Here is a 144,179-nt window from a genome sequence, read left to right as displayed (position 1 = left end):
CGCATATGAATGAGGGGGCTTTGAGATATATACTTTTGGTTGTTTTAGAACTGTTAATCCTTTTAAAAGAAATTAATGGCTGAGTAACAACCAAGAAGGTGGATACAACCAAAAATTGAGGTGGAGCTGTAATTCTCATTCATTCTTAATTAGAGGTCTTGGGTTCGTGCCTTGAAAATAAAATCGCGTTTGGTAGGAAGCACTTTAAACCTCAAAGTAGAATTTTTCTACGCTAATCTAAATTGGTCGACTCCCAAAGCAAAAATTAGATGCCAGTTGGCGAAAAACTAAGAGAGGTGGACTTTTTATAGTTGAAGATATCCGCATAAGATGATCATATCCTTGGAGTTGCCTTTTGTAGGAAGCACTTCAACTCCAAAATAGAATTTTTCGGTGCTAATCTGGATTAGTCAACTCCCGAAGCAAATACAGGATGCTAGGTGGCACCAAATAAATGAGAGAGGTGGATTTTTCATAGTTGAAGGTATCCGCATAAGATGATCAAATCTCTGGAATCGCTTTTGGTAGGGAACACTTTAACCCTAAAGTATAATTTTCCAGTGCTAATCCAGATTAGCCTACCCCAAAACAAATACGAGATGTCAGGTGGAAAAAACTTGAGAGCATGGACTTTTTATTTGTAGTTGAAGATATTCGCATAAGATGATCATATCCCTGAGGTATGTTCCTTATCAGCATATACAAGATAGTGATCGGAAAGAAGACTATTTTTACCAATGAAAGAGAAAATGATTGTCTCCCATCATATTCTGATACCTTTTAATTAATTCATCCACCCACTTTCATAAAGGTAAATATGTGACCACGTATACTTTAATAATTTTTCATAGAAGGGGATAGTGAAAGGTCAATGGGTTGTTCTACAAGGCTTTTTTGACCCTCTCCTTGAATTCGGTGGAAGTGGAATAAAGGGTATTTCTTGTTTGGAAGCAAGAACTTTTACCGTGAAGAATGGCTTTGAGGGAGCTGTAGAGAATGGTTTGGTAGGTAGGATGTCACGATCCAGATTTTCCTCCCTCGAGAGTCGTGATGGAGCTTACTAATGTGAGCTAGACAAGCTAATTATTTGAACAATTCACATTTTTACCCATTTTATATTCTTTAACAATTACAAAGAAATAACATTTAAACAACAAATTTAACATAAGCGGAAGAAAAACAATAAGTTATCTGAACATGAATACCTAATACAACTGTTTGAGTCTCGACTACCCAGAACTAGTGTCACAGTTTCACAGACTGTCTAAGAATATTACATATAAAGGTCTGAAAGAAATACATACAACACTATCTCTGAAAATACATGTAAGAAACAGGAAAAGTAGATGGAAGGAGACGCCAAGGCCTACGGACGCCTGCAGGTCTACCTCGGGTCACCAGATGAACAAGATCAGCAATCTCACTGTAGTCCGAAGTTTACAACACTGGGGTCTGCACAAAAGAGTGCAGAATGTAGTATCAGCACAACCGACCACATGTGCTGGTAAGTGCCTAGCCTAACCTCGACGAAGTAGTGACGAGACTAGGACCAGATTACCAAATAAATTTGTGCAGTTATACAATATACAACGGAAAGTAAAGCAGGACTAAGCAAGTAAACATAGGAGGGAGAAACATGCTACGGGGGTATACCAATATTAACAGTAAATCCAGAGTAACAGTCTAACGGCAGCTTAGAATTCACAGCAAAACAAAAGAAACTAGTATCCAAACTAAACACACTTGTATCAATAAATGTTGCGGCACACAACCCGATCCTAATATATAACAATACTGTTGTGGCGTGCAACCCGATCGATATCATTTATCATTGTTGCGGTGTGCAACCCGATCCCCATATATCATTGTTGCGGTGTGCAACCCGATCCCCATATATCATTGTTGCGGCGTGCAACCTGATCCATATATAATATTGTTGCGGCGTGCAACCCGATCCACATATAATATTGTTGCGGCGTGCAACCCGATCCACATATAATATTGTTGCGGCGTGCAACCCGATCCACATATAATATTGTTGCGGCGTGCAACCCGATCCACATATAATATTGTTGCGGCGTGCAACCCGATCCACATATAATATTGTTGCCGCGTGCAACCTGATCCACATATAATATTAACAACAATCATAACAAGAGTCCCGACCAGGGGATCAATAAGGTCTACACTATCCCGGCAAGGGATTCGACAGCTTAAGTAATTACGTCCCGGCAAGGGAGAAACAACTATAACCAAACTTGTTCCAACATCAAACTATCTCAGCTATAACCAAACTTGTTCCAACATCTAACTACCTCAGCTATAACCAAACTTGTTCCAACATCTAACTACCTCAACTATAACCAAACTTATTCTAACATCTAACTACCTCATCTATAACCAAACTTATTCCCCAAGAATAACCATAATCCTTGCCCAACACAGAGAATCATCAACCTAAGCATCCGTAATATCAATTAAGAACACAATGCAAGAGAACAACGACTCAACAATCAAGTCCCGACAAGGGAACAACATCAATAACATCAACATCCCGGCAAGAGAAATAACAAATAAAGCAGCAATAGCCCGGCAAGGGGGGGCAACATAATGATCTCTTCTCTTTCTCACTTTTACTTCACAATTCACTTCACAACTCGAGCCAATGCTGTAGAAGTTCAATTATCGCTTATGCTTTCGCAATTCGTTATACAACTTGAGCCAACGCTCCTCAATGTTCATAGGTCACAATTCTTTCCAGAACTTTACACAACAAATAGAACACTTCACCAAGGCATGAATAATACGACGAAGTCATGAAAATCACAATATAAGACTCACGGTCATGCTCGACACAAACGTATAGATACTCGTCACCATGCCTATACGTCGTACTAAACAAGAAACAAGTAACAAATAGGACACAACTCCTAATCCCTCAAGCTAAGGTTAGACCAAACACTTACCTCGATGCCACAAACACAATTCACGTTTCAATTACAGTTTTACCCCTTGATTTAACCACCAATTCGCTTGAATCTAGCCACAAGTTACTTAATTACATCAATAAACGCTAAACGAATCAACCCCAATGCATGAAAATGAGTTTTCCAAAATTTTACCCAAAAATCAAAAATCGCCCCCAAGCCTACATGGTCAAAACCCGAGGTTCGAACCAAAACCCGATTGCCCATTCCCCCACGAACCCAAATATATGATTTGTTTTGAAATCGGACCTCAAATCGAGGTCCAAATTCCCAATTTTTAAAAAACCTAGGTTCTACCCAAAACACCCAATTTTCCCCATGAAAATCATTGATTTTAAGTTGAAATTATGTTAAAAGATGTTAATGATTGAAGAAAACATGTTAAAAACAACTTATAATTGATTTGGAGAAGAAGAAGCCTTTGAAAAATTGCTCTAGTGTGTTTATGTTTTGAGAGGATATAAAAATGGGTTAAAATTCGTCTAAGTATAAAAGTTGCAGGTCTCAAATGTGGGAATTGTGAACCCCGACCTCTGCTAGGTTGGGGAAATGCAAAGCAGGGTTCGCAAATTCAGGAAAATTGGACTCGCATTTGCGATTGGCCTTCCGCATTTGCGATCAGGCCTGCCCAGGTCCTATTTTTGCATTTGCGATGGAGGTCTCGCATTTGCGAGATCGCATTGCTAGCCAGGCTTCACATTTGCGAAGCCTGCAGACCTGTGCACATTAGCTGAAAACTTGCAATTTTTCTAAGTACAAAATGCATCCCGTGGCCGATCCAAAACTCACCCGAGCCCTCGGGGCTCCAAACCAAATATACACACAACCTCAAAAACATCCTACGGACTTATTCGTGTAATCAAATCACCAAAATAACATCATGAACATCGAATTAAACCTCAAAATCAATGAAATTTCTCAAAACTTCTTTAAACACCAAATTTTGCATTTAAGGTCTGAATCACGTCAAATGAATTCTGTTTCTTACCAAACTTCACAGAATTATCTTAAATCACATATAAGACCTGTACCGGGTGCCGGAACCAATATACGGGCCCGATACCAACATGTTCTAATCAAAATTCCTTTCCAAATCCTTTAAACAATTTCAGAAAATAGTTTTCTTTAAAAATTCATTTCTCGGCTTGGGACCTCAGAATTCGATTCCGGGCATACACCCAAGTCCCATATTTTCCTATAGACCCTCCGGAACCGTCAATTCACGGGTTTGGGTCTGGGTCCTTTTACCTAAAGTGTTGACCGAAGTCAAACTAATTTATTTTATAGTCAAAGTTTATCATTTTTCACAAATTTTCACAAATAGGTTTCCGGCTACGCGCCTGAACTGTGCACGTAAATCGAGGTGATGCTAAAAAAGGTTTTTTAAGGCCTCAGAACACAAAATTCATTTGAAACACAAGTGATGACCTCTTGTGTCATCACATTCTCCACCTCTAAAACAACTGTTGATCCTCGAACGGACAGAAGAAGGAAGTACCTGAGTCGGGGAAAAGATGGGGATAACGGCTCTGCATAGCAAACTCGGACTCCCAGGTTGATGCCTCAGTAGGCTGACCTCTCCACTAAACACGAACAGAAGGACAACTCTTCGATCTCAACTGACGAACCTGCCGGTCTAGAATAGCTACCGGCTCCTCCTCAATAAGACAAGTCCTTGTCCAATTGGACAGTACTAAAATCTAATATGTGGGATGGATCATCATGATACTTCTGAAGCATGGACACATGAAACACTGGATGCACGGCTGACAAGCTCGGCGGCAATGCAAGTCTATAAGCCACCTCTCCCACTCGATCAAGAATTTCAAACGGGCCAATGAACCTAGGGCTAACCTTGCCCTTCTTCCCAAATCTCATCACGCCCTCCATAGGCGACCTCGAAGCAAAACCCGCTCACCGACCATGAATGCCAAATCATGAACCTTACGGTTGGCATAACTCTTCTGCCTGGACTGAGCTGTACGAAGCCTATCTTAAATGATCCTGATCTTATCCAAGGCATCTTGAACCAGATCCGTACCCAACAACCGAGCCTCTCCCGGCTCAAACCATCCAACTGGAGACCAACACCGCCTACCATATAAATCCTCATAAGGAGCCATCTGGATACTCGACTGGTAGCTATTATTGTAGGCAAACTCTGCTAAAGGCAAAAACTAACCCCACGAGCCTCCAAAGTCAATGAAACAAGCTCGGAGCATATTCTCCAAAAGGCGAACAATCTCCTAGATATAGATCTCAGCTAACCTCTCAGAAGAATAGGAAACTTCCACAGGAATGAAATGCGCTGACTTGGTCAGCCTATCAACAATAACCCACACTACATCGAACTTTCTCCAAGTCTGTGAGAGTCCAACAACGAAATCCATAGTGATCCGCTCCCACTTCCACTCGGGAAGCTCAATCCTCTGAAATGAACCACCGGGCCTCTGATGCTCGTACTTAACCTGCTGACAATTCAAACACCGAGCCACATATACAACGATATCCTTCTTCATTCTCTGCCACCAATAATGTTGTCGTAAATCCTAATACATCTTCGTGGCACCTAGATGAATAGAGTACCGAGAACTATGTTCCTCCTCTAAAATCAACTCTCGGAGCCCATCTACATTAGGCACACAAACTCGACCCTGCAATCTCAAAACTCCATCATCACCTAAGGTAACCTGCTTGGCACCTCCGTGCTGCACCGTGTCTCTGAGGACACACAAATGGGGATCATCATATTGCCGATCTCGGATACGCTCTAATAATGAAGAACAAGCAACTGTGCAAGCTAACACATGGCTGGGCTCAGAAACATCCAATCTCACGAACTGAGTGGCCAAAGCCTGAACATCCAAAGCAAGCGGTCTCTCACCGACCAGAATATAAGCAAGACTGCCCATACTGGCTGACTTCCTACTCAAAGCATCAACCACCATATTAGCCTTTCCCGGATGATATAAGATGGTGATATCATAATCCTTCAACAACTCTAACCACCCCCTCTACCTCAAATTCAACTCCTTTTGCTTGAACAAATACTGAAGATTCTTGTGATCCGTGAACACCTCACATGCTATGCCATACAGATAATGCCTCCAAATTTTCAATGCGTGAACAATGGCTGCCAACTCCAAATCATGAACCGGATAGTTCTTCTCATGAATCTTCAACTACCGCAAAGCATAGGCAATGACCTTGTCATCTTGCATCAACACTGCACCAATCCCAATACGAGACGCATCACAATAAACTGTATAAGACCCTAAACCTGTGGGCAAAACCAACACTGGTGCCATAGTCAAAGCTGTCTTGAGCTTCTGAAAGCTCACCTCACACTCATCCGACCATCTGAACTAGGCACCCTTCTGGGTCAACCTGGTAATCATGGTTGTGATAGATGAAAATCCCTCCACGAACCGGCGATAGTAGCCTGCCAATCCCAAGAAACTCTGAATCTCTGTAGCTGATGTTGGTCTAGGATAGTTCTTGACTGCCTCAATCTTCTTCAGATCAACCTGAATACCCTCTACTAATACAACATGACCCAGAAATGCAACTGAACTCAACCAGAACTCACACTTCGAGAACTTAGCATATAACTGACTATCCCTCAAGGTCTGAAGAACCACTCTAAGATGTTGCTCACGCTCCTCCCGGCTGCGGGAATATATCAAAATATCATCAATGAAGACTATCACGAACGAATCCAAATAAGGCTCGAACACTCGGTTCATCAAATCCATAAAAGCTGCTGGGGCATTTGTCAACCCGAATGACATCACCAAGAACTCATAATGCCTATACCGAGTGCGGAAAGCTGTCTTAGGGACATCAGATGCCCTAATCCTCAACTGATGGTAGCCAAGTCTCAAGTCAATCTTCGAAAATACTTTGGCATCCTGAAGCTGATCAAACAAATCATCAATCCTCGGCAATGGATACTTATTCTTGATTGTAACCTTGTTCAACTGTCGGTAATCAATACACATCCTCATCGATCCGTCCTTATTTTTAACAAACAACACCGGCGCACCCCAAGGCGAAACACTCGGCTTAATGAAGCCCTTCTCAAGCAAGTCTTGCAACTGCTCCTTCAACTCTTTCAACTCAAATGGGGCCATACGAAACAGCAGGATAGAAATGGGTTGAGTTCCTGGAGCCAAATCAATGCAAAAGTCAATATCCCTATCGGGTGGTATTCCCAGCAAGTCTGAAGGGAAAACCTTAGGAAACTCACAAACAACGGGCACAGAATCAATAGAAGGAACCTCAGCACTAGAATCACGAACATATGCCAAATAGGCCAAACACCCCTTCTCGACCATACGTCGAGCCTTCACATAAGAGATAACACTACGGGTAGAATGACCAGAAGTCCCTCTCCACGATAAATGGGGTAAACCCAGCAAGACTAAGGTCACAGTCTTGGCATGACAGTTCAAGATAGCGTGGTAAGATGATAACCAGTGCATCCCCAATATAATATCAAAATCAACCATGTCTAGAAGAAGCAAATCTACACGAGTCTCAAGACCCCCAATCACAACTATACACGAATGATGGACACGATCTACCACAACAAAATCACCCAGCGATGTAGACACATATACAGGAGCACCCAAAGAACCACTAGGCATGACCAGATGCGGTGCAAAATAAACCAAAGCTTCTCTAGTACAAACCAGAATAGTACTTGTACCTCCACCTCTAATACCTCTACCTCCACCTCTAATACCGCTACCTCCACCTCTATCTAACTGAGCGGTCTGGACGAGTCCCCTCAATGAACCTCCTCACTCTCTCTCTTAGTGGGAAGTATGATAAGAGCATGACGAGCCAAGTCGATGAATTTGATCTCGTATTGAGTAACAGTCATAGAACCCTGCTGGAGACGCTCGAACTGCCTCCGATAGGCCTCTCTCTAAGTGATGGGGAGAAACGCCTCTAGAAATAGCTGAGTAAACTGCTCCCAAGTCAAAGTTGGCGATCCGGCTGGTCTAGCCAAACAATAATCTCTCCACCAAGTCTTGGCGGATCCAGACAAGCAAAAAGTAGCAAAATCGACCCCATTGGTCTCAACTATCTCCATGTTCTTGAGAACCTCATGACAACTGTCTAGAAAATCCCGGGGATCCTCAGAAGATGCACCGCTGAAAGTAGTAGTGAAGAGCTTGGTGAAACCTATCCAACCTCCACAAAGCCACTGAAGACGTAGATGATCTATCACCTGTCTGTGCTGTTGTTCGGCTGACGAAGCAGTACGTGACCTCACTATTCTCGAAAGGACAAGAGTAGGGGTTTTAATTTAGTACTGAGAGAACAAAATCGCACGACACAAAAGAATGAATGTGAAGTTTTTCCTGACTCTATAGCCTTTGGGGGATAAATATAGACATCTCCATACCGATCCCTCAGAATCTACTAAGCTTGTCTGTGAACTGTGAGACCCATGTAACCTAGAGCTCTGACACCAACTTGTCACGACCCGGATTTTCCACCCTCGGAAGTCGTGATGGTGCCTACTAATGTGAGCTAGGCAAGCCAATTATTTGAACAATTTACCTTTTTACCCATTTTATATTCTTTAACAATTACGAAGAAATAACATTTAAACAATGAAATTTAATATAAGCGGAAGAAAAACAATAAGCTATCTGAACATGAATACCTAATACAACTGTTTGAGTCTCGACTACCCAGAACTGGTGTCATAGTTACACAGACGGTCTAAGAATATTACATATAAAGGTCTGAAAGAAATAAATACAATATTGTCTCTGGAAATACATGTAAGAAACATGAAAAGTAGATGGAAGGAGACGCCAAGGCCTACGGATGCCTGCAGGTCTACCTCGGGTCGCCAAATGAACAAGAATCAACAATCTCACTGCGGTCCAAAGTTTACAACACTGGGGTCTGCACAAAAGAGTGCAGAGTGTAGTATCAGCACAACCGACCCCATGTGCTCGCAAGTACCTAGCCAAACCTCGGCGAAGTAGTGACGAGGCTAGGACCAGACTACCAAATAAACCTGTGTAGTTATACAATATACAGCGGAAAGTAAAGTAGGAATAAGCAAGTAAAGATGGGAGGGGGAAACATGTTGCGGGGGTATACCAATATTAATAGTAAATCCAGAGTAACAGTTTAAGGGCAACTTCGAATTCATAGCAAAACAAAAGAAACTAGTATACAAACTAAACACACTTGTATCAATAATTGTTGTGGCGCGCAACCCGATCCCAATATATAATAACACGGTTGCGGCGTGCAACCCGATCCTTATCATTTATCATTGTTGTGGTGTGCAACCCGATCCACATATATCATTGTTGCGGCATGCAACCCGATCCACATATAATATTGTTGCGGCATGCAACCCGATCCATATATAATATTGTTGTGGCGTGTAACCCGATCCACATATAATATTGTTGCGGCGTGTAACCCGATCCACATATAATATTGTTGTGGCGTGCAACCCGATCCACATATAATATTAACAAGAATCATAACAAGATTCCCGACCAGGGGATCAATAAGGTCTATAGTATTCCGGCAAGGGATTCGACAGCATAAGTAATTACGTCCCGACAAGGGAGAAACAACTATAACCAAACTTGTTCCAATATCAAAGTACCTCAGCTTTAACCAAACTTGTCCCAACATCTAACTACCTTAGCTATAACCAAATTTGTTCCAACATCTAACTACCTCAGCTATAACCAAACTTATTCCAACATCTAACTAACTCAGCTATAACCAAACTTATTTCCCGAGAATAACCATAATCCTTGCCCAACACAGAGAATTATCAAACTAAGAATCCGTAATATCAATTAAGAACACAATGCAAAGGAACAACAACTCAACAATCAAGTCCCGGCAAGGGAACAATATCAATAACATCAATATCCCGGCAAGGGAAATAACAAATAAAGCAATAATAGACCGGCAAGGGGGGGCAACATAGTGATCTCTTCTCTTTCTCATTTTTACTTCACAATTCACTTCACAACTCGAGCCAATGCTCTAGAAGTTCAATTATCGCTTATACTTTCGCAATTCGTTATACAACTTGAGCCAACGCTCCTCAATGTTCATAGGTCACAATTCTTTCCACAACTTTACACAACAAATAGAACTCTTCACCAAGGCATGAATAATACGACGAAGTCATGAAAATCACAATATAATACTCACGGTCATTCTCGACACCAACGTATAGATACTCGTCATCATGCCTATTGTGAGCACGTGATTTTTGCCTCACGAAAAATACTCTAAAATAAATCAAAAATAAAACAAAATTCTCTTAGTATGCAATTTTTAGAATTTATGTGGCGTTTATTAATTGTTTGTGTTTTGTCCGTAAATGTTTGCTTTGTTATAATTAAACGAAAATAAAATAAAAGTACATGTTGCATGCATATCTAGGATTTAATTATGCATTTAAAAGATAATTAAAAGAAAATCACAAAAATACGCATTTACCTTATTTTGGTCATTTACTTATGTCGTTGTGTGATTAATGTTTTGTCTATGTGTTAATAGTTGTTAAAAGGTAATTAATATTTTTTGTAAGGGTAATTTTGTTTTTTATAATTAAAATTGGGAATTTAATAATTAGGAATAGGATTAGGAAATAAAAATAAGTTATATAGGTAAAAATTGGACCTGGACTGAAATCCAGGCCCAAACAAAATCAATTTCCCCACATCCCAATCCAAACACCCCATGTCCGGTCCAATGCAACCAAAACCAAACGACGATGTTTGGTCATATTTCATCAAGGGCCGTTGGATTAAATCAATCCAACGACTGATATTCCACACCACTTACCCATAATCCCTACCTGATCCTGTACCCGGGCCAACCCATACCCCAATTTAATTCAAACGACACCGTTCCTCTCATACCAATTAATCCAGGCCTTTGATCTCGGCTAATCCGACGGCCCTGGTCCATCCACCCCAATCCTATATAAACCCACATCCATACCCCGGCCCCCTAACTAAACACCCCCCCTCCTCTCCTGTTCATCATCATCTCCGAAACACACCCCTAACCCTAGCCGCCCTAATTCCCTATTGCTTGAAACCCGGCGGTAACAACGCCGCCGGTCACCACCTTAACACCCTCGACTCCTCACAACCCCCTTTTTACGGATCTAGTATTAGTTTCCTTCGAATCAGACCCCAATGTCTTGAATCTTCAATTGAAAGTTGGTCTGAAAACCCAACTTTCTCCGATGGTCTCCAAATTAACACCACAGCTTCCCCTAACTACCCTCACTACGGATCTGTTAGTAGCATGGTTCGAATCCTCCTGGAACTGCTCGAATCTTCATTTGAAGATTCGAGTGAAACCTGACCCTATCCCAACCTACCTCAAACTCACACCAGTTATCCACCTGACCCCCCTCGTACCTAGAACACCATTGTTTTGATTCGAATATACCTAGAAATGTTCGGATTTGAGATCGAAGAATCTGAAACCCTAAAAATTTCCAGTCATGGAATTTACCCAAATTAATTAAAGGATTGAGGTCTAAGTGACTTTAATCGAGGTATTCTCAATTGAGAATACTTCGAATAAAGTCTGTTCAGCCTCAAAAGGTCCAAATCCAAGTTGACACTGTGTCCGTATAAATTTGAAGGTTCAAAGGTATTTTTCCTATTCCTTTCTGTATTTTATGTGTATATTATTGCCTGTTTCAGTAGCCCGTGTAATTTTCATATTTGTTTATTTAAATTCTGTGATTCTGCCTCATATCCATTTATGTGATCAAATTATAGCATTGTCTCTGTTTGATGTGATTGTTTACAATGTGTGTAATCGACTCGACTAAGTACGTCGATTAGTTATATTATAAAATCCTATTTTTGATAATGCTGATTGTAACAATCTGTTTACCTGTCTTTGATTGATTATTATCATTTTTGTCGTAATCAGTTAATTAGTTCTTGCCAATTAGTTGGTTCTTGCTTAATAAGTTAGAAAGTTTATCAAACATTTGTGTATTGATTTCTGAGCAGTTGGTTTCAGGCAGTACTGACAATGCTCCTGCATTTGTTTGATTTTTGTTCTATTTCAAAGTCAGTTCAAATTGTTCTGTTGTTCAGTATGATGTTATTGTGATGTTGGATTTAAATGCAATTGCACAAGTTTTGATAAAGATACAGTTGTGTTAGAAGGTTGCATTCTCAGTTAAGATTCAGTCCAGAACTTGACAGAATTGGTTATAGCTGTTTAATCAGAAACCAGGTTGATATTTAAGCTTGAACAGATTATAAAATCTATTTTGTATCAGATTTTGATTGTATTAAGGGCAGTAATAACAGTAGGATTTCAGGGGTATTTCTGGGATAGGAATAGTAGGGTAATGTGATAATAGTAGTGTGCTGATAGTGGAGTGATAATGTCTATTACTTAATGAAATAATGGGAAACAAAGGGTAATGGGAGTGCTGAAAATAAGGGAAAGGTACCTTTAGTGGCTGATTTATTAAAAAATCAGCCTTAGTGCTATTGGAGGGGATTTTTTCTGATTTTAAAGGGGCCAGGCAGCACTTAAGAGAAGGGGGGCAGACCTGTATATAAAAGGGAGTTGGGATACAGAAGAAAAAAGGGGAGAACACAAGAGAAAAATCAGAAATAGAAATCTGAAAAAAAAAAAAGAACCAGATAGAGAGAGAGAGGAATCTGAAAATTAGATAGACACACGGGAGAAAGAGTACACATAGAGGGAGATAAAAGAAAGAAAACTAAACAGAAAAATCAGAAATAGAAATCTGAAAAGGAAGAAGAAAACAGAAAAAGAAACAAAAAAGAGAACACTCACACACACACACAATCTGAAACAGATGTAAAAGAAGGAAAGAAAATCAGAAACATATTTTCCTTGAAACTGTCTGGGTCTGTTTTATTGGTATTGTTTGGTTCAAATCTGAAATTTTCCTTAAAATTCTGTTACTGCTTGTCTGGTTTCACGGATTCTGATCAAACCTGCTGAGTTATTGGTATATCCTGTTGTTTTGTTGTTGCCGTTACTGCTGAAATTCACCTCTTCTACCCTCATTTCCAGGTACATATCTGTAAACTCATGTCATGAAAAGCTTCAACATGGCAAATAAATGAAGTTTGGAATTATAATTCTGTCTTCTACTCGTCTAAGTTCATTAGTTTAAATTTCAGTTTTGTTTCATGTTGGTTAATATAGTAGTATGCTTGACATGATAGCTATTAGTTAATCATTCCCTTTTGAAGTTCGTATAAGTGTTGTAATAATGTTATCTATTTCAGAGTTTCATTAAGTGTAGTTATGTTCGAATTGTCAAGATAGGGAACATGGTAGAAAGTTGGCCACTAATTAAGTCTTATGATATTGTTGGCTAAGTATAGAATAGAATAGGAAGTATCAAGAAATTGCATTACTAGTATATCTTGTCAAAAAAATCCGATTTTTGTTTAGATTGATGTCAGTTGTGTGTTGTTCATATATGGCAGGATAACGGTTATGTGTATAACCACAGGTGAAAGGTGAATTGATATAAGCCGTCACGATGTTGGAATATTATGAAACGGTTCAGATGTGTAACTACGTTATATGTAATGTCATTTTATCGAATCAACTTGTAGAATAATTCTCTTCCTTACCAATAAAGGGTCTTCCTATTTTAATTCACTTCTTAAAAATAGTGTATAAAAATAATGTCAATAATTCTTACAAAAGGTACATTTAGTAACCATAAATAGCTTGCATAGGCCGAGAATAAAAATTGGTTTGATTTCATATATCATCATAAGCAGAATTAACCAAAATAATCATGCCTATTAGATTAAGAACAAACGATGTAGAAGTAGATTAGATTTATAATGTGTAACAATTTTAAGAATGCAAAAATAGCATTCGCTACAAATAGAATAATGAAAATTCTTCGAAAATATCACTCCCTTTCATGATTCGATTTTTTTTAGTTTCATACGCCATTCGCATTTGAGTATACATGTATTGTATTTACGAGAAAAATGGTAGTATTAATCATACGTTGTTTATTTTATTCTTTAAATTAGAATGGCTTGGAGGAATATAATTTATACGCGAAAAAAATATAATTTGCGATCAACATCTAATAAATTGTGAATTCTTTTCGAGGAATTTAGAGACTAGAAAAATATTGATTTCTCATGACTTTCACATAAAAATGCATGGACGTAATAAACAATTTATGGAAAATCTATACTACTATTAAGAATATTTTGCGTGTTCAGGGATGCGTTCGCGTAACCTGATTATATTTCCAAAAGCAATTCGGATTATGCGTTCGCGCAACTTCGAGCGAACATTTAATAAAAAAGGGGGTGCTTCGGAGAATATCAATATTAATTTCATATAACCCGAGATGTGCAGTCCACTATTTAATCATACAAGAGCGACGAACGTTCTTAATTTTAAGCACAATTTCGAACATAAGTCTATTTTTTATAATAAAAATAAACAAGAAATAATATTATCAACCTTTCTGTGTACACGTATGCGTGACACGATTCTCTACAAAGGGAATATAATACGAATATACGTTCGCGTGATTCGTTTACATAATTGTAAACAATCTAAACAAAAGCGGTAATAAAATTGGGCAACAAATAAAAATGTATTTAACAAATCAAGATAATTAGGCCAAAATATAAAAATGGTTAAGCGACCGTGCTAGAACCACGGAATTCAGGAATGCCTAACACCTTCTCCCGGATTAACAGAATTCCTTACTCAGATTTCTGGTTCGCAGAATGACAAACAGAGTCATATTCTCCTCGATTCGGGATTAAAACCGGTGACTTGGGACGCCATAAAATTCCCAGGTGGCGACTCTGAAACAAATAAACAAATCCCGTTTCGACTGTCCTTTAATTGGAGAAAACTCCCTGCACCCTCGCGGGGGCGGAAAAAGGAGGTGCGACAGCTCTGGCGACTCTGCTTGGGATAAAACCCAGAACCACTGGTTCAGGGTTTAAGAATTCGAGCTTAAAATAACTGTTATAGTTGGCTTTATTTATTATATGATTTTCACATGTTTATGCTTAATATGTTAAATGTTGCTTTTTACCGCTTTAATATTATTTGAATTGTGAATATATACAACTGCTACGAAACCCCCTTCTTTCTGAGTCTTCTGAATTTATGGTGCACACGTGCGCGTGGCCCACCTTTCTGTTAAAGTCATACCAAATAAGACGAAGTTGGGACAAGTAACTAGGCCGGGTAGACTTTCGTGCTCCCGGTACGTTGCCCCCGCTTCGGCTCAAACTGTCCGTTTGGGTAAGCCAGGTTTAGAACAATCAACCTCAGGTTTTTCACCTAGAATAACTCAGCCATGTACCGGATCCCTAGTAGGAACGTCTATTTGCATCATGTACATTTGGCCTTGGAGACTCAACACAGGGGTTGGGTCTGTCTAGGACAGGTGAACCCGAAATGAAAAGACCATTCTGATGCATCTTACTTGCTACTTGTGCATTCATTTGCCTCGGATTTGCTTGTTGACCAGCTTAATTGGAAAAAAAAATCATTGTGAGAGCCGAGGAATAAAATGGGTTGTTTTAGAAAATTCCCAAAAATAGTTTATATATATAGTTTTAAGTTTAAAAAAAAAATAAGAAGTGCTAAATAAATAGATAAATAATTTTTTTTTAGTGTCTGTTTTCAAAATGAGTCTTGATTTTGTTAAAATTAATTTCAGATACAAAATGAGCACCACACAAAATCCACCGTCCGCGAATGCAGACGAGTTTCTATTTCGGCTTCAGATGTGGTGGCATGAGTTAGGCGAATATGGTCAAAAATGGGCCATTAAGCATTTGGGAAATCTCACAGATATTATGAAAGTTAAACCACGTGATGATCTGATTGCGACGTTAGTAACTTTTTGGGACCCTATTCACAATGTCTTTCGTTTCTCTTATTTCGAGCTTACTCCTACATTATAAGAGATAGCTGGATATGCTGGTTTTGACGGAGATCTAAGAAATCAAAATCTGATATTCACAAAGGCTCCCTCGGTACATCGATTCTTCGGTCTTCTGAACATCAGTAATCAAATCAGGAAAAGCAATGTCATCAACGGATGTTGTTCTTTCAACTTCCTATATTCAAGGTTCGGAAAGCCAGATGGATTTGAAATTCATGAGAAAGGCCTTACTAACAAGCAAAATAAAGACACCTGGCAGATTCACCGTCTCGCTTTCATGGTGGCTTTTCTGGGAATCATGGTCTTCCCAAACAAAGAACGAACAATTGATATTCGCACAGCGAAAGTTGTACAGGTCCTCACTACCAAGTAAAATCACACCCTTGCCCCGATCATTCTCTCAGACATTTATCGGGCGTTGACTTTATGTAAATCAGGGGCAAAAGTCTTCGAAGGATGCAAAATTTTGTTGCAAATGTGGATGATTGAACATCTCCAACATCAGCCCAAGATCATACAGTATGGTCCAAGCAATGATAATTTCATCGAGAGTTATGAGGAAAGAATAAAAGATTATAAGTCCCCAGAAGGGATGGAAGCCTGGGTATCTCATCTAAGGGCTTTAACGGCGAATCAAATTGAGTGGACTTTGGGATGGCTCCCGATAAAGGAAGTGATACACATGTCAACCTTGAAATGTTATTTGCTACTATTGGGATTGAGAAGCATACAGCCATATGCGCCACAGAGAGTTCTAAGACAACTAGGAAGATACCAAGTGGTTCCTGATGATGAAGATTTAAGCATGCAAGTAATCGAGTTACACCCTGAAGCCCCTCTTCCTGAGGCTTTAATTCATCAGATGTGGAATGGATGTCGATATTTAAAAGATGATACTCAAGTCCCAGACACTACAAAGGGCGAGATAAATCCAGGATATGCAAGGTGGTTTGAGAAACGGTCCCGCGTGGATGATGCACCAGAACCCGATCTAAGAAGGCCAACAAAAAGACCCCATGTTCAGACCTTTAACGATAAAATCCAAGAGCGGCTGATTTGGGGAGAAAAGGAAAAGGGGTACAAAGCAACTATCCATACCTTAAAGGAAAATCTGAGGAGCCTCAGTCTGGAGAAAGATTTGCAAGCACAAGAAGCCGAAGGCGAGAAGAAGAGTCTAGCTTGTGAGAATGAAAATCTTCACGCTCAATTTCAAAAAATGAAAAAAGCTTCTGAAACACCAATGAGGAGTTGGAAGGATCAAAAAATCATTGCCAATCTTTTTGAAAAAATGCAAGATTATGATTCCATTGTGGCAAAAACCGAAAAGGCGTTGAGCAAAGCTAAAGAAAGAATCCAACAATTAAACGAAGAGGCCAGATCTAATAAGGAACGCCAAGTAAGGCAATCCGAAGAAGACAGGGCACAATTCAAGAAGGAAAAAGACCATTGGATACGTTCAGAAGACCAACTTCGTGCACAACTGGAAGAAGCGAGAAGATACAACAGAGAACATCAGCACGCAGACATTGACAGAGAAAGAGCACAAGCAAGACTCGATCAGGCCAGACTCCGAGCTCAATTAGAGTCAGCTCTAGATCGTGAGGACCGTATCAGAGATATAGCCACCACTCGCCAACAGCAACTGCAAAACCAAGACCAACGTCTCCAAGATTTCAGGGCACAAATCCATGATTTAGCGGTTTACACCTCTCAAAGTTATGTGAACTGCCAAGGGATGGATTATGAAAGGTTTATAGAGCATGCACCTATTTTTGCCCGTCATCTGGCAACGGAGTTAGAAAGAATGTATCGTACGTTGGGAGGTCATCCAGGTCAAGCCCCACATTAAGCAGATAATCCAAATGATTGACAACAAAAGTGGAAAGTGGAGCATGTTCAGAGATGTTAAGAGTTGTGTCTTTTATTTTGATTTGGGTGTGTGTGTTTTCAAACCATTTTCTTATAAGGTTTTCCAAATGTAATGTTTGTTCCATCTTTGTATTATTTTCAAGAATAAATAAAAGTGTTTGCCTTACGTCCGAACTACGCAAGGTCCGATTCATGCGGGGGCATGATACGTAGGCAATCTCTATAAGATTCGACCACCATAAAAAAAATATAAGAAAATAAAATAAGAATGAGTAACAATAAAAAAACCAAGAAAAGCTGGGATAACACAAGCAGCCGAGCAAATGCATAATATAAATGGGTTATTTGTCTAGGAGCATTGCATCTCAACGTGTAAATGTGTTAAACTCTCAAAACTAACAAGTTTGCTCATTTCCAGAATTCAAGCAGTTAGTTTCTCTAAAGAGTATACTGGTATATTATCATTATCACACGAGATCAAAAGGACCAATACCCGAAAGTATGTCTATCCCAGATGTCGATACAGGTATTGAGATAGAGGAGATGGATGTAGGTAAAATGAAAGAAGAGATGTTTAAACTCAAGCAGCAAATGGCTGAGATGTATCGGGCCTGGTCTACAGGGCAGTCACCCCCATCTTACCCAACCAACCCTGCTCCATCAATGGCCCAAACTCAGGATAATCTTACCACTGAATTACCCTCAAATTTCCCCATCTACCAACACTACCGAGGCACCACCTCTCAGACACCGCAATCTCCCCCTCCTAAACCAGTTCCATACTTTCCTCCACCTATAACTCCTGTCTTTGTGGCACCTCCCACAGCTACACTCCACAAATCTCCTAGTGAGCCTACATTCCAGGCCCAGGATAACCAATACTACCCCCGGAGCCCACCCTCAAAGCCTCCGAAATCCATTCAACTACTCCTCGTTTTGACCTCCCACCGAAATTGACAAGCCAGCCAAAAATGCTGAACAATAAGAGATGTTCAGGAAAGTCAAAAGCCTAGAACAATCGTTCCGAGACATGCGAGGGTTAGGTGGGCAAGTCAGTGTAGCTTACAAGGATTTGTGCTTGTTCCCAAATGTACAATTACCAGTTGGCTTCAAGATGCCCAAATTTGACCTATACAATGGGCACGGCGACCCAGTAGCCCATTTAAGGGGTTTCTGCAACAAGATGCGAGGAGCCGGGGGAAGAGACGAATTATTGATGGCTTACTTCAGTCAAAGTTTAAGCGGATCAGCTTTGGAGTGGTATACACGTCAGGACCATGGAAGATGGTACACCTGGGATGACCTGGCACAGGCATTTGCATACCACTTCCAATACAATCTGGAAATCATCTTAGATCGACTATCTTTGACAAAATTCGAGAAAAAACACAATGAAAGTTTTAGAGAGTATGGCTTCCGGTGGAGAGAACAAGCCGCAAGAGTGGATCCTCCTATGAAGGAGAGTGAAATGGTAGACTACTTCCTTCAAACCTTGGAACCAACTTACTATGCCCATTTGGTTTCAGCAGTAGGTAAATCATTCAACGAAGTAGTGAAGATGGGAGGTATGGTGGAAGAAGGCCTCAAGATAAATAAAATCATGAGCTATTCGGCTATTAAGGCGACTACTCAAGCTATTCAAGGCGGGGTAGGAGGAATCGGAAGAAAGAAAAGGGAGGAAGCAGCGGTAGTTGATTCAGGAACTTGGTCGGGATCCAGAGGTTCACCTCCTTACTATAATCAACATCGACCTCACCAATCAACTTACCACCACAATTCACCTCAACACTACTATCACCCTTCGGAACCTCATTTTTCCATCAACCATGTGCAAGCATACAATCAGCCACCTGCTCACGCTAATTGGCGTGGTCATGTCATACCAAGTACCTACCATCATCCGCGAGCCCACTCCGGACCAGGTTTCAGACCTAGTCCAGTATTCAGGGGTGAAAGGGGGCAGAAAAAGAAAACCTACACTCCATTGGGAGAGTCCTACACTAGTCTGTTTCACAGGCTGAGACAGCTGGATATGCTAAGACCAATACAATCGAAGCTGGCCAATCCTCCTCCAAAGAATCTGGACTACACCAGAAGCTATGAATATTGTTCCGGTACACCAGGCCATGATACAGAAAAATGGTGGCATTTGAAGAATGCAATACAGGAGCTGATTGATACTAACAAAATTGAAGTTCAAACCCCCGAAGCTCCCAATATCAACAAAAATCCAATGCCAGCCCATCAGGAGGCCAATATGATAGAAATAGTACAGGCTGATAGGGAGACAAAGAAGCCTTCACAAACCGTCATGATGATCAGGTCTCATGAAGCCAAGCCAGATAAGTAGTTAACAGAGGAGAAGTCGGTACCTAAACAGAACAGAAATGGTGATGAACCATCTGTGGTAGTCAAGAAGGGGTCTTCGAGCAAAGTTGCCACAAAGCAAGAAAGGTCGAAAGTGATAGTACCAGGGGTCGCTAGCAAACCCATTGTAGTCGTGGAAGGAGCCCGTATAGATCGGGTTATTATCAAACCTGTAACCCAGTTACCGGTGATCAACAACAAGGCCATTCCACGGAACTATGAACGGGTGACAATAATGTACAAGGGAAAAGAAGTCAAGGAAGAAGTCTGTGAGGTGCAAGGCTTGACTCGTTCGGGAAGATGTTTTACTCCCGAAGAGTTAAGAAAAACTAAAAATAATCCAACACCAATAAAGAAAGTTGTGACGGAAGAAGAAGCGGAAGAGTTTTTAAGAAAAATGAAGCTCCATGACTATTCTGTTGTGGATCAACTGAAGAAGACGCCCGCTCAAATTTCATTATTCTCATTACTGATCCATTCAGAGGAACACCGTCTGGCTTTGATGAAAATCCTGAATGAGGCTCACATTCCTGATAAAATCTCTGTAAATCATTTGGGAAGAATAGCCAACAGAATCTTTGAGGCAAACAGAATTACATTTTCTGATAATGAATTGCCTGTGGAAGGTACTGAGCACAACAGAGCTCTTTACCTCACCGTGAAATGTGAAAACTCCGTAGTAACCCGGGTATTGGTTGACAACGGGTCAAGTACAAACATCTGCCCTCTCTCCACTTTAAGCAAATTGAAAATCAAAGAGGAGATGATCCAGAAGAATAGTATTTGCGTACGGGGGTTTGACGGTGGAAGCAGAGATTCATTTGGTGACATAGTGCTGGAACTGACAATAGGGCCAGTTGAATTCACGATGGAGTTTCAAGTACTGGACATAACTATTTCTTATAATTTGTTATTGGGTCGACCATGGATCCATGCTACTAAAGCAGTACCGTCAACACTACACCAGGCGGTCAAGTTTGAATGGGATCATCAAGAAATAGTTGTGCACGGGGAAGAAAGTTTAAATGCTCACAGCAGTGCCATTGTACCGGTCGAGGGAATAGAAAATGACCAGGGACTAGGGGTATACCAAGTGTCCGACACAGTGTCGGTAGAGAAAATTCCAGAAGGGAAGTACCTTCCGAATCCAAAGATAACCTCTGCATCAGTCATGGTAGCCTATGAAATGTTAAAAAATGGTTTTATACCCGGCAAAGGTCTGGGCTCATCTTTGCAAGGAATTATACAACCAGTATCTCTCCCCGAGAACTGGGGAACATTTGGTTTGGGATTCATACCCACTGTCACAAACGTGAGAAAGGCCAGAAAGCTGAAACAAAAGGCATGGGTGCTTCCAAAACCAGTCCTACATTTATCAAAGTCTTTTATCAAGATCGGTGCTAAAAATTGCCCGATAACAACAATTCCTAAATCCCTGGTCAATCCTGAGGAGGAATTAATTGAAAGATTCGAGAAATTGTTTGACGATGTGAATATGGTGGAAAGAGGGGAAGGTTGTAGCAACGCAGAAGTTTAATTCGTTGGGCCAGAAACAAAGCTTAATAATGGAAAGTCACTCCTCTCCCCATTCGAAAGGAGTCTTGGTAGTTTATTTTTGATTTTCCTTCAGTTTGTTTGGGTTACCTCAGGGTTGTAATCCCAATGCTTATCTTACAGTTTGTTTGAAGTGTGCAAACCTTGTTATCTTTCATCATCCAATAAAATACAGTTTCCTTTTTCATTATCGTTCCTGATAGTTTTCTTTTCTTTTTCTTCTTTTTCTGTACAGTTCTTTTTACGCTGGCTCTAGTGATATGGCATGCATGAGGAATCCTCAGTCCAGTCTTAAAAATCAATCTGGTTCCGAAATAATAATTCAAGAAATATATTGTGATTATGAATCAGAATATGATGAGGATGAGGCTTTTGAAGAGATTAGTAAAGACTTAATTCACTTTAAGTAAAAAACCAAACCTAACCTGAGTGATACCGAAGACATCAACATAGGGGACACAAATAATATCCGGGAAACTAAAATAAGTGTCCATCTCGAACCAAGGATCCGAGAAGAGTTAATTAAAGCACTCATAGAATTCAAAGATGTTTTTGCATGGTCATATGACGACATGTCGGGCTTGAGCACTGATTTAGTGGTTCACAAATTGCCCACCGATCCAACGGTGCCTCCTGTCAAGCAAAGGTTGAGAAAATTCAAGCCTGATATGAGTGTGAGAATTAAAGAAGAAATCACCAAACAGTTGGAAGCAAAGGTCATTCGAGTCACTCGATATCCTGTTTGGTTAGCTAATATCGTTCATGTACCAAAGAAAGACGGCAAAATTAGAGTATGCGTCGACTACCGCAATCTCAACAAAGCAAGTCCGAAGGATAATTTCCCATTACCCAATATCCATATTTTGATCGATTATTGTGCCAAGCATGAGATAGGATCTTTCGTGGATTGTTATGCCGGGTATCATCAAATTCTAATGGACGAAGAAGATGCAGAAAAGACGGCATTCATCACACCATGGGGAACTTATTGCTACCGGGTAATGCCATTCGGTTTGAAGAACGTCGGGGCAACTTACATGAGAGCAATGACCACGGTGTTTCATGATATGATACACAAGGAGATTGAGGTATACGTGGACGATGTGATCATAAAATCAAAGCATCAAGCCGACCACGTTGGGGATTTGAGGAAATTCTTCTTAAGACTTCGCAGGCACAACCTCAAGCTTAACCCTGCCAAATGCGCATTTGGAGTTCCATCTGGAAAGTTGCTGGGATTCATAGTCAGTCAGCGAGGCATCGAGCTAGACCCATCAAAAATCAAAGCCATCCAAGAATTGCCACCTTCAAGGAACAAAACTGAAGTAATGAGTTTGTTGGAGAGGTTGAATTACATCAGCAGGTTTATTGCTCAGCTCACGACAACCTGTGAGCCTATTTTCAAATTGTTGAAAAAAGATGATGCGGTCAAATGGACCGATGAGTGTCAAGAAGCGTTTGATAAGATAAAAGGATACTTGTCAAACCCACCCGTGCTGGTCCCGCCAGAGCCAGGAAGACCTTTGATTCTTTACTTGACGGTCTTGGAAAATTCATTTGGTTGTGTATTGGGGCAACATGACCTCACCGGCAGAAAAGAACAGGCCATCTACTACCTTAGTAAGAAATTCACAGCTTATGAGGTTAAGTATACTCATCTGGAAAAGACATGTTGCGCCCTAACATGGGTAGCTCAGAAGTTGAAACACTATTTGTCGTCCTACACTACTTACCTCATTTCGCGTTTGGATCCGTTGAAATATATTTTTCAAAAGCCTATGCCGACAGGGAGACTTGCAAAGTGGCAGATATTGCTCACAGAATTTGACATCATCTATGTGACTCGGACTGCAATGAAAGCCCAAGCATTGGCCGATCATTTAGCTGAAAACCCGGTCGACGAGGAGTACGAGCCATTGAAAACCTATTTTCCTGATGAAGAAATAATGCATATCGATGAGATGGAACAAATTGAAAAACCTGGCTGGAAACTTTTCTTTGATGGGGTCGCTAACATGAAAGTAGTCGGGATAGGAGCTGTAATTATTTCTGAGACCGGGCATCACTATCCTGTTACGGCTCAACTTCGATTTTATTGCACCAATAATATGGCTGAATATGAAGCTTGTATTTTGGGGTTAAGGCTAGCCGCAGACATGGGTATCCAGGAAATCTTAGTCATGGGAGATTCGGATCTTCTGGTACATCAAATTCAAGGAGAATGGGAAACCCGAGACTTGAAGCTCATACCATACCGACAATGTCTACATGATCTTTGTCAGCGGTTTCAATCAGTGGAGTTCCGACATATTCCAAGGATCCATAATGAGGTTGCCGATGCATTGGCTACCCTAGCATCAATGTTGCACCATCTGGACAAAGCTTATGTGGATCCACTGCATATTCAAGTCCATGATCAGCACGCTTACTGCAATATGGTTGAAGAGGAAGTTGACGGTGAACCATGGTTCCACGACATTAAGGAGTATATCAGAATGGGGATATATCCAGCACAAGCCACAGGGGATCAAAAGAGAACCATTAGGCGATTGGCAAATGGTTTCTTCTTAAGCGGAGGAGTTTTGTATAAAAGAACGTCGGACCTTGGATTATTAAGATGCATAGACGCCAGACAAGCTACGACTGTCATGTCTAAAGTACATTCGGGAGTTTGCGGACCCCATATGAGTGGATATGTGTTGGCAAAGAAAATTCTCTGAGCCGGTTACTATTGGCTTACCATGGAGCGAGATTGTATCAGTTTTGTGTGCAAGTGTCATCAATGCCAGATACACGGGGATTTGATTCATTCTCCACCATCTGAGTTGCATACAATGTCGGCACCATGGCCCTTCGTCTCCTGGGGCATGGATGTGATTGGACCAATTGAGCCGGCATCATCCAATGGGCACAGGTTCATTCTGGTAGCCATTGATTATTTTACCAAATGGGTTGAGGCCAAAACATTCAAATCAGTGACCAAGAAAGTTGTGGTCGATTTTGTTCACTCAAATATCATATGTCGATTCGGAATCCCAAAGGTGATCATCACAGATAACGGTTCTAATCTTAACAGTAACTTAATGAGGGAAGTATGTCAACAGTTTAAGATTATACATCGCAACTCTACCCCATATCGGCCCAAGGCGAATGGAGCAGTCGAGGGAGCCAATAAAAACATAAAGAAGATACTTCGGAAAATGGTAGAAGGTTCAAGACAATGGCACGAAAAACTACCATTTGCGTTATTGGGATATCGCACTACTATTCGCACTTCAGTAGGAGCAACTCCTTATTTGTTGGTATATGGCATTGAGGCAGTAATTCCTGCAGAAGTTGAAATTCCTTCCCTTCGGATCATCGCCGAAGCTAGGATTGATGATGATGAATGGGTCAAAACCCGTCTGGAATAGTTAAACTTGATTGATGAAAAACGATTGGCAGCAGTATGTCACGGCCAATTATATCAAAGAAGAATAGAAAGAGCATACAACAAAAAGGTGCGTCCCCGAAAGTTTGAAGTGGGTCAACATGTGTTGAAACGTATTCTTCCACATCAGGTTGAAGCAAAGGAGAAATTTTCCCCGAATTGGCAAGGACCATTCATTGTGACCAGAGTATTGTCGAATGGTGCACTATGTTTAACAGATATTGAAGGAAAATGCATAGACATGGCTATCAATTCTGACGCGGTAAAGAGATATTATGCATGATTTTTTTCTTTGGTATAATTACTAAATGTTTGTATTCGGCATTATTTCGAAGATTGGAATGACAAAGGCAATTTATTCTGCTATCCAAACACTAAATCCTTTGCTTCCCCTTTGAGCCACATTCGTTTTCTTTCTTACCCTCTCTTGGAATCAAAAAAAATAATAATAATAATAAAATAGAAAATCACTATTATTGGAGTGAACTACGTTTGACCTGATTCCTCAAGAAGGATACGTAGGTGCCTCACGACTCGGTCATAGGGTGCATGATATGCATAATGTGCACAAAAAGAAACATCAAGAGACCCCAATCAAGAAACTGGGGCAGGAATTGTATTGGTAATAAGAAAAGATTCCAAGAGTTGTAATTTTAAACCCATATCAAAATTGTTTAACTTTTGATTCCAACCACATACCAAAAAGACCTTTCGATCAATCTTAGAAAAATGCCGAGTCGAGCAAATGAAGATGGTTCATAACACTCTGGTCCAAACAAGAAAAGAAAGTAAAAATGAGAGAGACTTATAGGTGAAAACCCATACGGGCACCATGAGATGACGGAAGTTGAGAGAAAGTAAAAATGAGAGAGTCTTATAGGTGAAAACCCACACGGGCACTATGAGACGACGGAAGTTGAGAGAAAGTAAAATGAGAGAGTCTTATTGGTGAAAACCTTCGCAGGCACCATAAGGCGAAAAGGAATTAAGAAATGAACAAATGAGGAAGGTTTGTCAGTGAAAACTCTTTAAGATATTGCAAGTCAAACAGGTCTGTTAAATGAAAAAAAAATGAAGTTGGGTTATGGAAATTTTGGGAAAACAAAATGAAACAATTGAAAGGAGATTGATTAAAAGACTGGGTTGATTAATCCAAAATGCATACCATGATCATTGGTGCCAGTGACTCCAATCAGATAAGTCCTTTATTTTTTCTCCAACAGTCATCCAAATTGGGATTTTTCTTTTCATTCAAGATTGTCAAAATCGTCATGTTTTCGTCACTAATAATCTTACTCTTCTAAAGCTTTTGAGATGAGTTTTGTTCCAAACAAATAAGAAGGAATGTCAAGGTATACTACCAAGATTCAAGATTGCATAGGACAAAAATACGGCCATGATGGGCAGGAGGTAATAGGATAAAAATAAGATATGGGTGTAAGAAAAGTGGAATCAAAAGTGGTTCAGCAATGTCAGGAGAGACGTATGATTACAGTTGAAAGGGTTTGAAGTGAAAACAACAGTTGGGGATCCTATAGTTAAGGATCAATTACAAGGACAAAACAGTCTTCTCAACCATTCCAAGGCAATAAAACAAGACGAAGAGAAACCCCACCGTCAGCAAGAATGCCCCCACTTAACCACCCTGCTTTAAACTAACAAAGTTTTCTTTGATTTAAAACAGGGGCAAAAACAACATTTGTGTCAGGCATCCACCTGAAGAATAAGGATGAGCAGTTGAAGTATTAGAAATCAGGCGTCCACCTGGAGAATGAGGATGAAGAATTGAAGAAGAAATCAGGCGTCCACCTGGAGAATGAGGATGAAGAATTGAAGAAGAAATCAGGCGTCCACCTGGAGAATGAGGATGAAGAATTGAAGAAGAAATCAGGCGTCCACCTGGAGAATGAGGATGAAGAATTAAAGAAGAAATCAGGCGTCCACCTGGAGAATGAGGATGAAGAATTAAAGAAGAAATCAGGCGTCCACCTGGAGAATGAGGATGAAGAATTAAAGAAGAAATCAGGCGTCCACCTGAAGAATGAGGATGAAGAATTGAAGAAAAAATCAGGCGTCCACCTAGAGAATGAGGATGAAGAATTAAAGAAGAAATCAGGCGTCCACCTGGAGAATGAGGATGAAGAATTGAAGAAGAAATCAGGCGTCCACCTAGAGAATGAGGATGAAGAATTGAAGAAGAAATCAGGCGTCCACCTGGAGAATGAGGATGAAGAATTGAAGAAGAAATCAGGCGTCCACCTGGAGAATGAGGATGAAGAATTGAAGAAGAAATCAGGCGTCCACCTGGAGAATGAGGATGAAGAATTGAAGAAGAAATCAGGCGTCCACCTGGAGAATGAGGATGAAGAATTGAAGAAGAAATCAGGCGTCCACCTGGAGAATGAGGATGAAGAATTGAAGAAGAAATCAGGCGTCCACCTGGAGAATGAGGATGAAGAATTGAAGAAGAAATCAGGCGTCCACCTGGAGAATGAGGATGAAGAATTGAAGAAGAAATCAGGCGTCCACCTGGAGAATGAGGATGAAGAATTAAAGAAGAAATCAGGCGTCCACCTGGAGAATGAGGATGAAGAATTAAAGAAGAAATCAGGCGTCCACCTGGAGAATGAGGATGAAGAATTGAAGAAGAAATCAGGCGTCCACCTGGAGAATGAGGATGAAGAATTAAAGAAGAAATCAGGCGTCCACCTGGAGAATGAGGATGAAGAATTGAAGAAGAAATCAGGCGTCCACCTGGAGAATGAGGATGAAGAATTGAAGAAGAAATCAGGCATCCACCTGGAGAATGAGGATGAAGAATTGAAGAAGAAATAAGGGAATAAATCAGGCATCCACCTGGAGAATAAGGGAATACAATTAAAGCATCAGCAGTCAGGCGCCCACCTGGAGAATAAGGGAATACAATTGAAGGATCAGCAGTCAGGCGCCCACCTGAAGAACAGAATGGCAATGTAGTTTGACATTACGGGTTGAAGTCAAAAGCCCGCCCATATGAGAAAGGAGCACACGTAAAGTCAATAAAGCAGATGAGTCCAACCAAATCCCCAGCAAGAAACAACAAGAGTCCCAAACAAATAAAGGAAATACGAGACACAATGAAAGGAAATGCGGAACAAGTCAGAAGCAAAAGATGCCCGAGAGTCACCGAGACATCAAGACAGCAAGAAAACGCAAGGGCAGGATCTAGATAAGATTTTTTAATTCATATACCATAGTCTAGTTTAGCTTTTGTTTTACCTTTAAAGCAGGGGGTAATAAGGAGGTCAGCAAGCAGTAAAAGCAGCACGAAACAGCAGTAGTATCACAGTCACATGGTAGTCCCAGCTACCCAAAACTTCCCGAACTACATTGACTTGATTCCTTTATAGCCAAGGATATGTAGGAAACCTTTGAATCAGAGGTCCGGTCAAATCTTTCAAAAAATGCTTCCCACAGAGTATTCGAACAGGCAAAAATCGCTCGTATCCGCTCACTTTATCTTTGCACGCAAACTCTTCGAGTTTCCGCACAAAGAGGGGCAACTGTGAGCACGTGATTTTTGCCTCACGAAAAATACTGTAAAATAAATCAAAAATAAAACAAAATTCTCTTAGTATGCAATTTTTATAATTTATGTGGCGTTTATTAATTGTTTGTGTTTTGTCCGTAAATGTTTGCTTTGTTATAATTAAACGAAAATAAAATAAAAGTACATGTTGCATGCATATCTAGGATTTAATTATGCATTTAAAAGATAATTAAAAGAAAATCACAAAAATACGCATTTACCTTATTTTGGTCATTTAATTATGTCGTTGTGTGATTAATGTTTTGTCTATGTGTTAATAGTTGTTAAAAGGTAATTAATATTTTTTGTAAGGGTAATTTTGTTTTTTATAATTAAAATTGGGAATTTAATAATTAGGAATAGGATTAGGAAATAAAAATAAGTTATATAGGTAAAAATTGGACCTGGACTGAAATCCAGGCCCAAACAAAATCAATTTCCCCACAGCCCAATCCAAACACCCCATGTCCGGTCCAATGCAACCAAAACCAAACGACGATGTTTGGTCATATTTCATCAAGGGTCGTTGGATTAAATCAATCCAACGGCTGATATTCCACACCCCTTACCCGTAATCCCTAACTGATCCAGTACCCGGGCCAATCCATACCCCAATTTAATTCAAACGACGCCGTTCCTCTCATACCAATTAATCCAGGCCTTTGATCTCGGCTAATCCGACGGCCCTGGTCCATCCACCCCAATCCTATATAAACCCACATCCATACCCCGGCCCCCTAACTAAACACTCCCCCCCCTCTCTTGTTCATCATCATCTCCGAAACACACCCCTAACCCTAGCCGCCCTAATTCCCCATTGCCTGAAACCCGGCAGCAACAACGCCGCCGGTCACCACCTTAACACCCTCGACTCCTCACAACCCCCTCTTTACGGATCTGGTATTAGTTTCCTTCGAATCAAACCCCAATGTCTCGAATATTCAATTGAAGGTTGGTCTGAAAACCCAACTTTCTTCGATGGCCTCCAAATTAACACCACAGCTTCCCCTAACTACCCTCACTACGGATCTGTTAGTAGCATGGTTCGAATCCTCCTGGAACTACTCGAATCTTCATTTGAAGATTCGAGTGAAACCTGACCCTATCCCAACCTACCTCAAACTCACACCAGTTATCCACCTGACCCCCTCGTACCTAGAACACCATTGTTTTGATTCGAATATACCTAGAAATGTTTGGATTTGAGAACGAAGAATCTGAAACCCTAAAAATTTCCAGTCATGGAATTTACCCAAATTAATTAAAGGATTGAGGTCTAAGAGACTTTAATCGAGTCTGTTCAACCTCAAAAGGTCCAAATCCAAGTTGACATTGTGTCTGTATAAATTCGAAGGTTCAAAGGTATTTTTCCTATTCCTTTCTGTATTTTATGTGTATATTATTGCCTGTTTCAGTAACCCGTGTAATTTTCATATTTGTTTATTTAAATTCTGTGATTCTGCCTCATATCCGTTTATGTAATCAAATTATAGCATTGTCTCTGTTTGATGTGATTGTTTACAATGTGTGTAATCGACTCGACTAAGTACGTCGATTAGTTATATTATAAAATCCTATTTTTGATAATGTTGATTGTAACAATCTGTTTACCTGTCTTTGATTGATTATTATCATTTTTGTCGTAATCAGTTAATTAGTTCTTGCCAATTAGTTGGTTCTAGCTTAATAAGTCAGAAAGTTTATCAAACATTTGTGTATTGATTTCTGAGCAGTTGGTTTCAGGCAGTACTGACAATGCTCCTGCATTTGTTTGATTTTTGTTCTATTTCAAAGTTAGTTCAAATTGTTCTGTTGTTCAGTATGATGTTATTGTGATGTTGGGTTTAAATGCAATTGCACAAGTTTTGATAAAGATACAGTTGTGTTAGAAGGTTGCATTCTCAGTTAAGATTCAGTCCAGAACTTGACAGAATTGGTTATAGCTGTTTAATCAGAAACCAGGTTGATATTTAAGCTTGAATAGATTATAAAATCTATTTTGTATCAGATTTTGATTGTATTAAGGGCAGTAATAACAGTAGAATTTCAGGGGTATTTCTGGGATAGAAACAGTAGGGTAATATGATAATAGTAGTGTGCTGATAGTGGAGTGATAATGTCTATTACTTAATGAAATAATGGGAAACAAAGGGTAATGGGAGTGCTGAAAATAAGGGAAAGGTACCTTTAGTGGCTGATTTATTAAAAAATCAGTCTTAGTGCTATTGGAGGGGATTTTTTCTGATTTTAAAGGGGCCAGGCAGCACTTAAGAGAAGGGGGCAGACCTGTATATAAAAGGGAGTTGGGATACAGAAGAAAAAAGGGGAGAACACAAGAGAAAAATCAGAAATAGAAATCTGAAAAAAAAAAGAGAACCAGATGGAGAGAGAGAGGAATCTTAAAATTAGATAGACACACGGGAGAAAGAGTACACATAGAGGGAGATAAAAGAAAGAAAACTAAGCAGAAAAATTAGAAATAGAAATCTGAAAAGGAAGAAGAAAACAGAAAAAGAAACAAAAAAGAGAACACTCACACATACACACAATCTGAAACAGATGTAAAAGAAGGAAAGAAAATCAGAAACATATTTTCCTTGAATCTGTCTGGGTCTGTTTTATTGGTATTGTTTGGTTCAAATCTGAAATTTTCCTTAAAATTCTGTTACTGTTCGTCTGGTTTCACGGGTTCTGATCAAACCTGCTGAGTTATTGGTATATCCTGTTGTTTTGTTGCTGCCGTTACTGCTGAAATTCACCTCTTCTACCCTCATTTCCAGGTACATATCTGTAAACTCATGTCATGAAAAGCTTCAACATGGCAAATAAATGAAGTTTGGAATTATAATTCTGTCTTCTACTCGTCTAAGTTCATTAGTTTAAATTTCAGTTTTGTTTCATGTTGGTTAATATAGTAGTATGCTTGACATGATAGCTATTAGTTAATCATTCCCTTTTGAAGTTCGTATAAGTGTTGTAATAATGTTATCTATTTCAGAGTTTCATTAAGTGTAGTTATGTTCGAATTGTCAAGATAGGGAACATGGTAGAAAGTTGGCCACTAATTAAGTCTTATGATATTATTGTCTAAGTATAGAATAGAATAGGAAGTATCAAGAAATTGCATTACTAGTATATCTTGTCAAAAAAATCCGATTTTTGTTTAGATTGATGTCAGTTGTGTGTTGTTCATATATGGCAGGATAACGGTTATGTGTATAACCATAGGTGAAAGGTGAATTGATATAAGCCGTCACGATGTTGGAATATTATGAAACGGTTCAGATGTGTAACTACGTTATATGTAATGTCATTTTATCGAATCAACTTGTAGAATAATTCTCTTCCTTACCAATAAAGGGTCTTCCTATTTTAATTCACTTCTTAAAAATAGTGTATAAAAATAATGTCAATAATTCTTACAAAAGGTACATTTAGTAACCATAAATAGCTTGCATAGGCCGAGAATAAAAATTGGTTTGATTTCATATATCATCATAAGCATAATTAACCAAAATAATCATGCCTATTAGATTAAGAACAAACGATGTAGAAGTAGATTAGATTTATAATGTGTAACAATTTTAAGAATGCAAAAATAGTATTCGCTACAAATAGAATAATGAAAATTCTTCGAAAATATCACTCCCTTTCATGAGTCGATTTTTTTTAGTTTCATACGCCATTCGCATTTGAGTATACATATATTGTATTTACGAGAAAAATGGTAGTATTAATCATACGTTGTTTATTTTATTCTTTAAATTAGAATGGCTTGGAGGAATATAATTTATACGCGAAAAAATATAATTTGCGATCAACGTCTAATAAATTGTGAATTCTTTTCGAGGAATTTAGAGACTAGAAAAATATTGATTTCTCATGACTTTCACATAAAAATGCATGGACGTAATAAACAATTTATGGAAAATCTATACTACTATTAAGAATATTTTGCGTGTTCAGGGATGCGTTCGCGTAACCTGATTATATTTCCAAAAGCAATTCGGATTATGCGTTCGCGCAACTTCGAGTGAACATTTAATAAAAAAGGGGGTTCTTCGGAGAATATCAATATTAATTTCATATAACCCGAGATGTGCAGTCCACTATTTAATCATACAAGAGCGACGAACGTTCTTAATTTTAAGCACAATTTCGAACATAAGTCTATTTTTTATAATAAAAATAAACAAGAAATAATATTATCAACCTTTCTGTGTACACGTATGCGTGGCACGATTCTCTACAAAGGGAATATAATACGAATATACGTTCGCGTGATTCATTTACATAATTATAAACAATCTAAACAAAAGCGGTAATAAAATTGGGCAACAAATAAAAATGTATTTAACAAATCAAGATAATTAGGCCAAAATATAAAAATGGTTAAGCGACCGTGCTAGAACCACGGAATTCGGGAATGCCTAACACCTTCTCCCGGATTAACAAAATTCCTTACTCAGATTTCTGGTTCGCAGAATGACAAACAGAGTCATATTCTCCTCGATTCGGGATTAAAACCGGTGACTTGGGACGCCATAAAATTCCCAGGTGGCGACTCTGAAACAAATAAACAAATCCCGTTTTGACTGGCCTTTAATTGGAGAAAACTCCCTGCACCCTCGCGGGGGCGGAAAAAGGAGGTGCGACACCTATACGTCGTACTCAACAAGAAACAAGTAGCAAATAGGACACAACTCCTAATTCCTCAAGCTAAGGTTAGACCAAACACTTACCTCGATGCCACGAACACAATTCACGTTTCAATTACAGCTTTACCCCTTGATTCCACCACCAATTCGCTCGAATCTAGCCATAAGTTACTTAATTACATCAATAAACGCTAAATGAATCAACCCCAGTGCATGAAAATGAGTTTTCCAAAGTTTTACCCAAAAAGTCAAAAATCGCCCTGGGCCCACATGGTCAAAACCCGAGGTTCGAACCAAAACCCGATTGCTCATTCCCCCACGAACCCAAATAAATGATTTGTTTTGAAATCGGACTCAAATCGATGTCTAAATCGCTAATTTTTTGAAAAACCTAGGTTCTACCCAAAACACCTAATTTCTCCCTTGAAAATAATTGATTTTAAGTTGAAATCATGTTAAAAGATGTTAATGATTGAAGAAAACTAGTTAAAAATAACTTACAATTAATTTTACTTCAAAGAAATTCTGGAAAACAACTACTTGACAAAGTCAAGCGTCTACCTCACAAATTACCACCAAGTGGAGGCAGCCTGAAAGCCTCATTGGAAGAGGATAATGCGGAGGAAATCATCATATCCAATGAACAAAAAATGAGAATCTACCACCCGTGGAGGTTCTCAGTGATTATCAATATTTTTGGGGGGGGGGGGAATTCCCTATCAGCTTCTCAAACCTAAACTACAACAACTATAGTGCCCCAGTAAGCACCTAATGATCATTGACTTTGGCTGGGATTTCTTCATTGTGAAGTTTAAAGAAAAAATCAATGTGGAAAGTGATATGGGTCAATTTTATTGGGAGGAAAAAATCAATACGGGTCACATTCTCTCAATCCGAAATTGGGAGCCCAATTTTATTCCAGAAAAGTCTAAGATTTAATCCACAGCCATATGGATCAGGCTGCCCCAATTACCCACAAAATTCTATGATAAGGAGATTCTATAATGAGTAGGAAGGGAAGTGAAAAAATTATTAAAAATTGATACTTGCACATCTGCCACCCTCAGAGGTAGATATGCAAGGATTTGCATACAAATTCCTGTAGATGTCCCTCTTCGAACCTCCGTCGTAATTGGAGAGTACAAGCAACAAATAGAATACGAGGGGAAGGGCATATTGTGTAAGGGATGCGGAAGGATAAGCCACACAATGGGGAAATGTGCAACTATACGAATACTGGAACAAACGGGGAGGTCGGAATCATCAATGGCGGCGGAACAACAAGTAAAGGGAGGCAGCGACTAGATTACAGCGGAGTTCCCAAGATGATCCAGAAGGAAAGCAAAAACATACCAACCACCAAAAATAACTCACAGGCATAAAGACAGATGGACGGGTAAATGACCCCCAAACTCCGGCTGCAGGTAAGTTCTCTATCATTAGGGACTTGGGGGAACGATGATCGGGGCTGAAACCCTAACGGGTCAACAAGCCCACGCCCAAAGATGTCACGACCCAAATTCCATTATAGGTCGTGACGGCGCCCAACACCGTTGTAAGGCAAGCCACTCCTAATTAACTAGTGAGTTCTCAATTATTTTATTTAACCATTTTCAATATTCACTTAACTTATATTTTAGCAGATCGAAAATCAACAATTTCATAACAATAGAAATGCAACCCAAAAACGATAGTCTATAGTGTGTGCCAGGAACTAGTGTCACAAGTACTAGCGCAACTAGTAGAATATACAAAATACCACTATCCTACTACCTGAAACAGTGTAGATAGTACATAATCAGCTACAAAAGAAGAGAACTCCGATATGCTGCAGAACATCTCAGAAAGGGCAGCTCACTGTGGGATCTCGACCAGGAATTAGGAACGCGTGCCAGAGGGGTAACAAGATGCGCCTGCCTCAAATCCTGTACAGTTAAGTACAGAAGCATAGTATGAGTACATAAACAACATGTACCCAGCAAGTATCCAGTCTAACCTCGAAGAAGTAGTGACAAGGGGTCGACTTGACACTTACTAAGGTCAATATCAGTAATAATATATAAGGCTTACACTAAGCATGATTAGTATGAATATAATAATAATCTCAGAATTTAAAAGAAAACGATATATCAAATTCAGTCATGTCATATAATAATTTGCACTTAAAGCATTTAAACAGAGTAAATCATGGAGTTATTTCCACATAAATATCATGCGCACATTATGCCGAGGTTGTACAGCCCGGTCCAACATAATAATAATTGTGCACTGCCAGAGGGTCGAATGACGCGAACCATAGATGCATCTATTTCTACCGAGGCGATCGGCCCGATCCACAAATATCAATTATTATCAAGAAGGCACATAAATGCACATTTATAGTCAAATAAATTCATACAAGTTCTCAAGTAAGTGCATATGTTTGGCTATATTTATTTTCAATCCCTAACATGTCCTAAGTGATCTCATTAGTAAGTAAGAGCATAAGCATTTGCAAGTATGGCATGATACGGGTCCTAAACTACCCGAACAATTAGCATAATAGTAGCTACGCACGGACTCTCATTGCCATGTACGCACGTAGCCCCCACAGACAATCACATACATTTATTAGATTAACCTAGGGGTTTATTTCCCACTTACGAGAAGCTTACTTCCAATATCAAGAACGTTCTCAAACCCTCAATTTGAAGCCGAACGATCCAAAACTAATTACATGGGGTAAAAACTAGTCAATACAAGCTCAAGAGTTTATATTCTAACTATTAAAGTAATTTCTCAACTCTAAATACAAGTTTCCTAAAATCCATCCCCGGTCCCACGTGCCCGGATTCCGAAAATATTTTAGGGAAGTTGTTATCCATAACCTAAGGATCAAGAATATATGATTTTTACTTTATTCCATAACAAATTTCGTGGTAAAATCTTATTTTTATCAAGACCCTAGGTTTTATTCTAATCCCATGATTTTCACTAATTTTTGTGTGTTAATCTATCTATAAACCAAGTATTGAACTCACATTAAGTAGAAGTAACTTACCTTACAAGTTCTAGGTTGAAATCCCTCTTTGGAAGCTCCCAAATCGCCCAAATAATGAATGAAATGTGTCAAAAATGACATATTCCCGTATTAAGTGAATGCACTGCCTTCAGCGGTTTTTGCACCTGCGGTTAGCGGACCACATCTGCGGTCTCACTTCTTCGAGGGGACGTCCGCATCTACAGAGTTGGGCTGGGCTAGCTGGGACCGTTTCTGCGGTCTGGGGGCCGCTCCTATGGTTCCGCTTCTACGAAAAAGGAGCTGCATCTGCGGTTCCTGGGCTCCTCCCTTGGCCGCACCTGCGAAGGCTCGACCACTTCTGCGGTCTCGCACCTGCGGCTGACCAACCACAGGTGCAGTTCTGACAGATACCAGGAGCTTCAGCTTCTTCCAAAACTTTCCAACTCAACTCGAGCCTCGTCTGATTGACGTTCGGGGCCCTCGGGCCCCGTCCGGACATACCGACAAGTTTGAAATCATAAAACGGACTCACTCAAACCCTCGGAATGCCCAAAACAATGCTAAATCTAAGAATCACCCCCTAAAACCAATTGATTCAAACTTCTGAACTTTAAGTTCTTCAATTTACATCAAATGCGATGAAACACACTTATACTACTCGGATTGACACCAAATTTTGCGTACAAGTCTTAAATGACAATACGGAACTATTTTCGATCTTGGAACTCTGTTCGGACCTTGATAGTACAAAAACCCACTCCAAACCAAATATTTAAGAACTTCAAAATCCTTAAGGAATCAACCTTCACTATTAGGCACCAAAATGCTCCCGTTTCATCCAAAACCCGATCCGGACATACGCCCAAGTCCGAAATTATCATACCAACCTATTGGAACCTTCAAATATGGATTCCAAGGTCGTTTACTCAAAAGTTGACCGAAGTCAAACTTTGTCTTTTAAGCCAACCTTAAGGAACCAAGTATTCCGATTTCAACCCAAACTCTTCCAAATCCCGAACCAACCATTCCCGCAAGTCATAAATCAGTAAAAGCAAGTATGAGAAGTCTTATATAGAGGAACGAGTTTCTAAAAAGCAAAACGACCAGTCGGGTCATTACATTTTCCACCTCTTAAACAAATGTTTGTCCTCAAATGGGTTTAGATTCATGCCTGAAGTGCCGAATAAGCGTGGATATCTGCTCCTCATGTCCTCGTCGGACTCTTAGGTCACCTCCTCGACTGGTTGGCCCCTCCACTGGACCTTTACCGTAGAAATCCTCTTGGATCTCAACTGGTGATCCTGCCTATCAATAATGGCAATTGGCTCCTCCTCATAACCCAAACTCTCATCCAGCTGAATAGTACTGAAGTCTAACACATGGGGCAAGTCGGTATGATACTTCCACAGCATAAATACGTGAAAAACTGGATGAACTCCCGATAAGCTGGGAGGTAAATCAAGCTCATAAGCAACCTCCCCAACTTGCCTTAATACCTCAAATGGGCCAATACATCTTGGGCTCAACTTGCCCTTCTTCCCGAATCTAATAATACCCTTCATCGACGAGACTTTCAAGAGAACGTTCTTGCCGACCATGAATGATACATTGCGCCTTCTGATCCGCGTAACTCTTCTGCCTAGACTGAGCTATGTGGAGCCTTTCCTAAATCAACTTTACCTTTTATAAGGCATCTTTCACCAAATCTGTACCATACAACTTAGCCTCATCGGGCTCAAACCACCCGATAGAAGAACGACATCGTCGGCCGTATAAAGCCTCAAATGAAGCCATATCAATGCTGGACTAATAACTATTATTGTAAGAAAACTCAGGCAAAGGCAAGAACAGGTCTCACTGTCCTCCAAAGTCAATCACACATGCTCTAAGCATGTCCTCCAAAATCTGAATTGTCTGCTCCGACTGTCCGTCGGTCTGAGGATGGAATGTTGTGTTGAGCTCCACACGGGTCCCCAACTCACTCTAAACAGCTCTCCAGAAATGTGAAGTGAACTAAGGGCCTCTATCTAATATGATAGAAATGGGCACACCGTGCAGCCGAACTATCTCCCGAATGTAGATCTATGCCAACCTCTCTGAAGTATAAGTAGTCACCACTGGAATAAAGTGTGCTGATTTGGTCAACCCGTCGACAATGACCCAAACCGCATCAAACTTCCGCAGTGTCCACGGCAACCCGACAACGAAGTCCATAGTAATGCACTCCCACCTCCACTCAGGTATAGGCATCTGATGTAGTAGGACACCTGTCCTCTGGTGCTCATACTTAACCTACTGGCAATTTAAACACCTAGCCACATACTCAACTATATCTTTCTTCATCCGCTTCCACCAATAATGCTGCCTCAAGTCACGATACATCTTCGTGGCACCTGGATAAATAGAATATTGTGAACTGTGTGCCTCCTCCAGAATCCTCTCTCTTAAGCCATCGACATTAGAAACACATAGGCGACCTTGGAGTTGCAGAACACCATCCTCGCCAATAGAAACCTTCTTGGCACTACCCTGTAGAACCGTCTCTTTACGAACTGCCAAATGCGAATCATCGATCTGTCGGGCCTTGATCTACCCCAACAATGAAGACTGAGCAACAACACATGCAAGGACTCGGCTGGGCTCTAAAATGTCCAACCTTACTAGTCTGTTAGCCAAGTACTGAATGTCCAAAGCTAGTGGCCTCTCCTCCGCTGAAATGAATGCCAAGCTACCTATACTCTCTGCTTTCCTACTCAAAGCATCTGCGACCACATTTGCCCTGCCCGGATGATAAAAAATTGTGATGTCATAATCCTTTAGTGCTACCTCAAATTAAGATCCCTCTATTTGAACAAATATTGCAAACTGTGATGATCAGTATAAACCTCACATGACACCCCATACAAATAATGCCTCCATATCTTAAGAGCATGAATAATCGCTGCTAACTCCAAGTCGTGCACAGGGTAATTCTTCTCATTAATCTTCAGCTGACGAGAAGCATATGCAATAACTCGTCCCTTCTGCATTAATACACATCCCAAGCCAATACGTGAAGTATCGCAATATATAGTATACATCCCAGAACCGGAAGGCAACACTAGAACGGTATTGTAGTCAAAGCTATCTTGAGCTTCTGAAAGCTCGTCTCACAATCATCATACCAATAAAAAAGAGCACCCTTCTGGGTCAATCTAGTCAGAGGTGATGCAATAGATGAAAAACCCTGCACGAATCGATGGTAATAACTAGCTAACCCCAGGAAACTCCCGATCTCGATCAATGAAGTAGGACGTGTCCCACTCTGAACTGCTTCAATCTTCTTGGGATCCACCTTAATACCCTCTCCTGACATAATATATCCCAAGAATGCCACTAACTCTAGCCAAAACTCACACTTGGAGAACTTAGCATATAGTTTCTGCTCTCGCAAGGTCTGAACCACTACTCTTAAATGTTGCTCGTGCTCCCCTAGGCTACGTGAGTATATGAAGATGTCGTCAATAAAGACGATAACAAAGGAATCAATATAAGGCCTGAACACCCTGCTCATCAAGTCCCTAAACAACACTAGGGCATTAGTCAAGCCAAAGGACATCACCAGAAACTCATAATGACCATATCTAGTATACAAGGCAGTCATCGGAACATTTGAGTCCTGAATCTTCAACTGATGGTACTCGGATCTCAAGTGGATCTTAAAGAACACCCTAGCACTCCACAACTGGTCAAACAAATCATTAATGCGCAGCAACGGGTACTTTTTCTTGATGGTATCCTTGTTCAACTGGCGGTAATCAATGCACATCCGCATGGTTCCATCCTTTTCGGCCATATGTCGAGCCTTCAGAAAAGAGATCACCTGACTAGATGTACTAACTGGGGAACCCTTCCACTCTAACCTTGGAAACTCTAGCATTGCTAATGTAACAGTCTTGGCATGGCAATCCAGGACGGCATGGTATGGCGACTACCAATCCATGCCCAAGATGAACTCAAAGTCGATCATATCAAGCAACAGGATATCTTTTCTAGTCTCAAAATCATAGAATGTAACTATACAAGACTAGTAGATCTAATCCACAACCACAGAATCGCCCAAAGGAGTGGACACATGAACGGGAGTACCTAAGGACTCACGAGGAACATCTAGGAAATGAGCAAATAGAGATGAAACATATGAATAGGTAGACCCTAGATCAAATAGCACTGAAGCATCCCTACCACAAACTGAAATAATACATGTGATAACGGCATCTAAGGCCAATGCATCTAGTCTGAAGGGAAATGCATAGAATCTGGATGGAGCGCCAGCTAGCTGGCCTCCACCTGTCTGAGCAATAGCTGGCTGAACTCTCCCTGCCTGGCCTCCACCTCTAGGACGACCCCTACCAATATGTCCTCCACCTCTAGGCGGCTGGGCAACTAGTGTTGTAATCATGGGCTACTGACTCTATTGTACTGCCTTGCCCTGAAGCCGGGGCAGTATCTCCTTGTATGACCAAGGTCTCTGCACTCAAAACAACCTCGCGGTGCGGTGACCTGCTGCCCTGATGTCTTGTAGACCCACTAGAAGAAGCCTGAATAGTCGGTGGACGGTATGAACTCTTCGGCATAGCACTAAAATAGGAACTAGAAGAACCCTAGGGACCTAAATACCCACTAGAGGAACCCTAAATAGCTAGCAAGCAGTAATAACTCTCTGGTATGGCGCTGAAATAGGGGCGCGCTAGAGCACCTCGAGGAGGTAGTGGTGCTGAATATCGGGGATCTGCTAGGCTGACCCCTCCCAAACTGACCTCTGCCCCTAGTTGGGGCACCTCTAAACTCTCTGAAGAATCTAGCCCTCTTGTCCTGCTGCATCTGCTCCCTACCTCTTAGATGGTAGCCCTCAATCCTCCGAGCAATCTCCACCACTAGCTGATAAGGATTCCCCATCTCCACATCTTGGTCCATGTTGGCCCTAATGCTAGAATGCAACCATGCAACGAACCTCCACACCCTCTATGCGTTAGTAGGAAGTATCATCAATGCATGGCGGGATAACTCAGAAAACCTCGCCTCATAGTCGGTCACTGACATCTGACCCTGCTCAAGCTGCTCAAACTGATACCGCAGCTCTTCCCTCTCAGAGGGTGGAATATACCTGTCCAGGAATAACTGTGTGAACTGACTCCAAGTGATGGGAGGAGATTATGATGGCCTGCCAAGAACATAATACTACCACTATCTACAGGCCCTTCCCTCCAGCGGGAAAGTAATAAAGTCAACCCCATGAGACTCCAATATCCTCTTGTTGTGCGGTATGTCCCTACACCTATCAATGAAATCCTGGGCATCCTTATGACGCTCTCCCCCGAAGATAGGAGGGTGTAGCCTAGTCCATCTGTCCAATAACTTCTACGGATCGCCATCCGTAGCTGGTCTAGGCTCCGGTACCACTACGGCAACTGGCTGAGCCTCATCCGTGGGTAGTGCACCCGGAGTCTGATACACTACCGCTACATGACTAGGAGCCTGAGTAGTAGGGGTCTGTGCTCCCTCTCCCACCTGAGATGTAGCTGGATCTGCTGGAAATAAACTAGCTTGAGTCATGGTATCCATGAATCGCAACATACGGCGTATGACCTCTTGGAAACCCGGTGCCGTCATAAAGTCCGTCGGGGTAGGATCAGCTTAGTCCACCTCGCCCTGCTCCTTAATGATAGGATCCCCCACAGGATCTACCGGTGGTGCTAATGGGGCAACTCTGGAACTCCCTCGTCCCCTACCTTGGGTCGGTACCCTCCCCCGGCCTCTGCCTCGGCCTTTAGCATAGGGGGAGCAGCTTCTCCCGGGTGTGGGACATCTGTCATGCGCGTCCTTACCATCTGTGAGAGAATAGAAGAAGGAAATTTAGTATACCATTAACTGCACGATAGAAGATGAATAAAGAGTAGTTTCCTAACACCCTATAGCCTCTCGAAGATAAATACAGATGTCTCCCTACCGATCCGCAAGACTCTATTAGGTTTGCCCATGACTTGTGAGACCTACGTGAACCTAGTGCTTTGATACCATGTTGTCACGACCCAAATTTCATTATAGGTCATGATGGCGCCCAACACCGTTGTCAGGCAAGCCAATCCTAATTAACTAGTGAGTTCTCAATTATTTTATTCAACCTTTTTCAATATTAACTTAACTTATATTTTAGCAGATCGAAAATCAGCAATTTTATAACAATAGAAATGCAACCCAAAAATGATAGTCTACAGTGTGTGCCAGAAACTAGTGTCACAAGTACTAGGGCAACTAGTAGAATATACAAAATACCACTATCCTACTGCCTAAAATAGAGTAGATAGTACATAATCAGCTACAAAAGAAGAGAATTTTGGTATGCTGCAGAACGGTTCAGAAAGGGCAGCTCACCGTGGGATCTCGATCAGTAATCAGGAACGCGCGCCGGAGGGGTAACTAGATGCACCTACCTCAGATCCTGTATAGTTAAGTACAGAAGCGTAGTATGAGTACATAAACAACATGTACCCAGCAAGTATCCAGTCTAATCTCAAAGAAGTAATGACGAGGGGTTGACTTGACATTTACTAAGGTCATTATCAGTAATAATATGTAAGGCTTACACTAAGTATGATTAGTATGAATATAATAACAATCTCAGAATTTAGAAGGAAACGATATATCAAATTCAGTCATATCATATAATAATTTGCACTTCAAGCATTTAAACAGAGTATACCATGGAGTTATTTCCATATAAATATCATGCGCACATTATGCCGAGTTGTACGGCCCGGTTCAATATAATAAAAATTGTGCACTGCTAGAGGGTCGAATGACGCGAACCATAGATGCATCTATTTCTACCAAGGCGATCAGCCCGATCCACAAATATCAATTATTATCAAGAAGGCACATAAAGGCGCATTTATAGTCAAATAAATTCATACAAGTTCTCAAGTAAGTGCATATGTTCGTTTATATTTATTTTCAATCCCTAACATGTCCTAAGTGATCTCATTAGCAAGTAAGAGCATAAGCATTTGCAAGTATGGCATGATACACGTCTTAAACTACCCGGACAATTAGCATAATAGTAGCTACGTATGGACTCTCATCTCCACGTACGTACGTAGCCCCCACAGACAATCACATACATTTATTAGATTCACCTAGGGGTTTATTTCCCTCTTACGAGGTTAGAAAAGAGACTCACCTCGCTCGAAAGCTTACTTCCAATATCAAGACCATGCCCAAACCCTCAATTTGGAGCCGAACGATCCAAAACTAATTAAATGGGGTAAGAACTAGTCAATACAAGCTTAAGAGTTCATATTCTAACTATTAAAGTAATTTTCCAACCCTAAATACAAGTTTCCTAAAATCCATCCACGGGCCCACAGGCCCGGAATCCGATAATATTTTAGGGAAGTTGTTACCCATAATCTAAGGATCAAGAATATATGATTTTTACTTTATTCCATAACAAATTTCGTAGTAAAATCTTGTTATTATCAAGACCCTAAGTTTTACTCAATCCCATGATTTTCACTAATTTTTGTGTGTTAATCTACCCATAAACCAAGTATTGAACTCACGTTAAGTAGAAGTAACTTACCTTACAAGTTCTAGGTTGAAATCCCTCTGCGGAAGCTCCCAAATCGCCCAAACAATGAATGAAACATGTCAAAATTGACACATTCCCCTATTAAATAAAGGCACTGCCTTCAACGATTTTTGCACCTGCGGTTAGGGGACCGCATCTGCAGGCTCGCTTCTATGTGGGGACGTTCGCATCTGCGGAGTTGGGCTGGGCTAGCTGGGACCGCTTCTGCGATCTGGGGGCCGCTCTTGCTGTTCCGCTTCTGCGGAAGAGGAGCCACATCTGCGGTTCTTGGGCTCCTTCCCTTGGCCGTATCTACAAAGGTTCGACCACTTCTGCGATCTTGAACCTGCGGCTGACCAACCGCAGGTGCGATTATGAAAGATACCAGGAGCTTCAGCTCCTTCCAAAACTTTCCAACTCCACTCCAGCCTCATTCGATTGATGCTCGAGGCCCCCGGGCCCCACCCGAACATACCGACAAGTTTGAAATCATAAAAAGGACTCGCTCAAAACCTCGAAACGCCCAAAACAATGCTAAATCTAAGAATCACCCCCTAAAACCAATTGTTTCAAACTTATGAACTTTAAGTTCTTCAATTTACATCCAATGCGACGAAATACACTTGTACTACTGGGATTGATACCAAATTTTGCGTACAAGTATTAAATGACAATACGAAACTATTATCAATCTTGTAACTCTTTTCGGACCTCGATAACACAAAAACCCTCTCCAAACCAAATATTTAAGAACTTCAAAATCCTTAAGGAATCAACGTTCACTATTAGGCACCAAAACACTCCCGGGTCATCCAAAACCCGATCCGGACATATGCCCAAGTCCAAAATCATCATATGAACCTGTTGGAACCTTCAAATTTAAATTCCGAGATCATTTACTCAAAACGCTGACCAAAGTCAAACTTGGCCTTTTAAGCCAACCTTAAGGAACCAAGTGTTCCGATTTCAACCAAACTCTTCCAAATCCCGAACCAACCATTTCTGAAAGTCATAAATCAATAAAATCAAGTACAAAAAGTCATATCTAGGGGAATATGGTTCTAAAAAGTAAAACGACCAGTCAGGTCATTACAAAAGAAAGGAAAATGGCGCCAAGACCCCACGCACAGAGGGGCCAACGGAATTAGATATGCAATGGGATGGTCAAAAAACATTGTCCAAACTCTAAGGCCTGAAACAACTAGCCCAGATTCTAAACACGTGCGCAAATCCAACTCAACATGGGCACATGAAGCCCACACACCAAAACCAAGCACACTCTTCTCTAAAAAATCACGTGCTCCAAGGGAAAGGTTTATCAACTAATAATGGTAAGTTAGACTTGCATACAACCAACCCAAAAATGATACCAACCACATTCTCCAAGGGTCATATCATGGGGTCCACAGATGGGGTCAAATCCATAGGCGATAGCCTCAGATTTGAGGGAGGGGAAAGAGAGCTCCTCTCTCTAAGAGAGCTACCCACTGAGAGCCCACACTCACCTCTCCCCTCTCGCCTTGACTCTCCTATTGACTAGACATTTCCCAGTTCCCCCAAAAGATTTGTAATGATGGGAAAATCTTGTGCACAAAACCCAACTAAATCAGCTGAAGCCTTAAGAACTAATTCAAGTATGCCCTTTATAGTCCAAAACTCTTCCACACTACTCTATTCAGATGGAAAACAGTCAGAGCCAGAACAACATGCAAACTATCACTCAATCTACGAACCCAAAGGAGGTACCAGGGCCTCTAATGGTGACCATAGCCTACTGCCACCAGACCATCTCCCCACCTCTTAGATGGAAACGACCCTACAAGGAGCAACCTTTCCATTAACCCTCTCAATAAGGTCACTACCGATCACTATAGTAATCCAAAACCCACACTTTTTAGACAAGGTAGCTACTGTTTGCCTCAACCATGCAATATTGAACTATGGGCATCAACTATAGTGGCAGCCTTGGTACAAGCCCAGGTAGCACTCAGCCGGCAAACAATGATACCAAGTCAGCTGAGTGCACCGATGGACAATATCAGTCACTCCTTACCCTTCTTTCCCCTAGTGACACTAGGGGAGGAGATTGCAAGCCCCCCTTTCTCCAATGGACTCCAGCATGGACCAAGACACCACCATCCAGGGAAACCCAGATGGCAGGATCAGAAAAGGCCCACGAGCACCTGCAAACCTCCAACACAAAGCTAGAGTCACTGATTGCAAAGTTAAGGGTACCAAAAACAAACACAATGCTCCGACAACATGAGGAATTAATAGAGTTCAGAGGATCTGGGGAAGAAATGCTTATCGCACTATGCCCAAGGAACATGAAATGTGCGGGGTAAGCCAAAAATAAGACTCAAATCCAAACTCAGGAGAATCAGCTGTAAGTCTAAACCCAGTTCTGACTCAGGAGGACAAACAGGCCAGCCTTGTACAAGTGAACCTGGAGGCCAACCCTGTGAAAGGGAAGGCCAAATGCCTGAAAAGGAAGTCTCCACCACACCCTAAGATGTTAATGAATTTCATCATCTAAAATACTAGGGGTGCCAACAATAGTGAGTTTATGAGGCACTATGCTGAGATAGTTAAATACACAAGCCATCTATGTTAGTCCTCCTAGAAACTAGGATGACTGAGCATAAGCACCTGATCGAGGAGCTGGGTTTCTCTGGGCAAATCCAAAGCCCAGCTATTGACCTGTTTGGAAGCATTTTAATCATGTGGAAGGATGATCTGCTCAAAATTGATGAAGTATCCACATATCCCAGGGCATTAATTTCATGGTCAAGGTAATCCCCTCCTCCAATTCCTGGCTCTTCACTGTTGTTTATGCTAGTAACACCTATGCACATAGAAGGAACCTCTAGCAGCAGCTCAGAATTATACCTGATAACTATTAGGGGAGTTGTCTAGTAGGGGGACTTCAATGAAGTCCTAAGAGCTAGAGACAAATATGGAAGGAATTGCATCTCTGCTCCATGGGCTAATCTTTTCTGGCAATGCATCAATCAGTGTAAGTGATTGACCTTGGCGTGAAAGGGAGCAAGTTCACCTAGACTAACATGAGATATCGGAAAAAGAGGCAGTTATTCTTGGAAAGACTTGACAGGTGTTTTACTAATGAGGAATGGATCCAAGAATTTCCCTCGAGTACTATTAGTCAACTCCCTAGAACCCACTCTAATCATTGACCATGCTTATTAACCTTTGGTTTAGACCTAGCAACCCCACTAAGCCCTTTAAATTTGATCTCATGTGGTGCAGCAACCCCTCCCTCACTAATGTGGTGTAGCAAACCTATAAGGGAAATTGTAGCCTCCTAGAGGGAACTACCAAATTCCAGCACCAAGTTACCTTTTGGAATAGGACAGTCTTTAGCAACATCTTCAAAAAGAAGAAGCATATGCTAGCTAGGCTGGGGGTATCCAAAAATCCAATGCATACCCTTTTCAGCAATTACAAAACCACCTCTAGCAATTGGAAAACCATCTCCAGGAAGACTATTCATCCATTCTGAGAAGTGAAGAGGAATTCTAAAAAACTTCTAGGATTAATTGGCTTATGGAAGGGGATTCCAACATTAAATCCTTTCACACCTCCAGTCTCAACAGGAGAAGAAATAATAGAATTCTGGCTCTCCAAAATGAGGTAGGGGAATGGGTATATGACCATAAAGGAATTGAAAATACCATTTTCTAGTTTTACTCATTTCTATTCACCACTGACCACCAATCCTCCATCAAGAGGAAAGATACTTCCTCTCATGTATCTCACACCCTTTCCCTTAGAGATCAAAACCTACTCATTGCCCCTCTGAGGAATAGTGAGATAAAGACTGTTTTATTCTCATTCAAACCCTCCAAAGCCCCTGGGCCTGATGGCCTACACCCAATGATCTACCAAAAGTACTGGAATGTTCTTGAAGGAAAAGTAATCAGCTTCTGTAAACAGGTTTTCCCAACACTTGAAATGAAACCTAAGGTCAACACCACCCTTCTGTGCTTGATCCCAAGTGTGCCAATGCAATTGTGCTGAAAAACTTTATACACATTGGCCTTTGCAACACAATGTACAAATTGATTACTAAAATCATTGTTCATATAACGAAGCCTATATTGCCCTCTATCGTAGGACCCAGCCAAGCCAGTTTCCTATCTAACAGGAGGGCCTGTGACAATACCATAATTGTGCAAGAATACATTAGTCACTTTAACAAAATGAAAGGCAGGAATACCAACATAATCCTAAAGATTGACCTGAAAAAGGCCTTTGATACGTTAAAATGGTCCTTTATCAGAGACATCTTGCTTTTATTTGGTTTCCTAAGCTGATTATGTCATGTATCTCTACCTCTTCTATCTCAGTGCTTGTCAATGGGAGTAGGACTGAGTATTTCAAACTTAGTAGGGGCATCAGACAGGGAGATCCTATATCTCCCTACATCTTCATAATCTGTATGGAGAGACTCTCTAGAAGCAATGATGCAAAAGTGCAAAATGGGAATTGGTTTCCTATAAAAATCAGCCAAAACAGGGACAAAAGTCTCTCAATTTTCTTTGCAGTTGACCTTACCGTCTTCGCGAGAGCAGATACTAAGAATTGTAATACCATCATTTAACTCTCTAGGATATTAGTTATGAATCTGGCCAAAAGTTTAACAATTTCAAATCTAAGGTTATCTTTTCCAAAAATTGTGACCAAGAAGAAGTAGACAGACTAGCCAGGATTTTGGCAATTAAGCCAAGCCTATCTTTTGGCAAGTACCTGGATTTTTCCATCTTCCACAAAAGACCAACTAGTAGAGACTACCAATTTATAATTGATAGCATGCAAACTAAACTGGCAGGCTGAAAAACTCAGTTCCTGAATATGGCTGGGAGAACTATACTAGCTAAATCCTTCCTTGGGTGCATCCCTAGCCATGTTATGCAATACATAAAGCTCCCAGCCCAGGTGTGCAATCAAATTGACAGAATTTAGAGGAACTTCATATGGGGTACCATTGAAAGGAAAATGCACTTAGTTGGGTGGAAAATAGTGACAAAACCTAAGAAAGAGGGGGTTGGATGTACTGACAGTTGAAAATAGAAACACTGCCACCCACTCTGTCCTAGCCTGAAGGATATACAACAATACAAATGCCATGTGGGCTAGAGTGCTATTCCACAAGCACTGTACTAGCATAAAGGCATATTACATCTAGGACTTGCCAAAATGTAAAAAATGGATGCCAAGTCTGTAGTAAGGCCACTAGGTGGGTAGTACATAAGGGGGATAAAATCAACTTTAATGGTGATGGTTGGATCCCTGGCATGGAGTCCCTTAGAAGCCTTATCAGTGGCCCAGTAAATCAGGGGTACGAGGGTCTGAAAGTAGGCACTTTCTACAGTGAGAGCCACTGAGACATCACTAGTATCTCTTTTGACTTCCCTGAGGATGTTGTGTCTACTATAGAGTCTACCTTTGTTAACACCAACTCTGTCAATCTGGATAAAATGGTTTGGAACCTAACTGATAATGGTCTCATCTCAACCAAAACAACATGTGCCCTTATTGGAAGGCTGAATCATCATCAGGTCCAAAATTCTGGTAAAGACTTCGATTGGGAATGGGGACAAAAGTTGTCCAATAAGATCAAATATTTCCTTTGGTTACTAACCCATGCCAGGCTACCCACAACTCAATATCTCCACTCAAGGGGGTATGAACCTAAACCCCATGTGCTTCTTCAGTGACAAGGAGGAAGAAACCATAGAACACCTACTCTTCAAATGTGACAATGCTACCCAATATTGGTAGATGCTTGTTGAGCAAAGCCCTTCCGACCTTAATATCCCAAATCTTGTCACCATCCAAGCTAACTGGGCGTACACCTTTAACGAGGTTAAACACCAACCCTTCAATAGCTTCCTTAAGTGGGGCCACCTAAACCCATTTTGCCTTTGGCAAATTTGGTTAACTAGAAATACCAATAGCTTCAATCATAGGAAATATCCCGTCCCTTTTAAGGTGGCCATTAACAAGCAAAATTCTTAACATAGCAATAGGAGGAAAAGACATGAGACATAGTACTGTTATCTCTGTTAAATGGCACCCCCCAAATAGAGGTTGTTACAAGCTAAATATCGATGGTGCTTACAATCAAAAAGGAAAAAATATGGAATAGGGGGGTTAATTAGAAACAACAATAGGGATTAGGTAATAGGGTACATAGGGAAAGTCAAGTGTACAAATACCCTCCATTATAAGCAGATGGCTTTTTTGCAGGGCCTGAAAATGGCATCATCAAATAATTTGATGCCCTTGGAGGCCACTGTGGACTCAACAGAAGTAATACTGTACATAAACAAAGATCATTTGATATATGATTCCTGATTTGTGAATGCAGGTGTCTCCTAGAAGTGCTGGGCCATCCTCTAGTAAACCACACATTTAGAGAGGCAAATAGAGTGGCTGAAAAATTGGCAACAGAAGCATTGAAGCAACTGGGTGAAGGAATCAACTTTTTGGTAGTTCCTCCAGTGTTTATCAATGAAGTACTATGGGCAGACACCCTAGGAACTACTTTTGAAAGAAACAGTAACAATTGTAATATTGTAAATGTAGTTGTGGACTACTCACTTTTTGGTACAATGGGCTCAACTCTTCAACAGCCTAATCTATGAAAAGCCTTAATCTGGTTTTTATAATATAGTATTCTCTTGACCCAAACAAATACATTGGATATTGTTCTTCTGTTTTGATGGATTATATTACTCTGTTAATCTCTTATGATCACGGGATATTATTTCTTCTATGAATTCGATTGGTTATATTATAGTAGAATAACTTGTATAAATTAAAAAGGTAAAATCTATATGAAACTTGCTGGTAGGATCAAAATAATCAGGTGTCATGCGGAAGTTAGTAACGTAAATCTTGAACGATAATAAATCAGACAAAAAAGAGAAAGATATCTCTCACAAATATTTAACATGGTTCAGTCAATTGACCAATGTGCACAGGTGGAGATGAGCAATCCACTATATAAAAAAGAGTACAAAAATATCGAGAGAACAACCTCATAAAGAGGCAAACACAAGTTACATGCTAATACTTGTCCCGAATTCTCTTCCTAAACACGACTCTCAAACCCCATATGACTACATTGTGGATGCTACTGAAATAGAAGAAAGAATTCTCAATTTATAGAAGTTCATACCTTTTTCTTCAAGAAAAAAACTAGCCAAATATGAAAAAATTATATTTTTCTTTTCGTAAAACAAAGAATCAATTATGATAAATATATTGTCCTTCCTTCAAAAAATAGAAAAACTAAATATGGTAAAAAAATTAGGAGAAATACCTAACACTTGCATCTTAATTAAATTCTTTAATTGAAATTTATCAAATACATCAAAACAGATATTTATGTGAATTTGAAATTTATAATCCAGGCAAGTGCGCTTGGGTAGATATTTTAACTTGCTGTAAGAAATTAAATTATTAATACTGTAAAAGCAATGTATAATACGGGAAAAAAGTAGTCCACACTATCCCTATATATATATATATATATAAATCCTAAAAAATACATATTAGTAAGTACTCGGTACCTCTACCATCCTAAAAGCTAGTTATAGGGGTAATATTCTCAGGAGAGGGGGTGTAATGGCCCGATTGATCCTTTTGTATAATTGTGCCCCATTTTCCCTTTTCATTCTTCACACATATGTGTTTATGCTTTTATGATTTAGCGGGGTTGGTTAGTTTCGTTCTAGGAAGCTTTTGGATTGATTTGGACCCATGATTCTTGACTTAGAAGTCTAAATTTGAAAATGTTGATCAAACTTTGACTTTTTTGAAAACGACCCCGAAACTGTATTTTTTTAAGACTTTGATAGCTTCATTTCGTAATTTTGGACTTGGGCATATGCCCGAAATTGATTTTGGAAGTCCGTAGGTTGATTTGTATTGATTTACCGAAATTTAGCAATTTTAAGTTGAAATGTTTGACCATAGGTTGACTTTTAGCTATCGAGCTTGGAATGGGTCTGTTATGGTATTTAGAACTTGTCTGCAAATTTTGGTGTCATTTGAAGTTGATTTGATAGGATTCGGATTCTAGAAGTTCTTAAAAAATTTCTTTGAATTTCATGCATTTCAGAGTTCAATACGTAGTTTTAGATGTTATTTTTGTGTTTTTATCACGCAAGCGAGTTTGTATGATATATTTAGACTTGTGTGGATGTTTGGTTTGGAGCCTCGAGGGCTCAGATGAGTTTCGAACATGTTCCGGAATATTTTGGACTGAAGTTAGAAGAATATGGTGTCTGGTGCTCTGGTGTCGCAACTGTGACACCAGAGTTGCAATTGCGAAGGTGACACGTGAGGGGAAATTGTCGCAAATGCGACCTTCCCTTCGCATTTGCGAAGCCGAAGGATTTAACTAAGATTGCATTTGTGAACTATTATTCGCTTTTGCAAAATTCTCCCGGTTCGCAATTGCGAAAACTTTATCGATTTTGTGATATATGCTGAGTCTGTCAGGGTTCGCAATTGCAAGGTTTTGCTAATGCAAACCCTGTGTCGCAAATGCGACATCTGCAGTTGGTTAAAGCATTGGGAGACAGGGTTTTTGAACTTATTCTCTCATTTTTGAACCCCAGACTCTGTAGGAGGCGATTTGGAGAGGGGATTTTTACCTACAAACCTTGGGTAAGTGATTCTAATTTATTTCTAATCATATTCCATCAAAATATCTTAGATTTTAACATTAAAAATCATGAGAATCAAAGTGACAATCTGTGAAACTTTGTCAAGTTTTTAAAAAAAATAAGAAATTGAATTTTGAGAGTCGATTTGGACGCGGATTTTAAAACTAATCATATATATGAACTCATGGGGTCATGGATAGACGAAATCTACTATTGGACCCGGGTTTTGACTGAGCGAGCCCCGGGTTGACTTTTATTAACTTTATGGAAAAATTGTAAAGATCTTAATTTTATCTATTTCAATTGAATTCCCTAGCGTTGTTTGATGATATTGAGTCGATTTTGGTTAGATTTGAGCCGTATGGAGGCGGATTTTAAGGGAAAAGCTATTTTCGAGTATTGAATTGGCCTAATTGAGGTAAGTGTTTTTCCTAACTTCGTGTGGGGGAACTACCGCTTAGGAATAGTATTGTTGATTCAATTGTGCTAAGTGAAATCTGTGAAAGCAAGGTGACAAGTGGGCACACGGGTTGTACATGGTATTTGTCGGGTTTAGGCTACTTATATGCTTTAATTGAATTGACATATCATGTTATAAATGCTCATAGTAAACTTATCTTTAATTGTGTTAGACTATCCTTACAAGCCATAAATGATTTGTTTAGTACTTGTTCTACATCCTACTTGCTAAATTGCTCTCATGCTTTAGTTGAACGTGTTGCCTCTTTTATTGTTTTATGTTATCTCTTCATTGTTAATTTTTGTTACTTGAAGTAATTGTTCATGTTACCCTTTTCTTGTTGATTTCCATTATTTGAGACTCATTATTAAATGTTATCCCTTTTATTGTGAGTTAGTCTTATCTAATATTGTGGTTATACATATTTCTCTCATTGTTGAATTACTTAGTGTTGAAGTTGTGAAAGCCATTAATACGTTGATGCGATGTTGGTTATTGTTGAAACATCTATCTTATTGAGCATTTTTCATTCATGCTTTAGTTGAAAAAGGGATTCATTTGGCCTAGTGCGTCGATGTGGGGTGCTCCGGTCTTGTTTGTGAAGAAGAAGGATGGTTCTATGCGCATGCGTATTGATTATAGTCAGTTGAACAAGGTTATAGTGAAGAACAAGTATTCATTTCCATGCATTGATGACCTATTTGATCAGCTACAGGGTGCCAGAGTATTATCAAAGATTGATTTGTAGTCGGGTTATCATCAACTTAAGATTCGGGATTTGGATATTCTGAAGACTACCTTTTGGACTCGGTATGGTCACTACGAGTTTTGTATGATGCCATTTAGGCTGACCAATGCACTAACAACATTTATGCACCTGATGAACAGTGTATTCCAGCCTTATCTTGATTCATTCGTCATTGTGTTTTTGACGACATCTTGGTGTACTCCCGCAGTCAGGAAGATCATAAGCAATACTTGAGAATCGTGCTCCAGACCTTGAGAGAAGAAGCTATATGCAAAATTTTCAAAGTGTAAATTCTCACTTGATTCAGTGGCGTTTTTGGATCATGTGGTATCGAGTGAGGGTATCAAGGGTAGATCCGAAGAAAATTGAGGTGGTATAGAGTTGGCTTAGCCTGTCTTTAGCTACTGAAATCCTGAGTCTCATCTGTTGTTGCACCTATGACCAGATTGACCTAGAAGGGTGCTCCTTTCAGATGGACCGAGGAGTGTGAGGCAAGCTTTCAAAGCTCAAAATTGCTTTGACTACAGCCCCATTGTTGATATTTCCTACGGGCTCAGGGTTTTATACTGTATATTGTGATGCTTCACGTGTTGTCTTTGACGTGGTGTTGATGCAAGATAGTAGGGTGATTGCCTACACATCTCGACAGTTGAAGACCTATGAGAAAATTATGCAGTCTACGATTTGGAGTTGGCGACCATTGTACGTGCATTGAAGATCTGGCAACAGTATTTGTATGGTGTTCCTTGTAAGGTATTTACTGACCACCGGATCTACAACATCTGTTCAAATAGAAAGATCTTAACTTTTGTCAGCGGAGGTGGTTAGAGTTGCTTAAGGACTATGATATCACCATTCTATATCATCCCAAGAAGGACAATGTTGTGGCCGATGCCTTGAGTCGAAAGGTGGAGAGTTTGGGTAGTTTAGCATATCTATCAGTAGAAGAGAGGCCATTGGCATTGAAGGTTCAAACCTTAACCAACCTTCAAAGCCTAATCGAGTTTTTGCCTGCATGGTTTCTAGGTCTTCTCAATATGATTGTATCAGAGAGCGTCAGTATGATGATCCCTATTTGCTTGTCCTCAAGGACACGGTTCAGCATGGCGATGCCAAGGAGGTTACTATTGGGGATGACAGTGTGTTACGGTTGCACGGTCGGTTATGTGTGCCCAATGTGGATGGTTTGCGTGAGTTGATTCTCTAGGAGGCCCATAGTTCAGGGTACTCCATTCATCCAGGTGCCACTAAGACATATCAGGACTTGAGGCAGCACTATTGGTGGAGGAGGATTAAGGACATAGTGGAGTATGTATCTCGGTGCCTAAACTATCAGCAGGTGAAGTATGAGCATCAACGACCGGGTGGTTTGCTTCAGCGTCTTGAGATTCCTAATTGGAAACGGGAGCGTATCACAATGGACTTCATTTTAGGCTCCCACAGACTTACAAGAAGTTTAACGTGGTGTGGGTGATTGTGGACAAGTTGGCCAAGTCAGCTCATTTTATTCCGGTAGTGACTACTTATTCTTCAGAGCAGTTGGCTATGGTTTATATATGTGAGATTGTCCAACTTCATGGTGTATCGGTGTCTATCATGTATGACCAGGGTACGCAGTTCACATCGCATTTTTGGAAGGCTATACAGCACACAGGTTGAGTTGAGTACAATATTTCACCATTAGACGGACTGGGCAGTCCAAGTGCATTATTCATATATTAAAGGATATGTTTTATACCTGTGTTATGGATTTTAGGGGCGCTTGAGATCGTTATTGCAACTTGCATAGTTTTCCTACAAAAATAGCTACCAGTCAAGTATTCAGATGGCTCCGTATGAGGCTCTATATGGGAGGCATTGTCGTTCTCCAGTTGGGTGGTTTGAGCCGGGAGAGGCTAAGTTATTAGGCACAAATCTGGTTCGAGATGATTTGGAGAAGTCAAGATGATCCAAGATCGGCTTCGTACAGCTCAATCTAGATAGAAGAGTTATGCGGATCGAAAGGTTCATGATGTTTCATTCAAGGTTGGAGAGAGAGTCTTGCTCTAGGGTTTTACCCATGAAGGGTGTGATAAGGTTCGGGAAGAAAGGCAAGTTGAGCTCTAGGTATATTGGACCTTTTGATATCCTTGAGAAGATTGGAGAGGTGGCCTACAAGCTTGCCTTGCCACCTAGTTTATCTGCGGTTCATCCAGTGTTCCATGTCTCTATGCTTCGAAAGTATTGTGGTGATCCGTCTCATGTTCTAGACTTCAGCACAGTCCTATTGGACAAGGATTTGACGTATTTTGAGAAGCATATGGCTATTTTGGCCGACATGTCCGGAAATCGAGATCAAAGGATATTGCTTTAGTGAAGGTTCAATGGAGGGGTCATTCGGACGAGGAGGCGACCTGGGAGACTGAGCACGACATGCGGAGTCATTATCCTCATCTTTTCACCACTTCATGTATGTCCTTATGCACGTTCGAGGACGAACGTTTGTTTTAAGAGGGGGAGAATGTAATGACCCGATTGGTCATTTTGTGTAATTGCACCCTATTTCCCCATTTCATACTTCACACATGTGTGTTTATGCTTTTATGATTTTGCAGGGTAGTTTAGCTTCATTCCTGTAAGGCCCCATAAAAAATTCTTTTTAAAAAAATTTGAATATCGTGGTGCCAAGTTAGGATTATGTGTTAGATATTGTTGAAATTCTTCGCGGTGATTTTGGATCGAACTGTGCATTAAAAAGCTAAAGGAAAATGTTCGCATAAGTATGTATTTCTGCGGCCCATTATACGGCTGCATAATCACTCTACGGGCCGCATAATGGCCACAGAGTGAGGCAGTCTTTTGGGATAATATTTGATGTCATTTCGCGGCCCCATTATGCGATCGTATACCCATTTCGCGGGCCAAACTTTGGTCGCACATCTATCCTTGGACTTTTGTGAAGGGAGGTTCTGTGGCGCATTATGTGACTGCAGAACAGGTTTGCGGATCGCATATTTGCCACAAACCGAGGCAGAAAATTGAGGTCCATGAAGGCCACTTTTCATGGTCATTTTGTGGGCTGCATAGCCATTATGCGACCGTAGATCTGTGTCGGAGCTCTTATATTCTAATTTTTAAAACCTGACCCTATTCTGTTAAAACACCCATTTTAGACCATTTTGAGCACATTTTTTGATATTTCTAGAGTAAGAGAGAAAGAGTCCTAGAGGTAGGGTCTAATCTTCATCAAATTGCTCTTCAATTATCACTTAAAACCTTGAAAATATTCAAGTGAGGCACCTAAGTCTTCATCCTAAGAGGTAAGACTTCATCACCCCAGCTCTTAATTCCATACATAGCTATAAGGGGCCATTAGTGGAACAATTCATGAGGATGAGGGTGATTACATTGCATGCATGTGTTCTTAGAAGATATGGGGGAGTTGTAAATCAAATATAGAGAATTGTAAATCAAAGATAGAGAAAAATGGTGAATGGGTTGGTGTAATCTTCCATAAAACCTTAATGAACACATAATGTTTGATAAAATGCTCAAGTGAGCTAGGATTATGTTCATTTTCCTAATTATGGGTTCAATTGTGCTACATTGCTAAAATAGATTGAAGTTGCGAACATTCCGGAATATTGTAGGAATTAAGGAAAGCTCAATTGAGGTACGTATGGCTAAACCCTCTTCTTCTTAGAATCGAAGCCCTGGTGTTCGTGTAATTGGTGTAAGTCCCTAAATTGATCATACTAGAATTGACTGCCCTAATGTATTGTGTTGAAAGATTCGTGTTCAATATTTGCTCTAAAATTGTTCATCATGTTATCATGCCATTTGATGATGTGTTAAAATGTGGAATATGTGTTGAGAAAGGTAATAAATTCATGCCAAGAATCGAATGGGGATTGTTATGCCAAATTGTTTGAAAGGCCTCTATGTGCTTATGATTTTTTCCAAGTCTTCCCCTTATATGTACGAATGCCTCATATGATAGGCCTTATTGATGTAGATGATAATGTTATTTGAATGTATAAAAAGGGAAATTTGAATTGTGAGATACGACCAAGTGCCAAGAACGACTTAATAAATGAGGCTACTTGTGCCATGTAATGAAAGATAGGAAGGAAATGTGAATTGAGAAGAACGATTGAAAGGATGATGTCTCAAGTGAGATGGCCTAGCCGATCGGGCCATGATCGGACACTATGCCTCACACATGGTGGTAATTGTGCTGGATTGATTGATTGAAATTGTGGATATGGTAGATGTCTCAAATGAGATGACCTAGTCGATCAGTTCGAGATCGAACTCCGTGTAGGAACACGGTGGTATTATGGATTGTAGCACATAGCACTAAGATTATCAACCTAATAAGATGGAAATTGAACCGAAACTATGTGATCCTTACTTGGTGTTTTCATATTTGTTTGAAGCTCTTGTGGCACATTATGACTGCTTCCCTTTTGTTTCATTGTTCATTCTATTAAGATTGGTGTTTAGTAAAACATATTAGTACTATTTTTAAATGAATGTAGGTGGTTCCATAGCAGACAGTGTTGATCGCAGCTAGTGGTGCGCCCTCTTTCCAGCTGACTTGGTGAGCCCCACATCATTTCAGGGTCCTATATCTTTTGTATCTTATGTTCACCTTCTTGTCATATTTTGAGGTATAGTCGGAGCCTTGTTGCCGGCACTTTTATAGCACTTTCTTTTGTGTCTGCTTAGAGGCTCTGTAGACAATATGTGGGTTGTATATGGGTGTTGGTAAGGTCAATGGATTATGTTGTGCTTTGAATTCCTGTCCCACTAAATCGTAAGGTGTATGTACTTTAAAACTTAACAATGATATAACTAATGAATCGGCTTAGTAATGTACTTATATGATCTCATATTGTCTAATTGATGAAATCATGTCTTCTCTTGATCGTAAGTGAGTTTGGTAAAAAGTGTCTAACAGGCTTGCTCGGCCAGGTTCACTCGGTTGAGCGCCGATTGTGTTTCCCGAGCTTGGGGCGGGACAGTTCTGGGAAGCTTTCGGGTTGATTTGGACCTTTAATTCTTGACTTAGAAGTCTAAATTTGAAAATGTTAAACAAACTTTGACTTTTGTGAAAATGACCCCAAAACTGTATTTTTTAGATAGCTTTATTCTGTGATTTCAGACTTGGACGTATGCACAAAATTAATTTTGAAAGCCCGTAGGTTGATTTGTGTTGATTTTCCGAAATTTGAAAATTTAAAGTTGAAAAATTTGGTTGTAGGTTGACTTTTAGCTATCGAGCTCGGAATTCGATTTTGGGACTTGGATAAGCTTCGTTATGGTATTTAAAACTTGTTTGCAAAATTTGGTGTCATTTGGAGTTATTTGGTAGGATTCAGACGCTTAGCTGTAATTCTAGAAGCTCTTGAAAATTTCTTTGAATTTCATGCATTTTAGTGTTCAATTCGTAATTTTAGATGTTATTTTTATGTTTTGATCACGCGAGCGAGTTTGTATGATATTTTTAGACTTGCGTGGATGTTTGGTTTGGAGCCTCGAAGGCTCAGATGAGTTTCGGACATGTTTCGGAATGTTTTAGACTAAAGTTAAAAAAATCTGGTGTCTGTTGCTCAGGTATCGCAATTGTGACACCAGAGTCTCAATTGCGAAGATGACAGGTGAGGAGAAATTGTCACAAATATGACCTCCCCTTCACATTTGCGAAGCCAACAAGATTTATCTAAGTTCACATTTGCGAACTATTGTTCGCTTTTGCGATATTCCCCCAGTTCGCAATTGCGAAGACTTTATCGCAATTGCGATAGATGCCGAGTCTGTCAGGGTTTCCTTGTTGATTTCCATTATTTAAGACGCATTGTTAAATGTTATCCCTTTTATTGTGAGTTAGTCTTATCTAATATCGTGGTTATACATTACTATTCTCATTGTTGAGTTATGTGGTGTTGAAGTTGTGAAAGTTGTTAATACGTTGAGGCGATGTTGGTTATTGTTTAAACATCTATCTTATTGAGCATTCTTCATTCATTGTTGTTGTTGATATTCTTTTATACGTTGTGGTGGAGCCATGGACTAGTATTGAAAACATTGGTCTTGTTGTTGTTGTTAGCAAGTTGTGATATATGGGCACTTGTGGTGCGAATTGTTATTCTGATATGATATTGACGCTCATGCGGCGGTATAAGGCTTGGAGTTAATGTGCATATGGCGGTATAAGGTGGGACTTATGTGCGTGTTGTTTGTGGAGGAACTATGTGAAGCCACGTGGCATCATAGGATGGACTAAAGTGCGTGTAGCTATTTCGGAAAATTATTTTCAAAAGCTATTTCAAATGTACGGCTCACGCGGCGGTACAAGGAAAGATTATGATTGAAATTGAGAAATGTGATACGAGGTGGTACCTCGATTGTGATTCTTGATTATACGAGACGGTATTTCGGTTTAATTTCATTATACACGAGGCGGTACTTCGTTGTGATTCTTGCCATTTATTTTATGTTGCAAAGTGTTTTAGGGGGGAATATTTCTTGTTGCTTCATTCTTTATTGTTCTAATAGTTGTTGTTCGTTCATGATCATTGTAGCTCTTTAGTTGCTTCTTTTATGCTATTCCCATTGTTGATTTCCGGTACTAGTTCATGCTATTATCTTGGTTTTATTTCAGATGTTTCTTCATTTTCCATTACATATCCGTATTATATTTTTATACTGTCTATTTTATATCCTAGTAGGTATCATGACCTGACCTCATCACTGCTCTACTGAGGTTAGGCTCGATACTTATTGGGTATTGTTATGGTGTACTCATACTACGCTTCTGCACATTTTTTTGTGCAGATCGAGGTACGTCTGCTCTTGCCGGTCGTTAGAGATTGTCTGTAGCTGCTTCTTGGGAGACTTCAAGGTATACCTGCTCCACTTCCGCAGGTCTCAAAGTCATTTTTCCTATTTTACTTCTTGTTGCATTTCTTACGGACAATGATGTATTAGATATTTTAGAATTATTCTATAGAGCTTATGACTCAATTCCACCGATTTTGGGGTGTGTATTATGAGATTCTGTTTTCGGAAGGTTTTTATCAATTATTCAGTTGTTTTCAGTAACTTGTTAATTATATCTGTTAAGTTATTGTTGATTGTTAGGCTTACTAGTCATAAAGATTAGATGTCATCACGACATCCCACGGAGGGTAATTGGGATCGTGACAGGAGGTATAGTATAAGTTGGATTTAGACCATCCCAGTAATTTATCTTAACTTTGTATATGTATTATAAATCTTTTAAATACGGACAAATATTAAATTTCGAACTAGTAATTCAAACAATCAGCGAATTTAGTTTTGAACTTATAAAATTTAAATTTTGAAGATGTGTGTGAGTACTTCATCCATTACATTGAGTTATCTTTGAAGATATTTTACATTATTACATTTTTATTGAGCTTTCACTCAAGAATTATAATCCATTAAATTAGTCAAATTTTAAGTTTTGACGTGATATATTTTTTTTTCTATCAACTAACTTAGTATGCGTTACTTTAATATTCTTTTCTACGACAAAACTAATACACCTACATAAGTAAAAAAAAAAAGTTAGTTAACTTTCTCTAATATAGCATCAATGAGTATGGATATAATCTTCTATTTTAATTTAAGAATTTTGGGGTCGATTACTGGGAATAAATTATTATTTTTTGGTAATGAGCATTTTTTTCTTGAATGAGTCTTATACGATGCAAATCTGATTAATGAAGCTTGAAACGTACACGATAAGAAAAAATCATTGAAAAATCTGAGATGTTTTTCTCTCTTTACACCCTCATTTCGATACGTTTCAGCTTTACCTTCATTTATTCTTATAGCATATTTGGCCGTGCTTTTTTTATTTTATTTTTACGAAATGTACTTTTTTCAAAGTTAAGATATTTAACCATATTTTTAAAAGAAAAAAGTATTTTTAATTAGAAGTATAAGTAGTTTTTGAGAAACATATAAAGTAACTTCTTCCCAAAAAATATTATTTAAAAAATATACTCAGAAGCACATTTTAAAAGCTTAGCTAAATATAAATTGCTAATCAAAAGTATATTTAAATTTTTTAGTCAAATATAAATTACTTCGTATTAAAAGTAATTTCTTAAAAAACACTTTTCAAAAATCAATTTTGAAATAAGCGCCCAACAAAACCATGAAAAGAGACAAATTGGGTTTCGTTCCAAATTGTGGGTTTCGTTCAAATCTACTGTTAAGTGGATTTGGATCTTCGACCATATTTCTCTCTTTTACTATAATTTCTTCAGAAAAAAAATTGTGGGTTTTGTTCAAATCTACTGTTAAATGGAATTGGAACTTCGACCCAGAAAGAGACAAATTGGGTCTTTCTCTGGTTTCTCACAAACTGAGGTACTTTTCCATTTCTTTTCTGGGTTCCATTTTTTTTAAAGAATCATCTTTTCCAAGTTTGTTCTTGACGGGTAATTGAAGAATTGTATTAAAATGATATATATTTGTATTTTGAACTATGCATTAAGTTGATATTTTTCTTGTTTGATCTCTATTTAGAAAATTTGTTTATCTTTTTCATGTTTTGGCTTTTAGGGTCGTTGAAAAGTTGTACTCCTTTAATTTATATAATACACTTTCCTTATTAATATCTACGGGAGGGGTTGCTGTGATGGTGAGCAACCTCCACTTCCAACCAAAGAAGTTGAGTCACCCCAAGAGCAAGGTGGGGAGTTCTTTGAGGGAAGGATGCCGAGGGTCTATTTGGAAACAGCCTCTCTACTCTAGGGTAGGGGTAAAGTCTGCATACACACTACCCTCCCCAGACCCCACTAGTGGGATTATCCTGGGTTGTTGTTGTTGTTGTTTGTTTCCTTATTAATATGTTCCAAAAAGAATGATACTCCGTATGTTCCATTTTTATGTGAATCTTCACTTTTCGAGGGCCAATTTGACTAATCTTTGAAGCTAAATTGAATTAGATTAATTCAATATTTCAAAGTTAAAATTAGATATTCAAAAATTATAGAAAAAGTGTGCCGACCAGTGGGGAGGATGCTACTTACGAGCTGGTCAGGGACAGGTTTTGGTCACTCCTGAGGAGTAGAGAGGCTGTTTCTGATAGACACTCGGCTCAAGAAGATGAGAAGAGGCAAGGACCCAGTAATATAAGAGGAAGCAAGAAAGAAAGATAACATCAGCAACGTAATAACTAGAAAATAGAGAGAAAAGCAATAACAATAAGCAGTAACAGTGGTACAGTACTACAGACAAAATGGAGTAATATGGATACAACAAGAGCCACTAGCATCCTAAGACACTACACTATCGAACCAGCCTCCTACGATCTAACCTGCAGCCCTAAAGAAGTAATATGGACACAATTGAAGCCACTAGCAGCCTAAGACAGAACCCATGCTAGCCTCCTATTTCCTAACCTACAACCTTAATGCTCGCCTTCCACAACTTCCTATCGAGGGCCATGTCCTCGGAAATCTGAAGTCGCATCAGGTCCTGCCTGATCAGCTCTCCCCAATATTTCTTTGGTCACTCTCTACCTTTTCTCACACTTGTCAAGGCCTTCACACCTCCTAACCGGGGCATCCATGCTTCTCCTCCGCATGTGCCCGAACCATCTAAGTCTAGCTTCTCGCATCTTGTATTCTATGGGGGCCACGCCCACCTTCACCCGGATATTTTAGTGTCCGCACATCCATCTCAACATCCTCATTTCTGCAACTTTCATCTTCTGGATATGAGAATTTCTTGACTAGCTAACACTCAGCACCATACATCATGGCCGGTCTAACCACCGCTTTATAAAACTTACCGTTAAGTTTCGGGGGCACCTTCCTGTCGCACAAGACACCATATGCTAGCCTCCATTTCATCCACCCACCCTTATACGTTGCGTAATATCCTCATCAATATCCCTATCCTCCCGGATAACCGATCCCTGGTACTTGAAGCTCCCTTTCTTGGGAATGACTTGAGGCAAGCCTCACGTCCATGTCCACTTCTCTCGAAATGCCGTTGAACTTGCACTCCACGTATTCTGTCTTAGTCCTGCTCAACAATGTGATGAAAAAATGCATTTCAAAATGTTGGTCAAGGTTTACATAGTTTGAATCTCGAAAACCGAAAAGGTTCACATAAACTGGAACGGTCGGACTATGTTTTTGGGGCTATAAATCAGCTCATTAAAGGTAAAATGCGAGTTTAATATTAAATAGTCTCTAAATATAGATAGATGTCATTCTTTATAGGACAGGCTAGAAAGGAAAGAGTGTTATATAAATTGAGACAAATGGAGTATATAGTTGTAGTATGAAGTATGCATTATCACTCTGCCTATGTGCAATAAATAGCCGAGGTTGTGGTAGGTTGAGATTTAGAGTAAAAGTAGTCATACTATAATAAATGATTAATGAATGGATACAGAGAATTTATATAGGTGACCCCAACTTGTTTGGAATTAAGGTGTAGTTGATTGATAGATATAGAGGAATTTTCTGCGCTTGACGCTCATTGGATTAAATCATGTTGAATTGTGTGAACGGCATTGTATTATGATTTAAGCTGTTAAAGAGGAGATATTTTTATTTATTTAAGTTTGTGACGTCTCTTACATGCGGGATGAATCTTTATTTCCCCTTTTCCTTTGAGGCTCCAAACATTGGGATATAGTTTGTTGATATGTGACCGCGAAAGTTTAACGCAAGAACTTTGTCTGTTTTGATTCCATATTGAATTATATGAATGCCTTAGTATAAAAGTTTAAATAGTTAAGGACGCTCTGCGACAATGTTATGAAGGATGAAACCAATTAGACAGTAGTCTCTTGCAAAAGGTTAGCAAGTCTCAGCTGTTGGAATTGAGCAAACCAGTGGGTTTGATTTAGTTTACGATCTACATATCACAGTTAGTTCAGTTTGATAATAGGTTGCTGTCCCTCTTCTTCCATTTAATATCACAAAAGAAAGAAAATAGTGAGAGTATTTAAATGAGCTAGAAATATTGGTTGCTAATAGAATGTAGAAGCTAAGGTCTATTAAAGTTACGTCCTTTCTGCATTATTTTGTAGAAATGTTAGTCTTGAATGTTTATATCAAAAGACATTTGTCGTGTTTCACTGAGATTGCAAACTGAGGCTGCAAACTGCAAGCACTTCAGTTTTGCCTTGCAGTTTTTGTACATATTACATTTTGCTGCTTTTGAGCGTTAGGAACCCAAAAACCATTGGATGCAACTCTAGTTCGGTTATTTTCTTCCGACTGATAATCTTTTCATCGTCTTCCAAATCTTTCATTCGAGCAGATTGAGAAAATGGAGAACTTAATCAACGAATCAAGTGAACAAGTTTGTGACCCAGAATTCTGCAAGAAAGTGGCAAAGACATTCATGTAAGTTTTCACTTTGAACCAAGTAATTTCTTTTTGCATACTCACAATCCGTACATGTATATTCTTTAATGCATACTTCTCGGCATGTTTTTAGGCGCTCTCAAGGTCGTGCAGGAAAACCGATTGTTAAATGGACTGAGGTTCATACTTCAATAGCCTTTCTCTAGGATCTGTTCTTGTGGCTTGAAGGTTCGTATGACACTAACTATTTCACTTGATTTTAGGTCCAAACTTGGTTTCAGAACAAGTTGCAATGCTGTTCATCGAAGGATAATTCAGCTGAGGCCAACCAAAAACTGCCTGACGTCACAGAAAGATGTGCTTTAGATAAAGCAAATGAAAGCTCTCATACGGCAGGTCTTTTTCAACATATATTTTCTACGTTGCCAGAAATTGACATGATGGTTATATGAGACTAATGTGGCTAAGTACAATGTTATTTCGTTACTCCCTCACTGGCCGATTAGCAGTGGTATTAATAGTACTAATGTTTAAGTGCAAGAAGGTAGACTATTGAATTGACTACAACCACTATTTTCTCTGGAGAAATTAAGTGCACATTAGTGCTTCATTGAATATTCACTATGTCAAAATTTGACATTTTTGTCTGTAAATCCGTTGGGGAGATATGATACTCTTAATATTCCCAACAAGTTTTGGCTTGTTTATGTTTTCTCATCTCCAGCTGAGTAATTAGTAATATTAGTAATTAGTAATTATCTTTCACAAGTCCTCCCCTTCTTCTGTCTTGTTTTCCATTGTTTATCTTCTATTATTTTCTTACTGTTGTCTAGTTTCCTTTACCAACTTCAACTAAAAGCTTAACATCCACTTAAAGCTACATTCAACTAACATAGAATTAGATGGAGAAACCATGTTGAGGATCTGGTACTTCAGTTGGTAGAAAGTAAGTAATTGTTGAGATACCAAAATTGCATAGGCGTTTTCTTTTTCCTTTTCTTTTTCTAATATAGATAGTTCAAATTCTTTTGTTCTGAATAGTTGGTGCTCCTTTCTCTTTTAACGTTAAAGTTGCATTTCCTTTCGCATCAGACATGTACTTTATGTAGTCATGACAAACTTTTTGCAGGCCAAAAAGTTCCATCGCAATCAGAACTAGAATTTGAGGCGAGGTCTTCAAGAGATGGGGCATGGTAAGAGTACAATTAGCAAGCAAGAAGGTTTTGGTCCTTTACAGTCAGAAGTACTTACTGGGTACACGATGGTTTCAGCATATCCTTTTGGATACATAATTGAGTTTTATCAGCACTGTGTTAGTTCATTTTCAGCTCCTTCAACATTAACTTTGAGATGCATATACTTGTAATGACTCTTGTTTGCATATTGTCTTTGTTTGTGACGTCCATATCTCAAAAGGTTCCATAAAATGAAGTTAACTGATTGAATATGACATCCATGTCGACTAAAAAATGTCTTATTTCTCTATATTTTCTTTTCAGAGTTTTATTTGTTTTTCTCTTTTGTTGCTTTCCCTTTTGATGGGTGGTCAATGGCTGCTGGTTGGATAATGTCTTTATGTTTATTTCTTTTGAAATTTGTGCTATATTAGTCCCCATCCATTTTAAACACATGGAACCAGAAAACTCTCTTTGTCTTATGTGTGGTTAGTGAGTTCAAGTGTTCAAATAAGAGGCAATGAAAGTCTGCTTCTCAAATCATCTTAGTTTTAGTTTACATAAAACTTTCGAAGCTTGTTTCTTAAGGGGAGTTGTTTTCCAGTTTTGCCAAAAACAATTACCTTAATTACAAATTCCTCGTGAGGTTGATGAAGTCAAAAACATCAGTGCGTGTTGGTGACATGATTAATACAGTGTTTTCTTCTGGATTTTACAGGTATGATGTTGATTCATTTATCTCTCACCGATTTCTTAACTCTGGAGAACCTGTAAGCAGTTCATATTTCTTCTAGAACTAACACATTATAACCGAATGTAGACATTGTTGAATATGCTAAGCCTACTTAATTAATTTTTTAACAAGAATCTAAATATGCTCCTAATTATATTTCTATTACGACAGAAATCAAATCTGTAATGTATGCAATAACCAAGTCAATATTTTTGCAGGAGGCTCTTGTGAGATTTGTGAGCCTTGGATCGGAGGAGGATGAATGGGTAAACATAAGAAAGGCAGTCCGCGAGCGCTCTGTTACTCTTGAAAATTCAGAGTGTAACAAACTGAAGGTTGGGGATCTTGTTTTGTGCTTCCAGGTACTACTTCCATTGGAATTTCTTTTCCCAATGTTGCAATCAAGAAAAGCAGAGAAATAAGTGACTTTTCAGTTCATGATTTCCAAGAAAAAAGAATTTTCTGAGAGTGCTTGGGTGGTGTGCACAATGGAAGAAAAAGATTCATAAAGGTGATACTTACTAGTTATGATAGGTTTTAAATAACCTTTAATATTATTATAATAACAATTATTATTATCATCGTTACTATATATATATATATATATGTAGCTTATTTTCACTACTATTATTTTATTTTTGGAAAAGGGTCAAAAGTACCCCTCTACTATGGGAAAATGATCATATATACCCTTCGTTATATTTTTAATCTATTATTATCCCCGACGTTATAAAACTGATGCAAAAATACACTTCTATTAGGATCCTCCATCATGGACAAAACCATCCCAAGTGGCTTGATATGTTGCTGAGTTGTTCGCCACATGGCATGCCACCTCACCACCCCAACTATTTTACACCCTCCACTTCTTCCACCACCTCCCTACTTCACCCAAAATGATTATGCCATCTAAATCCAAATATAACTAACAACAATTAAAACAAAAAAGAATGCACCAAACCCAATTAAATTCTCCATAATTTACCGACGGCATTTGGGGTATATCAAGCCTTGAAGCACCCAAAATCTGCAGAATTTGGATTAAAACTAAAAATAGTTAAATCAAAGAGAAAATAAATAAAACATATACATCGATCACTCTACAAGTGTAAATAAAAAGAGACCTTTTTTTAGAAGGGTTCATTAGACAAATGCCCACGTTTGTTTTGTAATTTTCAGGTGGGTTCTTCATGGATGGGGCTATAACAGTACTGAAGCAAAAGAAGCAATTCTGTAGCAAAACCTTCAACTAAGAACCTAACTTTACTCGGCTTTTTTCATTGTGGTTGATAGGAATAACTGCCATAGCTCCTCAGAGGTCCTACTTATGGCACATGCATAGATTAAGGTGGCAGTAAATTGCTTAAAGGTTGAAGTAAAGTTCAGTTCTTCAATTAACTGCCATAAACTGAATAACTAATAAGGAGGTGATGGTGGCGGCAATTGGGTGAAGACAGATATTGTGTGGAAGAAGTGGAGAGGTTGGGACAGTGAAGTGGCAATGCCACGTGGCGTCCACCTCACCGAAATGTTAGACCACATAAGAAGGTGTTGTCCATGGTGGAGGGTCCTAACGGAAGAAGAGTATTTTTGCACCAATTTTATAACGTCGGGGGCAATGATGGACCAAAAGTATAACAGAGGATATATCTAATCCTTTTACCATAGTAAAGGTGTATTTTTGACCGTTTTCCGTTTTATTTTGGCATGATGATGATATGAGTTGAGCTTAAAGAAAGAAGTGATGATTCATATTACCGACCCAACTTTGTTTTGGGCTGAGGCGTCGGTGTTGTTGTTGTTGCTTGGGTGGTGTGCTAGTAGAAAAGATTGAAAAAGCACCGGAAATCAATATTGTGCCATTTTAAATCCTGGTGTATTTCGAATGCCCCACTAACGCAAAACGATTTAGAGAGATTCTTCTTTCTCGATGGTCATAGGTTAGAGTATCCATAGCTTTATTTCTTTTCTCGGCCAAATCCTTATTTCATTTTGAGGGTAGTACAGATAAGATCATAAAACAAGCGCAAATGTGTTCTATCTTTTTATTGCTTGACTTCTTATTTTTTGTTTGGTTCGTCTTCATTTAACTAGGAGGGAAAGAACCAGTCAAAATATCTTGAAGCTCATGTTATAGAGATTCAAAAGAGATTGCATGACATAAGGGGCTGCAGATGTCTCTTTGTGATTCGATATGGTCGTGATGACACCGAGGTAGGTGTTAGTAATAAGCATACACTATGGAGATGGACTAAATTTTTACCAGATTTTACTATTTCTTGCTCAGGAAACAGTTCGTTTGAGGCGATTGTGTGTTCGACCAAGCATATTAGGGCGTCCTTGACGTAGTTTGAACTTTGAATGTAGTACATGCCGCCAGCATATGCCACTCAATCATAGAATCGGCTCCAGTCAAGGTGAAAAATGTCCGATGATCCCGCCACCCCTGCTCCCGGATTTTGATTCTACTGCTCTATCTGAGAGGTGCAAAAGAATTTGAGAATTCCATCTGGTGAATTGCTGCTGCCTTAGGTGTATAGCTATTAAATGGGGAGAACATTTTGTTTAGCTTAATATGACTGTCTATTGTGAATAATTAGCTCTAAAAACAACATACGAAAAGCTAAATTTTGAAATTTTGATGATACTTTAATGTCATTATTGACTGTTTTAGTGTTTGAAACAATTGTGTCAAAATTTCTCTTTAGATTATGGTTCAATTTTCAACTATAGTATAGTTGAAAATTACTGCTACATCATCCATGTAATGTCTGAGATGCCAAATTTCCCCACAAAATAGTAATCACATCCCAAAAACTATTCTTTAACTCTCTTTGTTCCACTTTTAGTGATTGAGTTATTATTTGGAGAGGTAAATGAGCTTTTCTTTGATTATGAATTTTTAAATAACTTTTAAATATTTTAAATTGTTAAATATTACGACTTAGAGTACTTTCTACGTAAGTTGTGTAAATTTTATTACAAAAGTTTTTGAAGATTTTATGTCCAAATGTAGATGCAAAAATACTCTATCCGTTCACTTTTACTTGGCATGTATACTAAAAATAGATTTTTATTTTTACTTGTCACTTTATGCATATCATGACAAGATAAAAAAAAATTCTGTTATACCCACAGTATTTATTAGTCATTTCAAATCATTTTCTCAAATCCAATAAAATATGCATCAATTAATATAGGTATTATGATAAATTATGCACTTCATTTATTATTTTTTAAGAGACGTGAAAAGTCAAAAGGTGCCAAGTAAAAGTGAACGGAGGGAGTAATCAATTTGAACATAAATGATTCTCAACTTCCAAAAATCAGGCATTGCATATGCTTTAAATTTTATCTACTTTAGAGTTTCGTTGTGTATTAATTTCTGTAAGCATGTCCTCCTTTAAGACAAGAGGGGTTGCTCTGATGGTAAGCAACCTCCACTTCCAACCAAGAGGTTGTGAGTTCGAGTCTCCCCAAGAGACTGTTTCCAATTAGACCCCCGGCATCCTTCCCTCAAGAACTTCCCACCAAGTCTCTTGGGGAGACTCGAACTCACAACCTCTCGATTGGAAGTGGGGGTTGCTTATCATCAGAGCAACCCCTCTTGTATCATCACTGTCACAATTAGTGCCACGCGGGTTCAAAAGGTGGTACTTATACTATTTCGAACAATTATAAAAGGGTAATATGATGACGTCCATGGCCATCGAATAAGTGGATTACGAAGTTAGTTGTGACATCATATTTTGGAATAAAGCGATTTAATTGGCAATAACAAAAAAAAATTGAGATAAAGGTACGTCAAACTAGGTATTTTATGAGATATCATAAAAAAGACTACCACGAACTTCCTCGAATTAGCCAGACAAACTAATTAAAGTCTAAACCATACTACGATAACCCTTAAAATACTTAATTTCCAGCACAGTTGGAAATTAATATGTGAAAAGTCTAAAACTTCATTTTTTGGATAGGTGATGAATAGATTTTCTTGACGAGCAATGTAGTAATTAAAGAATTTTAAGAGTCAATACTATGTCTAATTAGACAAATTTCGCATATGACGAGGCCCGAGCACTGAATGTGTGAGGGGAATAGATTAGGGTGAAATTAAAAAATAGCCAGATTTACAAGTGGTAATTGAAAAATAGCCAAATTTACAAGTGGTAATTGAAAAATAGCCACAGTTTTAAAAGTAATCGAAGTTTAGCCATTTTTTATGTAAAAATAAATTTGAACGAAAACACTGTTCAAAATTCGAAAAATATTCCAGCATAATATACTGGAGTTTGAATTTGTTACATATGAATTTCCAGCCTAATATACTGGAGTTCCAGCATAATACACTGGTCCAGCATAATATGCTGGAAGTTCATACACATGTGCTTCAATCTCCAGTATATTATGCTACACAGGAAGTTTTAGCATAATATGTTGGAAGTTCATATACAGGTGCACCAATCTCCAGTATATTATGCTGGAACTTTTCGTGTTGCAGCAAAATAGTGGCTATTTTTCAATAACTTTGCAAATTCTGACTATTTTTTAAATACCAGTCCGAAAATTGACTAGCACAAAAAAGCGACCAGCCCAAAAAAAGAAAGAAACTGCTTCTGCTTCTTTCCAAAAGCACTTTTTTCCCCAAAAAAAGCTTGGTCAAACACCTCAAGTTAAGAAAAATAAGTGTTTTTGAGAAAAAAAAAAACACTTTTGACCTCTTGAGAAGCTTGGCCAAACATGCTATTAGTATTTTCTTAAGGAGTGTGCCAAAAACCAAAATGCCACTTATTATGGACCGGAGGAAATAAATAAGTTAGCAGGGTAGAACAATAAATAAGTTACCAAATTCCTTTAGGATGTTTTTTCTTTTCAAATGCAATGAATTCCCATCCCCCTAAATCTAATTAACTTAGAGTCTTGTTTGGAAAGTCACCCTGTTATTGGAATTGACGTAATTACTAGGGTAGTAATTACACAACCTAGTAATTATACAGTTGTATAATTACAATGACCTGTTTGTTTGTCATAGTGTAATTACAGTATAATTACATGTTTACTGTTTGATTGCACAAGTGTAATTATATAGTTAAATTAAAATTTAAATTAAGTAATTATCAAAACTTAAAAGTTAATATAATAAATATATGCCTATAATTTAGTTTAGATACTTACAAAAATTAAAAATATAACTTTTATAAGAGCATCATGGAATTCATATTTGATAAAATAAATTAATTGATAAATATAATGTCATAACATTAGTCAAATATTTTACAAAACTAATCTATTAACTCTAACTAAAAAATGAACAACATGCAAGTTTGACATGATATAGTTCAAATTTAGAACCATGAATATAACACAATTTCAAAATTCTAAAAAAAAAAAATAGTTCAAATTTCGACATGATATAGTAAGTTCTACTGCAACTTAAGATTAGGAAACATGACAAGTTTATAACCACAGTCAACAATGAAATTTCAATTTAATTGCATCACTCATTATATGCCAAGTTTGTTAATGACTCATTAATATTTTTAATATTAAGAGGTGTAGTTTCAAAAAATAAAAAATAAAATATAAGCAATTACATGGAATCACAAGAAGTAAAGATAGAGAAACAAAAGATAAATAATGTACAAAAAAAATATATTTTAAAATTTCAAAAGAAATTAAAAAGTAAAAATAAAATTAAAAACTAAAATAATAGAAATAAAAAGTTATAAAGAAAATAAATTAAAATAAAACAAAAAGGAAAGAAACTAAAAAGCAACCTTGTAATTGCACAGTGTAATTACCACCAATTCTCACCTCCCCCTTGAGAATTGGAAAGTGTAATTATACCCCTCCAATTACACCCAATTCTTATTTACTTTATATATTTACTATTGACCATATAACTTTAGGGGTCGTTTGGTAGGATGCATTAGGTAAAATAATGCATGCATTAGCTTTGTGTACTAATAATATCTTGTTTGGTAGATATTTTGAACCTATGCATTAGTTATACATACTATTTGGTATTATCCTATGCATAACTAATGCATAGAAAATAATGGTATTACCGATGCAATGAGTTTTAATGCATGCATTAGCTTAGTTAAAGATAAAATTGTCCTTCAAAATTTATATTTGATTAAAATATGTTAGTTATTATATAATTGCAAGTTTAAAATAACCCAAATAGCGAGAAATAAAATTATATCCTTAGTAATAAATAAATAATTACTTACCATATTTCTTTTTTTATAAATGAATATTTAGTTCTATATTACAATATAGGTAGACAAATCAAATAATTTTTTAAAACTTTTTCATATAAAAATATTTCTCAAAATATGTTTCTTTTAAAAAGTTAGAGGGATGGATTGATTTTAAGGGCATTTTTGTAAACAAACAATTCTTTAAGAAATTGTAAAATGCTTTAATACATCAAACCATACAATGGATAAGAAATATGTCAGCATAACTAATACCAGCATAACTAGTGCAAGCATAATTAATACCAGTATTACTAATACACTCTATTCAGCATTATTTTTATACACCCTACCAAACGACCCCTTAGTGTATAAGTGGTCATAAAATTGTTGTTTGTATGTGTAAGGGGAATATTAGCAAGATTTTATATGTCTTCCTAATTATGATTGAAATATATTTTACCATTTAAAGTACTTTTTTGGTTTAATAATTCGATATTCAAAATTCATTAACTAAATTAATTTTGATAGCAAATGTTTCCCTTTTTAGTAGGGTTTATGGGCCTTTTAAGTACTTATCCCTCGTTATTTCCTCCAAATAAAAATAGGACTTTTTCGTATATATACGAGAGACCACCGAAGAATTAATAGATAAAAATTCAGAAACATTATTAATTTTTTTTGTATAGATTGATGGAATTGATCTTATGTGTTGTATAAGTGCATATAACAAATTATTTTTTAAATAATTGACATAGATAGGTTAAGTGAACATAATTGACATAAGTGTTCAAATAATAAGTTGGTTGATATAAGTGGATTGGCCTTAAGTCGGAAATTCTTTGAGTGACTTCATCTTTTGCTAATTTTTTGCTGCCTACAACGTGACATATTTGAGGGTAAATGCGTGAAAATAGCATGGGTAGCCAGTTTTTAGACTGATAATTGAAAAATAATTAGCGTTCGCAAAGTCATTAAAAATAGCCACTATTTTGCTACAACATTGAAAGTTCCAGCATAATATACTGGAGATTGGTGCACCTGTGTATCAACTTCTTGCATATTATGTTGAAACTCCAACACACGAAAAGTTCCAGCATAATATACTGGAGATTGGAGCACCTGTGTATGAACTTCCAGCATATTATGCTAGAAGTCCAGTATATTATACTGGAACTCCAGTATATTATGCTGGAATATTTTTTATATTTTGAACAGTATTTTCGTTCAGATTTATCTTTACATGAAAGGTGACTAAATTTCTATTACTTTTGAAATTGCGGCTATTTTCAATTACCACTAGTAAATCTGGCTATTTTTGAATTTCACCCGATAAATGCTTACTTGCACTCAATATTTAACCAAACCAAGCAATTTATCTATATTAGCTCCATATTAAAGTGAAAATTCTTTTTACCCAACCATAATGAAGTGATAGATGTGTATACAAATAATATAACATGTATCTTGTACTTATTAGTTTGATGTCGATACTAGGTGCGGTTAAGTTTTTCCCCACATTACTTTGTCATAGTGTGCTTAACTTAATAATTTTTTGTTTGTTTGGGGCGACTGTCCTTGACATAGTTTGAACTATAAATATAGTATATCCCCAAGCATATGCTACTCAATCATAAAATCGATTCCGAACAAGATGAAAATAGTCAGATGATCCTCCTGCCTACAACAACAACAACAACAACAACAACGACCCAGTATAATCCCATAAATGGGGTCTGGGGAGGGTAACATGTACGCAGATCTTACCCCTACCCCGAAGGGTAGAGAGACTGTCTCCTGCCTGTTTCTGGATTTTGATCTGCTACTCCATTTGAAATATACAAGATTTTGTGTATAGCTACTATTAAAATGGGAGTACATAAATGATAAGCATGGTAAAATAAAAATTCTTATAATACTGCAATATCATTATTGACGATGTTCTAGTGGTTAAAATTTCAAAGCTAAAGAAATATTTTGTCTCATCTTAGTCGCAGTGCATGAAGATTTTTCTGATTAGAAATTTTGTGATATTCCAAGAAAAAAAGGGAATATTTTATGATTCTTTCTTTTTTGTGAAGGACAATACCAATTTTCCCGTTTCTATTCATGTTCCTTTTTATCTTACTCAATGTCAACACATCTTCACGTCATTATGCAGTCAGACCTCTCTATAACATCCCTATATAACAACACTTTACAATGTGTTTGGTATGAAGGAGAATATTTTTCGAAAAATATTTTCCAATTTTTCCATGTTTGGTTGGCTTAAATGTTTTGAAAAACATTTTTCTTTATGAACTCAAAATGTTTTCCTTATCAAGAGAAGGGAAAAACATTTTCCAAAACTCCTTCTCAACCTTCCCCACCCTCACCAACCCACCCCACCCCCTCTCCAAAAAAAAGCTTTTTCTTTTCTTCAAATTTCAGTTTTTCCGTTACCACCCACTCTAGTACCCCTCCACCCCACCCCCTGCAAAAAAATTATTTTTTTAGCCTTAATTCTTTTTTTTTGCAATTTCAAATTTCTATTTTTTTATTTTTCTACATCACCCACCCCTACTCTCCCCCCACCACCACCACCAAAAAAAAAAATTAAATATATTTTTCAGTTTTAATTTTTTTATTTATCGGTTTAAAGGTTCAAAATTTTACAAGTTCCAAAGTTATGAGTTTAGAAGTTAACGGGTTTAGACATTATAAAGTTTACGGGTTCGAAATTTCGCAGTTTCAAAGTTTACCAGTTCGAAAGTTTATGAAATTTGTGGGTTCGAAAGGTTGTTAGTTTGGAAAATTATGGCTTCATGTTTATTATATCTAAATTATTTATGAATACTCTTGAGAAGTCATTTTCCTTAATTTGCGTACCAAACACCGGAAAATGAATAAGATTACTTGTTTTCCAAGAAAATATTTTCTTGGAAAACATTTTCCATTATACCAAACACACCCTATAAAAGCTAAGCTTTTCCGGAACCAATCTTTATGTTATGTTATAATATATGTTCTCTATAACAGCACTTCGTTATAGCATCCAAAAATATTCAGAACAAACAAAGTTGTTGTAAAAGGTTTGACTGTAACTGCAAAGATATGGGAATAATACACATAAGCCGACACTTTGTTGTTGGTCGATTCAAACTCTTAATGCAGAAGTACTAAGAATAGGCAAATAGACACCAAGCTTAGCTACTACAAGTACCATTCAGCACAAGTGCTCGTCAACAATGAAAGCTGCTGAAGTCATCCTGAGTGAAGAAAGAAGACTAAGCACCTACATTGCTTGTCTCATTAAGGCAAGTAATCGTCAACGATAAAAGGAACTGAAGTTCAGTTCACCAGTAAAAGATCTCAGATCAATGTTACTACTCACCTATTAAGCCACAAGCAGGCACAAATTAACATCTACAGAAATTTTGCAAGTCGAGGGCCAGCGGCAGAAGAAATGACACCTTGAGAATGAAGAGCACCAAACTAACTGAACAAGCGAAACGCCAACATCACACTGTTACCACAATTCTGCAAACCTAGTTCTAAAAACAAATTTGCAAATGTCACAGTGGAAGCACATGAATATACAAAAGTTATGTTGCCTCAGCTATCAAATAATAGGATAATCTCGAATATATCATTGGCTGCAGCAATCATCTCGTGAGATACTAGAAGAATATGCCCAACATTTGTCCGGTTCTAATTTTGTCCAAAAGTTTGGGGGCAAAGAGTGGAGTTAGCTTCTGATAAGGCACTCTGCAGAAGCCAGAAATCTCGATATGAATCCAAGAATCACAAGCACCAAATGGAGGAGATAAAGTGACCGCACACATTTACACAGCTAGCACGGAGGACAATAGTTCAAAGGAACAGTAAAAGAGGACGCCAACAAGCAGCAACACAATTGAGAGTACCCCCTATGAAGAAGTGCAGTTGTTGTAACAGGCAGGAAGAAGCAGTTTCTTTCAGTTTAAGAATGGCTTAGCATGAATTATCTAAACATCATTAGGCTTCATCAGTTTTGAACCCTGTTTAAGTTTTGGCCATATCTTATGAATCGAGCAAAATCACTGATGAGGGCAAAGAGAACTAAATTGATGACTTCCATGTGGCCATAAGTTATCTTTCTATCAGAAGCCCAACCAAACAGGTCATCAAGAAACTTGACCTTGAGTAAGGCCAGATATTCCAAATTTAACTTCTAGAATGTGCAGAGTGAGTTGCTGTTTTATTACGCATTTTTACATAACTAATGTATCATCTCCTATTGCTTCTTTTGAGCCGAGGGTCTCCTGGAAACAGCCTCTCTACCTTTCGGAGTAGGGGTAAGGTCTGCGTACATACAACCCTCCCCAGACCCCACTTGTGGGATTATACTGGGTCGTTGTTGTTGTTGTTGTTGTTGAGAATGTGCAGAGTGATAAGAAACAATGAATGCCAAAAGTAATGAGTAACTATAGAAACTTACATCCCGAAGAACCACCTTAGAAGGAATCTGCTCATTCTTCAGCTAGCAACTCGAATTATCCTGAAAAGAAATTACAAACTTGATAAAACTGTCAGAGATATGCATGAGAGATAAATCTGTGCCAAACATATGCATCATCTAGAGATTTAAAAACAGATTAAGCAGACTAGTAACTTCCATATCTCAAGTGGCTCGAGCCTAACTTGTTTAGTACCCAATAATTTGCCATTCAAAATATGCAGTCAGTTGCAAGGATGTAGCTATCTAGAGTATACTGTTGTGTATACAATTCATAATGAGACCTTACATACTGATTACTACTTTTGACCCACAGACAATGCAGGCTAATGCACAACATTTCATATACATAACAACACGTCAATGCAGTGAATGAAATATGTCTACTCATACTCAGAACCTCCTAATACAGGGAATGGGACCAAACAAAAACAACAACAACAACAACAACAATAACATCCCACAAGTGAGGTCTGGAGAGGGTAGTGAGTACAAAGACCTTACCCCTGCCCCGAGGAGTAGAGAGGTTGTTTTCGAAAGACCCTCGGCTCAAGAAGACGAACAGAGACAATAAATCAGTACCATAAACAAAAATCAAGAAATAATAACAGCAGCATAGGGACCAGAAAATAGATGAAAAACAACAACAATAAGTAAATAAGGCCCAAAAAGAACTTAAAAGAGGGACATCTGAGAGCAATTCAGGAATAAAAAAAAATATTAATAGTAGGAGAAACCTTTTCCCGGGCTATTGTTTCTAAAACAGCTTTAATTAACTGATTAGATGTATTCTGGGGATGGAAAAATAAACTAATTAGAATATCCAAGACAGACACCAACTATAGCACCTATTTGTGGGTACAAAAGAGGGGGGGAGAGACTTGCACTGAAATATCTCCTGCCCAATAACAAAAACTATCAAAGCTAATCAACGAGTGCATATAAAGAGCATGTTAGAGACAACCAAGTACTTTCATCATTTAGAGGTTGAACCCGCAAAGTAGAATTAACTAGCATAAAGGCAGAGGACAGAAGTCAAAACTGGGAAAATAACTAGAAAATAAAATGAGAAGGTTTGACTGCTAATGTTCAAACTCGTTGCAAGATCTTTGCATGGTTCATAACACTACAAAGATAGCCTGTTTGGCTTACCCCCTAAAAGGAACTATTTGATCTGTACAAACTTTAACCAATTGTGAATCCCACCCCTAAAAATCTACACTCACGAACTGACTGACAAAAACACCATCTTGGACATCAAGAACAATCACATACATTAATGACAGGGGACTTTGCAAAGATCATCTTCAGTGGAGAATTCTGAGTCAGCTTTGACAAGGAGTAAATATTGTAATCCATTTCTCCCCTTAGACCAAAAATAGTAGCACTTTCTTCAAGCACTACAAAGAGAATCTCATGGCACCATTGAAAGTACTTCCAGCAACATTTTGTCTAAGAAACAGTTCGCCCATAACAGACAGATGCAAGGTAAAGATTCTTTGCCCATTTCTCCTGCAGAGAGCAATATACACAGTTAGCTTAGGAAATAGTAGGTGCGCGCACACACACAGATGTGGTTTCAATGAAGAAAATTAGACAATTGGTTCAACAACCACCTTGACATGAGTACTGGGAAAAGCAGAGGTACGAAGCGTCTCTTGCGTTTCATCAGCAGGTTTCCTTCTCGGTATACTTAGAACAAAAGCAGCTTGATCCCATGTGGCTGCAGTCGCTGTGATACGATAACCAGCATCCCACCTCTTATGGATCCCTTCACTAGGATACAGAAAATCCAATTCCACTGTCTGATAATTCACAGAAGCCCATGAATACTCAATTCAGATATAGGATCATGATGCACATTACCCAAAAAACATAAAAAGGAAAGAAAAGGTTTAAACCTGATCAGAAAACCCAGATCCGCGAGACATAACAATTGCCCATCTACTTCCAGCAGTTGCCATGGCAGTGACGTAGAAACCCTCCTTCCATTTTTTGTTTATCCACTTAAATGGAAAGGACTCGCTGACTTTGTAAGACTGCTGAAGATACTGGGTACCTGATATAAACCGCAAAATTAAATTTATCCACTCTAATTCACAGAACCACAAAAGAAACGCATGTATAGCAAGTCACTGAAGTTCCTCTAACCCTTTGACATGACAACTAAGGAGCTCCCGTTGCTAGCTCCTGCTATAGCACTAATATAATAGTTCCTCTCCCATTGCTCCATAATCCATTCCTATATTCAAACAGAAGCACATAGGATTAATCAAACTCTATATCGGTAAAAAAATTGAACCACATCTGAATCATGCAAGAGTTTAACAGATATAGCATATTAAATATGGAAATATGCAACATATATTTTTTTTGAAGAATATGTAACATATATTTATATATTATGCTTCAAGATTGATCACATTCAGTGATAGATAAAAGACCTTGTGAAGAAAATAAGGTGATAATTTGTAAACTTGAGCACTAAATCCAGTCCCTGCATCCATGATTAGGGCCCACAAGTTCGAACAGGAGGCCACACTGCTGATAAACAGTCCATCCTCATTTCCTTTCTCAATATGCTGAGATAGCCTCTCATCAGCAACGTTATAGTGATACCTGCAACCCAATGTTATAGTCACTTTATTTTTCACAAGCCTTAAGCAAACAAATTTTGGGCAAAAGAGTACAACCTTTGCTTCATGGGGCGACGACCATTGTAAACACTAATCCACTGTGTTGCAGGCATTCCCATTCGCACCTTCTTCTTTGGTTGTTCATCATCATCTTCTTGCACTGTCAGTCTGCCTCTCTTCTGTCCGACTTGATATATAAGCTACATAGATCAGAAATGTGTTAGAGAAATCTAGCTTCTGTCAGTGATTCAACTTCAGGAGTAGCCTGGAATTAACGAAACATGCAAACTACCTTCTGTGCACCATCAGTGTTAATTGGCCTAATGTCTGGATTTGGACCTACTATTCCATCAAATAAGGAGATATATTTAGCATAGTTGGGCTCCTCATCAAATTTCAGGTTCACAACATACTCCACAAAGTGTCTAAATGGAGCCGGGCAGAGGCAGCAAAGAGTTTCTGGAGAAGTTGCCATCTTTTTCTTACAGACAAGGAAACCTTTATTATCACCCTAGTACACAAATTTTCATTATCAGAGGATAGGAGAATCTATAGTAACAAAATACTGGTATTAAAGAGAAAATGCATACCTGGTAACCCTGCCACGGCAACTTGGCTCGGAGAAGGAAAATGAGTGTGTAGGCCAGAGATTCTAGATCATCCCTCCGGCTTCCAATCCGTCCAAGGTGAGCATGCACACTAGCATACCTTACAGTTCCTCTGAAGCAATAGTTTTCTAACTAGTTATTGAATGCAGAATCTAAATGCAAAATATATAGGACACCAAATATAAAGAAAAAACAAGTCGAACTGTTGATTATTGTACCTAAAGACATCAGGTCGCTGGTCGTATTCAACATGTAGACCAGTTGAAGTGTCCCGCCACCTTGTTGCTGCAGTATTCAAACGGCAAAAGAACAGACATTGTATTAATAGAGGAAAATGAAGATATCAAATGTAGATCAAGATTCATATACATTTTCTTTCTAGATAAGTTCCAATGAATATTATACCTAATCCAAGGTCAACTAGAAACAATTTTTTCTCGTCAAGAGTCCCAGGTGGTCCAAGAAGAAAGTTCTCAGGTTTTACATCCCCATGCACATACCTGCAAAAAAAACAGCAGCCAGAATGACAAGGCTTACTTCAGAACCAATAAACACTGTTACTTTCCTTGAAATACTGAAATTTTTGCACCATTGTGAACACTCAACAAGATCACGTCGAGTATGGTAAAAGTAATTCAGCACTTTGTGGATGCATAGACTTCAACACATAAATAAATGTAGTTAGAGAAACCTTTTATTCTTATGATTCATAGTTGATGACATCTACTTGTTATGACAAGACAACTTGATCTCTTCTATAACAACCAAACAACAATTTTCCTCTGTTCAGAGACAAGCTCCATAGATCTAGGCTATATCACGATTACACAGAACTTATAATCTCTAAAATAGAACACAGCTATCCAGACAAAGTAAGAAAACAGTCATTAACATTAGAAAGATATACTTACCCTCTAGAGTGCAACTTCTCTAATATTGAGATAGCTTCAATGGCAATGCATGCTACCATTTCAGTAGACATCCTGAAATTGGCAACATTAAAGATCCAAACTTAGAGTTTGGAGGAACAAGCATATGATATCAAAAGATAAGCTCCTGAGTACAGATAATGGAAAATAGATCTCACGTATGGGAATTGTTGTTCCAGACATCCCATAAACTAGGACCAAGCATATCCATGACCTGCAATATTATAGGATATCAGTAATATTAGTGGAGATTTGAAATGAAATGCAACTTGAAACAAGAATAAAGTAACTCAACCACACAAAGAGATCACGTACCATAATGTAGAAATCACCTTGACGTCCCTTATAATGAACACGTGGTATACCATGACTACCACCAAGGGCACTAGGGGGAAAAAAGCAAATGGCATGAATTGTTAAGATAATGCTATATCAGGTATCAATACTCGGAATAAAAAACGTACAGATATAATGATAAAAATAAAATGAAGACTTACTTGTAGACCTGCCACTCATAAGGTGGTCCATGGTTACAACCTTTGCTACTTCTGTGCTCAAATTTTAAGGCAACCTAGAGCCAGAAACAACAGTATGATCAATTTGCATATCAAAGAGAGTCCTCTCCAACGTATTCAGCAGAAAAGGCTAATAAATGCAAAAAGTAATGTTCCACCTCTACGGCTCCAGCGCCAGTTCGTTCATGAGGATTTGTTATATTTACACGACGACCTACGTACACTTGACCAAATCCTCCTTTACCAAGCTTCTTCTCAATCCTATAAGTTGGTGATCCGCCAACCTGGACCTGCTACCCGCACAAGGAAAATAGTAAATTCAACAACTCAAGTTGAATCCTTCAATTAGAAACTACAAGGAAAATATGAACAAAAAGGCAAGAATAGCAGCAACAAAATCCTCCATGCTGACAGCATTATGAAAATCCGGATTCTGTCCCATACAGGAGCACATATTCTTATCAGTCATAAAAGTGCATTTATCCTAACAATCAACATTAATAATGACAAGCTTAACAGCATATACATTTATCCTAACAATCAACATTAATAGTAACAGCATACTTTTTTTTCTTATCGTGGTACCCTTTCTTAAAGGAACTAGCCCAATAGCATAATTCTCATCAGAGAATCTATATTTGCATAGCTTAATTGACAAGAGAAACTTAGTAAATGCCTACCATGTTAGAGATAACAAGGAAAGTAAAGAAACAACTCGCAGATAGCACTCACTCGTCCTTTCAATCCGTTCCCTCAAAAGACTTCAAAAAGAAAAAAGAAAACAACTTTTCGTTCAAGAAAACAGGTGACAAAAAGCAAAACAGTCACAAATAAAAGAAGAGAGAAGCTACTCTGGTTTATGTAACTGTGTGTACGAAAACACCTAAAAGACTGAAGCTTTCCAACTTCATGCTCTAAATTATGCACAAAATTCATCACCCATTTTAGATGATGAGAAAAACAACCTTAGTTTCACAGCAACCAAAAACCTCCTACATCACATCCTCATCACTTACGCATAACACTTAAAATTCCAACAAGAAAAAAAAAAGAGAAAAAAAATAATTTAATATAACCTAAGAGACACACTGATTCTTCATATGTTGCCAAAATGAATACTCTATTTGCCTAACTATTTAGGAAAAAGAGTTCGTTTTGCAAGCTCAATCTTCGAGACTGTGGCAAAACAGCTTATTTGAGAAGCTTTTCTTCTTGAAGATTTTCATACTCAATTTTCAAAAATGAAAATTGCAGAAAACATTTCTAAAGGATTTCTTAAAGCACGCTTAAGACCTAGAGCTCGGAGAAGCCCAGGTTGTGCACTTCACATCACTTAATCGTTGCTTTAGTCTAGGCTTCAAGGTGCTAAGGCGTGTGGACCTTCACCAACGAGGTCCTATCTTTAAGAGCACATCATATATCTATAACTTAAATATGGTTTTTAAATTCTTTTGTCAAACAACTATGTTTGTGTTTACAATTACATTTTTCTGCATTATATTTCTAATTTTTTGTTTTTTCTTCATTGGCACTTTTCTGTGCCCATGCTTTGATAGCGCTTTTGAGCTTAAAGCTCCAACAAACTTTGGTGTTCCTTTGGCTTTACGCTTTTGACTACTTTGTTAGCAAAACTATCAAAAGCACGTTTCCTAAAAACTGTTTTTGCAAAAATCAAACAAAAACCACTATATATAATTAGTGTCATAATCAAATGGACCTAAATGAAGTAAAATGAATAGAGTATTAAGAATTCATATTATCGACCGCAAGTGGCTCTGGTTATTAGAACACCGTACCCTTTCAGGCAATGGAGGTGTGTTGCCTTCATCCTCCGCACCTCCTCCCAAAGCCTTATTTCCACTTCCTCCGCCACTCTCATACTCATCCATCTCCTCGCTCTCCTTTTCCTCTTCACCAGTTCTCTGCGACGACACTGTTTTCTTCACAACAACATCATTTTCAACTGCCACAGCATGCACTACGTCATTTTGCTTCTTCCTCCCTCGCCTTTTCGGCGGCGCGTGTAGCGGTGCGTTAGGAGCAATCGGTTGAACGTCGTTTTTCTTCTTCCTCCCTCTCCTTATCGGCAGCGCGTGCGGCTCGTTGTTCGGTGACGGCGCGTGTGGTGGTGCGTTATAAGCAATCGGTTTTTGACGGCCTCTGCGCACTGCGCTACGCAGTTGAGGCATAACGATCATCCATCAACTTGTTCATAACCATAAATCGACCTTCACAGACGACTTCTAGAATCTTCTACAGGCAAATTCGGAGTTTTTGAAAATCGGAGGACCTGTAAGCCCGGGGAATGTAGTGTGTGTGTGTGTGTGTGTGTGTGTGAATTAGGGTTTTGGATCGGTGAAAATCTCTGTGGAGGGAAATGAAAAGCAAAAATGGCTCCACAACAGAAATGGGTTTATATCCAGAGAGAGATGGAGAAGAAAGACAAAGCAATGCTCTCTTTGTTTCCTTATTTGATTTTTGTAAATTGTAGATTTAATTAAATATAAAAACATCCATTTAATTATATAAACTCCACGGTGAAAACGTGTCCATTCAAGTCTGAATTAAAGTAGTACTGGTATTCCAACTTATTATACTTTTGTTTAAGATCAAGCACCAAGTATTTGTTTTTTTACTCTTCGTGCGCGTTTGGACATAAGAATTGTAAAATTTTGAAAAAAAGTAAAAAAAATTCAAGTGAAAATAGTATTTAAAATTAGAGTTGTGTTTGGACATAAATATAATTTTAAGTTATTTTTGAATTTTTGTGAGTAAAGTAAAATGAAAATTTGTTTTCGGAAGAGGGAGGAGCATCTAGTAACTTTCCGAAGTTCGATTGTGAAAACTCAGATTGATTACTTCCTCCTCAGAAGGTGTGATAGAGGGTTGTGCACGGATTGCAAGGTTATCCCGGGTGAGACCCTCGCGACCCAGCATAGGCTCTTGGTAATGGACGTCGGTATTACGATAAGGAGGAAGAAGAGGTATGCTCGTGGTCAACCAAGGATTAGGTGGGGAACCTTAACTAAGGAAAGCCCAGGAGTTGGAGGGGAGGTTATCGGCTATGGGAGCATAGAGGAGTAGTGAGGACGCCAATGCTATGTGGGCTACGACGGCGAACTGCGTTAGGGAGGCGGCAAGAGAGGTGCTAGGGATTTCGAAGGGTCACTCTAGCAGGCACCAAGGCGGCTGGTGGTGAAATGACATCGTCCAAAGCAAAGTGGAGGCGAAGAAGGAAGCGTATATGAAGTTGGGCACATTCGAGGAGGAGAGGAGAGCGAATAGAGAGGGGTACAAGGTAGCAAGAAATGAGGCTAAGCTAGCGGTCACGGAGGTTAAGAATGCAGCATTTGGCCGACTGTATGAGGAATTGGGAAAAAAGGCGGAGATAAGAAGTTGTTTTGATTGGCTAAAGCGAGGGAGATGAAGGCTCGGGATCTGGATCAAGTGAGGTGCATCAAAGACGAGGACGGTAGAGTCTTGATGGGGGAGTCCCAGATTAAACAGAGATGGCAGATGTACTTTCAGGGTCTTCTAAATGAGGAAGGGGACCGTGATATAGTGCTAGGGGATCTGGGGCATTCAGAGAGTCTCCGAGACTTTGGGTATTGTAGGCGTATTAAGTTGGAGGAGGTTGTGGGGCCTGTGCGTAAGATGAGTCGGGGCAGAGCGACCGGGCCAGATGAAATTCCGGTGGAGTTCTGGAAGTATGTGGGTAGAGCAGGCTTGGAGTGGTTGCCTGGGCTATTTAATGTTATTTTCAGGACGAAGAAGATGCCAGATGAGTGGAGGTGGAGTACAGTGGTTCCATTGTACAAGAACAAAGGTGATATTCAGTGTTGTAACAACTATAGGGGTATCAAGTTATTAAATCATACCATGAAAGTTTGGGAGAGGGTGGTGGAGGCGAGGGTGAGGAAGATAGTGTCTATATCTGACAACCAGTTCGGGTTCATGCCGGGACGCTCGACCACGGAAGCTATCCATCTTATTAGGAGGGTGGTGGAACAGTACAGGGATAGGAAGAAAGATCTGCACATGGTGTTTATTGACTTGGATAAAGCGTATGACAAAGTCCCTAGGGAGGTGCTATGGAGGTGTCTCGAGGTCAAAGGTGTGCTAGTAGCTTATGTTAAAGCGATCAAGGACATGTATGATGGAGCTATGACTAGGGTAAGGACTGTGGGAGGCGACTCGGAGTATTTTCCGGTTGTTATGGGGTTACACCAAGGATCAACGCTTAGCCCATTCTTATTTGCCTTAGTAATGGATACACTAACACACCATATTCAAGGGGAAGTGTCATGGTGTATGTTATTCGTTGATGATACAGTACTGATTGATGAGACGCGGGGACGGTGTTAATGAGAGGTTGGAGGTTTGGAGACAGGCTCTCGAGTCTAAGGGTTTCAAATTGAGCAGGACTAAGATGGAGTACCTGGAGTGCAAGTTCAGCGCTGAGTCGAGGGAAATAGGCATGAATGTGAGGCTTGGATCACAGGTCGTCCCCAGGAGAGGTAGTTTCAAGTACCTTGGGTCGGTTATTCAAGGGGATGGAGAGATTGACGAGGACGTCACTCACCGCATATGAGTGGGGTGGACGAAATAAAGGCTAGCATTTGGAGTCTTATGTGACAAGAAAGTGCCATCGATACTCAAAGGTAAGTTTTATAGGGCGGTGGTTAGACCGGCCATGTTGTATGGGGCAGAGTGCTGGCCAGTTAAGAACTCTCATATCCATAAGATGAAGGTAGCTGAGATGAGGATGTTGAGGTGGATGTGCGGGCACACTAGGATAGATAAGATTAGGAATGGCGATATTCGGGAGAATATGGGTGTGGTCTCTATGGAATACAAGATGTAGGAAGCGAGACTCGGATGGTTCGGGCACGTGCGAAGGAGAAGCCTGGATGCTCCGGTGAGGAGGTGTGAGCTGCTGGCTTTAGTGGGTTCGAGAAGAGGTAGAGGACGACCTAAGAAGTATTGGGGAGAGCTGATCAGGCAGGACCTGACACGATTGCAGATTTCTGAGGACATGGCCCTTGATAGGAAGGTTTGGAGGTCGAGCATAAGGTTTGGTAGTCGAGCTTCTCCTCCTCCATTCTAGGGGTGAAGCGAGTTTGAGTAGGTTGGTCCTAGACAGGCTTGTGGTTAATGTAGAGTTCACACTAACCTTACTATTTTCCATAGCTCTAGACCTTAGTTGTGGGCTATGGTTATTGCATGTCATCTATTTTATGGTTTTTATAATGATGTCATTATTTCTATGGTTATGTTGATGTTACTGATGAATTGACTTTTCTTGTTTTCTTGTTTTATTTTCATCTTCTTGAGCCGAGGGTCTATCGGAAACAGCCTCTCTGCCCTATCGGGGTAGGGGTAAGGTCTGCATACATACTATCCTCCCAGACCCCACTTAGTGGGACTTTACTGGGTCGCCGTCGTTGTTGTTGTTGTAAGTAAATGAAAATTTTGAAAAATAGTTTTTCAAAATTCTTCAAATTTTTGAAAAATTACAAAATTCGTTTTTAAGTGAAAATTAAAAATTTATGGCCATACACTGATTTCGGGAAAAAGTAAAAAAAAATTCAAAAGGTAAAAAAAAAATTATGACCAAACGGGTTATATTCTTAATTAGTATTTCATTCTTAAGAAAAGGAAAGAGATTGGGTATTTTTGTCATTTGATGTTTTGATCCATATATAGTGTCCTTATAGTACTAGCTTATGTTCACGTACGTTACATGTGTATCCATATTAATCAATACAAATTTTTTTAAATTCGTAAAGGGTAAAAAGGTCATTTAGGTACTATATATGTACATGTACTAAAAGTATTCATTCAGTCTCTACATCTTCAAGCATTATTATAATGACTATTATTATTGCCCCTACATATTTATTATAAGATGCTTGAGTACAAAGTTGAAGGTAAGTTTACTTTATGGTATAAAATAATTATATAAATAGTGTTTAAAGGGTAAAAAGGTCATTTAGGTTTTGACGGATATTTTAGTAATTTAATCTTACATTTCTGGCTTTACACTTATAATATAGTATGATGATGATAAGTTTTAGATCTTTGAACTTTTTCTTAAGATTATTTAATTTTGGCTAAAAAATTTCACTAATGTATAATATTTATGAAAATTATAAAAATATGCAAAACGCACATATATATAACATGATTCACATGTTATAAATCCGTATTTCAATACGATTTGCAATTGAGAAAGGAGACTTATAACCGCAATTGAGAAAGCGACTTATAAATCGCTCTTGAGATACGCTATATAAATCGCAATTGAGAAACGTAAAATGCAAGTTATAAATCACGATTGACAAATTAGACATATGAATCGCAAAACAACAGCGTCGTGGGAATCACAATGACAATACGACTTATAATTTGTAATTATCAAATGCTATTTATAATTCAACGAATGCCCTTTATAATTGCAATAGATAAGTGGCTTATAAATCGCAATAGATAAATGTGATTTATGACTTATACGCAAATTGACAATTGCAACTAACAAATAATACGTGCAGTCGCAATTGACAAATACGACTTAACGATATTGAGAAATACCCTTGTAATTGCAATTACCAAACTTAAAGACTTATAAATGCAACTATTTATTTGCGACTTATAAATCGCAATTATCACAACAGACTTATACATCGCGATAAACAAAGCCACTGATAAATCATAATCAGCAAATGTGGCTTATACGTCAAATACAAAATGGAGGTATAAATCGCACCAAGCATATTGAATCATCACTTACGACTTATAAATCGCAATACATAAACAAAGCGACAGATAATTTCGATTATTGCTTTTAAATCGCAACCAGTAATTTCGACTTATGGAAGCAGCAATCATATGTCCCTATATTTTCCTCTGCTTTCTTCCTCCGCAACCTGATCCCAAAATCACCTCCCACCACCGCCCTCTTCCACCGTTAAGTCTCTAGAAAATGTCATCGAGGGTCTCCGTTACAGTATCTCAGGACGGTACCGGCGATTACTGCACAGTACAAGAAGCAATAGACGCCGTTCCGTTAAGCAACAAGTGTCGTACTGTGATTCGTGTAGCTCCTGGTGTTTACAAGCAGCCAATTTACGTTCCTAAAACGAAGAATTTCATCACGCTTGCTGGGTTCAATCCTGAAGACACTATCCTCACTTGGGATAATACCGCCACTAAAATTGATCATCATCAGGTACATCTTCAAGTTTTTTTTTTTTGCTTTTTTTTTTTTGGATTTAAGTTATATAAACTGACATAATAAAGGTTTTTAGAGTTTTAATAGGTGTTTGGCCATAAGTTTTGAAGAAATTTTTTAAATATGTGTTTGTTTGTAAAATTAAGGGAGATTTTGGAAACCAACCATTTGGGACTTTTTAACTTGCCTCACTTGGGACTTTTTTTTTTGTTGGGGGGGGGGGGGGAGGAATAGTATATTTAGTCACTCAGTTATTGGTAAATTATGATTTTGGTCCTTGTGATATCTGACCTAGCATATTTAACTTTCAATTAACAAAAATGTGTGTTTTTGGTCCTTTTATGTAGGAAAGTAATAATGCAAACTTAATATGACACATTGGTTATTAAGTAGTCTCACAGTTGATAACTCAGTAATTTTGTGGAGAGTCACAAGCAGAAGGATTAAAAGTGCACCACTTCTTGAAGATTCAATGTGCTTAGAGGGTGTTTGGCTAAGCCTATAAGCTGGTCAAACTAGCTTATAAGCACTTTTCGGCTTATCTATTTGTTTGGTAAAGTTAAAAGTGCTTCCTACATTGATACTCACTGCCTCAAGTATTCAACTTAAGCCCCCCCCCCCCTCCACCTCTTCAAGTATGCAATTCTCATTGACTATTTAAGATAAGCAAATTCTCTATTCCTTTGCATACTTATCTATGTGATTGTGTATTAATCTTTGAACTGTATGTAATAAATGAGGACGTATCAAATTTTTGGTGTATTGCTTTCTAGTATTGTGGTGATGAAGACAATGTTTGTTTCTCTTAAAATAATTTGTCCTATTTAGGTTTATTTTTTACTGAGAAACTTTTGTCAATTTATTAATTATTACTATAACTTATGATTATATGCTTATCATAAAATAAATTATAGTTATCATAAAAAATTATCTTATCTAAGCACAGTTGTATTTAAAATAAAATGACAAATAGAATATTTTGTATTTGAATCGATCTGGAATCTAAAATTTTGAAGAAATTACGCCCTTATAAGTATAAACAGTTCTAAGGTTATTTAAGTCATTTAACAGAAAAAGAGCTTATCAGCACTTTTTTATCAAATAATGCAGAAACTTATTATCAATTTCAGCACTTGTACCCAAACACTTAACTGCTTATTTATTAAATCAGTTTCAACACTTAAAAGTGTTTTTCAGCACATAATGCTTATCAGCTACTTCAAATCAGCTAATCCAAACGGGCTCTTAGTTAGATATCACAAGGATCAAAATCATAAATTACCAATAATTGAGGGACCGAAGTGCTGTTATCTCTTTTTTTCTTTGCATTTTGGTGGAATACACGTGACTGTTGCATTGACTCTTAATTAAATAAATAAAGATTATCAATTTTAATAGCATGCACGGACATAAAAAAAATGCATAATGAAATTAATAAAAGTGTTTGTCTTTAATGGTTTCAACTTTTAGTTGAAGAGAAGGATTTAACTTGAGATGTGCTTAAAGTAAGCGAAAAGAAATGTCTATCTGTAATGGTTTAGTCGTTGTTTGGACAATATTTGGTTGAAGTAGAAAAAAAAAAGGAGTATCTGCAGTTGAAGTTAAACAAGAGTATTTGAATGTTGAAGTTGTGTTTGGACATGAATTTCAGATGGAAATGTTTTGACGATTTGTGAGTAAAAATCATTATTTCACTTGAAATACTCTTTTCATAAGATTTTTCAATATTTCACCATAGTTCAGTATTTGAATGTTGATGGCCAAACCATTATTTGCGAATAATGAACTTCAGTATTTTTTGCAAATATGGAAATATTGTACAGCCAAACAGGATTAAATGTAACGGAATAACTCGATTAGGCATGTTAAACACATGATGGACGTGTTGAAGACATAAATAAGCAAATAAATGTCTGCGTCCAGCTTTAGCTGAAACAAAAGAATTGGACCTATATGTATTAAACAGGTGACAGATGTGGTAACCCATAATTAAGTAAATAAAAGTTCTAATCTTTAGCAGCTTAAGATATTAGATGAAACATTCACATGTACTTCGATATTCATCTCTCCTTCATATGCTTACTATTGTGCTATTCAGTTATTAATTTTCAGTTCGATTGACACGTAGGCTGCAAGGCTAATTGGTACCGGGACATTTGGGTGTGGAAGTACAATAGTTGAAGGAGAGGATTTTATTGCTGAGAACATCACCTTTGAAAACTCTGCTCCTCAGGTAATGTCCTTTTTGCTCTTTACAAATGCTCCATGTAGCTCGGTTTATTATGCTTCATTTCTTTTTGTTCTTTTCCAATAGGGATCAGGACAGGCAGTGGCAATCAGAGTTACAGCGGATCGTTCTGCCTTTTATAATTGCAGATTTCTTGGTTGGCAGGTGTGTATACTACATTACTTATGCACCTTGTGGAAAGTCCAATTTAATAGTCAGTTCCCAGTTCCTGCAAGTGTCAACGACCCCATGTCAAAGAAGAAATTTTGTAGTTTATATGTGCTCTGATTTCCCCAAGAGTGATTTCATATGTTTTAGGATCATTTATAAATTCCTTGCATTTTCCTGCCATGCCCAAAAAGGTACAGCTGCAAATATTAATTCCCAGCCAATTTGTCCCCCTTCTGGATGTGTATATCACATTTATTTCTCGGTTACATGGAATATAGTTGCTTAACATACTCATTTTTCAGTACCGTCTGTGATTGACGGCTTTGAGAGTTTCTACATTTTTCTTAGGAAAATAATTTGATTTATGTCTACAGGATACACTGTATTTGCATTACGGGAAGCAATATTTGAAAGATTGCTATATTGAAGGAAGTGTAGATTTTATTTTTGGTAATAGCACTGCACTTTTTGAGCATTGTCACATACACTGCAAATCGGCCGGATTCATTACTGCACAAAGCAGGAAATCTTCTCAAGAGACCACTGGCTATGTGTTTCTGAGGTTTGTGAGCAGTTAGATTGGTTATTATTTCAGAGCTCTGGTTATTTAGAGTTTGAAGCACTTCATTTTGTCTTCATGCTGGTTCTTACGTTTGTCACTCATTCTGTTTTCTCTTTAGATAAATTTGGTGCAGACCCAATGTTACCTTTATACGAATAGGGTAGAAGAAATCGCTTGGCATCTAAAACCCTCAGCACTAAGAAACTTTAACTGCCTGACATTAATCCAGTTGTGGGCGATTGAATTTCCCAATTTATGGGACATTGGTTTTTTTTCCTAATTCTTGGCTACATTCCCCTTTCCTTGATCCGGTGTAGATTCCACCAATCTTTTTTTTTGGTGGGATAAAGAATGTTGCAAGCATAACTTCTAAAGACGTCATACTTCAGTATTACAAAAGGGAGTTTTCTGTGATGTTTTCCGGAACTTGAAGGGTTGACACTTATGTTGAGTTGAGCAGAAGGAAAAGAAAACCAGAGAAAAAGCACTGTCATTTTGTAGAAGCTAGAAGCTAAGATGGAATGACAGTCTATGTATAGTGTTATTTCTTGAAGTAGAGGATAGTATATTTTTCTGTCTATATATCCACCGAGCAAAATTCTAGTTTTGTGTTGGCTAACGAGCTTTGTGTCTTGATGATTTTTGACTCGGATTGCTCGTCTGTTATGTGTTCTCGGTCAAAAGATCTTTTATTCACTATGTCGATTTATTGTTTAAGTGATGTTTAGCCTTTTCCACAACCTTTCAGTTAGATGATCTTAGCTATAAGCATGGGCTCTTATAGAAAGGCTATACTTCTTCATTATCTTTAAGATCTCTCGTTGTTCATTCAATGGAAACTATTGTTGGAGATTTTCCAGCTAAAAGCTCAATTCCGCTTACTGTGATGCCACATCCTCAATCTTGTCAAACTTTCACTTATTCAGCGACCAGAATTAATTGGGAATTCCAACTTGTGGAGTACTTTTGATAAATCTAAAGTAAGCCCATAGCTGTATCTAGATAGATCATCTTGGTTGATAGGCTTGATATTGAGCTTATCTTAGCTGCTCGGCATTAAGATTGTACCTCGCACTTCTGTTTGATTCACTAAAGATTTTCAATGTCAGATTATTATCTAGAGACTTTATTTTGCAAGAACTTTTTTCCAGTTTTCATGCTAATTTTCGTCCTTATTTTTCCAAAACATTTTTCCTGGGATTATGCAGATGTGTGATCACCGGTAATGGAGGCTCTTCATATGCACATCTTGGACGCCCATGGGGGCCTTTCGGAAGGGTGGTTTACGCCTATTGTCATATGGATCACTGTATTAAACATGACGGTTGGAATAACTGGGGCAAGACAGAAAATGAGAGAACTGCTTGCTTCTATGAGTACCGGTAAGTCATCTGAAATCTTCAATTACAACAAGCTTCAAATAATCATATTTACTACTATTTCACATTAAATTTTAGTGATCTACTGCATAGTAGAGATTGAGGTAGGAATGTTCTATTTCTGGCCTAAATTCCTCCCTAAAATCTTGACGAGACGTGTGCAAGTCCATTTGTAAAATAAGCTAATGAACACTTATCGGTATCCTATCATTAAGTATCATCTCTAAGGTAGTTTAGCTTGTTGGTGAAACTATTGCAGGTGTTTTGGACCGGGTAGTTGCCCGTCAAAACGTGTGACTTGGGCCAGAGAACTAATGGATGATGAAGCAGAACAATTTCTCATGCATGGTTTCATCGATCCAGATCAACAAAGGCCTTGGCTTTGTCAGAGGATGGCATTGCGCATACCATATTCCGCGTGAAGCTCAGGTGTCTCACCTCTACTTTGTTAGATATCCCTTCGCTCCAGATCGACACCTACAACATCTGATATGAATTTAGATATTCCACGCAATTTAAATAAAATTTTAGTAATGTGGAAGGTCTAGTGAGAGTGAGGTTCATTTTAGTGGCTATGTTGCTTCCATTATTGTACCAAGTTCATCTGGGAGAGTATCTTCTACTATGAAGATCATCTTTTGAGCATCACCATTGGAAAGAACCCCATACAGCAGTTATGGGGTCGAGATGGTAAAAAATTATCTGCACCAAATGTTTACACCAAAAAGCGAGTGATACGTTACCATAGTTAAGTGATAAATTGAGGCAAGAATATGTTAATTAACTATGGTTTAGTGACAACAGTGTGTGTAAGGACATGTGTTATGTTTTTCATTAATTGATGTAAACATCAAGGTGCCAATCAGTGTTTCCTGTAGTTTTTATGTCTCTTGTTAATATGTATGTCGTTTGTTCGGAATAAAATGGTGGTGCCTTTTAAGTTTTTAAAGTTAATGAAAATTTAATGTTTCACTATTAATATGTCTGTGAATATTCGTTTTTTTCTATCTAATGACATAAATTACCCACAATTTTAATTTCTGGTGTTTTGTCCCCAAAACTTCAGCCCCCTATTTTTCCTTGGGAAAATGACGTTGTATAGCCGCTCTTAAAGTAATAGTCGAAAAAATATATACTTTTTGTATATATATATATGCTATATGTTATACACAAAAATTATATAAATTTTATTTACTTTTTCGGCTACAAAAGTAAATAGTTTTTAGCGCGAGTTAAAAGTATAATACCCCGTATTTCTTCTACTATTATTCTTTATAGTATGTAACAAAGATTGTTCATCCACGTACGATTCCCCTTCCTTAATTAACCCCTCTATTCTTTGATTACAAGAAAAGGTACAAGTTTTGTCCTAGTTTCAATTAGGGATCTTTACATAAATAGTTGAACAGTTTCATTTTTTTAGTCGGTATAAATAGATTATTTGTTAGTTATACCTGATTATTTATAAATTATACATATATTATACAGTCAACTATTTTTAATTTAAATTGTAATTGTTAGGCGATTATTACATATATTATACATCTGTTCTATTTTTAATTTAAGTGGTAATTGGTAGGTGACTATTGTAGACTATTTGAGTTGATTCTTCTTTCAATTTTGGGATTTGTATAAGACGTGTTTAGCTTCTTGCTAAAATGTAGGGTAAGACTGCGTATAATAGACCTTCTCGCGTATAGTGGCAGCTTAGTGCACTAGACTGGCCTTTCTTATAAGACATGCTTAACTTCTTGCTAAAATGCAGGGTAAGCTGCATACAATAGACCAGGGGCGGATTTAGGGGGGGGGACAAGGGTGTTCACCCGAACACCCTTTGCCGAAAAATTACACTGTATATATAAGGCAAAATCTATTTTTATCTCTATATTATTAAGTTTTGAACACCCTTAACACAATCCAAAAGTGTAGTTTAGTGGTTAAGTGAGTTCAAAATCTACATAAAGTCATGGGTTTCAATTCCCACTAGTTACAAGAATTTTTTTTTGAACCCCCTTCGAGGAGATCCTGCCTCCGCCACTGCCATAGACCCTTGTGATCCTGCCCTTTCTCGAATCTTGCGCATAGCGAAAGCTTAGTGCACCGGCTTTTTTATAAGACATGCTTAAGGGGTAACCTAATTTATTGAAAATACCAAATCAAAGGTTAAATTATCCCTCACGTATCCCTTCAAACTCTACAAAGAATCTCCACCACACTTTTTCCTTTTCCTAAAGAAACATAATCTCCTCTTTCTATTTACAGTATAATATCCCAAAACCAACTATTGTAATAACAACTACTTTATCCTTTCCAAAAATATGGAATCCATTGGCTCTAGTTCCACCCCTTCTTCTTCTTCTTCTTCCGACCACCACCACCACCACCACCACCACCACCACTACCGTCCTCGCCGCCGCTTAACGCCAACTCAACCCCTCGCCGACAGAATATTCCGAGCTCTCAGCCACCACCTCCGCCTCCTCCACCGTTGCGACGCCACTTTTTTCGTCTTAGGTGCCACGTGTAATGTCTACACCGTGACTCTCTCCACCACCCTTTCATGCAGCTGCCCTGATCGTACCACCCCATGCAAACACATATTATTTGTTCTTATTAGGTGAGAGCATTTTGTTCTATCTTCAACTTTCCAATCCTTTTGCTCATTCTTTTATGAAATATTTAAAATATTATTTATACGCAGACCTTACCCCTACCCTGGGGTAGAGAGGCTGTTTCCAAATAGACCCCCGACATCCTTCCCTCCAAGAATTTCCCACCTTGCTCTTGGGGAGACTCGAACTCACAACCTCTTGGTTGGAAGCGGAGGTTGCTTACCATCAGAGCAACCCCTCTTGTAATTACCTAAAAAATAATTACAGAAAATAATTATTAACCTAAAAATAAGCACCCTCTATTAGTTATATAAAACTGAAAATAAAGTATGTTTTCTGAAATAACAAGTTAAAACACATCCATAGTATGAAGATTATTACATTGTTATTATATATTATAAGTGAAATAAAATTAAAATTATTACTGCCTTATGCATAATATTTGTGCTTATTAGGGTTTTGGGTGTATCCATTGATGACACGTGTCTCTATCGAAGGACACTTCGGCCATGTCAGCTTCAACGTCTTCTTAACTTACCTATTTCAACTGAAGCATTAGCAACCGAAAAATTACGTGGAATGTTTCATCGTCTGTTTTCTCAAGAAAAGCGCCAAAGGACTTCGCCCATACAAATAAAGGTTAGCATTCTGTTATAGGACTTTTGCTCATAAAAATAAAGAAAAATCTTAACGTAATTGGTAAAGTTGCTGCACCAGGAGATTAACGTAGAGGCGGATCTAGGATTTAAATTATATGGGTTCAACCTTTAAATTATATCCCAAAGTTATGAGTTCATATTTATAAGTTACTGCGATATTAGTATTTTTTGTACATAAATTTATGCTCCACATCGAAAGTTATGGGTTCAATTAAACTGCGATATTAATAATTGTTTGTACATAAGTTTTTACTCTACGCCGAAAGTTATGAGGCCAATTGAACCCGATGTTATAGAGCTACATCCGCCCCTGGGTTACGGGTTCGAGCCTTGAAAACAACCTCTTGCAGAAATGTAGGGTAAGAATGCACACAATAGACTCTTGTGGTCTGGCCCTTCCCCGGACCCCGCACGTAGCGGGGATTTAGTGCACTAGGTTGCCTTTTTATTTGAGAAAATACAGTCAAACCTCTCTATAACAGCCTCATTTGTTCTGAATTTTTCTAGTTGTTATAGCGAAGTGCTATTATAGAGAACATATATTATAACATAGCATACAAAATTAGTTCCAAGAAATTTGGCTTTTATATGAATGACTGTTATATAGCGATGCTGTTATAGAAAGGTATGACCATACACAGTTTTAATTATTTAATTACTATGTTTCAATTGCCATGTGATCATGAGGTCACGCGTTCATGCAGTGGAAATAGGGTTGTTCATTCGGATCGGATATCCGAAATCCGAACCGATCCATTCAATTTTGAATTTCGGATTTCGGATTGGATCAGATTTCGGATTATGTTTATTAAAATTTCGGATTTCGGATTGGTATATTTTAATCCAATCCAATCCGAAATCCGAAATTATTAGGACATGTATAAATACTACACTTTAATTTACATCAACCTCCAAGTTATTACCTTTACAATTGCTAGATTTAGCTATATTGGCACCATAGTACTCTCATAATTGCATAAACATGAATTTTTCTTAATGTATTGCCTCTTTTACAAAGAAAATATACATATTAGTTTAACTTTGAGGCATAATAATACGATCCGATATCCGATCCGATCCAAACTTTAAAATCCGATCCGATATAATTCGGATTGCATTTTCTAGAATCCGAAATCCGAAATTCGAATCCGAAATATGCTAAATCCGATTCGATTCGATCCGTGCACAGCCCTAAGTGGAAACAACCTCTTACAGAAATACATGGTAAGACTGCGTACAATAAACCCTTGTGGTCCGCCTTTTCTCCGGACCCCGTACATAGCAGGAATTTAGTACACCGGGTTGTCTTTATTTTTTTATAAAGAAAATATACATTTTAATTACTTAATTATGTTTCAACAGGTCGAAAATGGGGCCACGTGTCCGGTGTGTTTGGAAGAAATGAACGAAGAAGAAGGAGTTGCTGCTTGTGGGACATGTAAAAACCCTATACATGAAAAATGTTTAATGGCATGGAAAAGAAGTAGTAGAAAAAGATTTATTAATTGTGTGCTTTGTCGTGCACGTTGGAGAGATATTAGGGCTGAAGAAGGAGAAAAATATTTGAATTTATCTGCATATATTAGTGGGGGAAATGAAATATTGGAGGAAAATCAAAGTCGTTGTAGGGATTAATTATTAGTCTAGTTTTTACAATTTAACTATTATTTTCTTCGTTTTTATTGGTTATGTACTGATTTATTTACTTATTTAATTTGTTGGATAGGATGTCATTATTTTATTAATGTATATAACTGCAAAAGAAATTCAAGTATTTGGGTACGTAATTAAGAATGTAAATTTCTTGATCAAGAGAAGGATTTGTACGTTCTAGCTAGCTAGTTTCTTAATTTTTTTTGAAGAACTAACCTAAATAACCGCACACCTATCTTTTAAATTAAAAATAAACAGCGGATGTATAAATATATGTATAATTTGTATATAACTGTATATAATTAATATATAATCTATGTATACCGGCTAGAAAGTAAACAGTAAATTTGGTCGATTATTTGTGTAATGATATTATTTTTTTGTTGCTACGTACTCATCGTTACTTGTTGCGCATATGTGTTGGCTTTCTCGCGGTGGCAGAAAATTTTACGTGTAATAATAGGTAATTTATCTTATTTTTAAAATTATAAATCTCATATTTTAAAGCGAGTTACCTATGAATATTTTTTTTGAATGATGTGATAATATTAACATTATTTACATTGACGATAAACTCTATGACATTTATTTCTCTTGCTCCAAACACAGTATAAGATTTTGAAATATTGCAAAATAAAGTTTACACTGGTAAATTAAAGGACATCACCAAATGAGAGGATAAAGAAGTTTCAATGAATGAATGAAATGTCGTTTTAGTACCTTCTGAAAAAAATAAATTAAAAAGGATTGAAGATTTCTATACATATACATAGACCAAACAGAGCCGAATCTAGGATTTAAATTTTGTAGGTTCAACTTCTAATATTTTTAGCATTGAACCCATAAAATTTTTTAGGTTATGAGTTTAAACCTACCATTTGTTACAATTTTAATGAATTTTTAGAGATAAATTTATGCTCCGCGGCACAAATACTTGTTTTAGTCGATGAACCCGATCGCCAAACTCTACATTTGCCCCTGACACCAAGGACACCCGTAACGAATCATGGAAATTAGGATTCATGTTTAACAAAAATTAAAAAAAAAAATACTAAAGTATTTCTTCTCTTCTATAATTTACTCGTAGTTGAATTTAAAGAATAAAGTGAGGATTCGTACCACCAATATAACTTATTTGGAACTAAGACGTAATTATTATATATTTGCAACTTAGTTTTGTTGACATAAATATTACAGTACTTATTAGATATTTGTACTGATTAGAGATAATAGATACGTAATTATTCTTTCGGATTTTTTTATCGACGAGCACCAACCCAGTGACACACCAACCACGCCCCTTCTCTTTCTTCGATTATAAAGCCTCCTGATCCCTTTATTTGTCTTTCATCCCCTGAATAAGTAAGACCCCGCTCTTTCTAATTCAAAAAAAAGAGGGGCGAAGCGCCCGTTTGAAGTGGTGAAGGCCTATGCTACAGTAAGAAAAAAGGTACGTTAAGGTTACGAAGTCACCCGTGTTCTGAATCAACCACATATAATTACAGTAATGACAATAATAGTAAGTATAGTTGAGAGAGATAATCCAGAACCCATAAAAAATTGAAGAATGACACATATTCTGTTTTTTTACTTAGTAATTCCACAGTAAATACGGTTCAAAATAGCTTGAAATTACTCTTAATTCATCTTCACAGTTCAACCATGGAGAAGGATAGTCAGCACACATAAAATCATTTTTCAAATAGAACGAGTCATCAAAAATAGTTTCCAGTCTTGGTAACTCAATGATTTGTGTTAATTCATCGATCGTCGTCCCCAAATCTGTCATTGTTGAATTAGTTGGTAACAAAGAAGAAGAAGTTGACAGAGATGATGATAAAGAACAGCTCGGTGCATGAAGCATTTCGCGTTCATGCATGGTTCGGGGAAGAGCCGCACTCCTGATGTTGTGACGTAGGCAGCCTACCCTGATGCAAGCATCGATTTTGCATGAAGAATCAGAGTTTTGCATTGAAGCTGCTTTGGTTGCTGCTGCTTGAATGTCACGAGCGTTTAGTGACACTGGTCTTGGAAGTGAATTTGCAAGTTCTGGAAAGTTCAGGGTTACACCGTTACCTGTTGAGATATAATATAATTAAATAAAATACGATCGTTCTGACAACTTAATTAAGTTTTTATAACATTATTACATGCATAAAAGAATAAATTTTTGGCTATAATTTAAAATCATCACTTTTAACGTTCTTATTGACGTTAGGGACAAAAAAGAAATAATTAAGACTTTATTTCAAGGACAAGAATATTATATTATATCAAAAGCTTAACATATGATAAAGTTGCATAATTTGAATGTTACTAAGACAATTTTTGACCATTTTTCTTTTAGTAAATATAACATATTAATTTTAAATATTTTTTTTCATTACATGGGGGGAGAATACTATACTGGTGATGTAATTTGAACCCTAAACCTGACCTCTACTGTGGAAGGTAAGAAACTCATAAAATGGTAATGAGTTAACCCTCAACCTCAATAAGAACGTTTTATAAATAATAATTTAAGGGATCGCTTTGGTACGAGGGATAAAGAATAATTAATCCTGTAATTAAATTTGAGATAAGTTTATTCCATATTTGATAGGGATAAAATCGCAGTATTACTAATCCCATGATTAGTTATCCTCAAATTGTAAAAAAAAGAAAAAAAAAAAAAAAAAAAGGCAGCCCGATGCACTAAGCTCCCGCTACGTGCGGGGTCCAGGGAAGGACCATACCATAAGGGTTTATTGTACGCAGTCTTACTCTGCATTTCTGGAAGAGTCTGTTTCCACGGCTCGAACCCATGATCTCATGGTCACATGGCAACAACTTTATCAGTCACCCTGCATTTCTGCAAAAGGCTGTTTCCACAGCTCGAACCCGTGACCTCCTGGTCACATGGCAGCAACTTTACCAGTTACGCCAAGGCTCCCCTTATATTCTCAGATTGTGGTGTTCTTTTTATCCCTATAGGAGAGTGGGATATCAATTCCGGAATAACTATTCCCGAGATAATTAATCTTCAAAATAACTAGTTTCCCAACCAAACGACCCCTGATTATTTAAGAAACATGGTCACATAATTCAACATTACCTTTGATGGCTAAAGCAGCAACATCATGAGCTCGAGCAGCCATTTCTGGGGTAGGAAAAGTTCCAAGCCAAATTCTGGATTTCTTACCTGGTTCTCGTATTTCTGAAACCCATTTTCCCCAATTTCTCATACGAACACCTCGACATACTGTGTGTTTGTTGCTCTCTCGAGTTCTTTTTATCTTCTTTGCTTCCATTTTCTTGAAAGAAAAAAACAAATATAAGATATATATATATAGAAGAGAATATATAATGCAGAATGACAAAAAAAAGATTCATTCAAGAATAAGTTTTGGTTTTCATTTTACATCATTTGCCAATGAGTCGACTGCAATACTTATGGAAGGAGGAAGGGTGGATTGGGGGGGGGGGCATGGCAGGAAGGGGACCCATGGAATATATGCAGAGGCGAAGTCGGAATTTGAAGTTTATGGATTTGGGATTTTAATTCTAGGGGCAAATCCACCTCTCGACTTACGGGTTCACGTGAACCCAGTAAATTTTGTCCAAACAGTATAAATATATTCGAAAAATTTACAAAATATTTATAAATGTTTGAACGTGAAACAAGTTATTATTTAAAATGTACTCGAGGTCATTGCAGGAATCCATAAACATTAAATCTTGGATATACCTCTGTCTAATTCTTTTAAGTTATGAGTTCTAAATTAATAATTTTGTATACATCCAATGAATATATTAAGATAAATACAAAGTTTAGACCAAAGTTATTGAGTTTGGTCGAATCCGTAACCTACACACTAACTCGGCCCCTGAATGAGTGACTATACTATACGGTTAATTGTTCGTCCGAACTTAGTAATTTTTACTTAAATAATGTATTTGTGCTAACAAATTTATTAAATATATACAAATATTAAATTTAAAACTCACTTATTATCGCTTGAAGTCGTGATCAATTCAAATTCTCATTGAGTAGGCTAACTAAGGAAATAAATTACTTTCTATTTAAAACTCTCATTAAGAGTAAAATATTGGTGCGATTTTAAAATATATATTTTTTCGCTTTCTTAAAGTAATACGTTATCCTCGTCAAAATTATTCTATTTGTTCCAAAAATCAAGAAATGACAGTTTATCCCATGTCTATCAAATAAATATGGTAATGGTACGCAAGGGAGGGCAGAGCTGCTGACTTTTTGCTGAAATTTTTACGGGTTCAACCTTTAAGATTTTTAGTATTTAATCCGGTATATTTTTAAAGTTATGGGTTCATCTATACTATTTATTGTAATTTTAGATTTACACATAAATTTATGCGCTGCATCGAAATTTATGGGTTCAATGGAACCCGTCATTTACGTGCTACATACGCCCCTGAATATAGTCGTCCCTTAAAGCAGGCAATATATATATAATTTTTGTATATTAACATATGGTATACATATAATATACATATTTTATACATAATCAATGTATACTTTTTTATATATATATTTGATTAACGACTGTAATTACTCATACCCTGTCACTGTGTAAGGGGTTATCACTGCATGCATGCATTACACAAAATAAGACACAACTTTTTTTTAAAAAAATTTCGATGTTCGATATTCGCATTGGAAGTGCATGCATGAACTAAGGCATCGTATAATTAAACTTTTGGTATTAAACTTTGTATTAATCATGCAAAATTTAATACCAAATTGAAAGTCATACGTTGTATTACTAATTCTAGTATAACTTATATGAGAATCAATATATTATTTTATTCGAGAATACTCTTATCCACAGACCAAAATGCCTTTAAATTAAGCAAAATTGTTGTATTATTATTCTATCACATAATAATACCTACATTATTGTTCATCACGCAACAATTTTCATATTATTTTTCGCAGCATGATAACTCCTCCAATTCATTGCATTATAAATTCAAAGGCGTAGTCAAGATTTCAAGTTTATGAGTTCGGGATTCTAATCGTTTGAAATTACTGGGTTCTAAATTAATAATTTATACATATTCAATGAAATTTTAAATACAAATATAAGATTCGAACCAAAGCTATTGAGTTCGGTCGAACCCAACTTCTAGCACTCTAGCTCTGGCCCTGATTATAATCTCTGACATAACTAGACTGTATACTAAACGATCCTTAAATTAAATGACCTTCTAGACCTTTTTCTTCTGCTCCATTCACATGTGAAATTCAGGTTCATGAACTTTATGGTGTATTTTGCACTATAATCAAAGCTCTGCTACTGCTGCTGGCTAGTGCTAATACTGAGATACTCATGCTATTCAATGAGCTTCGAATACGCAGAAGCAGATCCAGAATTTTAATTTTACGGGTTCAAGACTCAGGTACTTAACTTCTGTGATTACTTGTCGTTGCTTTCGTTCCGGCCTTCTGATTGCAATATTCAGTTTTAGTTTTCTATCTTTGTAGTTTTGCTTCGGTTTTCTAATCAGTGTGCTTGCTGCTGCCCTTTCTTTTATCTTTCTTAAGTCGAGTGTCTTCCAAAAACCATCTTTTTGCCTTCTTGAAGATAGGGGTAAGGTCTGCATACATACTAGGGGCGAAGCCACCTTTTGCTAAGGATGATCAACTGACCACCCTTCGTCAAAATATTACGAAAAATTACACTGTGTGCACAGGTAAAATATTGATTTTAGACGTAGAAAACATATATTGAACACCCTTTGTCGGGAATTATTCTTTTACTTCCTTCAAGTCTGAACACCCTTGGAAATATTTCTGGCTTCACCACTGATACATACTACCCTCCCTAGACCCCGCTTGTGGAATTACACTGGGTCTGTTATTGTTGTTGTTGTTGGGTTCAGGACTCAAGTTCCAACTACTGAAGCATCACATTGTTTGAGTTATTTGGTTCATAGTACAGTAATTTGAGCAATTTCAGTGGATTTTACACAGATAAATCAAAGTGTGGACTAATTATGGGTTCATGAACCTGATGTTATTTTGCATTATAATCAAAGCTCTGCAACATCTGCTATGGCTAGTGCTAAGACTGAGATACTCATTCTATTCAATGTGCTTCCAATGCACACCTTGATAATAGTATGGTGTTACATGTTATCAGCTGTGTTTGTCATTGAGTATTAAAGGCATGTGAGTTCGGAATCCGAAAAATGAAAGAACTTCTTGATAGATTTATTTGATCGTACGCATCACGCTAGAATACCTCTGGTTCTAGAAAGCACATGAGTCTGAAGGTTATGCTGAATGTGCGATCGAGACTACACTATGTATGTACATGTACTGGTGAGCCGTTGGTCGGTCCTAGAAAAGGCGGCGATGGTGCGAGGAGTACTTAACAACCGGACATGCTGCAACCTACACCAAGCAGCTCTTTCGCTCTATAGGGGTAGGGGCGGAGGTAGAATACGGGATGCGGGTTCGGCTGAATCCAGTAACTTTTGTTCAAACCATGTATTTGTCTTAAGAAATCCATTGGACATGTAGAACTTATTAATATAGAATCCAGTCACTTAAAAAGATTACAATTCCAAACCCATAAGATTCAAATCCTGGCTCCGCCTCTATATAGGGGTCAGGGGACATAGCGCCATAGCACAACTCGATGCAAATCTGAATTAGTTGGGCCAATGAATTTTGAATACAAAATGCCAACTTCCCATGAACAAAATGTCCAATATCATACAAGTGTCAAGTCACTTGTGCAACAGTTACTCATCAAACTACCAAAAAGGCTTTAGAAAAAGATCAGAAATAAGCTGGACAAAATATATATCTGCAGTACTCAGGCAATTCAGTTGCATTATAAAAAGGCAGTCCGGTGCACTAAGCTCCCGCTATGCGCGGGGTCCGGGGAAGAACCGGACCACAAGGGTCTATTGTATGCAGCCTTACCTTGCATTTATGCAAGAGGCTGTTTCCACAGTTCGAACTCGTAACCTCCTGGTCACATGACAACAACTTTACCAGTTACGCCAAGGCTCTCCTTCACAATTCAGTTGCATTATATCTCAGAAAATTACCCTTGTTTCTTGATCTACTCTACAAACAATACTTCACCTAATGGACTCTATTGTATGTTGTTAGGGGCCCGTTTGGTTCAAGGGATAAGGTGGATTATCTCGATATAAATTTTGGGATTAAATTTATCTCGTATTTAGCTGAAGGTATTAACTAAAACTGACATTATTTTATACCAAAATCTTGATACTCTATCAGAGACGGATCCAGAATTTGAAGTTTATGAGTCCCTACAGTGACCTCAAGTTAATATACAATAATAATGGGTTCACAGTGAAATATTTATAAATATTTAGTGAATTTTTTAAATATATATACGAGGTCTAGAGAAAAGCTACTACGTTTCCGTGAATCCGTATCTCATACTCTAGATCCGCCACTATCGCACATAAAAGGTGGATAAATTACCTTTTATGTTGGAACCTAATCTCATGAGAAAAAACAAAGAAAAACAGAAAATAAGAAACCACAAAGGAACTGAATTTTTGGAATTATCTTCTAATATCAAAAAGACTAAGCAAATAGTTTTACATTAAACAGTAAACTGTGGTTCTATAAAGTACAGCTATAGTTTCATTGTGTACAGGTTGGCCAATTGTATCTTTTATTTGATTATTCATTTCCAATGATAAAGAAAATGAAGAATGGCAGGCTCCTCAGTCTAAAGTTAACTAAATCTAATTGATCAAATCTCTTACAAGGTGGGAAGTTATTGGAGGGAAGGATGCCGAGGGTCTATTTGGGGTTGCTCTGATGGTAAGCAACCTCCACTTCCAACCAAGAGGTTGTGAGTTCGAGTCTCCCCAAGAGCAAGGTGGGAAGTTCTTGGAGGGAAGGATGCCGAGGGTCTATTTGGAAACAGCCTCTCTATCCCAGGGTAGGGGTAAGGTCTGCGTACACACTACCCTCCCCAGACCCACTAAGTGGGATTATACTGGGTTGTTGTTTTTTGTTGATCAAGTCTCTTACAAAATACATACAAGATTGCAGTATTAGGAAAAATCATTTTACCCTTTTCTTCTCTTTGGACTCAGAATAAAATCATCATCGTCGTCGCTGCTATCAGATTTTAGTCGTTTCTTCGCCTTTACATCACCGTTCTTTGATACTTGTTGTTGCTTCTTTGAACTCTCAGGTTTGCTTATCAATGGCCGCGGAGGAGGAGATTTAATAGGAGTCCCCATGCGGATTTGCTTTTGCTTTCTCTGTTTTTTCTCGAATGCCTTCTTTGATCTCTCTGGCGACAACAGACCATGCTCCATCAACCTGCATTACATGCCTCAGTCTTATTTCAACATTTTTCTCTCAACTCTTTTAAGAAATGGAAGGAGCAAAAATATGAAAGAACAGTAAAAAATAGTGTGATAATTAAGCAGTAAACAACCTACGCTACGGTTAATACTTAAACTTAAGGAGTTGATGGAGATCCACAGAACTGAAGAATACTACTAGTATATATTAAGGACCCGGTTAAAATGAGGAAACAACCAATTACAAGATACGAAGACAAGCACATCGTTGTTGATCGTCCTGTGGTTAAGATGTCATAGTAAGCTTGGACCTAAAGATATAGTCAAGAAGTGGACTATCCACATGCTGTATATGGATACTCTACCGAAAGGCTCAAGGAGCATATGACATATGTTCTCTGATTGATTCCTCATGTAAGATCTGGTATGACTACCTTTACAATTACAACAGAGTACTGTGTGAATTAAGGATTCAAATGTGCAATGCTTTATAAGGTTCTTATACGGATTCAGATGTCCACTTTACTCGTTTAGTCTCTCAATTCATACAGGTAAATGAGAGTCTCAGGAGCCAAAAAGAACACATGATTGAGAATATGTAATGGCTATAATGCAAAAGATATAGTTGTCAATGCCGAGCAGAGCTAATACCAGTCATTCAGAAACACAAACAAACATCGAATTGGGCAGCATTTGAGGCTATATCAAATGCAAGGCCTCAACTGCCTCATTTAATAAACAATACATGTTCCTTTCACTTAGCTTATTGGCCGATACAGAATATTATGGTAATTATCTCTACCTTAAGATCATTTGCCTCAATGTACATTTATCCCTTTTTCACCAGAAAATATAAATCTTATCAGCTCATTGCTCTGCTTGCTAATTTGCCTAAAATCGTAGTTTACGTTCCAAGAAAAGCACCTAACAAGGTTCACAAATTTGATGCACATCCCACAGTAGATGATGGCGGAAAATCGTATTAGACCCAATTGCACATATTAAATGGACCTTGACCTTATTTATTGAGGGGCAATATAAGAACCAACAACCATTTCTAACTCGGACCAAAATGCTGCCGCACCCATGTTGGATCCTCCAAAAATGCACAACTTTTGGAAGATCCGACACACACCAGACAACATTTTCGGGGAGTCCAAGAAAAATAGTTCGCAGTATAATTATTTTTATAAAGAAGATACCTGACCTCCAGAGTTAAAACATTTTAGTGAAATAAAAACTTAACAGACCCCCTGAAGAAGACGCTTAGTAGCATGTGATTTTTGAGTATGTGCCAATGCATGTGATTTTTGAGTATGGAAAACATGAGATTTCCATACTGCAGTGGTGTCCGTGATTGCACCAAAGTTGGATCAGGCCCAGGCCCCCGAAGTCCAGTTATACTGCAACTGCAGCAAGGGCACTGCAATCATAGCAAACCCCCAAGTAAAAAAGATCAGATTTCGTTGATTTTAGAGTTCTAACTCCATTTTTGAGACTTTGAGCTACAGATTTGAGGTGATTTTTGGTGTGGGATCATCCTATATCATTATGGTAAGGCTTCTAATCTATAAATTTTCTTATATAAAAAGTACTGCAAATAATAGTCTTCCTTTCCTTCAAAACAAACCTCGTTCGTACTCCAAGTCTTCTACACGATACTCAAGTACATTCAACCTTCCATTGCCCCAACAAAATGGCAATCACAAGCATTCTAATACGATAGAGGTAATTTGTTGATATTCATATAGGTAATAGTTTTGCAGGAAAAATACGGATTTTGCTCAACAGTGTAAGAGAACTCCTGCCGTGGAATCTGCTTTAGGGGAAGTGGCTAAGAAATAGACTTAAGAGCAGTTAACAATATTGAGAAAAGAAGACACAAGCAACCATAGTGCTAGTTCACGTCTGATATCAATAACAAAATGGGTAATAGCAAGCATTCTGATATCAATAACAACAAACCCAGTGTAATTCCACAATTGGGGTCTGGGGAGGGTAGTGTGTGCAAACCTTACCCCTATCTTGTGAAAGTAAAGAGGCTGGTTCCAATAGACCCTCGACTGGCGAGCATTGTGATATGAGAGAGGTAATTAATTGATTCCTATACAAGTGTACTACATATAACTTACACACGGCAGGTCCCTAGACAAGTTTTTGATCCTTTTAAAAGTAAAAGATGCAGATACAATTGTCAAGAAAACTCACCAGAACTCTGCCATTTCACTTGAAGGTATCTGCTTTGACAACGATTCATAGAATAACCTCAATGGTTCTCGCTGTTGAAGAGAACATACAAAATCAAAAGAGTGGACAAGTCACTTCGGATTTCCATCATAATGAAGCATTTAACAGATCATGAAGAAAATAACGAGCAAAGCAATCGATCTATCACCTCTTCAGGAACATCATACTTCTGGCCAGCCAAGGAATAAACTTTCTTCACTCGAGTTTTGGTTTGCGTTTTTGTGACAGTCTTGGATGAACTTGAGGTTGTTTTTCCTTTCACCTTTACTTGGACAATAAGGATTCAAAAAACTAATCAGGGCCATAATCATCAAATCAGAATAAGCTTTGGTCATCAATTTCTATACAGCTAAGTAATAAGAGTAGGTGGGGTGGGATGGGATGATAAAACTCAAAGAAATAGATGCGGTAGAGATTTCATTGTCATGTTCTCAATTATCGGTTTCAAGCTAATTGGTGTTGAGAAAACACTTAATTCATGGCCATTCACGTAATACCTTTCTTAAGTTACACATTCATCTGAATTTAACCCTACTCAGACAAGACGCACTAGCATTTCAGCATGGAAAACAAATCAACAAGAAATCTCACACACCCAAATCAAAACAGTAAACAAACCATACAACAAAGAGAGGAAAAGAGGAATCTTTTCAACTGCTCGAAAAAGGACAACACGGTGCACAAGGTATCCCGCGTTCACACGGGGTTCGGGGAAGGGCCGCACCCTAAGAGAGTGTGATGTAAACAGCCTACCCCAAGAATATCAAAATTTTGAAGAACAAGAAAAGTAATGCTCTTTTGTTCGAATGAGTACTGATATTAGAGACCACAAAGATAGGAAAATTTAAATCTTTTAACTACTAGTAAGGAAAATAATGAATTATAGTATACCGACATTTGAAGCATAAGAAAAGCAATAACCTTTTGCATATGGGTACCTCAATTTTTCAAGAATATCAAAATTTGAAGTATGCAAAGATCATTTTTTACCTCAAATTTTTCAAGAAAATCAAAATTTAAGGCATAATAATAAGATCTTTTACCTCAACTTTTCAAGAATATCAAATTTTGAAGCATAAAAAAAAAAGAGGATCTCTTACAAATGTTACATCAATCTATTACCAGTACACAAATTATTTACCAATACTAGAACTAAATGCATCTCAAATTTAACAGATTTCTATTACTGATTATAACTAGTTTAGGAATGAAACTTAGTTGACTAATTGTAAAAAAGCAAGGATCTTTTGCAGATGGGTACCTCAAATTTTCAAGAATACTAAAATTTGAGCCATTAAAAGATGATCTTTTACCTCAAATTTTCAAGAATATCACATTTTGAAGCATGAAAAGATGATCTTTTGCAGATGTTACCTCAATCTTTTACCAGTAAACAAATTATTAACCAATATTAGAACTAAATGGATCTCAAACAAACATTCATACTACTGACTATAACTAGTTTAGGATTGAGACTTAGTTGATTAATTGTAAAAAACAGTGATCTTTTGCAGATGGGTACCTCAAAATTTCAAGAATATCAAGAATATCAAAATTTGAAGAATAAAAAGATGATCTTTTGCAGATGTTACTTCAATACTAGAACTAAATGCATCTCAAATATAACAGAAAATCGATGTTACTTCAATACTAGAACTAAATGCATCTCAAATATAACAGAAAATCACATAGAACAATCATATTAATTAATTGATTTAAAAAAAAGCAAGGATCTTTGGCAGATGGGGTACCTCAATTTTTCAAGAAATATCAAAATTTGAGCATAAATGGTGATCTTTTATCTCAAATTTTCAAGAAATATCAAATTTTGAGGCATAAAAATATGATCTTTTTGCAGATTGGTACCTCAGTTTTGACAGAAATGGCAGATTTACCCTTTAAATCAGCAGATTGCTTAGATGAGATCTGAATAACCTTCTTCTTGATAAGAGATGAATCAAATTTGGGTTTTGAAGATGACCCAACTTGATTACTACTACTGGGTTTCACTTTTACAACACTAGATTTACTCTCTGTAGCCATATTTAGAGCATGAATATAAAATAAAAAATCTTGGTTTTGATCTGATAATGTTCCTTATCTTTGCTGGTTTTTCTCAGTGGTTTATTGACATCAGGATTTGTTAACTGTAAATTCTTTGTGAGTAAAATTGCTAAAAATAGATTTAACAGTGAGATAAAGAAAGTGAAATGGAAATAAGTGGTGATTTTGGTAGGTAGGTTTTAACTGCTTTTAACCTCGTCAACAACGCCCAACTGTTACTAAAAAATATATAAAAATTTAAAATTAAAAAAAAAATAAAAAAAGGTAAACGTCGACAGCAGGATTCGAACCTGCGCAGGCAAAGCCCAACAGATTTCGAGTCTGTCTCCTTAACCACTCGGACATATCGACAGATTGCTGAATTATTGTCACCTAATGTACTTAGACTGAGATTTATGTATGTGGGGGGTTTTAATCAAGCTTTGCTTTCGTAAAAGGGCAGCCCGGTGCACTAAGCTCCCGCTATGTGCTGGATCAGGAGAAGGGCCGGACCATAAGGGTCTATTGTACACAACCTTACCTTGTATTTCTGCAAGAAGCTGTTTCTACGGCTTGAACCCGTCACCCAAGCTTTGCTTTCATATCAAACCAATTCTTGCTTTATATCATTTCTAGAACAGAGTCAATTTATTGGATGTTAATTTTATGTATATCTATCACTTAATAAAATTATCGAGTAAAATGTTATCGGATGACATTACTTTAGCCGATGTATATCCATTACTGGACTAGATAATACTTGAAAAATTGTCCATGTGACTTAACACGTATATCGCCCCCACCATTTCCATTTTCACGATTTAGGTTGCTCACATTTCGCTCTTACATCACTATATTTTAGTAGTTTACTTTAGAGTAAATGTATTACTTATATGATTTATCTTTAACTAGTTTTAGAATTGCAACTATCTTAAACAACTTATCTACATGCCTGCTCAAGGTAGGATAAGGTCTACGTACAACTATTCTCTTCAAACCCTCACTAGTGCGATTACACTGTGTTTGTTGTTGTTATTGTTGTTGTAAGTTTTAGTCTAGCCGATGGTCTATCGGAAACAGCCGCTGCCCTTCTAGGGGTAAGGGTATGGCTGCGTACATCTTACCCTCCCCAGACTCCACTTGTGGAAAACTATTGGTTTTGTTGTTGTTGTAGTAAGTTTTAGAATGCAATAACAAAACAGTGACAATTTAACCTTCATTCACTAAATGTTTTGGTTCTTTTTCAACAGAACAAGATCTATATACCTGAACTTTCACAACCAAAAGGCATACATACAGGATAAAAATGACAGATTTTGGAAGTTGACAAGAACGAAACTGTGTTCGCACCATCAATCGAATTGGCTCATTTCTGCTTAGCTAGGATGTTTCGTGTTACATTTTCATCTTACAATTGAAAACAACCACTCTATCTCCACAAGGTAAGGGTAAGGTCTGCGTATACACTACCCTGCCAAGACCCCACTGTGTGGGATTACACTGGGGTCGTCGTTGTTGTAGTTTTCATCTTACAATCAAGAAAACCTCTCCTTAGCTCTTTAAAAGAACAGCCATAAAAATGAAACCTCTAGTACACAATATACTTCAAGAAAGCATTAACATTACAGTCAATCTTGCAAAGCTAAGTCTAGCAACTAATCTGCAAGCTGCTCAATGGGGTTGAATCCTCCATTGGACCATTTAGTTGTATTTCGAAAAATCTTTAGTCTGAAGACTTGGCCGGATACTTGCAACTCTACATTTGTGTAGATGACAATGATATCTTCTCACCAATCAGTTAACAACCTGGCTTACTGTGGTTTTCCACTTAGTAGCCAGATGTATAAAGTGCGACGAACTCAGAAACTGTACAGAAATGTTCCCTTGTAACAAGAAAAGTGGGGAGGCAGCATTCCTGTAACCACCAGCGGACAGTCAGGATATATATTTGCAGTAGATGCTCATAATCTTAACTATTTCTCCCTGCAATTGGAAGGAAAGAGCAAGGTATATTACACAAACCAAAATCGCGATACATTGGAAGTAAAACATAACTGGATAAAAAGTTATTTGTTTTTCTTTCACATTTATTTTCCTAGACACTGGTAGACATATTATAACTTCAAAAGAGGTCTTCCGTCTTCCATTTTCAGGAAGAAAAAAAAAACACAAATAATAATGAACTTAGGTGCAACTGCTGTGCAGAGCCTCAATACATGATCTGTAAAATATTAACAAATGAGGTAACTTTCCTAATACGTTGTGCTCTGATGTTACTAAGGAGTAAGGCAGGGATTCTTTTGCTGACTACGTGCTGCTGAACAAGAATCGTTAGATGGCTTAATTTTTTCTATATCCCTCATTTTCATTTCATCTGGCGCCAATTGCTAGAGTAGTGTACGGTAAAAGGGGGAGATAATCTTATATAGGAGGAAGTTTAATGGCTGATTCAGGTAACAAGGAGCAGTTTGATCTAAGCTATTCAAAATTCACCTCGTTTTGTGCTTTGAATATTATATAGCAGGAAAGGAATCACGGCATTCCAATTAAAAAGCAGAAAAGCTAGGTTCTTCTGCTCGATAACGGTTAAAGAAAGTTCTAGTAATGTACTACTTTCACCATCTTGGAAACAGTTTCCAAATCCAAAAGTGAGTCAGCATGAGTTGTTATATATCGCTGAGCTTCGAACTAGTAGATGTCTTCAGGTGTATGCACCTAATGTGTAATTTTTTTTTTTGATTTGCACCGGGTGTCCGAGTCTCTTCGAGCCCCGACTATTCCCGGGGGTGCACAGGCCCTCGACAAGGAGTTTCCCGCAAGTGCACCACGGTTAATTCAGGTTTTACCCAGTCCGATGACCCTCAGAAATTGTTTGCACCCAGTGGGTTTCGAACTTGAGACCTTGAAAGGGAGCAAACTCCAACGCTCAAGTCAATTGCCACCGGGCCAACCCCTGATGTGTAATTCCCTTGCTATGATTGCAATAGATTATTTGTTTGCAGAAACAGACGTGAAAATGAAATAGAATAAACAAAATGAGGCTTAGATATATTATGGTAGCTATTTGAACACTCACAGCGGGGGGAGAGGTGGAGGGTTATGCTCTCTACAATGACAAGCAGACGTTTGAAACAAAAGCTAAAACATATAAGTAATAAAATTTCAAAAAAAATTGAAATGGACTGTTCTTTGATTTATCTCTATCATAAAAACTGAAAGTTCCAAAATAAAAGAAAGTTAAGAAGCTCCTTTGTAAAATCATATCATACTGCTCAAAAGAATGCTAGTAATAAGCTCCTAGCGGAAAATAAAGAACATTATTCGCTCACCTTGTTTCATTGTACAAGTGCAGTCTGTATATGTCGACATTGTCACACACTTGCAGTAATAGTGCCCCTGTAACTCCTTACCAATGGCTCTGTGTTGAATTGCCAAACCATGATTCTTGAGCAGTGCGTCGGAAAGCCTTCCATTTGGCTTTCATCTTCCACAACTTGTTCAATAAATGCGCTCACCTGTAATTGCAGTAATGCGCTCACTTCTTCATCTTTATAGTTACAAGGTGCTAGTAAATAATCATGTTATTTGTGATGTATAGGGGTGTGGCGACTAATAAAAAAATTGTTTGCAAAGCCATTAGAGTTACAGTAGTAGCAGCAAAACTCACTTGCAAGCCACCTTTAACTATATCGAGCTGCCTAATGGGCTCTAGTGTTGGCCGACTCCACCTCTTTGGATCCCAAAGTACTGTACTATTGAATGCAAATCCTGATATTTCAGCGTAGAATCTCTGGAATCTTTTTGCCGTTCCATCTGTATGCCAACCTATAACCTGAGAGCCATTACAGATTGGACCCTGCAAGATAACTTTCCTATTATTTTCAGCTAGTCTTGCCACAACCCATGTCCCGAACTGGCTGCATACAACAATTCTCTATCAAGAAAGCTGATCGACAGAGTGACAAAGTCAGAAAATAAGTAGACCAAATTTCATCATCTTGTCAACGAGATCCAGTCTAAATATAAGAAATATAAGGTTGGGGGGGGGGGGGTTAGGGCAATGCAAATGGTAAAATAGTATGGTTTGTCTCAAACAGCAACATTTATAAAATAAAAAGAGAATCCACCATAGGACGTGTATTTGCTAAATGTATAATTGTATGACGGCTCAGAGTCAATTAGGTGCATTTCTAATACTTTCTTTTTAGTGCTTGTCTTCATATATATACACACCAGCTTTCAGCTGACAGGGAATTTATGGATCTTTTGTTCTAGAATTTCTAATATAAAAGGGTGCAAAACTAGCAGGGAAGCTATGGATCAGAGTAGAAATTGAGCAACTAAATGTTCTTTTACTTGATAAATTTAACATAATTCTATATCTCCATTTCCTGAACTTGTATGACTGTTGTTTGTATAGTTATTTTTCTACAGTTGTATAAATATTACTACTACAACAACAATGACCCAGTGAAATCCCAATAGTGGGGTCTGGGGAGGGTAGTGTGTACGCAGACCTTACCCCTACCCCGAGGGGTAGAGAGTCTGTTTCCGAATGTATAACTATTACTACTATTTTTCAAATTGTGGTTTTGTTCATAAAAGCGTGAAATTCAGTTGTATTTTTCAGCTAAATTCCCAGCAGTTCTTGGTGTTTTTCGCCTTTGACAATACTATAAGACCATAGACATGACAAAACATTTTTGATCACTCTCACATGTGGGAAGATTTGTCGAGTGATTGGGAAGCCAGAAAATGACAGAAAGAATGAGTAGTCATTTCAGGATTGAACTCTAAGGGGATGTCACATTTCCAACTAGATCCGTTCTCTGGCATATTAGCCATGTCGTTAGTTATCATATAAGATAAGTCAATAACTATGACTCAATCCTAAACTACTAGGGGTCGGCTATATGAATCGTCTGTATCCATTCCGCTCCATTGCAGTTTCCTATTCAAGACTATGTTGATCCTTGATTGTTCGTTCTTCTATGTACGCAATCATCAAATTAGTTGGGATCGGCTATATGAATCTTTTATTTCTGCTCTCCTCTAACGTATAGACTTTACTGTTTAGGACAACTGTGATATTAAGCTGTTGTTTGCTTTCTTGAACCTTCATTTCACTAGTACACTTTTATGAGATTAGCTTGAATCAAAACGTATATATACAAAGGGCGCAAGTGCTATCACCAATTAGAGACTATGAGTCTTGCTCTATTTACCTTTATTTCCTACTTATCCGGAACATTTAATTGCATTCTTGTCGTCCTTATTTCAGGATCTTCTTTCAGTGCAGAACTTCACCGAAACGGGTGAGAATAATATGACAAGCATTTTATCCAAAAAATTGAACCATAATTTCCAACTCACTGCTTATCGTTTCTGATTATTTGGTGACGATGAACTACAACAAGTAGATACATTTAACAAAGTAATAATATCTTTATCATAACCAATGACTTGACATAAATAGAGTTTTCAATGTAACTTTCCAGTTGGAAACTAAGGAAAACTTTAATAGTTGATATTCTTCTTATATCCAACTTTCACTAGGTCATAGAACTTACAATTTGAAGCTGTCTTCGACATTTCAGTTTAAATTCTTTCATGCATATATGGCAATAAATCTACCATGAAAGAAATTTAGATATACACGTCCTGATTATCACCAAATCCAGTTACCCCTCCCCCGTCCCTCCCCTGCCCCAACAAAAACAAAAGAACATGTGCCATAATGTACCTATCCAGGCACATAGATCAAATATTTATCTCAAGAGGATGTATATCGTTTACCTCATTATTATGCATTTAAACAACGACAACATAACCAGTATAATCCCATAAGTGGGGTCTGGGGAGGGGTAGTGTGTATGCAGACCTTACCCCTACCTTGTGCAGGTAGAGAGGCTGATTCTGATAGGCCCTCGACTCATGGATTTATTATGCATTTGAAAATGGATTCCAATTCCATAACTGCTAAAATCAAATAAGAACAACTTCACAAGAATCAAAGGAAAAGAGATTTGCAAACACTAATAGAACTGAGCAATCTCAATGTTCTGTGACGACATAATCTGCTGCAAGAATTGCTCAACATATCACAATTCAAAACACAAGATTGCTAATACGCAGGCCAATCACCAATAAAAAAAATAAAAGAAAGATAGCTAGCATACAAAGTTATATGTAAAACGAATAAATAGACTACCTGATCTGCCGCATTTGTTCAAAGACATCAATTGAGTATATGTTGGAATCATCTGCGAAGTAAACAATCCCATCAAGATGGTGTGTTTCAATGTGGTTTAGTGCCACATTCCTTAGGTTCACACTTTTATCCTTCACTATGGTGGAGTTCTTCTTGCATACGAGATGCCTGTACATAACTCCGGTTCTCCTCAATATATTAGCTGTCTCCGTTGACTGAAAGTCCATCTCCACAACTATCCACAACAAAGGAGGTGGGACTAATCTTAACTTGTGGGATAAACGGTTTAGATTGTAAGGTTGAAATGACCGAACTTCTGTTGGCGTTACAATGATCAAAAGTTTTCTTGACGCCGTCAAATCTTGATCAAGTGATTGGTTAACAGACGCATTGACGGCAATTTCAGCTTTCAATTCACTGTATAATTTATTAGTCGTTGACGTAGAATTATCAAGGAAAGCCGAGCTGTTTACAGATGATGCCATATTCCTAGACAAATCATCAAATAAGCGGCCATTTTCGTAAGAGTGGAACACCTCAAAGGAGAAAGCTTTATGTTTCGACATTATATTTGCTGACAAATTCAGAGAAACAAATGGAGTGAGGCCAATAAAAACTCCAAGAACAAAGCACATAAAATTGGAGAAGTGCTTTCCTCCAAATTTGGCCCTTTAGCTTTGACCTCTCTAATGTCCTAGATGATCTTCGCGACAAAACACCAACTACAAATGTCCGAACTTTATAGAATGCATAATCCAATGAACCAAAAAAAGAATGCAAAACCCCTGCAGCCGGTGTATAACTTTGATTACACGACGATGACTTGGACAATGGCGACGCAACAGAACATGCTTCCCCATTAATTCTATTCCCCGGGCGAGGTACTGGGGACAATGCTCTTCTTATTGAAGCCATTGATTTGCTTAAAATACCTTCACTCCAACTGGTAAGCAAAATTAAATCAATATGAACAACAACAACAACTACATCTCAGTCCCAAACAAGTCGCGGTCGGCTATATGAATCCTCATTGACCATGTTTCTCCATTTAAGCTCAACTCATGTCCTCATCATACCAAATAATTCAATATGAACTTAACTTCTAAAAGAATACATAGCTAAAACTCATCTAAAAAAATCTGAAAATATCAGAACAGATAAATACTCCATGCTTGTTCATGTGCTATATACTATCTTTTTCTCAAAACACTATGCTCGGTATTGATATATTCAATACAATTTCAAACTACCTAAAAACTACAGCAAAATCAGTCCTTTTTGAGGATTTGCAGCAGAAATACAAACACTTGACTCATTTAACAACAAGAGTCAAGTGGTTGATTACTCAACTAATCACAGCTCAATTTCTAATCATTCCAAACATTCTTGTAAGCAAGAACTGATATAAAATCAACCAATGACACTCTATGTTAATGAAAAATCAAAACTTTTTCAACTAAATCATAAACAGAAATCAAGAAAACCAATACCCATTAGCCAAAAGTACCAGGAATACCAGATTTCAACTTCATATGAGCAAATCTTGAGCTCAAATGAAAAGGGTCATTGCATTTCTGTTCAATATGAATTGGGTCTTTGATATTTTGAACTCAAGTGAATAGGAAACAATATATTTCTCACTTCATTTGGCTATGTAAAAACCTCATTTTTACCAATTTACTAGCCAAATGTTTCTCTTTTTTTGGGGTCCAGAGGAAACTTTTATTGGCACTTTTAAATCAAATGCAGAGTTGAGTTGAGTTGAGTTGAAAGTGTTTTTAGGAGAGTATAAAGAAAACGACAAAAACAGCAACAACACAGTATAATCCCACTTAGTGAGATCTGAAAAGACTAGCGTGTACGCAAACCTTACCCCTACGCTAAGTTACAAAGACTATTTCCAAATAGATCCCGGCATAGTTACCTCCAAGAACTTACCAACTTGCTTTTGGGAGACTCGAACTCACAACCACTTCCTTGCGGTCACAGCAACCCCGAGAGAGAGTCAAATGACAGAGATGCTGAGGTTAATTTAAAATTATTATTGGATTATTAAAATTCTGTTCTTTTAACAATAAAGAACACAAAGGATAACAAAAGCAAAATGTCCCACTAACTCAAAAGTATATTAGTACAATGTTTAGTGATCTCTATTTTCTAGACATTAAATTATTGGTACAATGTAGAGTACATTGGTACAATGTTTAGCGATAGAAAACTATCTTATTTTTAGGGTGTGTTTGGTATGAAGGAAATACTTTTGTCACTAAAAAAATATTTTCATGTAAAATGAGTAGTTTTATCACTTTTTTTTTTGATTGGTTGGTGAATGAAAAACTTTTTCTGAAAAATATTTTATAGTATTTGGTTAAAGAGTAGAAAATACTTTTTAGGAAAATATTTTTTATGCTACCATCCTCATCCTATTTCCCCTAAGTCCCCATGTTTTATGGGGAGAAATTCAAAACTAGTCAGATTTACAAGTGGTCATTCAAAAAGAGCCACAGTTTCAAAAGTCATCGAAATTTAGTCAATTTTCATGTAAAGATAAATATGAACGAAAACACTCTTCAAAATTCGGAAAATACTCCAGTATAATATACTGGAATTCCAGTATAATATATTGGAACTCTAGTATATTATACTGGAGTTTGGAGTTCCAGTAACTCTAGTATATTATATTGGAGCCAGTAAAGTATATCGGTCCAGCATAATATGCTAGAAGTTCATACGCATGTGCATCGAACTCCAGTATATTATGCTGGACCGGTCTCTGTTGCAGCAAAATAGTGACTATTTTTCAATGACTTGATAAACGCTGACTATTTTTGAATGACCATTTCGAAAATGGCTAGTCCGTGCTATTTTAACTGTTTTATGTGCTCTTTCCATCCCCCCTCCAAATACTCAATGTTTTAAAGACTCTATTTTGTTCAATAATTTAATAGGGAATAGGGTAGGGTGGGGGTAGGTTAGGTGGGGTATGGGGGTGAGTTGCTTGGGATAAGGAATGGAGTGGGTAAAGTTGAAAAAGAGTTTTGGAAAATGTATTTCTCTTCTCTTGATATGGAAAATATTTTTCTCCAATTTAAGGAAAATGAGTTCATGAGAAAAATATTTTCCAAAACTTTTAAGCCAACCAAACATGGAAAAATTGGGAAACATTTTCCGGAAAATATTTTTCGTCATACCAAACACACCCTTACTCTTAACCCTAATATGCAGATAAATTTAAATTATATTTAAAACTTGAGGGGTAAATTTAAATATTTTTTCTCGAGGAGTTGAACGCCATTTCATATTGGAGTTTCCTTGAGGATAAGGTCAAATATAAGACGACTTGCTAACAATAAAAAATATGAATAGATCGAAGGTATAACGAAGGACAAAATTGAACAATTTTGAATAATTTATTTAATTTAGACCTTTTCTCTTTTTATGTAGAAACCGAAAAAATTATTGAAATAAAATATCACGGCGAGTTTAAAATATTACGTAGTAAATAAATGTGAATTCGTTAAAAAAAAAAAAATTCATATAGAATAATGTTATAGGGTATAGAATACTTTATAACATGTTAAAGGTAATCATATGATTAAATTGTATGAATAAGACAATTGAAACAATAACACTGCTTTCTTAATAATTAATTATTTTAGTAGACAAAAATATGTCTTCAGTGGACACCCATTTATCTATACCCAATATTTATACCAAATCGATAAAAACAAAATAAGTGTTTTTTATATGTATTTCTTACTTAATTAACCAAAGTTTATATTATCACTTTATTTTTTAGTTAGAAATTAGTCTTAGAATGCTATTGATCAACTACTGATGCTGTGCTTTATTTTCTGTGTATTAATACCTTACATCTTTCTCGTATTTCATATATCTCTTATATTGCTGTTACATTGTTTTTTATGGTATTTATGTTATGTTATGATTTTTATGGTATTTTATGTTGTTTTATTATGAGTATATTGATAGTACTAATATAGTGTCTCTTGTTGCCTCTTCGAGCCGAGGGTCTCCTGGAAACAGCCTCTCTGCCCCTTGGGGTAGAGGTAAGGTCTGCGTACATATTACCCTCCCCAGACCCCACTTGTGGGATTACACTGGGTTGTTGTTGTTGTTGTTAAGGTTACTTGCATTACTTTGGCATAAACAACAAATGTTAATAAGTATTTACTCCTGCTTTTTTAACAAATGAGATTTAAATTTTTTAGGGTATCTATACTATATTAAAAGCACGGATGTCATTAGCGAAATGTCGTTCGCCTTTTTTACCCTTTAGAAATAGACTTTATATTAGACAAAATTATAATTTAATTATTTTCCTAAATTTTATGATTTTGAAATCAGCTAAAATTTTGGTTATTAAATTTTTCCTTATTTTAATTACATGGAAAATCCTAATATAGACATTTAAAAAAAATTATTTTTGAGAAATAGGAGTATTACGTAGGAGTATTGAGTTTCTTTTCCTTACTGCAAATTCAATGAAATGCTTGACATTTATTCTTATTATATAGTGCACTTAGAATTTTAAGGGAAGCTTCTGTATATTATTACTATTAAATAAAAGTGAGAGGTTTATATTTAATTAAATATTTTTTAAAACTAGTGAATTTATGTTTCAAATATTATAAAAATTAATAAAGATAAAAATATTATTCGAGTTGAAGGAGTTCGAAAATTATAAAAGTACGAATCCCCAATGCGAAAAAAATAAAGTTATTTCTTTTTAATAGTTAGAACAAATAATTAAGTCTTTGAATTAATTACTCCCCCGGCTTCAATTTATGTACAAAAAAAATATTTTTCGAGATTCAAACTACCGAAATTTTAAAATATTTTTTCCATCATATTGGCGCGAGAAAAATTGCAACTTATAGTATTTCTTATATAGTTTTTGAATATTTAAATTTTAACTTTAAAATATCAAGTTAATCTAATTCAATTTAGCTTTAAATAATAATCATATTAACTCTTGAAAAGCGAAAAGATTCACATAAACTAGAAATGAAAGAGTAGTGAGCACAATAATTCAATTTTACTATTTTTAAGATCATCATACAAGTAAGATTATTTAAAATTGATAAAATTCTTAAGTAGAGCTGTCAAAACAGGCTAGCCCAGCCCAACCCAACCCAAACCTCGTGGGCTTTTTAATTTGGTGGGCTAGGGCGGGCTGGCCCTCCATCTATATGGGCCTTAAAATGGCCAGCCCAGCCCAGCTCTTAGAGGGTCGCGGGCTAGGGCGGGCCGGCCCTTCAACTTTGTAGGAAAAAATATCTCTTCAAATTTTTAGATATTTTTTCGTGATATAATTTTTTAATCATATGAACGACTTCTGTTTATTTAGAGTGCACAAGAATCTTGATATTTGATAAGGAATCTCGTAATTGAAATGCAAATTCTCTATATCTCTAGCTCTTCTTTTTTAACGTTACATGACTATTTTTTTAATACTTTTCTTACACTTTCCTTAGATTCAGGTAGTGCTTCGATAAGTTTATATGTTAAGGTTTTTTAATTTAGGTTTAACATTATTTGTTGATTTCATCATTATAGTCCATGAAATTTTTAAAATTCATGAAATTTGCTAGTGTTTTACAATTTTCTTTGGGTATTAAAACTTGACCTTTTCTATACTGAAGAGCAATTTAATAACTAATAATATATTAAAGTAACCAAACTGATCATTGGCCACTTAAAGTAATATTTCTTTTGAAAAAAATTACTATTGGCCACTTAAAACTTTACTAGTTCGTTGTTAATTAAGCAAAAGAAAAACTAATCTTGTCATACTACATCCATATCAAAAATATAAATTCTAGTTGATATGGAAGGATAAATGAGAATTCTAAGGGTGGAAAATGTGGATTATAGTTAATATTTTTTTAGTTTTTACTTTTTTAAAATATTTAAATATGAATTTAATTAATTTTTGGTCCACGGGCCAGCCTCGGTCAAGCCTCAAGGGCCAACGAGCTGACTTGGGTCGGGCTTATAAGCCTCAATTTTAAATGGGCTAAAACAATCTCAACCCACCCCTACCCAAGTAGCGGACTGGGTTGGGCTGGCCTCATGGGCCAAGCCCATTTTGACGGCTCTATTCTTAAGATACATAATTTATTTCTATAAGAAGAGCATTGATGGTGAAAAAATTATAAAAAATAAAGCAAAATTGATTATGTTATAGTTTTAACTTGTTATTTGTTTTCTGTATTGCATAACAAAAACAACAATAGTTTTCATAAGATGTCTGCATATGTCCTAAGAAATTACAATAACGCCTAGAGAAAAAATTATTTCTTGAATTAACTAAATTAGATCAATATATATATTTTTAGGGGCTTCAATCTTTTTCGTTTTTTATTTAATAACCCAAATAAATTATCTAATATAGTTACCTAATATTTTTCGTTCTAGGTTCTCTTTCTTTGAGAATATTGTTGTATTAGTAATTGAATTTTGTGTGAATATATTTATATTAATAATTGAATTTTGTGTGAATATATTTATAAACTTTATATTAGTAATTGATTTTTCATTAAAGTATTTGATTAGAACTTTGAACATATACCAAAGCAATTTGTATTATACCTAGTCTTTCACTTGTATACAATATTTATTGGCATATGTTATATGAATAATGTATTATATAACCTATCATCTGGAAGTTTTCTTTCAACAATGGTTTTAATTTAAATTATAAGGTAATTGAATTTATATGCTCTTTATTTTACAAAATTTTGTTAACTTTTATATAATTCTTTGTTTCATACTTTGAATTTGGATTGGTTGATTTCATATCAGACATCTTACAAACTTCGGTTAATTTAATAGTCAGTTAATTATTTTTTAATATTAAGAATAAACGTCTAATTATTTTTTCTAATATTTTAGACTTTAGATTAAATTTATGTATTAAAATTCTTTCTTATTTGAACTGCATAATCTATTTTTTTTGTTTAAAAAGAAATAACACATGAAAATCACATTAGAAATTTCGCTCATTTTCAATTTCTTTTAGGTTTAGGAGTCCTTTATTTTTCTAAAAGAATTAATAAATGTTATGTGTTAGGCCAACTGAAATTCATGAATAAATAGTACGTTATCTTGCATAGATCAAGAAAGCAAGTCCATGAATGACAATTTTGACCCCATTTTTAAAAATATTGATATATGGTAAGTAGGATAAATAAGTAAATATTGGACGGAGTTTATCATTTACAGCTTTTGGCAAATTAACTTTTTAGCAATTTAATTTAATATTTTTAAAAATAAATTAATCAACAAAAAACTTTCATATTTATCTATTTCTTATATTTATCTATAATTATATTATTTAAAAACAAGAAACCTATACATAATAAATTAATTAACTTTTTGCGCTTTGACAATATTCTCTATGTCAGACAAAATTGTAATTATGATTTATATAACTAATTAGATTTCTTCTTAAAAGGGTATTTTAATGCTAACTAATATCTTAATGCTAACTAACATTTTATTCTCCAATAAAAGCAATTACAATATACATAATTATTCAATAATTGCTTGTTAAGATTTTAAGGTGGTGTTTCTTTAAAAACGAAAGGAAAGAATTCAAAAACCACAATTACTTAATTAGGCTGCATATATATGAATGAGTACGCTCACATAATGTGAAAAATTATTGATGGAGAATATAGAGATGAAAATTTTCATAATAAAAAATCTAGGATTTAATATAGGAATTACCACCCCCCTCCCCTGCAAAAAAAAAAAAAAAAGTTTTTGGTAAATGATCTTTTTATTTCTTTTAAACCTCTTCACTATTTGTATATGACTGATATTTTTTATTTTTATGTGACAATTTCTTCCCTTATAAATTAGGTATGTATGATTAATATTTCTCAATTTTAGGAACATACACTTTTATTTAAAATAACTCAAATATAATTTTTAATATAATATTAATATGATTAATTTTTTTAAAAAAATAACTTGTTTATAAAAGTTTGAAAATATCTTTTTGGAAAGTTTGAAAAAAGATTTCTGACGTTCTCGGAAACGTTCGAGTCATGTGAAAGAAAGAGATAAGTTATCCCCACATGAAAATATTTTGTTATATTATCAATAAATTAATTTGTGATAGCGAATTATTAATTATTTTTACCAGATTAAGAGATTATAAGTAACTTGATCATCTAAATATCTTTTTGCTCATAAGTAAAATCTAGTAGCTTTCCGTATAAATTATATATTTTGGATTCAAATATATATATATATATATATATATATATATATGTATGCTTTTTCGTTGTGGGTTATCAACCCACCCTGAGTATCGAAATGAGTTATTTACACGAAAAAATTAGTTTTATTAAAAAAAAAGGGTCTATAATCTTTATTCAATCATGCTTCAACCTTGGATAGTTGATGAACCCATAAAATTTAAATTTAGGATACACCATAGAAATTTAAATTAAAAAAAACATTGCTTCTTGCGAAAAATTTCATATTATAGCCCGTTTGGACATAAGTAGTCTTTTCCTTTTTTTCAAATTTTTTTACTTTTGTCCGAAATAAGCGTTTGTTCATAAAATTTTAAATTTTCACTTGAAGATGCACTTTGGAAATTTTCGGAAATTTCAAAAATGCCAAAAAACTGTTTTTCAAAATTTTCACTCAAATCACTCAAAACTTTAAAAACACCCCAAAATTATATTCATGTCCAAACATAATTATAAAATTCAAATATTATTTTCACTTAAAAATTTCCCCCATATTTTAAAATTTTATAATTGTTATGTCCAAAAGCCCACTAATTCCTTTGAAACAAATTTCCTTAAAAGTAGAAACCTAGTACGGAGTACAAATATGTAATTCAATAAAAAAAAAATGCCAAATACATAGACAACCCATTAAACTTGGCCCAATTTTTTATTTTGGCACTTTAACTTAGCCTTGTTCCATTTTGGCCCTCCGACCCCATTTTTTTTGTTCCACTTTAACACAAAAGGTGACTAGATTTCATGTGTGATTTGCCTCACCGTTGTAGGCGCGTGAGAGCCATTTTTTAAGCTAAATTTCATACTCCCAACGTAGAGGCGGATTCAAAATTTAAATCCTATGGATTCAAGTTTAATGTTTTTAACATTGAACCCATTATATTTTTAAAGTTATGGGTTTATATCTATTTTTTTTTTTTTACAATTTTAATCAATTTTTACATATAAATTTTTACTCAGCGTCGAAAGTTATGGGTTCAGTTGAACCCGTAGTTATTACTGAAATATATATTAAAAAATATTTTTTCCACGGGAGGGGGCAGAAAAAACAAAAAAATAATAATTTGAAATTACAATTTTTTTTTGCGGGGGGTGGGGGCAGTGGGGTGGGGGTGGGGGTAGTAGCTGGGTATTTGTCCGCGCTGCATTTTTACTTAGGATAAAAAATTTTGTGTCAAAGTGGAACAAAAGAACCCATTATATTTTTAAATATTATAGGTTTATATCTATTCTTTTTTTACACTTTAATCAATTTTTACATACAAATTTTTACTCCGTGTCGAAAGTTATTGGTTCAGTTGAACCCATAGTTATTATTGAAAATATATAGTAGGCAGAAAAAATGAAAAAAATAATAATTTGAAATTAGAAAAAAAGTAAAAGAAAATTTGCGAGGGGGGCAGTGGGGTGGGGTGGGGTAGCAGCTGGGTATTTGCACGCGCTGCATTTTTACTTGGGAGAAAATTTTTTGTGTCAAAGTGGAATAAAAGAAATAGAATTGGAGGGCCAAAATGAAACAAAACTGAATTAAAGTACCAAAATAAAAAATTAGGCCAAATTTAATGATATGTATATATGTATTTGGCATTCCTTAAAAGTAGAAACCTAGTACGGAGTACAAATATGTAATTCAATGAGTAACCAAAATAAATAAAAAATAAAATGAGTAACCTAATAACCAAGTTCCTCTGCCAAGTTCACGTGCATGGAGAATACTGACTTTCTATATTTTGCTTTTCGATCAGTCAACAATGGAGTCGTCCCCACCATTTTTGCAGACTAAAAAACACATAAGGATTTAACTTTTAAGATTTTAATATTAAACTCATTATGTTTTTAAATTTATGAGTTTATATCTAGTACTTTTGTAATTTTAACGAATTTTTGTATATAAAATTTTATTACGCGTCGAAAATTATGGGTTCAACTGAACCGTTATTAACACTCTACAGGATGTACCTGCTTTTATTGGGGCGGAGATAAGAAGTCCAATAATTGATACTGGTATTCTACATCACTGAATACATTTTTAAACTTTCTTTTTTCTCTCATCCTCTTTGTAGTAATTAGACTTGTATATTTATATTTCAAAGCCAACGCGATGCTCCTTGGTCAGTTGACCAAGATATTGATGAATACTATGTGTTCTCGAGAAAATAGTATCTATAATTACATGAAAATCATGAACGTCAATAATCAAGAAAAAATGTAAAATCATAAATGCTATCCGAAATAGTAAAGGATGTTTGATAATATTTCATTGAATTTATGTTATATTTATTATTTATTCAATTAGTTACATTATATAGTCATATATCAAGCTCTCCGTGAAAATTAAGTGAAAAGTTACTTGTTATTACAGCTTAACTTAATGGTATAAAAGATCTATATACTATATAGTATATATTTTTGTATATGGTACTTGAACTCATTTATTGTCCCTCGATTCTATTTTTTGTGTGACATTATTTTCATTGTAGTCGGTTCCTAAAAGAATAATACACTTTTATATTTAAAAATAATTTAGCTTTAAATTTTTTATTTTATTCTTAATAATATTACTTTATAGTAATACAAATTTTATGGCATATATAAGAACATAAATTCCAAAATAAAAATCTTTCTTTCTTAAACTCCATATCTAATCAAACAAATTCTAAAAAATGAAACTACTATTAAGTTTGAAATTAGATCAATAAGGAAATATACAGTCAAAACCTCTCTATAACAGTCTTATTTCTAATATTTTTTGGTTGTTATAATGAAGTGCTGTTATATAGAATATATATTGCTCCTATAATACCATCAAGTGATGTGGTGCAGTGGATGAGGCTGCTCCTCCCTTAACCCGGGCCCTAATGCGGGTACTGGACACTGGGTGGGAAACCAAAAAAAAATATTGCTCCTATAACATAACATGTCGATTCTGAGAAATATTTAGGCTTTTTGAGTAAATAACTACTATTATATAAGAATGCTGTTATACATAGGTCTGACGGCATATTCAAAGGCGGAGCCAGAATCTGAAGTTTGTGGGTTCATGATTTTAGGCCTAATAAGTTACGAGATTTTAAATTAATAATTTTAACATATTAAATAAATTTCTTAAGACAAATATAGAATTTGGACCAAAGTTACTGAGTTCGGTCGAACCCGCGCCTCGGTCTCGAGCTTCACCCCCGGGCATATTACATTATTTTACTTCATAACAACAATAGCAACAACCCAGTATAATCCCACTTAGTGGGGTCTGGGAAGGGTAGTGTGTATGCAGACCTTACACCTACTCTAGGGTAGAGAGACTTTTTCCAAATAGACCTCGGGCATCCTTTCCTCCAAGAACTTTCCACCTTGCTCTCGGGGAGACTCGAACTCACAACCTCTTGATTTAAACTGGAGATTGCTTATCATTAAAGCAACCCCTCACATCACCAATTAATATACTAGTATAAATTTTGAATCAACATTTGCATCCTTTATATTAAATGAACTATCTCATTCAAGCATAGCACAATCATTGGACCACCAAATTCATTCTCTCTTAATTTTCTTCACCATGAAAACTCATAACCCTACTAAGCTCAAAACCTCACCAAATCCACTATTTTCTTGTGGTTTCTTCCGCCGCTGTACTCAAACCGTTCTCAGCCCTACTACCACCACACCACCCACCCTCCCCATTTCACTTTCCGACGACCCACCGGAGCTAACTCCGTTACCGTTACCATTACCGCCGCCTCCGGCGAGTTCATCGGAGTCTTCATCATCTTCTAATAGTACTTCACAGAGTTTCACTCAATGGAGATTTCCATTACAAAGTTCACCATTTTCACACACTAATTACACACAAGAACGTCCACCAAGAGAAGACATGCAGATAACGAAAGTTAAACCGCCGGTTTTGTGCGCTAATTTGGAGGAGTTATTCCACGTGGCGGAATTACAGTTGACTACTTGTTCCGACTTGGACAAGGTTTGTTTGAATAATAGTTCAAATTTTGATCTTTTTTTTTTTTTTTTAACAATTTGTTAGTCAAAATGAAAATGGAATAGATATTTAAATTGTGCTAATAATTGGATTTTTTTTCGAAATTTTTGTTTTATAAGCCTATTAATGTGCATGTTTAGAGAGTAGCATATAGTAATAAACTAATTCAATTGTAGTAGCATTTTCGACACGAATTTTATAGGGAAAATAATACTGTATAGTAGCCGTTAAAATACTACCAAAAAGTAGTATATTTTTTGTATGTATATACATTTTGTATGTTATATATAAAAATTATATAAATTTTATATACTTTTCGATTACTGAATGTACATAGTTATATACAAAATATACAAATTTTATATACTTTTTCGACTAGTGAATGTACATAATTTCTGGCGCGGGCTAAAAGTAAAAAAAAAACCCATAAAATAAGAAAATGAACAACTTTTCAAAAAATACTGAACTTTAAATCTATAATTATAAAAATGTCATTTTCTCGCTGATAACAACGCGGGAGTTAAATTGTGCTATTTTTTAAATTTCGACTAGTCGAAATAATAATACAATATATGTGTTCAATTGTGCTAGTAATTGATATGTCTTTTCTTTTTTTTTTTTGAATTTTTTGCTTGAATGTATGCTTATAAAAAGGCATGTCGATTTATTGTTTTTTTTTTTTTTTTTTTTTGCAATACCAAATTAATTTTTAAATTTCTTTAACGCTCCTTTAATTTGTTCTTATTGTTCATTTTTATTTAAAATTTCAACAAGGTTAAGGCAATGCACATGCTGGAGCATTCACTTGTTCCAAACCCAGTGGCGGCGCCCGTTGACGGCGGCGGAAATTCGGTGACATGCCCGGAGACAGTGATGAAAGGGGTAGTGGGGTGTTTAACGGACAGAAAAATATCAAAATCAGCAAGCAAAGTATTATTAGCACTTTGTTTGTCGGAGAATAACCGACACGTGGCGGTCGAGGCAGGAGCTGTAGGGGTAGTGGTGGAAGTCTTGTCGGACTTGGAAGTTGCGGCGGCGGAGCGGTCGTTAGCGGCGCTGGAACTGCTGTGCACGGTGGCGGAAGGGGCGGAGGAAGTTAGGTCGCACGCGTTGGCGGTGCCGATGATGGTGGAAGTTATGGGGAGATTGGAAGGGAATCGAGGGAAGGAATATGCTATTGGTGTGTTGACGGTGATATACGGCGGCGCGTGTGACGGTGCGCCGGTGACTGCTCCGGCGGAAGAGGTGGCTCGTGCGGTGATGTTGGCTTTGCAAAGTGATTGTAGTGCTAGAGGGAGGAGAAAAGGGGCTCAACTTCTGAAAATCCTGCAAAATTATGGACGGGCCGACCCGACCCAGGAAGAGGAGGAAGTGGAGCCCGACCCGTTTGAAACCTTCTTTGTTTTCAATAAGTAATGTTTAACTAGTAGCTATGCTCTGTGTGAAAATAGCAATTTAATTTCAGATTTTTCTCTTAATAATTTTTTATATATTAATTTTAAAGTTTAATGTAAATACTGAAGAAATTGAAATCTTTACTTCTTAGAAATGTAATTTCTCGAATAATAAGTTTTGACCTTGAAATATAATAAGTAAAAACCGGTTAAATGGATAATTTACTCTCACTGTCTCTATTTTCTATTTGTTTTATATTTCCATGGAGGAGATTCATTTCAATATTTTTGATATGAAATATTGACATATAGATGAAAATTTACTAAAATTTATTGAGTATTATATTCTAAATTCATAATGTACAATAAGTTCAATGCTAAATATTTTAAGGAACTCATAAATTTAAATTTTTAATAAGTGTCTCCTTATTGCTTTATTAATTTTTTCAATTTTAACTTTCTTTAAAAAAATTATTTGGTAACAATAGGTAGAAAATAGAATTGAAAAAATATCAAAGGAATACAGTTCTAAACCTTAAAAAATTTCAATTGTACAATACGGCCTATAAGAACCTTGGAGCAACAGTTAAATTGTTTCCGTATGATCTATAGGTCACGGGTTCGGCCGTAAAATCAGCCGCTAATACTTCTATCAGAGTAAGCTATTAGTATCACACACCCTCTTGAGGTGCGGTACTTTGTCAAACCCTGCATATAAGAATATAGAATACTTTGTGCATCGAATTATCTTTTTTTTTTTTATGAAAGAATTAAATAAGAGGGTGTATCTAGTTTTCCATGCAATAATAATATAAGATATACAGATTCTTGGTTATTTTCCTTAGTTTGAAATCATCACCTGAAACTTACAATAGATTTTGTTGAAAAAAGTGTTTGATTTTTTGGGACAGCTTCACGTGGAGGTGGGGTTAATATAAACTGCATGCAGTACTGTATAGTCTGTAATTAGTTTGCTGAGGCAGAAATGAAGTTAGGTCATCATTCATCACTACTGAAAAAGTGGGACATTGACCATCAAGTGACGTGGTCTAGTAAATGAGGCTGCTCGTTTTTTAATTAGAGGTCTCGGGTTCGAGTTTTGGGTATGAGAAAATTCTTGATAGAGAATGCTATCCCTTAAATGGGCCCTTATCCGGGGCGAATCCGAATATAGTCGGATTTCAAAACAGGTACCGAATACCGGATGAGAAACCAAAAAAAAAAAAAGAAAAAATGGGACATTGCAGAAAGAGCAAAAGTGTATCAGACCTTTATTTTTTTCATACACTGAAATAATCTTGTTTTTGGTAGTTTCGATTAATTTAAATTTATGTTACATGAGGCTGCTGGAGAGAAGGGAAGCCTTAGAACAACGATAAATTTATTTTCGTGTGACCTATAAGTCACGGATTTGAGCGGTGAAAATAACCATTAATGCTTGCAGTAGAGTAGGCTGTTCACGTCACAACTTTGAGGTGCGACCCTTTTCGAAATATGCATGAAAGCAGGATGGTTTGTGTGCATAGCTGCCCTTTTCAGGCTCAATAGACAGGATTTTTTTTCCAGAATTTTTATTTTTAAAACTCGAACTCGAAATCTTTAATTAAGAATGTACAAATCTTTTTACATCTCCACAACGTGGTGATCACCGAAATAATCAATAAAACTTACTCTTAGTTTTGTGCTGTTATTATCGAAGAGCGACAAGAGCATCATACCTTTATATTTTACCCTCAAAATAATCGTTGAACTCAATTAATTTTTTTTATTGTTATAATTATGGAGATTAAACTTTTGCTTTCTCAAAGTCATTTTAAAGGAGCAATACGCTTTTGTTTTTGTTTTCCTTTTTCGATGAGCCCTTCAATATATTATTCGTAGAGAGCAATTTTTTTTTAAAAAATCAGGATAGTGTCCAAATCAGTTTGCAAACGCCTCAATTATTTTATTAAATATATTTATCTGATTAATTCTATCATTGGTGTTTAAAGTTAGCTTGCGGACACTTTATTTATTTTAAATTACTAGATATTTATTGTCTACTGAGTCTTGATTATATATTTCTATCATCAAAATTTAGAGAGTCGAAAGAACTCATCTATCTTGACTGAAAGTGCATGTTTGCAAAATTCCGTGCATGGTTTTAAAAAGGATTGAATGCTTATACAGTCAAATCTCTCTATAACAGTCGCGTTTGTTCCGATATTTTTTGGTTGTAAGTTGTAGTAAAGTGTTGTTATAAAGGATATATATTATTATAGCATAACATCAAAGTTCTGTTCCAAATTTTTTTGACTTTATAGTAAATGACTGTTATATAAGAATTCTATTATAGAGAGGTCTGACTGTACATCCAAATTAAGTACTGCTGCTCGTAACATGAATTTTCATTCTATTATCGACCTGCGCATCGCAATCATAGATGACTTCGACATCATAGTGGGTTTAGAGTTCATGAGGCAAACCAACACCATTCCGGTACCATATGCCAACATGCTCCTGATGATGGGAGAAAAAGGGGCCAAGCCCTGCACCATTCCATGTTTTCCTATAAAGATGGCCGCTGAAAACATCTCGGCCATGCAGTTGGAGAAGGTAGTCAACAGACATGAACCCCAGGTTCAGGCTACCCTTCGCAGCAACAATCAACCATCATGTCATCGGCCTCAAAAGACTGGTGACGCTCATCATTGTGTGAAGACTTGTCAGCCATGCCACAAGGACAAGTCGGATCACTCATCACAGCCGGGACCCTCGCAGCCATTACATGTCACTCAGAGACCATGGGAAAGTGTTTCCCTCAGATTCATCACGGGATTGCCCCAAGTCGGCAATCTTGCATCCATCATGGTTGTCATAGATCAATTTTCAAACTATGCAACCTTCATAGCAGCCCCGAAAAATGCATCAGCAGAAGATACAGCTCGACTCTTCTTCTCGCACATTGTCAAACATTGGGGCCTGCCCAAAAACATTGTTAGTAGGCGCGACTCACGCTTTACTAGCAAACTTTTGGACCCATCTCTTCAGGTGCTTTGGGTCAACATTGAGTCACAACTCAGACATCCATCCCCCATCGGATGGCCAGACAGACCGGTTCGATGACATGCTGGAGGAATATCTTCGCAACTTCGCAACCGGATCACAGAAGCATTGGGTGAAGCTCCTGGATGCTGCTCAATTGTGTTTCAATTCTCAAAAGAGCCATCATACAAACAAGAGCCCTTTTGAAATTGTTACCGGACATCAACCGCTTCTCCCGCAAACGGTGAATGCCTCAACCATGCCGAAATCTCCTCGAGCTGCCAATTTCTCGAGCGAATGGGAGCGCAACATGGAGATAGTGCGGAGCTATCTCATCAGGGCCCAAGAGCGGGCAAAAAGGTTCACCGAACAAAAGCTTTGCTTTGCCTAACATCAACCAGGGGACAAAGTAATGCTATGCATCCCAAAGCGGTACTTGTTTGCAGAAAGGACCCATGACCCTCGCCTGCAACAAAAATACATCGGGCCCCTGCCCATTGAAAAACGCATTGGGAAGTCCACATACCCGGTCAAAACTCCATCCTGGTGGAAGATCCATCCAGTCTTCCATGTCAGCCGCATGAAATCATTGCTTCGCTACAACAGCAAGCTCAAAGAACAGAGGGGCGCAGACCTCCCATCCAACAACCATCATCATCATCATCATCATCATCATCATCATCATCATCATCATCATAAGGCTCCGAGGACGGCGCCAACTCAGGTGGGGGAGAATGTCATGGGCTGCTTTCCAGACATGGACCATAACCCCTTGGCCGCGCCCCATGGCGGCCTAGCAAGCCTCACAATGCCTAGCGCCATGGTCGGCCCCGTGGTCTTGGCTGCGCCAAGTGACAAGCGCGCATGTGCCTCTGTCGCCCCCCACCGATATGACAACAGCGCCGCACGCCCTGACAATGCCGCGCGCGCAGATCCTTATGCCTCGCCAGCGCCCAGCTGCAGGCCCATTCCAACAGCGCCTCGCGCACAGACCCTGATGCCAAGCACCAGTGCCCAGCCTCAGGCCAGCACATCAAGTGTCGCGCGCACCCACAGCAACGCGCGCAGACCCTGACCCGCAAGACAAAGATGCTGCCATCGGACTTAGTTTTTCCTTGTAATAATCTAAGTCCTTTTCATTGTAATCATAGGCTAGCTTACATCATTTTCATTTCAGTGTGCTTCTACAGCTTTATTAGGACTAGTCTTGTAATGTTGGTTTATTTTTTTAAGCATTATTAAGGGGGACCAAACAATCAAACATTTCAATCAGCATTTTCTGGTGTCTCTCCCCCTCGACACCACATCATTGTAATCATCATTTTCAGTCATCAATAAAATCATCATCAGCATTCAAAACCCAATTCTCTCTCAGCTTCCGCAATTGCTCACGACATTGGTTTTCCCGCACGGCACTGACAATCTAGTCTAGCGTGCGGCGAGGACCTCATTGGCGGACAGCAACCGCACTGACATCGGTTGCTTAGCCTTACGTTGCCCTTCCAAAGATCATCAGGAAGGCGTTGCGTAACAGTTGGTATCAGAGCCTAGGCTCGACATCGGACGAGGGAACATTTGCCATCATCACCATTTCTGACCATGGTGAATCATGGGGAGCGTCTAGCATCCCTAGAAGAGACGGTTGACCGATCAAAGCAACAACCTAGTGCAAAGGTTGGACGACCTGGACCGCCGAATGCGGCAGGCGGAAAATGACATTGCAAACATCAGTCGTGACTCCGACGAGGACCGACAAACGGCAGCCATCGAAACTGCCAATATTCATGGCAAATTTGAGGACCTCCAACAGGAGCGTGCCGACGATTTAGCCCATCAGCAACATGAGGCAGACAGACTAACTGCCATGCAGCAAACCATAAACGACTTGACAGACAAGCTCAACGTTGTCAATGCTGCCTTACAGAGCCTACTTCGAGAAGGCAACCATCACATCAGGGGTGCAGCAGACCTCACCCCCATTCCACAAAAGCTTAAGATACCGGAGCCAAAGCCCTACGACGGATCCCGGGATGCTAAAGAAGTGGAAAACTTCATCTTCGACATCGAACAATACTTCGATGCCGTGGGCCATTTGGAGGAATCCAAAAAGGTAGCGACTGCTGCCATGTATCTTCAAGGCGATGCCAAACTTTGGTGGCGGGTCAAATACGAAGCCATCAAGGCCGGTGAAGATACTCTTCAGACATGGGACGAATTGAAGGTAGCCATACGCCTGCAGTTCTTTCCCGAAAATGTGGAATACAACGCAAGGAGAAAGCTACGGGACCTCCGCCACACCAGATCAGTGAGGGAGTACGTGCGCGAATTCTCCGCACTCATGCTAAACATACGCGACATGGGGGACAAAGACAAACTCTTCGCATTCATAGAAGGTTTGAAACCTCATGCCCGTATGGAACTACAGCGACAACGGGTAGACACCCTGCCCAAGGCCATTCAAGCTGCAGAATGCCTTGGCGATTATCATTTGGGAACTCAGAACGACAGGCCCCAGCCGTCTGTCCGAGGGGGATTCAACGGGCACCATCCCAGCAATGGTGGCCCAAGCAAAAGTGGGGGAGATCGGAGTGCATCCAAAACTAAGACTCCTCCCTCCAACAGCAACAGTGCTGCATCCATCAACAACAATCAGGGGAGAAAGCCTCCCTCAGAATGCCGTCATTGCGGCGGGGCACATTGGAACAATGAATGCCCAAATATCAAGGTCAATGTTCATCAGACTGTCGAGGATGAGACAGATGCATCAGACACATCCGAAGACGACCAGGTAGGCGCCTTCAATGCAATTGTTGGCTCTATCCCACATGCCTTAGCGGGGACCAGTGCATGTCCTCCTAAGAAAACATCAGTCCCGATCACCAAGAAAGGGAAAGAAAAGATGGACGAGAGACCTCCTAAACAAGCGAGGACCCTAATGTTCGTCGAGCTGAAAGTGAACGGCAAGCCCCTTCATGCATTGATAGACACGGGTGCCACCCACAACTACTTGTCATCAACGCAAGTAGAGCGCCTAGGTCTTGTTGTGCAAAAGAGCAAAGGCCGCGTCAAGGCTATCAACTCACCACCTCAGACATTGGGTGGAACAACTACAAATGTCCCAGTGAAACTTGGCCCATACAAAGGAAGCATCGACCTGCGCATCGCAATCATAGATGACTTCGACATCATAGTGGGTTTAGAGTTCATGAGGCAAACCAACACCATTCCGGTACCATATGCCAACATGCTCCTGATGATGGGAGAAAAAGGGGCCAAGCCCTGCACCATTCCATGTTTTCCCATAAAGATGGCCGCTGAAAACATCTCGGCCATGCAGTTGGAGAAGGTAGTCAACAGACATGAACCCCAGGTTCAGGCTACCCTTCGCAACAACAATCAGCCATCATGTCATCGGCCTCAAAAGACTGGTGATGCTCATCATCGTGTGAAGACTTGTCAGCCATTCCACAAGGACAAGTCGGATCACTCATCACAGCCGGAACCCTCACAGCCATTACATGTCCCTCAGAGACCATGGGAAAGTGTTTCCCTCAGATTCATCACGGGATTGCCCCAAGTCGGCAATCTTGCATCCATCATGGTTGTCATAGATCAATTTTCAAACTATGCAACCTTCATAGCAGCCCCGAAAAATGCATCAGCAGAAGATACAGCTCGACTCTTCTTCTCGCACATTGTCAAACATTGGGGCCTGCCCAAAAACATTGTTAGTAGGCGCGACTCACGCTTCACTAGCAACTTTTGGACCCATCTCTTCAGGTGCTTTGGGTCAACATTGAGTCACAACACAGACATCCATCCACCATCGGATGGCCAGACAGACCGGTTCGATGACATGCTGGAGGAATATCTCCGCAACTTCGCAACCGGATCACAGAAGCATTGGGTGAAGCTCCTGGATGCTGCTCAACTGTGTTTCAATTCTCAAAAGAGCCATCATACAAACAAGAGCCCTTTTGAAATTGTTACCGGACAGCAACCGCTTCTCCCGCAAACGGTGAATGCCTCAACCATGCCGAAATCTCCTCGAGCTGCCAACTTCTCGAGCGAATGGGAGCGCAACATGGAGATAGTGCGGAGCTATCTCATCAGGGCCCAAGAGCGGGCAAAAAGGTTCACCGAACAAAATCTTTGCTTTGCCCAACATCAACCAGGGGACAAAGTAATGCTATGCATCCCAAAGCGGTACTTGTTTGCAGAAAGGACCCATGACCCTCGCCTGCAACAAAAATACATTGGGCCCCTGCCCATTGCAAAACGCATTGGGAAGTCCACATACCAGGTCAAAACTCCATCCTGGTGGAAGATCCATCCAGTCTTCCATGTCAGCCGCATGCAATCATTGCTTCGCTACAACAGCAAGCTCAAAGAACAGAGGGGCGCAGACCTCCCATCCAACAACCATCAGAATCATCATCATCATCATCATCATCATAAGGCTCCGAGGACGGCGCCAACTCAGGTGGGGGAGAATGTCATGGGCTGCTTTCCAGACATGCCCCATGACCCCTTGGCCGCGCCCCATGGCGGCCTAGCAAGCCTCACAATGCCTAGCGCCATGGTCGGCCCCGTGGTCTTGGCTGCGCCAAGTGACAAGCTGCAGGCCCATTCCAACAGCGCCTCGCGCACAGACCCTGATGCCAAGCACCAGTGCCCAGCCTCAGGCCAGCACATCAAGTGTCGCGCGCGCCCACAGCAACGCGCGCGCAGACCCTGACCCGCAAGACAAAGATGCTGCCATCGGACTTAGTTTTTCCTTGTAATAATCTAAGTCCTTTTCATTGTAATCATAGGCTAGTTTACATCATTTTCATTTCAGTGTGCTTCTACAGCTTTATTAGGACTAGTCTTGTAATGTTGGTTTATTTTTTTTAAGCATTATTAAGGGGGACCAAACAATCAAACATTTCAATCAGCATTTTCTGGTGTCTCTCCCCCTCGACACCACATCATTGTAATCATCATTTTCAGTCATCAATAAAATCATCATCAGCATTCAAAACCCAATTCTCTCTCAGCTTCCGCAATTGCTCACGACATTGGTTTTCCCGCACGGCACTGACAATCTAGTCTAGCGTGCGGCGAGGACCTCATTGGCGGACAGCAACCGCACTGACATCGGTTGCTTAGCCTTACGTTGCCCTTCCAAAGATCATCAGGAAGGCGTTGCGTAACAGTATGTATGTGTTTAATTAGTTTATCTATGTCGCACATTTAGAGGAGTTTCTCGTGGATCTTAATATAATATGCTTTTATAGCTAATATTGATTATTTGACTAATTTAAGACAAATGAGCTTTCCACTAGTTGCTTTTGAAAGGAACAAAAAGACTGTTCTGCTCGTGTGAAATTCAAAAATAATCAGATTTACAAGTGGTAATTGAAAATAAGTCATAGTTTCAAAAGTAGTCGAACTTTAGCTATTTTTCATGTAAAATTAAATCTGAACGAAAATACTGTTCAAAATCTGGAAAATATTCCAATAATATATTGGAGTTCCAGTATAATATACTGGAGTTCCAGCATAATATATCGGTGATGTTTGGCTATAATTCCATATTTTAGTACATGATTTACCTTACATTTTAGGTGCTTTAATGCTAAACTATACTTTATTTGCGCGTAATGAAGTTTATTTTATGTGTAGGTACATTGAAGATGAAATTAGAGCAAAATGAGTATTTAAAGTATAAATCATGCTCCAAAACAGTAGGAAAGAAGAAAGAAAGATTTGAGCAGCGAAAAAATGAAGCAGCAGGCGAAGCAAGCCCAGAGGCTCGCGTTAGAGCAGGAGAGGCGAGCTACTGAGCTCGCGTGGAAGCGCGCGATGCGAGGGTAGGGCGAGGTTGAGCGTGCGGAATGTCTCGCGCCGCACAGTCTGAGGTGAGATGCATCTCACGTTTTACCTCGCGAGGCACGGTCCATAGCGAGCCTAATCCGGATTTTGAAGGCTTATTTCGTCTCCTTGTTGGACTTGGACTTGGACTATGTCATTTAGGTCTTTTCCTACACATATAAATAGGCGTTAAACACCATTTTTAAGGAGTTTTTGCGACCGGAGGCAAGAATAGCTCGTGAAACAACTGTTGGGGGAAATAATCATCGATTTCTACATTCCTTCATATTTACTTTATAATTTATTTATGCAAAATACTTGGTAAATTATTACTATAAGTATGAGTAGCTAAACTTCTAATCTAGGGATTTTTATGGAACCTATTGGGGGATGATATTCCTGTTACGTTTAATATAGATTTACTATAGCTTTTTCTCTATTTGTTCAACTACGTTTATATTGTGGTTGGTTGAAGAGCTCTCAATCGACTGTGTCTATTTAGTGTGCATTACTCGAAAGAGAGTGTATATTTAGGTAGTTGTTGAACAACATCACTCCTAACGTATATGAGGAATCAATACGGATGATTTAAAGTTGGGATTAGGAATAATGAAACCTTGGTGCAATCCGAGTGAGCCGTAACTTAGTGCCAACTAGCGTAGTTCGGAAGAATATGTCTAGTAAATTGTGGTAGTTACTCGGGAGAGAATTACAACACTCAGAGTGATCATGATCGGTAGAGAAAGCTTAGGCAAATTTATAGGAAACGTAGCGGAAAGAATTCCGACAATAGAGAAAATCAAAACCTTAGATCATTCTAAATTTTGTCTACAATCCGTTTGTAGTTAGTTATCAATTACTGCATTTTCATAACTAGATCTTTAGTTGTAAACATCCTATTTGTTATTTAAATATTTCTGAAGATTGATTGCGTGAATTTGAGCGAGCCTATTAGCTGTGCTTAATAGGTTAATTCCCTGTGGGATTTGACTCTGGACTTGTTAGCTGGTATATATTTGTAACGACTGCTTAGTCCTTTGTATAAGGCATAGTTGGGCCTGATCAAATTTTAGTGCCGTTGCCGGGGGATTAACGGTGTTATTAATTGTAGTTAAAAGAAGAGCTAGAATTTTTAGTGTAGTCAATTTTCTTCATTTTAAACTAAATACATTAAAATTCTAACGTTTGTAGTCTTGGGTGTTATAGGTGCATGCCTAGAAACTCCTCAAGAACTGGTGAATTGTTCGAAGCATTATCAAATCCTGAGAAAGTTTCAAGGTACTGAATTGTGCAAACAAGAAGGACAAACAACAACAAAACTCAACAGAATGAATCGAACCAGACATGGATGGCGTAATAGAAAATCCAAACAACAGAAATAATGTGAATGACTTGAACAATCAGGGTGTGGCGCCTCTTGTGCCAGAAGTAGCCTTGTATGATTGGGCACAACCCACCGCTGAAAATCTAGTAACCGCAATTGCAGTCCTTCAGATACAAGCAAAATCATTTCAAATCACAAATAACATGCTACATTTGTTGCAGAACAAGTGACTATTCTCAGGGTCTTACATTGAAGATCCTCAGCAGCATCTGAAAAATTTTCTTTCGATATGTGTCGCGCAAAGGCAATCAAATGTGACACCGGAAGTAATAAAGCTGTTGTTGCTTCCATTCTCGGTGACGGGAAAGGCTCAGACTTGGCTCAATTTACTCCCCATAAACTCCATCACTACTTGGGAGGAATTAGTCAAGTAATTTTTGAACAAGTTCTACCCACTCAATAAGACTGCCAAACAAGTTGATGAGATATTAAGCTTCAGGCAGAGACCAACAGAAACACTACAAGAAACGTGGAGAGGTTCAAAGGATGCTGGTTAAGTGTCCACACCATGGCATTCCAGATCAGATGTTGGGGCAGAGGTTCTACATGAGATTGGCAGACAACTTAAAGGCCAATGTTGATGCTTCAGCAGGTGGAACATTTTTGAGCAAATCATTCAGAGAATGCAAGATCCTACTTGATAAAATGGCTCAAAACTTAGGATGGATGACAAGAGACTCTACGATCACTCCTGTTGTTCATTTAGTAGCTTTGGACCCAAATAACTCCATAGCCGAAAATATAGCCACTCTGATGACGCATATGAGTATCCTCACCAAAAATATTGATGAATCAGGCCAGAAGCAGCAGGTACGCATAGTTGACGCGACTAATAGGGGCTTATGTACACCATGCATTAACCAACCATATATATGCTTGTAGAGTGCGGAAAGTGACAACCAGAACTATCAGGAAAATATGAACTATGTGGCCAACTATGGAGGATAGAGGCAAGGTGTTCAGAATTGGGGCCAACAGAATCAACAATATAGACCAGTGCAGCAGCAGTACAATAATAGCAACAATCCTGGAGCTATGCAACCAAAGGGTCAAGTTGTGCCTTATCAAAGGCAACAGGGATACAATCAGCAAAATCAGCAGCCAACTTATCAACAACCTCAATAACAATAGATAGTGCGACAAGATGATAGGTTGTTTGAAATTAAAGGAATGTTGGAATAAATCATTGGGGCCAGCAGAAAATGAAAGAAAATGTCCACCAGATGCAAGAAAAGACACACCAAATAGATGAAAAGGTAGTATCGCAAGACTTAGCTATCAAAGGTAATGAGATTCGACTAGGGCAGATATTGATGGCTCTGAATAATTGTCCCTAAGGAACGTTACCTGCAGACACCTATGTCAATCCAAAAGAGCAGGGCTCGAAACAGCTTATGGAAGTGAATTTAAGAAATGGTAGAGACCTAGATCTAGAGCAAGAAATTGCTCGCGAAAGACGACCAACTGAAACACTTGTGCCAGTACCCATTGAGGTAGATGATTCAACTAGGTTAACTGAGGTGATGATACAACATGCACAAGAGAACACAAGCAAAGAAAAAGAGGTTGTGAAGGAGACTGACGTAGTTCAAGAAATGACAATAGAAGCACTGCCCGAGCAGGATAAAACTCAAATCACAGGAAGGAAGCGACTTCCAGCACCATTTCCACAGAGATTGGCCAAATATCATAAGGATGAGCAATATAAGAAATTCATAAAGATGTTGAAACAAATTCAGGTGACCATTCTACTAATTGACACCTTGAGGGAGATGCATGGGTATGCCAAAATGATGAAGGATTTGATGTCTCGCAAGTTCGACTTCCAAGACTTGGCCATTGTTACACTAACCCAGACCTGTAGTGGTGTCATGACGAGACCCATAGCTAAGAAGTTGTCAGACCCAGGGAGTTTTACAATCCCATGCACAATAGGTAGTTATGCTTTTGCTAAAGCATTGTGTTATTTAGGGGCAAGCATAAACTTGATTCCCCTGGCTATCTACAAAAGGTTAGGCATTGGAAGAGCAAGACTCATATCCATGTTACTACAGCTAGTCGACCGGATAGTGAAGAGGCCATCAGGTATCCTTGATGATGTACTAGTGCAGGTTGGAAAGTTTGTGTTTCCAGCAGATTTTGTCATTCTGGACTGCTGGGTTGACAAAGAGATTTCCATAACTTTGGGAAGACCATTCTTGGCCACGGGGAGAGCTCTAATTGATTGTGAAACTGGAGGGCTAAAAATGAGACTGAACGATGAAGAGATAATGTTCAATGTGCAGAAGTCTATGTTGCGGCCAAGTGAATTTGCTAACTGCTCTCTGATACAAGCTGTTGATGTAATTTCGGAGGAGGAAGATGAGGCT

The 144,179-nt window shown here is 37.8% G+C and overlaps 8 protein-coding genes, 1 long non-coding RNA gene, 1 other non-coding gene and 1 pseudogene across 19 annotated transcripts in view; 5 read left to right on the top strand and 6 right to left on the bottom strand.

Annotated features, from left to right (window-relative positions):
• The first annotated feature begins 62,098 nt into the window (after positions 1 to 62,098).
• LOC104246946 (protein SAWADEE HOMEODOMAIN HOMOLOG 1-like) lies at positions 62,099 to 70,016 on the top strand. 8 transcript variants are annotated; one of them, XR_011402361.1, is made up of 9 exons: positions 62,099 to 62,317; positions 65,234 to 65,319; positions 65,414 to 65,459; positions 65,544 to 65,676; positions 66,410 to 66,473; positions 67,060 to 67,225; positions 67,407 to 67,550; positions 68,482 to 68,557; positions 69,283 to 69,403. XR_011402361.1 is itself a non-coding variant. In XM_070156480.1 (9 exons), exons 1-8 carry the CDS (start codon positions 62,252 to 62,254, stop codon positions 68,485 to 68,487), a joined length of 711 nt encoding a protein of 236 aa, XP_070012581.1. In that variant the 5' UTR covers positions 62,099 to 62,251; the 3' UTR covers positions 68,488 to 68,536; positions 69,283 to 69,370. The 8 variants fall into 8 exon arrangements, 5 of the variants coding, with proteins under 5 accessions (XP_070012581.1, XP_070012580.1, XP_070012579.1 ...); XM_070156480.1 differs by having other exon boundaries at positions 68,482 to 68,536; positions 69,283 to 69,370; XR_011402359.1 differs by having other exon boundaries at positions 62,100 to 62,317; positions 68,368 to 68,557.
• A 6,478-nt stretch (positions 70,017 to 76,494) lies between these two features.
• Positions 76,495 to 76,854, bottom strand: LOC138876883 (uncharacterized). Its single transcript, XR_011402184.1, has 2 exons — positions 76,765 to 76,854; positions 76,495 to 76,639 (listed from the first exon to the last, which is right to left on the bottom strand). It is a non-coding gene; the product is annotated as an uncharacterized lncRNA (long non-coding RNA).
• On the bottom strand, positions 76,852 to 85,025 carry LOC104246947 (casein kinase 1-like protein HD16). 2 transcript variants are annotated; one of them, XR_716097.2, is made up of 18 exons: positions 84,353 to 84,994; positions 82,715 to 82,846; positions 82,539 to 82,612; positions 82,357 to 82,426; positions 82,200 to 82,255; positions 82,024 to 82,095; positions 81,518 to 81,612; positions 81,331 to 81,397; positions 81,095 to 81,224; positions 80,797 to 81,015; positions 80,562 to 80,704; positions 80,313 to 80,487; positions 80,020 to 80,110; positions 79,770 to 79,927; positions 79,485 to 79,673; positions 79,144 to 79,380; positions 77,851 to 77,910; positions 76,852 to 77,138 (listed from the first exon to the last, which is right to left on the bottom strand). XR_716097.2 is itself a non-coding variant. In XM_009802863.2 (16 exons), the coding sequence occupies exons 1-16, from the start codon at positions 84,752 to 84,754 to the stop codon at positions 79,321 to 79,323; spliced, it is 2,133 nt and encodes a 710-aa protein (XP_009801165.1). In that variant the 5' UTR covers positions 84,755 to 85,025; the 3' UTR covers positions 78,900 to 79,320. The 2 variants fall into 2 exon arrangements, 1 of the variants encoding a protein (XP_009801165.1); XM_009802863.2 differs by lacking the exons at positions 76,852 to 77,138; positions 77,851 to 77,910 and having other exon boundaries at positions 78,900 to 79,380; positions 84,353 to 85,025.
• A 4,328-nt stretch (positions 85,026 to 89,353) lies between these two features.
• LOC104246948 (pectinesterase 31) lies at positions 89,354 to 95,003 on the top strand. Its single transcript, XM_009802864.2, has 6 exons — positions 89,354 to 89,784; positions 91,916 to 92,020; positions 92,102 to 92,179; positions 92,560 to 92,747; positions 93,956 to 94,129; positions 94,386 to 95,003. Exons 1-6 carry the CDS (start codon positions 89,539 to 89,541, stop codon positions 94,546 to 94,548), a joined length of 954 nt encoding a protein of 317 aa, XP_009801166.1. The 5' UTR covers positions 89,354 to 89,538; the 3' UTR covers positions 94,549 to 95,003.
• Positions 95,004 to 96,444: 1,441 nt separating this feature from the next.
• LOC104246949 (uncharacterized) lies at positions 96,445 to 99,168 on the top strand. Its single transcript, XM_009802865.2, has 3 exons — positions 96,445 to 96,743; positions 97,194 to 97,377; positions 98,760 to 99,168. The coding sequence occupies exons 1-3, from the start codon at positions 96,445 to 96,447 to the stop codon at positions 99,030 to 99,032; spliced, it is 756 nt and encodes a 251-aa protein (XP_009801167.1). The 3' UTR covers positions 99,033 to 99,168.
• Positions 99,169 to 100,641: 1,473 nt separating this feature from the next.
• On the bottom strand, positions 100,642 to 102,340 carry LOC104246953 (dehydration-responsive element-binding protein 3). The gene is made up of 3 exons (XM_070156192.1): positions 102,145 to 102,340; positions 100,995 to 101,126; positions 100,642 to 100,901 (listed from the first exon to the last, which is right to left on the bottom strand). The coding sequence occupies exons 1-3, from the start codon at positions 102,338 to 102,340 to the stop codon at positions 100,642 to 100,644; spliced, it is 588 nt and encodes a 195-aa protein (XP_070012293.1).
• A 4,261-nt stretch (positions 102,341 to 106,601) lies between these two features.
• On the bottom strand, positions 106,602 to 111,820 carry LOC104246950 (uncharacterized). 2 transcript variants are annotated; one of them, XM_070156529.1, is made up of 4 exons: positions 111,521 to 111,820; positions 109,774 to 109,892; positions 109,587 to 109,657; positions 106,602 to 107,394 (listed from the first exon to the last, which is right to left on the bottom strand). In XM_070156529.1, exons 1-4 carry the CDS (start codon positions 111,666 to 111,668, stop codon positions 107,136 to 107,138), a joined length of 597 nt encoding a protein of 198 aa, XP_070012630.1. In that variant the 5' UTR covers positions 111,669 to 111,820; the 3' UTR covers positions 106,602 to 107,135. The 2 variants fall into 2 exon arrangements, with proteins under 2 accessions (XP_070012630.1, XP_009801168.1); XM_009802866.2 differs by having other exon boundaries at positions 109,774 to 109,887; positions 111,492 to 111,816.
• A 138-nt stretch (positions 111,821 to 111,958) lies between these two features.
• Positions 111,959 to 112,040, bottom strand: TRNAS-CGA (transfer RNA serine (anticodon CGA)). The gene has a single exon. It is a non-coding gene; the product is annotated as a tRNA-Ser (tRNA).
• Positions 112,041 to 113,037: 997 nt separating this feature from the next.
• LOC104246951 (probable beta-1,4-xylosyltransferase IRX9H) lies at positions 113,038 to 119,994 on the bottom strand (annotated as a pseudogene).
• A 9,669-nt stretch (positions 119,995 to 129,663) lies between these two features.
• On the top strand, positions 129,664 to 131,640 carry LOC104246952 (U-box domain-containing protein 1). Its single transcript, XM_009802867.2, has 2 exons — positions 129,664 to 130,137; positions 130,927 to 131,640. Exons 1-2 carry the CDS (start codon positions 129,721 to 129,723, stop codon positions 131,566 to 131,568), a joined length of 1,059 nt encoding a protein of 352 aa, XP_009801169.1. The 5' UTR covers positions 129,664 to 129,720; the 3' UTR covers positions 131,569 to 131,640.
• An 11,564-nt stretch (positions 131,641 to 143,204) lies between these two features.
• LOC104233256 (uncharacterized) overlaps positions 143,205 to 144,179 on the top strand; it is a 1,011-nt gene continuing 36 nt past the window's right edge. Inside the window, exon 1 of the mRNA XM_009786627.1 lies at positions 143,205 to 144,179. This exon is cut by the window's right edge and continues 36 nt beyond it. Within this exon, the coding sequence (XP_009784929.1) occupies positions 143,205 to 144,179 (975 nt within the window).

This window comes from Nicotiana sylvestris, chromosome 9 (assembly GCF_000393655.2).
Source record: "Nicotiana sylvestris chromosome 9, ASM39365v2, whole genome shotgun sequence".
Lineage (NCBI taxonomy): Eukaryota > Viridiplantae > Streptophyta > Magnoliopsida > Solanales > Solanaceae > Nicotiana > Nicotiana sylvestris.
Note: the sequence above shows the minus strand (reverse complement) of the source record. Positions and strands in the feature narration are given on the sequence as shown.

What these genes read in the sequence shown, in the direction of transcription:
- LOC104246952 (XM_009802867.2), top strand. Translation starts at nt 129,721, where the DNA reads ATGAAAACTCATAACCCTACTAAGCTCAAAACCTCACCAAATCCACTA. An exon ending in CTTGTTCCGACTTGGACAAG is followed by an intron (nt 130,138 to 130,926) that starts GTTTGTTTGAAT and finishes AATTTCAACAAG; the next exon opens with GTTAAGGCAATGCACATGCT.
- LOC104246948 (XM_009802864.2), top strand. Translation starts at nt 89,539, where the DNA reads ATGTCATCGAGGGTCTCCGTTACAGTATCTCAGGACGGTACCGGCGAT. An exon ending in ACTGGCTATGTGTTTCTGAG is followed by an intron (nt 92,748 to 93,955) that starts GTTTGTGAGCAG and finishes GGGATTATGCAG; the next exon opens with ATGTGTGATCACCGGTAATG. An exon ending in GCTTGCTTCTATGAGTACCG is followed by an intron (nt 94,130 to 94,385) that starts GTAAGTCATCTG and finishes AAACTATTGCAG; the next exon opens with GTGTTTTGGACCGGGTAGTT.
- LOC104246949 (XM_009802865.2), top strand. Translation starts at nt 96,445, where the DNA reads ATGGAATCCATTGGCTCTAGTTCCACCCCTTCTTCTTCTTCTTCTTCC. An exon ending in ATATTATTTGTTCTTATTAG is followed by an intron (nt 96,744 to 97,193) that starts GTGAGAGCATTT and finishes TGTGCTTATTAG; the next exon opens with GGTTTTGGGTGTATCCATTG. An exon ending in CTTCGCCCATACAAATAAAG is followed by an intron (nt 97,378 to 98,759) that starts GTTAGCATTCTG and finishes ATGTTTCAACAG; the next exon opens with GTCGAAAATGGGGCCACGTG.
- LOC104246947 (XM_009802863.2), bottom strand. Translation starts at nt 84,754, where the DNA reads ATGATCGTTATGCCTCAACTGCGTAGCGCAGTGCGCAGAGGCCGTCAA. An exon ending in TCTAGTTGACCTTGGATTAG is followed by an intron (nt 81,398 to 81,517) that starts GTATAATATTCA and finishes TGAATACTGCAG; the next exon opens with CAACAAGGTGGCGGGACACT. An exon ending in TGCCGTGGCAGGGTTACCAG is followed by an intron (nt 81,016 to 81,094) that starts GTATGCATTTTC and finishes TTTGTGTACTAG; the next exon opens with GGTGATAATAAAGGTTTCCT.
- LOC104246950 (XM_009802866.2), bottom strand. Translation starts at nt 111,668, where the DNA reads ATGGCTACAGAGAGTAAATCTAGTGTTGTAAAAGTGAAACCCAGTAGT. An exon ending in CCATTTCTGTCAAAACTGAG is followed by an intron (nt 109,888 to 111,491) that starts GTACCAATCTGC and finishes GTCCAAGTAAAG; the next exon opens with GTGAAAGGAAAAACAACCTC. An exon ending in AGTGAAATGGCAGAGTTCTG is followed by an intron (nt 107,395 to 109,586) that starts GTGAGTTTTCTT and finishes CATGTAATGCAG; the next exon opens with GTTGATGGAGCATGGTCTGT.
- LOC104246953 (XM_070156192.1), bottom strand. Translation starts at nt 102,340, where the DNA reads ATGGAAGCAAAGAAGATAAAAAGAACTCGAGAGAGCAACAAACACACA. An exon ending in TGCTGCTTTAGCCATCAAAG is followed by an intron (nt 101,127 to 102,144) that starts GTAATGTTGAAT and finishes ATATCTCAACAG; the next exon opens with GTAACGGTGTAACCCTGAAC. An exon ending in CTCTGATTCTTCATGCAAAA is followed by an intron (nt 100,902 to 100,994) that starts TCGATGCTTGCA and finishes TGCTTCATGCAC; the next exon opens with CGAGCTGTTCTTTATCATCA.
- LOC104246946 (XM_070156477.1), top strand. Translation starts at nt 62,252, where the DNA reads ATGGAATTGGAACTTCGACCCAGAAAGAGACAAATTGGGTCTTTCTCT. An exon ending in AAAGTGGCAAAGACATTCAT is followed by an intron (nt 65,320 to 65,413) that starts GTAAGTTTTCAC and finishes GCATGTTTTTAG; the next exon opens with GCGCTCTCAAGGTCGTGCAG. An exon ending in TCTTCAAGAGATGGGGCATG is followed by an intron (nt 66,474 to 67,059) that starts GTAAGAGTACAA and finishes GTTGTTTTCCAG; the next exon opens with TTTTGCCAAAAACAATTACC.